At 32.8% G+C, this 135,109-nt stretch overlaps 5 protein-coding genes across 5 annotated transcripts in view; 3 read left to right on the top strand and 2 right to left on the bottom strand.

Moving 5' to 3' along the window:
- Positions 1-18,108: 18,108 nt before the first annotated feature.
- LOTGIDRAFT_163160 (hypothetical protein) lies at positions 18,109-18,441 on the top strand (the record flags this gene model as incomplete). The annotated part of the gene is made up of 1 exon (XM_009059223.1): positions 18,109-18,441. One exon carries the CDS (start codon positions 18,109-18,111, stop codon positions 18,439-18,441), a length of 333 nt encoding a protein of 110 aa, XP_009057471.1.
- A 147-nt stretch (positions 18,442-18,588) lies between these two features.
- On the top strand, positions 18,589-19,599 carry LOTGIDRAFT_163159 (hypothetical protein; the record flags this gene model as incomplete). Its single annotated transcript, XM_009059222.1, has 1 exon — positions 18,589-19,599. One exon carries the CDS (start codon positions 18,589-18,591, stop codon positions 19,597-19,599), a length of 1,011 nt encoding a protein of 336 aa, XP_009057470.1.
- A 1,806-nt stretch (positions 19,600-21,405) lies between these two features.
- On the top strand, positions 21,406-21,805 carry LOTGIDRAFT_163158 (hypothetical protein; the record flags this gene model as incomplete). Its single annotated transcript, XM_009059221.1, has 2 exons — positions 21,406-21,444; positions 21,542-21,805. 2 exons carry the CDS (start codon positions 21,406-21,408, stop codon positions 21,803-21,805), a joined length of 303 nt encoding a protein of 100 aa, XP_009057469.1.
- Positions 21,806-26,141: 4,336 nt separating this feature from the next.
- On the bottom strand, positions 26,142-101,437 carry LOTGIDRAFT_121777 (hypothetical protein; the record flags this gene model as incomplete). Its single annotated transcript, XM_009059220.1, has 24 exons — positions 26,142-26,438; positions 30,961-31,061; positions 35,772-35,868; positions 49,056-49,221; positions 49,622-49,739; positions 63,214-63,316; positions 63,919-63,996; positions 64,440-64,485; positions 65,901-66,053; positions 72,185-72,384; positions 73,259-73,400; positions 75,667-75,870; positions 78,186-78,279; positions 79,099-79,164; positions 81,926-82,083; positions 82,920-83,085; positions 85,301-85,585; positions 86,388-86,560; positions 89,507-89,618; positions 90,951-91,253; positions 94,098-94,227; positions 98,508-98,680; positions 100,541-100,630; positions 101,206-101,437. The coding sequence occupies 24 exons, from the start codon at positions 101,435-101,437 to the stop codon at positions 26,142-26,144; spliced, it is 3,687 nt and encodes a 1,228-aa protein (XP_009057468.1).
- A 7,179-nt stretch (positions 101,438-108,616) lies between these two features.
- Positions 108,617-135,109, bottom strand: part of LOTGIDRAFT_91265 (hypothetical protein) — a gene marked incomplete at both ends in the record, with an annotated part of 39,760 nt that continues 13,267 nt past the window's right edge. Inside the window, 19 exons of the mRNA XM_009059162.1 lie at positions 108,617-108,783; positions 108,914-109,018; positions 111,659-111,878; positions 114,256-114,338; positions 115,045-115,210; positions 118,567-118,688; positions 118,858-119,009; positions 122,820-122,970; positions 123,356-123,658; positions 123,842-123,934; positions 126,085-126,279; positions 126,436-126,735; positions 128,808-128,999; positions 130,865-130,972; positions 131,153-131,288; positions 131,994-132,145; positions 132,760-132,889; positions 134,546-134,718; positions 135,074-135,109. The exon at positions 135,074-135,109 is cut by the window's right edge and continues 158 nt beyond it. Coding sequence (XP_009057410.1) covers positions 108,617-108,783; positions 108,914-109,018; positions 111,659-111,878; positions 114,256-114,338; positions 115,045-115,210; positions 118,567-118,688; positions 118,858-119,009; positions 122,820-122,970; positions 123,356-123,658; positions 123,842-123,934; positions 126,085-126,279; positions 126,436-126,735; positions 128,808-128,999; positions 130,865-130,972; positions 131,153-131,288; positions 131,994-132,145; positions 132,760-132,889; positions 134,546-134,718; positions 135,074-135,109 — 2,984 coding nt within the window. The remainder of the gene's footprint in view (positions 108,784-108,913; positions 109,019-111,658; positions 111,879-114,255; positions 114,339-115,044; positions 115,211-118,566; positions 118,689-118,857; positions 119,010-122,819; positions 122,971-123,355; positions 123,659-123,841; positions 123,935-126,084; positions 126,280-126,435; positions 126,736-128,807; positions 129,000-130,864; positions 130,973-131,152; positions 131,289-131,993; positions 132,146-132,759; positions 132,890-134,545; positions 134,719-135,073) is intronic.

Below are 135,109 nucleotides of genomic sequence, written 5' to 3'. Positions count from 1 at the left end.
AACAAAGGTTGTTTTTTTCAGGGTCTTTTGCATTTTGCAACATTTGCAAAGTCCCACTCTGTGCCACGAGTGGCTCTAGTATTTTACTGGATTTTGAAACGAAGATTGATGAGAAATTGAATGCTTTTCATAATGAGGTTCAAGGTAATTCTTTGGCTGTTCATTCCGAAGTGAAAAAACTTAAATTAGACACGGAGCATAATGGTCTAAAATTGGGAACAAAGTTCAATACACTTTCAATTCGGAGATTAGTGATAGTCTTACACAAACTTTGTGTGCTCTGCAGCACAGCAAAACTGATTATGCTAAAGAATGTTTGAATGAAGCGGTTGAGAACTTGAAGCAGAGAAATAAATGAATTAAGTTGGCTGATACTTTGGAAGGGGGTTGGAGACAGTGCGTCAATATTCTTCTAATCCCATAGCAAGTGATTCTGACGACGAGTCGAAGATTAAAAAAGCAGATTCCAGAGCTTTACAGGTTGTGAAACGTAAAAACCAGAAAAAGCAGAAACCTATACTTAATTCTGAAACTGATGTGCCTTTCTTCTTACAGGAGTGATCGATTTCTTTCACAAAACCCTAGTAATTTTCGGAATGTATCCTCCTGGTTTCTCCTCTAATGGATTTGGCCATTATCTCTACTTCTGTTGTTATCGGAAATGTTTCTTTAATAATGACAAGATAGCTTGCCAGGCAAGGTAATATGCGTCCACTGGCAGCTTTTGAACATAAATATTTAGCAGTACAGTAACAATCACCAGTATGAAATATTCAACCTTCAGTCATACACTTCTTTTGAACTCTTTAGCACAACACTGAATAAAATTGAGTATGAGTTATTGCCCTCGTTCTTGAAAACGTGTTCAATCTTTAGCTCGTGAAAACTCTAGAAGGCAAATATTCAATCTTCAGGACTGAATAAAAAACCAAGTTTTGTAAAAATCCAGAAAGAATCATGCATTTTAGTGTCTAAGAGCTAAATTTGAAAGCGGTTTCAAGAACATGGGCAATAACTCATACTTAATATTTTTCAATTTTTCTGATTTTCCATAGGGTTCATCCTTGGGTGATTACGAACACTCACACCAAGTTTCATCAAAATCCCTCAATAATTTGTGCCTTCTAGAATGATTACAAGCTAAAAATTAAACGCGTTTTCAAGAACAAGGACAATAACTCATACTAAATATTTTTCGATTTTTCTGATTTTCAATAGGGTTTATCCTTGGTTGAAAAAAAACACTCATGCCAAGTTTCGTCAAAATCCATCAAGAATTGTGCCTTCTAGAGTGTTTACGAGCTAAAAATTGAACGCGTTTTCAAGAACAAGGGCAATAACTCATACTAAATATTTCTTGATTCTTCTGATTTTCAATAGGGTTCATCCTTGGTTGATTACGAACACTCATACCAAGTTTTGTCAAAATCTGTCAAGAAAAGTGTTTACGAGCAATTGTGGACGGACGAACTGACCGATGGACGGACGGACCGTCCGACGGACCAACGGATATGGGTGACGACAATATACGCCCCCCATTTCATGGAATTCCTATGTAAGTTTAAGTAGTTTAAAAGTCATTAACAAATACAATTTTGGAAGGATAATATCTATAATTTGAATAATAGAAACATATTTTATCATCCTTCATGTTCAAAGATAGTTTATTCTGACGCTAGTAGTACCTCCTACGCCGGATATGAGGTTTCAACCATAAATGGGGTTTGTCATGGAATGTGGTTGGATTGTGAATGCACAAAAAGTTCAACGTGGCGAGAGCTCGTAGCAGTCCAAAGGGTTTTGAATTCGTTACTGAAGTTATTAGAAGGTAGTCGTGTAAAATGGTTCACAGACAATCAATCGATAGTATATAAAAGCAGTATGAAACCAGAACTTCAGAAAATAGCTTTTGATATATATTTGACACGTTTGAAGTCTTCAATTATTTTGGAAATTGAATGGATTTCTAGATTAGAAAATGAAAGAGCCGATTATTTGTCTAAAATTATTGATCATGATGATTGGGGTGTATCAAGTGAAGTATTTTTACAATTGAGTGAATTTCAAGTAGATTGGTTCGCCTCGAATGTTAATTTTAAATTACCTACTTTTTATTCTAGGTTTTGGTGCCCTGGTTCGTCGGGTATAGATGCCTTCACTGTAGATTAGCATGGTGTAAACGGATAGTTTGTTCCTCCAGTTCATTTAATTGTTAGGGTGTTAAAGAATATGGAAAAGTTACGAGCATTTGGAACCTTGGTCGTCCCATGCTAGAAATCGGCTCCCTTTTGGCCAATGATCTTTCCTGGCGGATCCCATGTCCCTTCTTTCGTTGAAGATTTTATGGATATACCAACTTCAAAAAACTTTTACACGTCCGGTAAAATTGGTAATGGACCATTTGGCACAAAGGATTTACCTTTCCGGATGTTAGCTCTGAAAATTGATTTTGGCAAAGTTGTTCCTTAAAAATGATCTGCAAAATTTAATCACGTCACCTTAGATATTGTGATTATTATTACTGTTGCGTCACTGTAGACTGGATTGTTATTACTGATACGTCACTGTAGACGGGATTGTTATTACTGTTGCGTCAATGTAGACGGGATTATTATTACTGATACGTCATTGTAGACGGGATTGTTATTACTGATACGTCACCGTAGACAGGATTGTTGTTACTGATACGTCACTGTAGACGGGATTGCTAGAACTGATACGTCACTGTAGACGGGATTGCTAGAACTGATACGTCACTGTAGACGGGATTGTCATTTTAGGTTATATTGTTGTAATTCATAGACTTATTTTAAGTGATTGTTCAATTTTAATGTTCTATTTTGCGTAAAAGGCTTGCATGTATTAATAATGTTATTTTTATACATATATTTTTTACGACTCATTCAGTTAAAATACAGGAGCTTCCTGAATGTTTGGTTGGTAAATTCACTTAGTTACTGACTTGCTAGAAGGTTCGAAAGCAAATTCAACCGCGTTGAAATACAGTACAGGTTTTATTAGGTGGAAGCGCTGGGCGGCAACTCAAAATGGTATCTCAGACAGTGATATTTTACCGGCTAAATCCCTTCAAGTAGCTTTGTATTTGGCAGGCATTATTCAGGAAAGTAAAACTCCTAGTACCATTATTAGTGCATTTTATAGTTTGAAATGGGCCCATGATCTGGCAGATATAGATTCCCCTACTAATTCAAGTTTAGTTAAAAACGTCTTGGAGTCTGGGAAGTGAAAATTAAGTAAACCAGTCAATAAGAAAGAACCTATTACTAAGGATCAGTTGATAAATATGTACGAGAGAATGTTTGTTCAATTTAAGAACTATATGTACATGTTTAATTACCTTCTGTGGGTTTCTACGTTCAAGTGAGTTACTAAACATACGAAGATCATATGTTCTTATCTTTCCTACACATATGAGTATTTTCATTCAGAAAAGTAAAACTGATGTTTATAGGGATGTGGCTTGGGTCCAAATAGATAGAATTAATTCAGATATTTGTCCAGTTAAGAATGTGGAAATATATTTCAGATGTGCTTGTTTTTTTGAATTTTCTGATGAATTCATTTTTCGAAATCTATCGAAATGTAAAACTGGTTATATTTTTCGTAGTGATAATAAGCCTTTGTCTTATTCTAAGAGAACTATTCATTGATGCATTTTCTCCTATTGTTCCTACCATTAAAAATTACAGTTTGCATAGTCTTCGCTCGGGAGGTGCAACTGCATGTGCCAATAACGGTGTGCCTGATCAATTATTTAAGCGTCATGGAAGGTGGAGGTCGGAGACCGCTAAAGACGGCTACATTAAAGATAATTTAAGGGAACGCCTATCAGTTTCTCAGAGTCTGGGTCTTTAATCCCGTAATTCCCGTTCTTTGTGGACGGACGGTGCTCTGTACATGCTCCATGTCATATATGTTTTGTTTCTGTGGGGGGAGAGGTTTATGATGAGGAGAAATTAAATTCTTGTAGGTTGAATGAAATGAATTGTTTTCTCCTGTTGCTAGTTAGCCACAGGGGCACTGTTCTGAAGGTGTTATAAATAGCAAAGGAATGCTTTGTTTATCATTCAGCGCTACGTCACTGTCTCTCTGCACGTGAATTTTTTCGTTAAAAATTTGTTTTGATTGTATGTATTTAGAGAATTTATTTTGTAATGGGTTGTATGATTGTAATATATTTTTGTCATGATATAAAGATGGACAGTGCTCTGTACGTGCTCATGTTTTGTTTCTGTGGAGGAGAGGTCTATGACGAGGAGAAAATAATTTAATAATATTGTGGGAATTAATCAAACATGTCCTCTTACCAGAAATAATCTTTACATTATTCCATTAAATTAATCCAAAATGTATTATTAGAATATTCAAATACATGACTTTCGAGCAAGCATTGTTAGTGAGACCACATTGATGAGTGATAGAATATTGTTCTTATAATGGTGTTATGGGTTGATGTACTAGAAATGTACCAAAATCACCTAATATGGCAGTGTCTCAAGAAAAGGCTAAAATTTCTGAAAGTGAGCTGTGTACACTATTACTGAATGGCTTAGCTAAAAAATTCCTGTTCTAAGACTTAAGTAGGATTGGTCCCTTTAAAATGTGTATAGAAAAGCGAAAAGTATCCTACTGACTCACGGCCAGCAGAAGTTAGATATTGTCTCCTTGCCTGGTAGATCTTGACACCACTGATTTAAGGGATCATAATGAAATATTGACTGGCATATATAAATATTTATTTCTGAGAAGATAATTTTTATTCCTTAGCATATAAATAACTCTGAACCACAAATATTAATATTTGTTAGTTTTGCCTTATCTCAATCAAGATTCATGTGTATGTGCCACACTATGCAATTCACCTCCCAGCCTAATTTAGCTTCAATTGGAAATAATTTGGAACGGAAGTCAAAGTAAAAAAAAAAAAGTGTGAAAAAAAAAAAGTTATAAAAAAAATGACCTTTTGAGGACAAACATCAAATTTCACCCTTGCAAACAGTGGTTGTTTCCATGGCAGACATTAACAGACTTAGGAACACATACCTGCTAACACAAAATGTTGACAAGCAAAACTGGCCTGAGAATCTCTAAATAACAATGTTTTTTTATAGCCAATTTTCAGTATCTCAGTATAGTACAGAATTCCAAAATTTGTAATAGATTTTTTTTTAAGTACACATTTCAACCACAGAATTAATGTCGGTAAAAACACAAAGACTTCTTACACTTAATGGTCCAAATTCCATTTAGTTTACATAAAAAGGCTGAATAGGTATAAGTGGGCCTAGTTGGTTTGTGTTTTACTTCAATATCAATATTCTCCAAAAAACAATTTGTTGCTTACAAGAATTTGCCTTGTGGTGACAGAATGCCAATTCAAACTTAAACTCAATTTATAATAGTATCTATATAAATGTTTCATTAAAATTGCTTGAAAAATTTCGAGAAGATATCAGATGACATAAATGACCACAAATAGGAGGGGACCCACAACAGTGTGAAAAGGGTGACTACAACAGCTGGAGTATTAAAATTGGCATTACCTGACCATTTAAATACCATTCTAAACAAGGCATTGGTTTACCAGTACAACAACAGCTTAATCTCAACTTATCACCTTCTGTTAGGGAAAAAGACTCTAACTTTTCAGTAAAATGAGGTGCTTGTTCTTCTCCTTAAATACAAAAAAAATTATGCATATTTACCATTAAATCACATTTTATTAATGCACATTGGCTGGAAAAAAATATATACTAAAACTGTTCCCTTAATAGTACTGATGCAGGGTGTATTACAACAATCAGGCGCAGACAAAGGCTACACATGTGCACTACAAAAATTCCAATATAACCATGCAATTCAAAAATTCCCAAGTCAAATACACACCCAGAAAAATTCCCATAAGAAATAAGAAAATTGGTAATGCACATGCCCACTTTACAAATTAACTATTTTCGTCAACTTTAGAATATTATACATCTCTGTAAAAGTAGAGACATTGTGTTCTAATTAGCTTGTACAGGTAAGTGAAAATTCGGACAGGTGCGCTCCAAAAATTACTGTTATTTTTTTCTACCAATTCAATTGTATGATAGATATACGGACACTATTTTGCAGATCAGTCTATCGGAGACCATATTGCAACTGTATTGCTCGCTTCAACATCAAAATATGTATCTGATATTGGGACAGGTGAGAGACAGGTTAATTACAGGCATACATGTGTACAGGTCAGGAAAAAAAATCTGGAGATTTGCCTTGAAAAATCTGGAGATTGGGTGAAAAGTCGGGAGATTATTCCAAAGCGCGTAAATTCGTGATTTGAAACTCCAAATTGACTGTTTTTTTCTTTTTTTTTCAAATAAGCTTTAAGCCTTGTAAATTAATTAAATTGATCATAGGCCTATATGACACAGTTAAAATTAACAATCTATAATTATGGATAATTCTAGAAATAGTGCCTGATATTTCAAATTTAGGGGCCCAAAAAAAATTTTATATTATCATTCTTCACTATTGATTGAATCAAAAATAATGTCAATGTGAAATGATGTTTGAAAACAAGAAAGCAAGCATGATCCCAGCCCTCTAAATTAAATGGTGCCGGTAGGCCTACATGTAATACCATATTAAAAATCAGTATGTTCTGAAAGCAATATTTAGTAAATAATATGTACTGGCAATGTTACTTTCTCCAAAGGTGTATTTCATGACATCTTAAATATCTCCAGTCCGATCATTAAGTACTTTTCCTGCAACACTCTCACGAAGTATTGAACTGAATTTTCCGCTTCCATTTTGACGTTTTTCAGAATGGAAAGACTTGTAATAAGTAAGCCCGTTATGCAGGCAATAAAATGAATGTTTACAGGCTACAGTAAAATTACAAAACGATTTTATGAAACGAAGTGTGAGTTTACATAAGAATTAGACATCCAGTCGCATATGATAATCTACCGATAATAACAAAGATTTCTGAAACGACGTCTATGTTATATAGGCCTAATATAGACCTCGCAGATTGACACTGACGGTATAAAATACTGAGAAGACTTCAAGATTTCGTTTTTTAGTAAAAGTAGGGCTACCGTAAAATTTATTATAAAAGCGAAAGTAGAATCTACCGGATGTTGTTATAAAAAGTGTGTCACGTGGGCTTAAAATACACATTATCGGGTGAAAATAGATCAAATTACCATCTTAATTTGGGGATTAATTAATCAGGCAATGATAATATTAATACGTGATGAGATTAACGCGTGTTACCGATAGATATTTTGGTTGATTTATGGTAGAGAATTTGAACATTCAAAACGGTAGGTCCCGTGAAAATTTGATCAGGAAAAAAAACAAAAATCGGTAGAATCGGGTATCCCGCCGGTAGAGCGGTAGACAACATGCAAAAGCGGTAGAAACCCGACAACATTGGTAGATTACACATGTATGATTACAGGTAAGGGGATAATTTCAGAAATTTTCATATGCAGATTTATGGAAATTCACATAACTTCAATTTATTACAGAAATGACTGAATCAACAATAAATATTTCATGCTAATTTGCATTTACAGGTAAGTATTTCAGAAAATCTCAGCAGCAAGTAGACAACACCATATGGGAAGTAATAATATGAATTGAGAAATAAATCAGGTTTTCACGATTCATTATTTACTATTACTGTAATCATTCAATATGCGCATACATCAAATATCATTTCATTTCAGTTATTACAGCTAACTGGTGAGTGTCTGATCTTCATGTCTGGTATAAATGTCTAATACCAATATTGCACCTTGGTATGCCAGTCAGACCAGCAAGATGATTCCCTTTTAATACACACATACTTCTTACACAGAGAACACCATACAGTTGTTTTAGCCATTTTGTGTGTATTTTCCTTTTAAGATGTTCTAGATGTTTTTCACTGACAACACAGGTGTGGGTGGTTTCCTGATGTTTCAAGGGGTACTTCTGGAAAGTGGGCACCAACTGTAAGCCATTGATCACAAGGTTCTGCAGAGGAGCAGATATCACCATTAACAACCTCGGCTGTAGTAAGCTAAGCAGAACGAGGGTGTTTAAGAACTAGATTCACTAAGTCCATGTTAAATGATATAAATTTTTGAATAATGAACCACAATCAAAAACAAATTTAATTTCTCTACAGAGCCGCCATTTGCAAACAAACTTCAGAGCAGACACAGATATGATCTATTTTTTGATTGGATGAAAGAATAATACCAGAAATTCCATCTTTTTTTTAGTTACAACTTGGTTTGTTTTCTTGTATCCCCAATCTGACTTTATCAGGAATCTGGCATGACGTCAAAGTAATGTCATACCGATAATTCAGCACAAGCGGGTTTAAAATTCAGATTAGAACTAAGACAGTGGTAGTGCACATGCACACTACATCAAATTCAGGATTATCACGTTTACCACGTTTAATAAATATAAAATAATGAAATAAGAAAGTTGGTAATGGCTATGCTGACAACACAAATTCAATATTTTTATCAAATTCAGAATTTTATTATACACATAAATGCAAACGTAGCGGAACGGGAAACAAAGGGGAACAGCTCTGGAGTGTGTTGGACTAAGTATCAAAAAGAGATATTGCTATAGTACTGGGCGACCTACACACCAACATAGGGAATGACAACACTGGAAGAGAACTTATGGCAAGACATGACCTTGAAGACATTAACAACAATGGCGAACTCCTTGCAAACTTCTGTAAACAAAATGATCTTCCTGCACTGATTTTCTATAGGGTTCATCTTTGGGTGGTTACAAACACTCACGCCAAGTTTCGTCAAAATCCATCAAGAAACCAGCTCTCTATCATGTCCACACTCTATCGTGTCCACAAACAATTTGTAGGTATCATACAGAGACACCAGCTGCATCAACAGTCGCCAGCCTATCACTTTGAGGTGAAAACAGGAGTCAGACAAAGATGCCTGCTATATCCTCTAATCTTATTACTTGTGATTGACTGGGTGATGAAGACGAGCATAGACCAACCCATAAGCATACAATGGACTCTCTTAGAAAATTTTGTCAATATTATTTTCTATTTCAAAAGATTGTAGCATGTTATCTTATATCTATTTGATAGAGCTGACATGTTGGTTCTGGAATTTCAGAACCATTTTGTACAAGGTAATGGGAGTGGGTTTTGTCTACCAGAAATATATATTATACATGTGATGAAAAACAACAGTAAAACTACAGGTAAAATTTTGAAATTGGTAATAATCGAATGAACGGTTTCAGAGTTATTGCCCTTGAAAATGCGTTAAATTTGGCTTGTATGCACGATAAAGGCTGCAATTTTTATCTAATCTTGATGAAACTTTAGTATGCATGTATATACTGATGAGATATCGGTCAAGTTTAAAGTTGGTAATAATTGTATGAACGATTTCAGGGTTATTGCCCTTGACTTAGTAAAATTTGGCTTTTAGGCAGGCTATAGACTACAGTTTTTATCTGATATTGATGAAACTTAGTATGCATGTATATATTGATGAGATATCGGTCAAGTTTGAATTTTGTCATAATCAGATGAATGGTTTTAGAGTTATTGCCCTTGATTTTGTAAAAACCCTACAAATTTGGCTTGTAGTCATGATACAGGGTGCAGTTTTTATCTGATCTCGATGAAACTTGGTATGCATGTATATATAGACAAGATCTCAGTCAAGTTGAAATTTGTAACAATTGGGTGAACAGTTTTGGAGTTATTGCCCTTGAATTAATTCAATGCGTCTAATTTGGCTTGTAGGCCTGATAGAGACTACATTTTTTATACGATCTTGAAATTAGTAAAAATAGGATGATTGGTTTCACATATTAAACCAATACAGACTTTGTTACTTCGTTATCATTTCAGACAGCTGGTAGTGGGCGTATGTTACCTTGCCTGGCAAGCTATCTTATAGCTTGTTAATGATTAATGTCAGTCTATTATCGATTTAAAAAGGCAGCTAAGAAAGAGCCATTCATTTTCAAAATGTCGAAGCCTACACGTAAAGTTTTAACATTAAATGAAAGGGTCAAGGTCATCAACTTAGCGAAAGCTGGGAAAAGTGGTCGACATATTGCCGATGAAATAGGGGTTGGTAAGATCCAAATTCAGAGAATTTTGAAGCATAAAGCAGAAATTATGGAGGATTTTGAAAGCAATGTTTCTCCCGATCGGAAACGTGTGAAGTGGTTCACCGACAATGAAGAAATCAACAAATTATCTTGGGAGTTTTTTAAAGATTGTCGCGCAATAAATGCCGTAGTAATGGACCATTGTTAAAGGCCAAGGCTTTTCGCAAATGATCTGGGAAATGATACATTTTTGGCTTCGAATGGATGGTTAAGTGCCTTTCTTGAAAGAAATAACATAATGTTATATTTTTATTTTGTATATTTCTAATACATAGAATGAAATAAAGGAAATGAATGAAATTGTTTCAGCCGACTCAATTCTCTCATAAGAGATCGCCTCCTGTGGGAGACCGTTTTTGAATTTTCTCCTGCGTGGTCTCTTAATACAGTTTTTACTGTATTAGAGTTTTAATCAAGTGTCTGCCAGAAGGGAAATATTATTACTATTACTGATTTTTATGTATACATACCTTGTATTTTTCTCATTTCACCTGATGAGGACAATTAAGGAATGACCTGCACATTTTTTCAGTTTATCGATGTATAAACAGAAAAAAATGTTCAGGTCATTCCTTATAATTAAATCAACTCGAATAAGTGTTTAAATATTTATCTAATATAGCAACAAACTAAGGCACAAAATTGGCGCATAAATACATAAAATTTTAACATAACGTTAATGAACTGATACTAACAATAGAGATGTCCTCGAGAACAGCCAATCAGCAATAAGTAGGTCACCTATTCAAAGTCTACTGTCTACTCCTTGAAATGAAAGTTGACAGAGCGGCCACATTTAAAGTTCAATTATTGAAAGACGAGTTCGAAATAAGTCCAAAAATCATAATTTTGTTGATATTTGGAGAGTGCACATTCAAGGGAATTTGGAAAATAACGTAATCATTCAGTGAAGTGTAGATTTCGGCTCTGGTGACGTTCGAAGGAAAGACATCAACACTGTGTAGTGGCCATGTCAATCAAACTCAATGATAAAAGTAGTCCGTTAAATGTGTTGTATTATGTACTTAGATAACAAGTTTGTATTTCCCGCTGTATGATGTCATCACTATGGACACGTGATTACGTCGACACGCACTTTCTAAAAGGCTTGCCAAATGGCCTACTGTCTGTAAATGTATCACTGATATTAAACCATTTAAACTGTTGCTTACATTCTATATTATGAATAAACAACATAATAAAACATGGTGTCAGAAGTTAACTGGATTTTGAAGTAACGAATAGTGAATGGTATGTACATGTATAGACTAAAACAGAAATTTTGTGAAAATTAGAAAACCTGGTTGCGGAGAGGAAAAACAAAATGTTGGACGAAGAAGAAGGACAGTCGGGTTCGAGTAGTACATCTACAGCAACCTCAACTAGACCTACATCTAGCAATATGAATGGTGTTGAGAATATTAATTCTGTGAAATTACCTACAGTTCCTCCTCCAGAGAAATTCAATTTTCAAGAAACTCAGTTATGGCCGAAATGGTTGAGAAGATTCGATAGATAAAGAGTAGTATCTGGCCTCAGTGAAGAGAGTCAAGACAAACAGATCAACATGCTAATATACGTCATGGGTCCTGAATCTGAAGATATTTATCAAAGTTTTAATGTTGACACAGATGTCAATCTTACATACACAGAGGTCAGACAAAAGTTCAATGATTTTTTCATAGTAAGAAGAAACGTCATATTTGAACGTGCATAATTTAACTCCAGAGTGCAGAAGGAAGGAGAATCAGTAGATAGTTTCATAACAGCACTCTAACCTCTTTCTTAATACTGTGAATATGGTACATTAAGAGATCAGTTAATATGTGATCGTATCGTTGTGGGTATCAGAGATGAGAAGTTGTCTAGAAGGCTACAACTAGACTCCACCTTGACCCTAAAAAAGGTGATTGATGCCGCAAAGCAGACTGAAACTGTTATTTCTCAAAACAAAGTACTAAGAGAGGATACGGTGAATGCAAGTGTGAATGTTATGAAAACGAAAAAACAGAAATTTCAGTCACAAGTCCTCTAAATCAAAAGACTATAAGAAACCAGGAAATCCACAACCCAACATCAAACAAAATGATAAGTGCTACAGATGTGGAAGATCCAAGCATAACCGCGATGATTGTCCAGCAGCATCTTCGAAGTGCAGGAAGTGCTTGAAACTAGGACACTGGGAAAGACTTTGCCAAAGCAAACGTGTATTTACTGTCAATGCTAGAAATGATTCTAGTTCTGAACTTATTTCTAGGCTCTGTTTCAGGAGATATAAATAATATGTCTTATGCAAAAGATTTGTTTAAGGTTGAAGCATAAAGCTCAGGTAGAGTTTAAGATAGACTCAGGGGCAGAGGTCACATTTATTCCTGAAAAAGCTTATGATAGAATAAGACCCTTAAATCCTAAGATTAAGTTAAATAAGCCTAACAAAGTATTATATGGCCCTAGTAAAGAGGTACTGTTTGTTTTAGGTATGTTTTCTGCTAATATTCGCTCAGGTGATAAGTGTAGTAAGCAAGATATTTTTGTTATTAAGAATTTATCTACAGCTCTTTTAGGAATACCTGCGATATTAGACTTAAATCTTTAACAACGCACTGATAACAATATTAGTAGCTGTAATAAGTTAAATATAGGTAAAGTTGAAGTAGGCACAAGATCACCTTTTGTTGACAAATATCCAAAGTTATTTACTGGTTTAGGGAAACTAGAGGGGCAGTATACTATTAGATTACGTCCAGATGCAGTTCCTTATTCTGTTGTTACATCTAGAGCAGTTAAGCTACCTCAGTATGAAAAGCTTAAAACTGAGTTAAATCATTTATTAGATACAGGTGTTATTTCAAGGGTAGATAAACCTACTGATTGGTGTTTTCCAATCGTGCCTGTTGATAAAGACGATGGTAGGATTCGTTTATGTGTAGATTTCACTATGTTGAACAAAAATGTATAAGTTAGAATTATATGCTTCCTACTGTAGAATCAACATTAGGTCAATTATCTGATGTATGTTATATGTCGAAATTGGATGCTAATAGTGGATTTTTTCAAATTGCTATAAGTCCTGAATTACGTTCATTAACCACTTTTATGACTCCTTTCGAGAGATATGAGTTTAACCGTCTTCCTTTTGGAATAAATTCCGCACCGGAATATTTTCAAAAACGGATGTCGCAACTCTTGGACGGATTTGCAGGTGTATTATGTCATATGGACGATATTTTGGTATTTGGCAGAACTAAATCTGAGCATGATAAAAGGCTAAACCAAGTTTTAGAAAAACTTCAAAACTCGGGATTAACTTTAAATTTGTCAAAATGTAAATTTTCACAACCTCGTGTAAAATTTTTAGGACATATCATCAGTAAAGGTGGTATAGAACCTGATCCAGACAAATTAAATGTAATATCTAACATGGAACCTCCAACTGATATTCATGGAATACGCAGAATCTTGGTAGTTATCCATCAATTAGGACAATTTACCCCAAATTTAGCTGAATTGACACAGCCTTTGCGTGAATTAATATCGCCAAAACTAGAATTTACTTGGACAAATAGGCGTCAAATTGATTTTGAAAGAATAAAAGCGGAATTATGTTCACCTAAAATTTTGAAACACTATAATCCTAATCATGAAACAAAGGTTAATGCAGATGCATCAAAATTTGGTTTAGGAGCCGCACTTTTTCAAAAAGCTGATTCCAATGATAATTGGAAACCGGTTTTATTTGCCTCGAGAACAATGACTTCCGCAGAGCAAAATTATCCTCAAATTGACAAAGAAGCACGTGGCGTAACCTGGGCTTGTGATAAATTTTCGGATTATTTAATCGGTATAAAATTTCATATTGAAACATCATAAACCTTTAATCTCATTGTTAGGAACCAAATGTGTAAATGAGTTGCCTGCAAGAATTCAGAGATTTAGATTATGGTTATTTAGGTATAGATATACAATTAGTCACGTTCCGGGTCGTGATCTTATTTTAGCAGACGCTTTAAGCACAGCACCCTTATCGATAACTGCTGATAAGTCTGATTTAATATTATCAAAAGAATGCAAAGCCATGATAGCTGGGTAGTTCAAAATTGTAAGAAACTTGAAAATCGTTAAACTGATAATAAAACGACAGGACATCGATCCTGTGTGTGCTAAAATTAAACAATATGTCAAACAAGGATGGCCAGATCGGGTTATTTTGAGCAGCGCATTAAGAGCATATTGGGCTGTACGCCATGAAATAGCTTTAGTACAAAATATCCTGATGAGAGGATCGCGCATGAAAGTCATATGGGAGTAACCAAATGCAGAGACCGAGCCATGCAAAGTGTATGGTGGCCTAACCTAAGCTCTCAAATTGCAGACTTAGTTTATAAATGTACTCAGTGTGCTGAGCATCATGATAAACAATTTGAACCGCTCATACCTACCGAATTTCCAGGCAGACCATGGGAAATTGTGGGGAGTGATTTGTATTATTGTCATGGACACACTTATTTGTTAGTTGTTGATTATTTTTCTAGATATGTAGAAATTGCAAAGTTAACGTATACTTCCAGTAAAGAAGTAATACTTCATTTAAAATCATTTTTTGCTCGCCATGGAACTCCTCAAACGCTTAGATCAGATAACGGTCCTCAATATTCTTCATTTGAGTTTAAAGAATTCGCATAAAAATACGAATTTGAACATATAACCAGCAGTCCTATATCCAGCAATGGAGCTGCTGAGAAAGCTGTCAAGACTGTTAAGAATCTTATTAAAAAATCTAGTGATCCTTATAAAGCATTATTAGCATATAGGCCAACTCCATTACATTCAGGTTTTAGTCCTGCAGAATTATTATTCGGCAGAAAATTAAGAACTCCTTAAGAGTTCCTATTTCTCCTAAAGAATAGACTCCAAATTGGTCATATTTAAGTTTAATAAGGGAAAGGGAAGAGATATATAGAGCTAAAACTAATTTTAATTTTGATAAACGCCATAAGGTTAATCGTTTGAAAGATTTAGAACCTGAACAAAATGTTTTTATGAGAGACAGTAAATCTCATGGAACAATAGTTAAGAAACATACTTCTCCTAGATCATATATTGTTAATACTTCTAAAGGATGTTTAAGACGTAATAGGTCAAACTTAGTTCCATGTGAATTGCCTCGTAACCAAGAGCTTACTTATAATGATATTGAAGATTTTGAGCAACAAGAAGTTAGTAATGGAGGTACAAAAGCATACAAGATTTTCATCTGTATCTCCAGAAAATACATTTCGTCCTATTGTTGAGAATAATTCTAGTCCCGTTGTTCAAAATGAGTTTAGTCAAGTTTTAAGAAAGTCTAAACACAAAAGGAAACCTGTTAAAAGATTAATCACAGAAATATAAAATATTTAATGAGTTCATTATATTACACGTACTATGAACAGGTTTTTCAAAAGTTAAGACTTTATATAAATCAGTGCTTCTCAACATGTGTCCATATGTACCCCCTGAGATGAATTTGAAATTCTTGGGGGTAAATCATAAAAAGATAACTTGCGATGCAAGATAACATACGCCCACTGGCAGCTGTCAGAAATAATAAAACAGTCTTTAGTGACTAAAGTACGAATTTTCTCATATTGAAGAAATTATTTATGCTGAATAATTCCACAAAATTTTTTAAAATCAATATCAATAACCCAAATACAACAAACAATTAAATCACACAGCTCTAATCAAGGGCAAAAAACAACTTTTGACACGTGTTTACAAAGTCAAAGGCAATAACTCAAAAAATGTTCATCAAAAATATCTCTTGTTAGAACTTGTCCGAGACCTTACCAATTCCAATGTTCACACCAAGTTTCATCAAAATCGGTTGAAAACTGTAGCTTCAATCCTGCTCACGAACAAATTTTGACGCATTTTAACAAATTTCAACACGTTTTAACAAAGTCAAGGGCAATAACTCAAAAACTGTTCATCGAAAATGCGTCAAGTTAGAACTTGTCCGAGATCTTATCAATTCCAATGATCACAAGTTGCATCAGAATCGGTTGAAAACTGTAGCTTCAATCCTACTCACAAACTATTTTTAACAAATTTTGACATGTTTTTACAAAATCAAGGGCAATAACTCAAAAACCGTTCATCGAAAATGCCTCAAATTAGAACTTGTCCGAGATCTTATCAATTACAATGATCACACCAAGTTTCATCAGAATCGGTTGAAAACTGTAGCGTCAATCCTGCTCACGAACTATTTTTAACAAATTTCGACGCGTTTTAACAAAGTCAAGGGCAATAACTCAAAAACCGTTCATCGAAAATGCGTCATGTTAGAACTTGTCCGAGATCTTATCAATTCCAATGATCACACCAAGTTTCATCAGGATCGGATGAAAACTGTAGCTTCAATCCTGCTCACGAACAATTTTTAACAAATTTCAATATGGCGGTCATTTTCTAAGATGGCGGACAATAACTGTAGTTTTTCATGAGCTTATCCCTGTAATGCAGCTAAAATATACCACTTTAAACATAAATTCACAATAACCATCATTATTTCATTATTTCATTAGCCGTGTGGATATCGTTCCAGATTATCAGCAACCAAATAAATGCAGCTCCACTGTATGCTTTAAATCAAGGATATTTTGCTTCTCTGTCAGCCATTTTGAAACAAAAAAATGGCCACTTCAAATACTGATGCCTATCACTCATTCTCAGTAACAGGGTGCAATTGATGTCGCCAGTACATGTAGTTAAAACTATTAATAAAATTGGCGAAAATTAAGTTGTAAGTAAGACTTACACTTTATGGTAAATAGTACATCACCAAAAAACCCCACTGACCTCACTCTTAGTTTGGGCAGGAGGGTGTCAAAGGTCAAAAAAGAAAGATTCGTTACTGTCTCCAATTTCAAATTCACATTTTCAGCCAATGTTTCAAAGAGTAATACACATCATTAATACACATCATTAATACTTAATTTTTGATATTATTTCAGTAAATCCATTGGAACAATTTAAAACATAACAGGTTTTTATATTTCATTTACCTATTGTCGTGAAAAATTTCCATTATGTACATGTCTCCACTTCCTAGGAAATATTCGTTACGTCTTCTTCTATTTACAATTCCAAGAACCTAGGTTTCGATTTATTGCTTTAACTATCCCTTAATCTTTCGTTAGAATATGTATATGTTTGTTTTTTATATCTAAAGTTAATATTTCAAATAATAATCATTTTTAAGGAAAGAAATGGGACCCTATGGATAAGAAATAAATGTTTGTTACTCTTATATCATCCGATGTGTTACATTCAGCTATTGCTGGTATATATCATGCGATAGTGTGTTAATACATATAAACCAGTTATATCGCACTTACTAATGATATTACAGCACTGTTGTCGATAAAAACCCTTATGTAAAAGATCCGTTACCGAAAGGTTCGTTACCAACGCTTCAGAAATAAATATTTGAACCCCTAATTTATCTTCCCAAGGCTTCAATTAGTCACATGTTACATTCAGCTAGTCGCCATTTGCATTTATAAGCCTAGAAACCAGGACGTCGGCCGTTTTACTTCAGTAGAAACGTTACTAATAAAGGTAAGTGCAGGAAACTTATAATTCAAACTGCATTAACGAACTGCGCACCGCATATATTGGTTTGGAAGGTTTTGTGTAATCAATGATTAATAAATGAATTTGTCTTCAAATTTTCAAGTTTTTCATAGTTGATTTACCGTAAGATTAAAGGGAAATATTCGTTACCAATTTTTTTATTCTGAATTTTCCACTATAGCAGTACGATTTTTTATGTGAAATTAAAAACAAAAAGATAATTTACACTTTTGAAATTGTATTACGTATATATAAATATATCAAAGAATATTTTATATTTTTATTCCAATTCAGATTGAAATGGCAAAATCAAGGGCAGAAATACAAAAAGCATATAGACAAAGAAAGAAAGAAAAAGATAACGATGCTTATTTAAGAAAAGAAAGAGAAAGAAGGAGAAAATCATACGTGCTGTCTGGTGAACTTACTTCAAGAGAAAGAAATAGGAGGAATGAGAAGAACCGACAAAACTTATCAAGACATAGAGAAGAGAACGAAGTCCGTAACAATTCATTAGATTCTAGTGGATATGATAGTGGTACTGCCTCTAAGTCACAAAATTCTCCACTTATCGTCAATATGCCTTTTATATTACCTAATCGTCGAAATGGTGCTAGACGCAGAACAAGTTGAGCCCTGGCTAAAGCCCACAGAAAGTTATCTAATGTTGGTCACGTATGCCACATACTATGTAGGAAAAACAAAACCTTGCAAAGACGACTCCTGAGAACCAAAAAATCGAAACCATCTGATTCACCGAGAAGCAGGACCAATCGCATTATGAAACATGCTTCCTTGTCACAAGTCCAACAAAGCAAAGTCAGAAGACATCTCTTAGTTGGTAACGTCTTTCTTGAAGAAGTAAGGGAAAGCAAACAGAGTATTTCCTATACTAAACGTAATATTCTTCATCGCCTTGCAGCTGGCAAAATAGCAAAGAAATATAGATGTATCCGATCTTTAAGTAGATTAACGGGTTTAAGCAGAAATCATCTGGGTAGGGTGAACTCCAAAAGTGTTATCTCCAATAATTTTCATAGGTTAAGAGAAGTTCGTATATTCAAGCAAAAGGTCATAGAATTCATGGAAAGAGATGATAATAGTCGCACCATGCCTGGAAAGAGTGACTTTACTAAAATAAATCATCACACCAAAGTTACCACCAGAGTTCTCACAGATTATCTCTCTAATTTACACCAGAAATACTTATCTGAAAACCATGAAGTAAAATTATCGTTAGCATCATTTTCACGTATAAGACCCAAACACATCCGCAAAACTGCTTTTATATCAAGGAGTACATGTCTATGTACCCGCCATCAGAATATGGCTCTTTTTCTTAAAGCTATTCAACGCTCGGGTGCCTCAGTCCCTTCAAACCCAGAAAGTTTTTTGCGTGAAGTTACAGATTTAAGACAGATAACAGAAAGCATAACTGAAGAAGAAATTACCTTTGGACAGTGGAAGAGAGTTCCATTTGAAGAGAAAGGTAAGACAAAGATGGTAATGAAGATAGTTGAAGAAAAGGTTATTAAAGCAGAATTCGTTTCAAAATTGACAAGTCAGTTTGAAGACTTTAAGGCGCATGTTAGCTGGATGAAAAGGCAATATTCTGAAATTCAAAGCCTTAAAGAACACCTACCGAAAAACGATGTCATTATACATATGGACTTTGCAGAAAACTATAATTGTAAGTCAGTTGAAGAAATCCAATCTGCCTATTGGAATCAGACATCTGTGACGCTTCATCCTGTCGTTAATCTACTACGCATCGGAAGAAAAGGTTCTTGACCATAACAGTTTTGTACTTGTTTCAGATGAGTTGGGCCACAATTCTGCTACTGTTTTAACTTTTGTACAATATTTGATATCTGAATCTAAGAGATTGAAACCTTCCCTTGAATGCATACACTACTGGACGGATAGTCCTACCAGTCAATATTGAAATAAAGTCATTTTCGACGCAGTTGCCAATCACCAGGAAGTTTACGTGGAATTATTTTGAGGCAGGTCACGGAAAAGGGCCTTGTGATGGATTAGGTGGCACAACAAAAAGAATGGCAGACGAGGCAGTTAGATGTGGAAAGGTTGTTATACAGAATGCTCGTGATTTCATGAAGTGGGCGGAAAAATCATGTATGTCAAAGGTTAAATTTATATTTGTCCCTGCAACTGAATGCCAATCCATGGCTTCAGCTATAGCAAAGAAATCATTTAATGTTGTAAAAGGCACCATGAAAATTCATTCTGTAGGAAGTTTACAAGGAACCCTGTTAGTAAAAGATGTCAGCTGCTACTGTGACGTATGCTTATCTGGCTCTTTTTGTGGATCGTGGACCAATCGGCAATCAGTTGTCCCTCATGCACCTCAACTTTAAAGTGGAGCGATGTTAACAGCCAGTGCTCCAGTTCAATATCAAATTGGGGATTTCAGTGCCGCCGATTACGGAGACAAATGGTATATAGGGAAGATATTAGACCGGGATGCCGAGATTTCCTTTATGGAAAACAAGAAAAATAAGAAAAATATGTTTCAGTATCCAGCTAAGTCAGATATCATATGGGTGAATTTTAATTCCATTCTCTGCAAAATATCGGAACCCACTACGAATCCTGCCGATGAAAGATTAAAAATTGAAAATATCAAAAACTTATTGATCTGAAATGTTCGTTACGATCCTACATTTGGAATAATTTAAGGACATCAACTTGTGGTTTTTCTGGTTTGTTAATGCTACTGTGTTATTCCATAATCAAATTTTAAGTCTCAAGCATGAAATTATCATGTCATAAGTCACGAGATACCTTTTCAAAATGTTCGTTACCATTTTATTTTATCATCAATGCTAGATTGAATGGCACGAACTATACCCACTTCATTGATTTCTGAAGTGTTCATTCATTGGGCAAAAAGACGATAATAAACCAATCAGTGCCACGCTTGCAACTTCCTTTAACTCGTAAAAAAAAAGTATTCTCACTGAAAACCCGTTGTTTTATGGGGGAACCAAATTCCACTTGTTGATAGATACCTGTACATCCAGTCGGTAAAAATCATATTCATATTAATTTCATCATAATAAATAATTTTCTATACTATGAAATTGTGTCAGATAAATATTTTCAGGCATTTTCAGCAATATTGGTTTGCCATATCCAGACATTCCTAATCACGCGTAAACATCATGAGAGTAGTTTTTTTCTGCTCACATTTCATTACGAAGGAAAATTTGCACATTGTAATTTTATTTTACCAGGAGAAAAATTGGCATACGCCTGATGTCCGATAAGGGTGACGTTCGAGACCTAGAAATATCGAAAGCCCCATCAAGGTTTAAATCAAAAGCTTGGGAAGTATTCGGTTTTTCCGGTCTTCTATAAGGACGAAGTTCGCAAAATAGACCAAAATAATACAGTCTGCAGACTTTGCTATGCGAAGAAACGTTACACAGGAAACACCACAAATATGATGACTCTTCTTCAACGACAGCACCTCAACCTCACCATCAAGGAAGATCACATCAAGCACCAGTACTAAGTAGAGGGCCTAATATCAATAATGGGAATGTAGAAGTAGAAATGGAATTTGTAGGCCAGATGACTGGTAAAAGTGAAGACACCCAACAAGCACCATTGGTTGGTCAACTACGTATGCAGTCATTCCTGATGCCTCTTCCCCCAAATTCTTCCAGATCACAGATCACTAAAAACACAATTTGATTATTTTTTTCAGGACAATGATGATGTAATTGAATTAGTTAACGAAGAAAATAATGATGAGCCAATCACAAAGAAATCAAGATCTGCTATTGAAGAACTTCTTGAAGACTTCTTTACTGAGGACAACACTGCTATTTCCGACAAAAACAAAGCTTGTACAAACCCAGTTGTTGAAGAAATAAGATTGTATCGGTCCGGTGATAATATTTCTTTAAATGCTAATGTTTTGAATTATTTTCAATTTAAAAATCTTAGTAATATTGTCAGTGCCAAGTGAGAGGGTGTTCTCAACTGCAGGAGATATTGTTTCAGCTCAAAGAAATTGTATTGGATCAGAGAATGTAGACATGTTAGTGTTTCTAAAGAAGAATGTTGAACATTATCCTATTTAAGAATAAGTTCAAGTTATTGAGGGTTTAACAATCCTTTTTTAAAAAGAACTTACACTAAAACAGTGTTCATAATATTTATTTCATGTTATTGTTATATTCGTTATATGTTTCATTGTGTGTTTTATTAAGTTTGACATTATTTAATTAAACAAAATCTCTAAATTAACTTTTATGTCGATGTATCGTAATACTATCGAATCGTAAGCTTTTATCACAAGTCTGTATTGTATCGTGGCTTTGTGTATCGTTGCAGCCCTATTCCTAAATATGATAATATTCATCTTCTAATCTCTTATACAGAAGAGTAGGACGTAAAACTCCATTCATTTTCTAATCCCTTATGACTGACAGCTGCCAGTGGGCGGGAGTATGTTACCTTTTCAGGAAAGCTATCATTAGTTTTATAGTAATTTGAAGTTTTATATTGCTGTGGTGAATGATACAGAAATTTTTTCTCAATGGTGATATAGATGATCAAGGTTAAGGAGCACTGATATAAATAAAGGAGAATAAAAACTGACTGCAGTTGTCAGTTTGAAGATATAACTTAAAACTTTTAGAGTCCCATGGAAGTACATAAATGAAAATTAATTTAAAAACTTACTTTTTTTTTCTGATCTAGAGGATGTGTCATCTTTTCTGTTGAGTTTGGAATTTCGTGTAGTTGTGCGAGAGGTTGAAGACGAACTTTCTTCAAAGGAATATTCTTGAAAATTGGTTCCAGATTTTGTTCGTCGAACTGAACGGGAATATGTAGAGTGGGATGAAGTGGAAAAATCATCATCTTTCTTTTTAAAGGCTCTATCTAAATTTGTTAAAAAAAGAGAAAATTATAACAAGTGTCTATAATAACTGAAATATAAAAACCAAGATAGATGCCAGACAAGCTAATATACACCCACTGGCAGCTTTGATTTTAAATTAAAATATTTGGCAGAAGACAATTACTCGTATGAAATATTCAACCTTCAGTCTTACACTTCTTTTGAACTTTTTGAGGCGACACTAAATAATATTATCAAGTTTCATCAAAATCTGTCAAGAATTGGGTCTTCTAGATTTTCGATTTCTCTGATTTTCGTTTGGGTTCATCTTTGGGTGATTACATACACTCACACCAAGTTTCGTCAAAATCCATCAAGAATTGTGCCTTCTAGAGTGTTTACATGCTACAAATTGAACCCATTTTCAAGTACAAGGACAATAACTCATACCAATTATTTTTCGATTTTTCTACGATTTTCAATAGGGTTCTTCCTGAGGTGATTAATAACCCTCACGCCAAGTTTTGCCAGAATCTGTCAAGAATTGTGCCTTCTAGAGTGTTTACATGCTACAAATTGAACCCATTTTCAAGTACAAGGACAATAACTCATACCAATTATTTTTCGATTTTTCTACGATTTTCAATAGGGTTCTTCCTTAGGTGATTAATAACACTCACGCCAAGTTTTGCCAGAATCTGTCAAGAATTGTGCCTTCTAGAGTGTTTACAAGCTAAAATTGAACACGTTTTCAAGATTACAAACACTCACACCAAGTTTCATCAAAATCCACCAATTGGTAATTTTGAATTAAACACTTTAATTTTCAAGTAGGTGAATCCAATTTTCACTAAGGTGATAATTCAAGAATTTTGAATTAAAAACTTTTCTTGTATTATCACCTAGGTGGAAATCATTTTCACCAAGGTGAAAATCAAAGTTTTTAATCAAAAATTACAGGAATTATCACCTAATTTTCATCTAGGTGAAAATAATTATCACTTAAGTGAAAATTAAAGTTCTTACTTCAAAATTACAGGAATTATAACCTAATTTTTACCTATTTGTACCTAATCTAATCTGTAAATTTGTTTCACCGTGTCTTGCACGATATCAGAGCATCAGGCGAAAGACATTCAGCTAAGTAGATGTCAAATTATTCAGCTACTTCTACTTATCGGGTCCACTTATTAGCATTAGAACAATATATATATTGAGTCATATTCAGTATCATAATACACTGACCATTCTTACTACCACTAGCATCCCAACATCAAGCCTACCTTAAGGACACGACTGATTTTGTCAATAAAAGAAAAAAACTTAATAGTACCTCTGAATGCAAACTTGATTTCCATCAACGTGTCGTTTATGTATACTAATATTGATAATACTGCAGAGTTGACCCATTGTTTTATGGTCATTTTCTGGATGATATATTCATGGTTTGGATTTTTTCGATTGAGCAGTTTTGGGAATTCTTTGAAATTACTAATCATGAATGAATTAATAACCATCCATCCATTAAACTTACTGCCAACGTTAGTACCAAGAGCATATAGTTTTTAGGTACCACAGTTTAAAATGGAGATTCAATAGCAGAAAGGAATAAACTTGATATTAAGGTATATTTTGAAGAAACTGATACTAATTAACTCCTGCACAAGAGCTCATTTCACAAAGGTATACCTTTTCTAGTATAATTAAAGGGACAGATGCGCCATTTTGGGGGGTTGATTTTGGTCTTCAGAAGTACTAGAAATGTACAAAAATCGCATAATCCTTTCAAAATAATTCAACCTATTTCAATTTTACTCAATTTTTCTATATATGTCTATTTTATATATCACAGAGTATCTTAAGATAGCTCGCCAGGCAAGCTAATATACGCCCACTGGCAGCTTTGATTTTGAATAAAAATATTTAGCAGTACAGTAACAATTACCAGTATGAAATATTCAACCTTCAGTCATACACTTCTTTTGAACTCTTTAGGGCGATACTGAATAATATTGATCAATTTTTAGCTCGTGAAAACTCTAGAAGGCAAATATTCAATCTTCAGCACGGGACTGAATAATGAAACTAAGTTTTGTCAAAATCCAGTAAGAATCATGCCTTTTAGTGTTTAAGAGCTAAATTTAATAGCGTTTTCCAGAACAAGGGCAATCACTCATACTAAATATTTTTCAATTCTTCTGATTTTCAATAGGGTTCATCCTTGGTTGATTACAAACATTCACACCAAGTTTCATCAAAATCTGTCAACAATTGTGCCTTCTAAAGTGATTACAAGCTAAAAATTGAACGCGTTTCCAATAGCAAGGGCAATAACTCATACTAATTATTTTTTGATTTTTCTGATTTTTGATAGGGTTTGTCCTTGGGTGATAACAAACACTCATGCCAAGTTTAGTCAAAATCCGTCAAGAAATGTCCCTTCTAGAGTGTTTACAAGCTAAAAATTGAACGTATTTTCAAGAACAAGGGCAATAACTCATACTAAATATTTTTCAATTCTTCTGATTTTAAATAGGGTTCATCCTTGGGTGATTACGAACACTCACACCAAGTTTCTTCAAAATCCGCCAAGAATTGTGCCTTCTAGAATGTTTAAGAGCTAAAAATTGAACGCGTTTTCGAGAACAAGGGCAATAACTCATACTAAATATTTTTCGATTATTCTGATTTTCAATAGGGTTCATCCATGGGTGATTATGAACACTCATGCCAAGTTTCGTCAAAATCCATCAAAAATTGTTCCTTCTAGAGTGTTTACGAGCTAAAAATTGAACGCATTTTCAAAAACAAGGGCAATAACTTATACTAAATATTTTTAGATTCTTCTGATTTTCAATAGGATTCATCCTTGTGTGATTACAAACACTCATACCAAGTTGTCAAAATCCGTCAAGAATTGTGTTTACGAGCAATTGTGGACGGACGGACCGAAAGACGAACCGACGGACATGGGTGACGGCAATATATGCCCCCCATTTCATGTGGGCGTATAAAAAATGTATTCACATGGAAAAAAATAGTTTGTGAAGATATCTAGCTAGGCCTTGTCAAGGCCCACAGCTCCCCATTTACCATTCCACAAGTCATTTTCTTCACTCCGTCTTTACGATTAATAATGGGCACAATTAAGGCCAATTTCTCTTTCGCAAAACTACATCCAAATCATTTTAATTTGTGATCTTAAGTTATATTTTTAAAATAATCATCACTTGTTTTGGCCACCATTTTGTTTCGATTTTAGTAAATGGTGTTATAAGTTACAATCGTTTTAAGTTAAAATCACGTTGAAAATAGGTTTAGAGAATACGACTCTTACGAGAATCTTAAACCAAAATTTTAACTTAAAACAGATTTTAAGAGATTTAAGTTTTCAAGAATAAGGCCCCAGATAATTTGCTGCGAATTAATTTTTTTAATCTTTTTCTTTGATACACATTTAATTCATACCAAAAACCAACAGGTCTTGTGAAGCTTCAAGAAAACTTCCAAAATAAAGTGGATAGGAGTGATGTTTTGAATTGAATACTTTATACAACAAAAAAACAAAATTACCTTCGACATCTACATGACATGTGGATTCTTCTTCTCCTAAATTATTTACAGCAATGCATGTATACTTTCCTGTATCCTCCACTCTAGCCATAATCACTTCTAATGAGCAAATTCCAGAAGAATATTCAATGTTGTAATAATCATTATTTGAAATGTCACGGCCATCTTTATACCATGTAACCTAACAATGCAAACATAGGGTTTCAGGAAAACTTAAAAAATCTTGTTAATAAATTACTTGAACAATTTTGGTACTTAATTGGTAATACAATACAATACAAATACAAGTAAATATAAGAAAATTTTAAATTAGTATTCGTTGAAAGGCTATATGCCTATGCAGCAGCCAATTTCATTGCAGTTGAAACTTTTCAACAAGCGTTTCTAATCAATTTAAACTTACCAATATGCAGGAGTATAGACAATTTGGTAATAACCCAAAGTATATTCATCAGAAAAATTGAAATCTCTCTATTGTGTACACAATTAAAAGTTAATATATTAGTTAAGGCCAAAAACAAATGGTGAAAGAGAGAACTCATTCAAGATCTGTTCAATGAACATAACGAGCACCAAACTAAGTTTCATTGAGATCGAATCAAAGCAGCAGCAATTACTTAAAAAATTTTTTATCAAAACCTTGTGATAACAGGATTCAATACAGATTTAAATACACTAGAATACCAGATTTCATCAAAATCAGGTCTAGTTTTATGTCGAAGATCTTGAATACAATCAAAATAAAGAAGATGTAAGACTTAATTAACTCTGCTATTTATAGTACAGAATGAGGTTTTAAGCCATAGTCTTGATGGAAGTGATGGTTGATCAAAATCTATTTTCAGTCAGTGAACAAAGATTCTTTGTAGGACACTGACATAACTCACATTTATGGCACCAGTTGAGTTTCTAAATAAATGACGTTGTATGTGATGGAGTAGTGAAAATAGGTTTCAGTGGTTGGAATATCGGTATGCTGTTTGACAGGTTAAGTGGTATCACATCACAAAATTCAAAATGATCCATTTTGCAACCGAATATTTGCAAAATATAATATAAATTAAAATCTGCAAATCCAATAAATTTTTTTTTTTGGTCAAATCTAATAATACACAGCAAATCTCCAATCTTAAGGAACTAGGATCATTGGCAAGATCTTTCTTTTATTAAGGTTTTCTACTGAAACATTTTGAATTTCTACCAAATTTTCAAGAATTGTATATTAAAATTTTACTTGATTAGCCCAAACTAAAATTGTCTGTGATAAATAGCTATTCAAAATTTTTAATATCAATTGATCCCTGGATTCACTTCAAGTTCACAAAGATCCTTCTGATGAAGATGTCCCATTCAATAGCACCAGTAATCTAGCAAGCATGCAAGATAATTTGTGCTTATTATAATCTAAAATGATAGTTGTATACCATATTCAAATATTGGAACTGTAATGAAACCAATCACTTTGCACTTTAAAGCCATCACACAAAGTTCAGGATTATAGAGAACATAAGTCTTCACTTTAAGAAGGTCAAATGCTGAAAATCAGTTATATCTAAAAAAAATCCTTAGGAATAATGCTTGTGTAGTATCAAATCCCACTTTCCATATCTGAGGATATGGTTTTCATGCTGATACGATTTGAGGTTGAACAGGTTGAAAATCACAGACAAAAAGTTGAAAATCCAATCTGACATTAACCGCAGTATGAAATATGAGCATAGAACCACTTAAGTAAAAAAGCTGAAATTTTTAAGAATCATCACACAAATTTTCCAAAATAAAGCCAATAAGAACAAATTTTCATTAGATATGGATTAAAAATGACAATAAAGTGTATAATTGATTGACTGATAGTCACAATATTGCAATTATCGACACTCATGAAATAAATAAAGAGCATCTACTTATATTAACAGAATTTTAATAGAAAATGATATTTCAAAGGAATAACAAGAAAGGCTTCATTACTAATGTGATGAAGTGGTTGCCTAGCAAGATAAGTCCACTTCCCTGATACATTTTCAGTATATCAGGGGTGGTCATCAACGTCAATCTGTATCAAATCGTGCCAAAAATCTATTTTGTCAAAGATATTTTTGATTTAAACCAACATACAAAATTTCACAAAGCACATTTAAGATAATTTAAGTGTATCAGATAACAAGTGGTTGCCAAGCAAGATAAGCCCACTTTCCTGATACATTTTCAGTATATCAAGGGCGGTCACCTATCTGTGTCAAATCATACCAAAAATTTAATTTGTGCAAGATATTGTTGATTTAAACAAACACACATTATTTAATAAAATTCTGACATAAACTGTCACCTCTAACGCTAAGAAATTTTGATACATTTTTACTAAGTCATGGGCAATAACTCAAATTCCGTTGATCGAAAAATTGTCAAATTTAATCTTGACTAAGATCTCATCATTATAAATGATCATACCAAATTTCATTTAAATCGGATGAAAACTGTAGTCTCTATTGTGTTCACAAACAAATTTTGATGCGTTTTTCATAAATCAACGGCAATAACTCAAAAACCATTCATCAAAAGATAGCCAAATTCGAACTTGTCCAAGATCTCATCATTATAAATATTCACACCAAATTTCATTGAAATTGGATCAAAACTGTAGTCTCTATTGTGTTCACAAACAAATTTTGATGCGTTTTTCATAAATCAACGGCAATAACTCAAAAACCGTTCATCGAAAGATAGCTAAATTCGAACTTGTCCAAGATCTCATCATTATAAATATTCACATCAAATTTCATTGAAATTGGATAAAAACTGTAGTCACCAAATTTTGACGCGTTTTTTATAAGTCAAGGGCAATAACTCAAAAAACGTTCATCGAAAGATCGTCAAATTCGAACAAATCCAAGATCTCATGAATATAAATGATCACAGCAAATTTCATTCAAATCAGATTAAAACTGTAGTCTCTATCGCGTTCACAAGCCAATTTTGACGCGTTTCGTGGTCAAGGGCAAAAACTCAAAAACTGTTTATCGAAAAATCACGAATATCGAATTTGTCCAAAATCTCATCAATATAATAGAACACCAAATTTCATTCGAATCAGATGAAAACTGTAGTCTATATCGCGTTCACAAGCCAATTGTGGACAGACGGACCGACGGACATGGGTGACGACAATATATGTCCACATTATAATGTGTAATAAATAATAAAACTTGACATCAAATACCATCCTTTAATACTCAACGTTTTGTCAAAAAAGTTTTTTTTGTAGTTTGTTTCTTCTTTTTGACGAAACGTTGGGTATTAAAGGATGGTATTTGATGTCAAGTTTTATTATTCATTACACCAAATTCAGTATACATCAAATGAATCGCTGTACTACTATTGGTGATCCCATCAAAAAGTCTTCTGTGATTGGTTATCGCTGCCTGTTTTTTCTTTTTGGAATCACCACATTATAATGTGGGCGTATAACAACTCTAGTCTCTATTGTGTTCACAAACTAATTTTGATGCATATTTCCTATAAGAAGGGCAATAAAAAAAAATCGAACTAGACCAAGATCTTATTAATATAAATGATCAAGTGTCATTTTAATCACATAAAACTGTTATTGTGTTCACAAAGACACTTTTTTCCTGAATCAAGGGCAAGATCTCATCATTATAAATGACAACATTGAATTTCATTAAAATTGGATGAAAACTGTAGTCTCTATTGTGTTCAAAAACAAATTTGGACACATTTTTATTAGTATCAAATTTTATTCGAATCAGATAAAAACTGTAGACTCTATTATGTTCACAAGTCACAAGACGAACGGACACACCGACAGGGGCACAGATGGTCAATGGAGGCAGAATTATACAGCCACATAATAATATGTAATAAATAATAAGACTTGACCATCAAAGTACCATCCTTTCATAACCAATTTTCATCACATCAGGGAAAGAAACAAATTACAAATGGTGGAAGGAAGTTAGATTAATGACAATATAATGACCTCTTAAGATTTATGATGTCATAAAACCACATAACAAGTATTTATGATGACTTCAGGAAAAACATGACATAAAACATGCCAAAAAACTCAACAAGAAAGGAAAAAAATCTAAATTTCTAAAAACAGGAATTTGGAATTTTCTCAAGAAGAAGTGCAAACTATGGTTTGAATGAACTGAACCCATAAGGTTTCAAAATTGTTTATAATTAGCCCCTCTTTTTCGTCATGCTTTTTCCTATCATCAAACACACTTGTTATGTGGTATATAAGATTTTGATGTCGTAAATCTTCTGATGTCATCATAGGCATAGGTGAATTTTTTTTCAAAGAAATCCATTAAAAAAAAATCATTGCTTTGGCTTTGTCTGCAAAAACCATCTTTTCGATATTTTTCTTTGCATTGTACAATTTTTATAGTACAAGTGAATGATTTTTTTTCAAAAAACAATAAATTGTATCACACCACTAAAATCAATGACTTACTTTCTTTTAGAATTTTTTTTTTTTTTTTTAAATTTTTGGCTTTAGCTTTGTCTGCAGCAACCTGCATTTCGTGTTAATCATCATATATGATTTTTATATTTTTTGTATTTCCATACTTTCAAATGAGGTCATATAACCAATATAAAACTCCATTATTGGTCTTTATCATAGTAATGATATTTAGGTAAGCGCTACAGGATGTAAATTGAAACAAATGATTTACCTTAGCAACAGGATGTGCTTTTACACAACAAATGAGTTTAAATTCAGAACCAGCCTGTATAAGACGTGGTCGCAGGCTAAACGTATAATTTGGAGCTTCATCTTCAATTGGTTTTTCTATTATCTTCTCCTCTGACCATCTTTTCCTGTATAATGTGTGGAAAATCTGTCACTCATTTAAGCTATACACAGATTAAAATACTCTTTCATTATGGTAAAAATATAGCTTGCCAAGCAAGGTAACACACACCCACTACCAGCTGTCAGAAATGATAAAGTCTGTATTGGTTTAATATGTGAAACCAATCATCCAATTGTTACTAATTTCAAGCTGTACTGAGATCTCATGCTAAGTTTCATCAAAAACGAGTAAAAAATGTATTCTCTATCAGGCCTACAAGCCAAATTAGACGCAATGAATTAATTCAAGGGCCATAACTCCAAAACCATTCATCCAATTTTTACCATTTTAGAACTTGAGATCTCATCAATATATACATGCATGCCAAGTTTCATTGAGATCAGATAAAAACTGCACTCTGTATCATAGCTACAAGCAAATTTGAAGCGTTTTTAGTAAGTCAAGGGCAATAACTCCAAAAGCATTCATCCAATTATGACCAAATTCAAACTTGACCGATACCTTATCAATATAAACATGCATACCAAGTTTCATCAAATTCAGATAAAAATTGCAGTCTTTATCATGCATACAAGCCAAATTTAATGGGTTTTTACTAAGTCAAGGGCAATAACTCTGAAACCGTTCATCCGATCAATTCCAATTTCGAACTTGACCTAAGTTTCAACAATATATACTTGCATACTAAGTTTCATCAAAACAGATAAAAATTGCAGCCTTTATCATGCATACAAGCCAAATTTAACGCGTTTTTACTAAGTCAAGGGCAATAACTCTGATACCGTTCATCCGATTATTACCAATTTCAAACTTGACCGAGATCTCATCAATATATACATGAATACCAAGTTTCATCAAGATCAGATAAAAACTGTAGCCTCTATCCTGCATACAAGAAATGTGGACGGACAGATGGCAATATACGTCCACACTTCCATGTGGGCATATAAAAAAAATTTATTGTCTGAGCAATATATTTTTACAGCCTAAGAGCTGAGATAGGAGCTGGATTGTTTTTTTGTTAATTTTTTATTCTTTTTATTACTTGTATTCGTATAGATCTCTCCGGGAGTTTATTTCTCAGAAACGCAAACAGGTACATCAAAACGGATATCACCACTTGTGGCTAACTACATACTGAATGTAAAACGAACATTTTCTGAGTAACATGAAGTGACAAACAGAAAACTGGCTTTAATGGGCGTGTTTTACAACCGATTTTTTCTCCGGTTTTCTTCATTGTACTTATTGTAACAAAAACTGTTCATCGAAAGATCGTCAAATTCGACCTTGTCCAAGATCTCATGAACATAAATGATCACAGCAAATTTCATTCAAATCAGATGAACTGTGGTCTCCATCACGTTCACAAGCTAATTTTGACGCGTTTTGGCTAAGTCAAGGGCAATAACTCAAAAACTGTTCATCGAAAAATCGCGAATATCGAACTTGTCCAAGATATCATCAATATAAATGAACACACCAAATTTCATTTGAATCAGATGAAAACTGTAGTCTCTATCGCTTTCACAAGCCAATTGTGGACCGACGGACAGACATGGGTGACAACAATATATGTTCACATTATAATGTGGGCGTATAAAAACTCTAGTCTCTATTGTGTTCACAAACTCATTTTGATGCATATTTCCTATAAGAAGGGCAATATAAAAAATCGAAAGATTTTATGCATATAAATGATCAAATGTCATTTTAATCACACAAAACTGTTATTGTGTTCACAAAGACACATTTTTCCTGAATCAAGGGCAATAACTCAAAAACCTATTTCATTGACAAGTTCAAACTCGAATTTCGAACTTGAGTGAGATCCTATCAAAAAAAAAAAAAACTGTAGCATCTACAAGCCAAATTTGACGCGTTTTTACTAAGTCAAGGGCAATAACTCTGAAACCGATCATCCGATAATTACCAATTTCTACTTGACCAAGATCACATCAATATATACAAGCATACTAAGTTTCATTCAGATTGGATAAAAACTGTAGCCTCTATCGCGCCTACAAGAAATGTGAACGGACGAACCGAGGCGACGGCAATAAACGTCCGTGGACGGATAAAAAGATAGCAGTTGAAAAAATTGAAATTTTTGCTTATTCGTTCGATACTTGTTTTTGCCGAAATTAATACAAATATGCTATTTCGATTGCTGTTAGACAAAATTGAAAAGTATATAGTGTAGACTGTGAAATAAAAATGCACATTAAAACTTTTAGCATCACTCCCAGTGTTGAAGTTAATACTTCTGGTGGCATCACTTCCGTCGGAATAGAGTTATGTTTAATTTAACATGTGCATGATATTAGTGTTGTACAAACAAACTTTTTCATCTAAAAAAATTCATACCTGAAGTGCTCACTCTACAGGCTACAATTCTTTACAGATTCTTTTGATTTTGATTTTGTGTGTCAATGTCATTATGAAGATGATCCCTATCGATTTTTGTGATGATCGGATAATTTTTCACCGAAATATCGTGTCTGACTTGACGTTTTACTCTATTAGCTATATTGTGCAACTTGTGCTCACTCTACAGGCTACAATTCTTTACAGATTCTTTTGATTTTGATTTTGTTTGTCAATGTCATTATGAAGATGATCCCTATCGATTTTCGTGATGATCGGATTATTTAGAAAAACAGTTGTCCTTGACTGATAAAATATCTTAAAAGATTTAAGACATCAGAGCAGAGTGATTTGATAATTTAATTTGATGTATTTGGGGTTATTGTTACTGATTTTGAAAATGTTGTGAAAAACTCAGCATAAATAAATATATATATGTGAATAAATTCACACTACAAATACATTATGAAGATCTTTGAAATGAGAAAATTCATATTTTGGCTACTTTTAAGATTCAATTATCATTTCTGACAGCTGCCAGTGGGCCTATGTACCTTTTCAAAGTTATATTAGGTGTATTTCATGACCTTGACCTTGATGACGTTCATATTGATCATTATAAATTGTTACCATTTGACCTTTGAGGTCTGACCACTCCTTCCGACTTTCATACATGTGTACAGGTCAGGAAAAAAAATCTGGAGATTTGCCTTGAAAAATCTGGAGATTTGCCTTGAAAAATCTGGAGATTGGGTGAAAAGTCGGGAGATTTTTCCAAAGCGCGTAAATTCCTGATTCGAAACTCCAAATTGATTCTTTTTTTTCTTAAAATAAGCTTTAAGCCTTGTAAATTAATTAAATTGATCATAGGTCTACATATGACACAGTTAAAATTACCAATCTGTAATGAGGGATAATTCTAGAAATAGTGCCTGATATTTCAAATTTAGGGGCCCAAAAAAAATTTGATATTGTCACTCTTCAGTATTGATTGAATCAAAAATGATGTCAAGGTGAAATGATGTCTGAAAACAAGAAAGCAAGCATTATCCCTGCCTTCTAAATCAAATGGTATCGGTAGGCCTATATCATACATGTAATACCATATAAAAAATTCAGTATGTTCTGAAAGCAATATTTAGTAAATAATATGTACTGGCAATGTTACTTTTTCCAAAGGTGTAATTCATGATATCTAAAATATCTCCATTCCGATCATTAAATAATTTTCCTGCAACACTCTCACGAAGTATTGAACTGAATTAACCGCTTCCATTTTGACGTTCTTCAGAATGGAAAGACTGCTAATAAGTAAGCCTGTTATGCAGGCAATAAAATGAATGTTTACAGGCTACAGTAAAATTACAAAACTATTTTATGAAACAAAGTTTGAGTTTACATAAGAATTAGACATCCAGTCGCGTATGATAATCTACCGATAATTCTGAAACGACGTCTATGTTATATAGGCCTAATATAGACCTCACAGATTGACACTGACAGTATAAAATACTATGAAGACCCGAAAGGTTTTGCTTTTTAGTAAAAGTAGTGCTACCGTAAAAAATATTATAAAAGCGAAAGTAGAATCTACCGGATGTTGTTATAAAAAGTGTGTCACGTGGGCTTAAAATACACATTATCGGGTGAAAATAGATCAAATTACCATCTTAATTGGGGGATTAATTAATTAGGCAATGATAATATTATTACATGAAGAGATTAAGGCGTGTTACCGACAATCAAGATACTAGTAATGATAGATATTTTGTTGATATATTGTAGTGAATTTGAGCATTGAAAACGGTAGGTCCCGTGAAAATTTGATTTGGAAAAAAACCAAAAATCGGTAGAGTGGTAGACAACATGCAAAAGCGGTAGAAACCCGACAACATCGGTAGATTACACATGTATGGACTTTACAGGGGTCTAAAACTGGTCCATTTTGAACCTTCACACAGTGCGGTATCTCAAAGCCTAAAAGGGATATAGTAATAATTCTTTTGGATTCATAATGCTGAGACATGTGTCTATGATCTGAGTACTATCTCTGAAAACTTTCTCCTTTAATTTTATTAATTGTAAATACATTCAAAACATACTTAAGCCTTCTTGTAGTTGACGTAGGATTTAGGCGACATATATATGTAAATAAAAATTTGTCTTTAAGTGAAACACAATTCAACCTACATATATACTTACATAAATATTTATACTTATGCACCTTCGTGAAATGGGCCTGAGCTTTCTAAAAAGTCTATGTAACAATCTGTTCCCCTAAAGCTGAACGATGTCTCTCTCACAATCCTCTCTTCTCCAACTAGAGTTATCTCTCTTTAGTCTATAGACAATCAGAGTTGTCTCCCTTGCATAAGCTGACTGCTTATTAAGGGATGGTGTCTCATAGTAACCATACAAATGTAAGAAGAAGAAACAGAAAAATTTTCCAGGGACCAAACTAATTGAAATTTTCTAAAAAGATAAACATTATTCCCTTATATAGACACAGCTTTGTGCCTGAGGACGACGGGGGAAACATGTCGAAACGTTGCATAAAACTTTAACCAGTGATTGTTGTTCCATAAAGCTGTGTCTATATATCGTACTCACAATTGCTAAATGCCATTCAAAGACATTATTCCCTTATGGAATAAGACAATGACTGTCGACTTAATAAATGACTAAATCATCAAGACAGATTTTCTACTCAAATGAAATTTCAGTGAAAACTAACCAGATAATAAATCCTTGCGATTATTTCGTTTCTACATTGTTTAAATATTAAGTAATAACAATTATCTGCATTCTGGACCAGAAAGTAATTAATTAATTAACCATTGTGTTGAACAACAGTTAAATCAACCAACAGATTTCACCTTTCTGTTTTATCATCATCTGCAATAAACACAGCGTCACATGATCTCAGAGAATTCCTTTGTTGACAAATAGTGCTTGCGAATTATTGCAGAAGCAGTTGGTTATCGAAATGTCAATTCTTTTTTTTTTGCACTGCTTTGTTTTGTAAATGACCCGACTGGAAATGATGTAGGACATATTGGGAATTACTGCTCTAATTCTGAATCTATTTTGACTGTAATTTTTGTTATGTTAATTACTTTAAACTAATGACTAAAAGATTTCAGATTTTGACTTTTTTCGCTGAATTTTATTGTTATAATTTTAGCTTTTTTTTTAAACTTCTACAATTTTATTTTAATCGATCTGAAAAGTTACAAGTAGAAAGACATTCTGATTGCGAACAAAACATTTGTATCACTTTGGTTTTGACGTCATTCGTTGAAATTTCAACTTCCAGAATTTGATATAAATATTTCAGACCTCAGATGTGGCCTAATGTAATTGAAATTTTTAATAACTTAAAAAAGAATAGATTTTATAATTTACAAAATTTTGCAAGATTAAAGGTCATTAACTAGGATGTCCATTTATACTTTGATTATTAATGTCCGACATAAACTTTGGCTTTTACAGCCATCCGAAAATAGCAATTAGCAAAACTATTAAGGCTTGTATCTCCTAAATTTGACCTTGTTGACCTTTTGACCAGCACTGTGCTAAACAAGATCATCCTTGGATGATAACAAACACTCACAAAGTTTTGTCAAAATCCGTCCAGAATTGTGTCTTCTACAATGTTTACGAGCTAAGAATTGAATGTGTTTTCAAGAACAAGGCCAATAACTCATACTTAATATTTTTCTAATTTTCGTGGTTGATAACACTCACACCAAGTTTCGTCTGGAGTGTTTACCAGCTAAAATTGAACGCATTGAATCATACCAAGATTCATCAAAATCAGTCAAGACGGAAATGAGTGACAGCAATTTATACCCCCTAATTTCATGTGGGCCTGTAAAAATCAATTCTATTAAAGTACTTCCTAATTTTTAATAGAAAAACTGAAAAATATGTTAGACCAGTGAAAAGTTTTAAAAGAAACATGAGGTGTATATATTCTGGTAATTCAAATGGCCTAAAACAGAAGGAAAGTCTCTAATTTCACAATACTTTAATACATATTGAGGTATCAGGTAATTCTAAGATAGAACTGTGGTCCAACGATAGGCTTACAGCTATAGTTTTTTTTTGTAATTGTTGTCAGAGTACCAAAAAAACTGTAATAGTTAAAACATTTTTGGCAATTGGTCAGACATTTCAGACCATGCAATCACCTTTTAAATATATTTTCAGGCATCAGACTTCCAAGCAGACTGCAGTTTCAAAAGATCCTGATTCAATTTTTGCATAATGAATTTTGGTCAAAATCCAAACGTTTTTTTATTTGATATTTATGAAACTTGGAATTGGTAGAGACCAAATTATCAATTATGATTATGCAAAAATATTTTACAAGTTTCCATGTTTTTTTTCTTGCTGAGGCCAGAGATTTTTCATTATTTGCTTTATGGGAGCGCCAGTCTCGAATTTGGTGATTTCAAAATAAAAATGAAATTGGCAACAGAACAATTTATTTCGGTCCTACCGAAATGTGACTATCAGAAATAAAATTTCAGATGTATCTTTCAAAATGATATGCGCTATGACAGCTTATAAACGTCCTCCTCAATCTCAAACGTGAAGAAAACCTCGTCAGCAAATTGTTTCATGTGCGATCTGTTCTGCGATAACCGAAAGTTGAAAATTTATGACAATGCCTTGTTCGATACCTCTCGTGATTACTGTGTTCACATGGTCAACGTTGTAAATTTCTGTTCGATAGTGGGTTTATATCTCGTATTTACTACTATAAGAGTCGTGAAAATGGAGAAATAATATCGACACCCATTTTCTCGACTTCTCCGACCTTCCCCTCGACCCCGTATAAAATGGCCACAACTTTCATTTGGTCAAGTTAATTTTTTATTTAAAGTCTTTTGACAATTTTTTTTTTACTGTCGTGTCATGACATAAATACCACTAAATGTTAATAAATAGCTTGGAAATGGAATATAAATATATCAATGCTGCTGACATAACTTTGTCAATTATCTTAGTTATGAAGTCGTGAATATTGTCCAAACAGTCTCCATTTTAGCACACAATTTTTGGACTTCAGTAAAGTCGTAAACACTATTTTCACGAGAGGTATCGAACGGAGCACAACATGGCAACAGCAAGCTATGTGTGTTACTATGTGTTCACAATGGATTGGCGACATCAAGAGAGATTGTGAAATTGGATAGCAATGGCCCAGTTGGGGAAGAGCTTTTCTCTAAAATAGAGGCCTTGGAGGAAGAACAATCAAGGAGTCAGGCCATTTCAAGATTGACGGCATATGGCAACAATTAGTTTTGACTCCTTTCACCCGAGAATCATATAACCTTGAAAATTTTGACTCTATGTCACAGAAAAATTATGACTTATGCAAGTATTTCATCACTTCAAAAATGACATAAAAGATATCAGGAGTATAAAAAAAAAGCCATTATTGAAAAAATCGTATAAAGTGTAAATGTAGGCTTCAGCAAGCATTTCCATATGAGCGTTTAAAAAGCGATATTTAAAGAAAACATTTATTAAGTATATTAATAATCTGAAAGTGGTAGGGTGCTATATCCATCAGGATTTGAGATACAGCACTGCAAAAATGCAAATTTGTCCATATTTAAACCCCTTTAAAATCGAAAGTTGTTGTTTGACCCCAAAGGTCAACATCACCTATTATCACCATGGTTGATATGTAGGTCATAATATGTCAAGATCTACACAAAAGGCATAGCATAGTTTAAAAGGTTAAATGTATATGTTATTATTGACATGACTTGAATTTCACTGAAAGCGATGCCATCAAAAGTAGAAACTTCGAAAACGGAAGTGGTGGAAATATTTTGAATGGGTACTTTTATTCCACAATGCTGGCAGTTTACACATGTAAGCTTTAAATCTGTCCGCCAAATAGCATATATTGATTAATTTTGGCAAAAAAATTTTTTTCAACTGCTTTAATTTTTCGTTTGTTACTACAAGTACAATGAAGAAATCCCTGAGCAAAATCGTTCGATAAATACGCTTGCTAAGGTTCACTTTCTGTTTGTTGGTAACATCACTTCATGTTGCTCAGAAAATTTCCGTTTTACATTCATATTGTAATCAGAATTGATTTTCATTTCTTTTACCAAATATTGATAAACCTCTATTGATGGGATTTTAAATCTCAAGTATATCATCTAGATACTTATCCACCAAACTTTCTTATTGAACTAAACATCTCAACTTATGCACCTTGGTCCGAGGTGACAAACTAAACAGTAAAGACTAGTGTGATGGCTATGAAACCAATAAAATGACAAATAGTAAATGTTTCTGTTATTCTTTTGTGTAGGAAAAAAACGCAACTGGATGTGGAGGTCATCTGATATAATTCAGCTTCAATTTTAGTTGAAATTTAGTTGAAAATAAAGCTTGATAGTTTTAACTGATATATTCCTCTACAATATGGCACTTATTTTCTAAAATCATCACATTAGTTTTCCAACAGCAACCTTAAAATACAGCAACTGTAAAGAGTTACTTAAAGTTTTTAGATATTTTTGGCGTTAAAAAATTAACAGCAGGATTTTTTTAGTTAAAACTTTCAAATAAGGTAAGGAACACAGTTTCAAGTGTTGACATTTAGTGTCAAGTGTCATCAAGTAATTACATCATATACTTAATTTGAATGTCATTAAAGATTATGTTCAGCCCTGTCGCCAGGAATGAATTGTTGTTGGGGCTCAGATTTTGTACCAATTAAATGCCCAGAAAAAACATTTCAGACAGTTTTGAGCTGATAAAACGTATCAAAATCTAAATCTATAAATCAATCTCAGCTGAACTGAAGAGGGTTTTGCTGGGGCTTAATTCTCACTTGCTGGGGCCCAGCCCCCACAGACCAAACCTAATGACGGGACTGATTATACGCCACAGAAACAATGAAAAAGTTGGTATTTTATTATTTGAAGCTTTACAAGGATTCAGTCCACAATAATTAGAAATAGTTGCTTGATTTTCTGAAATAGTTGTCATGCACAATTATTTGAATTTTGAAATATTTATAACTAGGAAAAAAATCTTACTTTCTTGGAGTATTTTCCCTGCTTGTAGATTTTTGTAAATCTGGAAGTGCTGAAATTACAAATGATACATACACCAGTACGAAATATTAAACCCTCAAATATTTTTGATTTTTTGATATTCAATAAAGTTCATCTATTTCACCAAGTGTCAGCAAAATCAGTCAAGAGTGCACATTGTCGAGTGTTTACAAGCTTTAAATTGAACGTGTATTCAATAATTGGGCAATTATCAAATATATTTTCGATTTTGATGATTAGAAATATTAAATTATAGTAATTTGGGTCCCTTATCCTGTTTTTAGGCTACCAGCATGGACACACAGAGTTTCTATTTATACAATTTTGCCTTGATGTTAAGTGTCCAAAATTACTATGATTTAACTAAAACATAACCAAACATCAAATTTGGATATCCATTGCAAACTGCACAGTGATTTTTTTTTGTACTGTTGTAACATGTAAACATTTAAGTCCAAAATTACATACCAAATAGTCCAAAAAAACATGCTAAATCCGATTAAATACTTTTTGTAAAATATTTCAAAGTATTATCAAAATACAATAGTATATGTGCAAATTTCATATGATTCACGGGACTTGAATATCTTAGGGCAATAACCCATACTTTTCGATTTTTCTGATTTTTCAATAGGATTCATCCTTGGTTGATAACAAACACTCATACCAAATTTCATCAAAATCCATTAAAAATTGTGCCCTTTGGAGTGTTTATGAGCTAAAAATTGAACGCATTTTCAAGAACAAGGGCAATAACTCATACTAAATGTTTTTCAATTTTTCTGATTTTCAATACGGTTTGTCTTTGAGTGATTACTAAGACTCATACCAAGTTTCATCTAAATCTGTTCCTTCTAGACTGTTTTGTGGATGGATGGATGGACGGCCAAAACATGGGTTATCTCTACAACTTCAACCTGCAGAATTTTTCTTGTCGTTTCAAAGCCATGTCAAATTTATTATTTATTTGCAACATATACAAAATGGCAGATTTCAGTTATTACCAAATACCACAAAATCTTTATTGGCCTAGTTTCCTTATAATCCCTAGCTGTAGTCGGAATTCCAAGTGTCGTCTGCTAGAATATATTCCAGTGAACAAAGTCATGTGATAAACTAGCGGATTCCGAGTCAGCAGAAAAATTCTATGGAACACAATGCTGGCAATATTCTTATGTTTCAATGACTTTTAGCAATAAATCACTCTTACGTTTTACTTATCTTATTTTGTCAGTCACTGTTTTTATTTTTTTTAAATCACTGTTCTGCGAAGGAATTGCCATTAGTTATAATGAAATCTTATTTAAGATAAATACTAAGAAAACGTTATTATACCACTGGGTATCCATACAATGTGTTTTCTCGACTTATTTATAGATTGAACATCGTACACGAAAATATTTTGCAGCTGTTGTCGAGTCGGTTACTCATGAAATGTGGGTCAAAGTGAGGGATTCATAAAGAAAATTGAAACAAATCAATTTTAATAATAAATTATAAAGAATATCTGAGGAAACATCTAAGACATAAACGAAATTTGTCTGTTTTTTAATTTTGACAAAGTTCGGTGTTAAATCCTTATATGCACGAATATACAAAGTACGAAAGTAGGCCCTACTACTAAAGTAAACGATGTCCTTTACATCAGTGGATCAGTTTTTTTACGATATTTAATTTTATCTTTAATAATAAATATAACTTAACTCATTGGGTGAGTATTAATTTATCATACCTTTGATTAAATCTCTTGAGGACTGACATTTGGCACAGAAACAATTAAGGCATGATTGTCACTATAAATAGTATCATAGTCACAGATTGTGCTGAATAAGGAATAAGAATAAGAAAAGCATGGCAAACCCCAGCTTTAAATTTTATAGTTAGATTTGAGATTTGTCTCTATATGCCGGACATAACCGACGGGGCTGCTGAAATGACAGAAAGTCAATATTCTCTATCGGACATCAAGTATAGGTTAGTCATTACATGGCTTTCAATGTCGCTTAAATGCAAAATTTAATGACAATTCTAGTCTAATGAAGTATTAAGCCATTAATCACTGCTTGGTATTACAATAACTTGATTACCAACCCGATAATCTGTTAATCCCTTAATTACCTGTTATAAGTTTTAAATTTTCTACTGTATAGTTTAGAATACGTCGCCACTGTATACCAATGAATAGATCTTCGGCCTTATTTACATATTTCATTACACCTATTTTATTATAATATAATATAGATTTGCTTAATGGCAATAACTCGAGAACTTGTCCGAGATCTTATCAATTTCAATGATCACACCAAGTTTCATCAGAATCGGTTGAAAACTGTAGCTTCTATTGTGCTCACGAACTATTTTTAACAAATTTCGACGCATTTTTACAAAGTCATTGGCAATAACTAAAAAACCGTTTATCGAAAATGCGTCAAGTTAGAACTTGTCCGAGATCTTATCAACTCCAATGATCACACGAAGTTTCATCAGAATCGGTTGAAAACTGTAGCTTCAATCCTGCTCACGAACTATTTTTAACAAATTTTGACGCGTTTTTACAAAGTCAAGGGCAATAACTCAAAAGCCGTTCATCGAAAATGCGTCAAATTAGAACTTGTCCGAGATCTTATCAATCCCAATAAACAAACCAAGTTTCATCAGAATCGGTTGAAAACTGTAGTGTCAATCCTGCTCATGAACTATTTTTAACAAATTTCAACACGTTTTAACAAAGTCAAGGGCAATAACTCAAAAACCGTTCATCAAAAATGCGTCAAGTTAGAGCTTGTCTGAGATCTTATCAATTCTCAAAGATAGCTTGCGATGCAAGGTAACATACGCCCACTGGCAGCTGTCAGAAATAATAAAACAGTCTTTAGTGACTAAAGTACGAATTTTCTCATATTGAAGAAATTATTTATGCAGAATAATTCCACAAAATTTTTTAAAATCAATATCAATAACCCAAATACAACAAAAAATTAAATCACACAGCACTAATCAAGGGCAAAAAACAACTTTTGACGCATATTTACAAAGTCAAGGGCAATAACTCAAAAAATGTTCATCAAAATTATCTCTTGTTAGAACTTGTCCGAGATTTTATCAATTCCAATGATCACACCAAGTTTCATCAAAATCGGTTGAAAACTGCAATAACTCAAAAACATTTCATCGAAAATGCGTCAACTTAGAACTTGTCAGAGATTTTAACAATTTCAATGATCACACCAAGTTTCATCAGAATCAGTTGAAAACTGTAGCGTCAATCCTGCTTACAAACTATTTTTAACAAAGTTCGACGCATTTTAACAAAGTCAAAGGCAATAACTAAAAAACTGTTTATCGAAAATATGTCAAATTCAAACTTGTCCGAGATCTTATCAATCTAAAGCATCACACCAAGTTTTATCAAAATCAGATGAAAACTGTAGTCTCTATAGTGCTCACAAGAAATGTTGACCGACAGACCGACAGACAGGGGCGACGACAATATACGACCACATATTCTTAAACAACTCAACTTAAAAACTGAAGAAAGGTGAAAGTGAAAGTGAAAGTAAGCTGGAAAGATACTAGAGTTGTCAATCTTTTAACAAATATCCCAGGTAGGCATATAAGCTTATTATTTGTAACAAATATTAAAATTATATTAAGTGTGTATAAAATATGAAAAGTTTGTTTATGAAAAATTAGTAAATGCAAAAGTAAAAAGACTGCTAAAATACATTTTACAATACAGTCAATCTCCTGTAAAAAACGAACTTAAATTTAGAAAAATGTGTTTGACCTATATCTTGTACTTTCATTTTATATATTTTTTTTTCTCTCCTAAATTACCTCCCTTGAAATTGAAACATTCAGCTGTCAATCATGTATAGTTCTATATGGAACTCAATATAATATTATCCTGGTGGGAGAAGCTAAGCGACTGTATTGAATATTATTATCACAAAATGGCTGTCAGGAATTGATTGTTTACTTTTCAAAACGATCGTATCTAATGATTTGGGAATTTAGGATGCGTCATTCAGTGAAAATATGACAGAAATATTCTTGAAAATATATAGGTGATCTTACATTTCAAAATCAATTATGGCAATCTTCAGAAAAACATAAAAAAGGTACTTGAAAGGCAAGGGGTAAGATGGGTTCAATTTAAATAATAATTCAATAAAAAATATTTTTTTCAAAACTTTAAACATTCTTTGATAGTCTGGCAGAGTAATTATAATTAGTGATAAAGTAGAACTGTTGGTTAAATGGCACAGTTGACCTTTCTTTTGGAAAACATCATGACAATACTGGTGCTGTAGAACATGATATAGTAGACCTCCCCTCAAGTTGAAACTGAGATCAAATTTCACAGGTCATTGAAAAATGTCAGACTGACAAAAAATTAGATAAACATCCCTGGATTTGACTCATACGACCTTTCAAAAATTACATATATGAAGATATCATGAGTATATAAAAGCCATTATTGAAGAAATATTGTAAAGTGTAAATGTAGGCTTAAGTAAGGTAGAATTACTGTTGTGGGAAATGTGTTATTACTGCTCAATATAATGGTGTCTGCGTTTTGAGGTTTTTTTTCCTGCAGATATGGGGTGTGCATTATTTACGGAGACAGATTTTTCGGATTAACCCAAGTCAAAAAAGTGGTTAAAATACATTTGACTTTTTTATGTATTTTACTACTGGTATTAAAATTACAATTCAAGAATCATTTAATAGTCAATGGTGTTTATTGTCTACTCAACATCAATTAGGTTATTTTAAGACCGAGCCTACATAATACAGGCAATGGAGGTTATTGTCTACTCAACATCAATCAGGTTATTTTAAGACAGAGCCTACATAATACAGGCAATGGAGGTTATTGTCTACTCAACATCAATCAGATTATTTTAAAACAGAGCCTACTTAATACAGGCAATGGGGGTTATTGTCTACTCAACATCAATCAGGTTATTTTAAGACAGAGCCTACATAATACAGGCAATGGAGGTTATTGTCTACTCAACATCAATCAGATTATTTTAAGACAGAGCCTACATAATACAGGCAATGGAGTTTATTGTCTACTCATTATCAATCAGGTTATTTTAAGACAGAGCCTACATAATACAGGCAATGGAGGTTATGTCTACTCAACATCAATCAGATTATTTTAAGACAGAGCCTACATAATACAGGCAATGGAGGTTATTGTCTACTGAACATCAATCAGATTATTTTAAGACAGAGCCTACATAATACAGGCAATGGAGTTTATTGTCTACTCAACATCAATCAGGTTATTTTAAGACAGAGCCTACATAATACAGGCAATGGAGGTTATTGTCTACTCAACATCAATCAGGTTATTTTAAGACAGAGCCTACTTAATACAGGCAATGGGGGTTATTGTCTACTCAACATCAATCAGGTTATTTTAAGACAGAGCCTACATAATACAGGCAATGGAGGTTATTGTCTACTCAACATCAATCAGGTTATTTTAAGACAGAGCCTACATAATACAGGCAATGGAGTTTATTGTCTACTCATTATCAATCAGGTTTTTTTAAGACAGAGCCTACATAATACAGGCAATGGAGGTTATTGTCTACTCAACATCAATCAGATTATTTTAAGACAGAGCCTACATAAAACAGGCAATGGAGGTTATTGTCTACTCAACATCAATCAGTTCATTTTAAGACAGAGCCTACATAATACAGGCAATGGAGGTTATTGTCTACTCAACATCAATCAGATTATTTTAAGACAGAGCCTACATAATACAGGCAATGGAGTTTATTGTCTACTCATTATCAATCAGGTTATTTTAAGACAGAGCCTACATAATACAGGCAATGGAGGTTATTGTCTACTCCTTAATATCAACTATGACAATTAAATAACTTTTGTTATAACCATTTTTTTTTTCTCCCAGACTGCCAAAATTCAGTTGTGACTTAACATTTTTATTTTTTTCATTCCTCCGACTCTGAACTTGAGCTCCAAAAAGTTCCTTAAACAAGATATAAAAAAAACTGCGGCCTGATCATAGAATAGCAAGGGAATATTTGGCTTTCAAAAGTCACATCATCTGCAAGTGCCAAAGCAGTTTTCTAATATTCCTTTGATCTAAATTTGTTGGGGGATTTGTGTAAATACATCATATAATTTAATCATTTAATTAATAATTTTTAATAAAGGTTTTGATTAAAGGCATGCAAATATTTGGGCTGTATGCAGCGATCGTACTTTGAATAAAGTTGAACTTTGGTTTAAGTCAGACTTAATCTTAACTTTATTTGGTACGACAACTTCTGCTATGGCCTTAAAGTATGGAAGACCAGTGTTGTAAGAAATAAAGCAAGTTTAATTAATGATACGAACCGGAAAACGGAACGCGAAATCCAAAACAACATTTAGGCAAAACATTAGTAGCAGCTAATGAACTTTTCACATGAAGCACATCAATCAAGTGAGTAAGTACATGTATTTCACAGGTGTCAGGGCCCTGTTTCTCAAAAATCGTATGACTTACAACTTAAAACTAAACTTGCGATTGTCTTAAGTTTACGATTACGTGCGTTTCTCAAAGACTATCGTAAGTGTCACAAATAATTTTAAGATAAAAATTGTTGTACGATTGAGATGTTAAACTTAGGATGTGCAATACCGACTTTGTAGCAGATGACAAATTGTCATTTGGAAAGTGAGACGAGAAGAAAATCGAAGTGTACGAAAAATTTCGTTTCTTTGTCAAAGAAGTTAGCCTACTGAAAATATATCTCTGGTAAAATGGAAATCTTCATCCTCAATAAAGCTAAATTTTAGAATATAGCTACAGAAAGTAGTCTGTAGGCCTATTTTGGCAAGACTGAGTGTGTAGAATATGTATAAATGAAAATAAGGGAACCCATCCTTAAGGCATAACATGTACTTACTCACTTGATTGATGTGCTACGAGCTCGGAAATTTTGATTTCCACAACACCAACACCAACTTTGAAGTTATCCACTATTATACTATTTAGCCCGCAGCTTGACGTTCGCATATCAAGCGAAATGTCATTTTTGACAATCAATTGGTTATTGCATGTGGCCATCTTGCTTTTTCACCTATCTTGCTATGAATTCTCATGTTTTGTTTGCAATTCACTTCAATATTAATAGAATGGCAGTCTTTGCGGTTTCTGAAAATCTGACTATCTGGTTCATATTGCTCATGGAAAGTTAGCCATATCGTAGAATCTGTCGAACTCTGGTTATTTTCATTCTGAGATGGAATTTTTATAACAGCGGATCTGTGGCAAGCTTATACCATTGATATATCTTTGGCCGCTGACATTAGACTAATGGATTATATCCCTTAATTGAAATAACTGAAATTGTCAAATGCATACGAGCTTTAGTTATCATTAGTTGTTACACAGATGGAATCTGTATAGTTTGATCACAGCATTGGTAAATATTGGCCTCTATCATAATCTCCACTACATCTGCCTTTGAAAATCTATACCTATCCATAAATCTGGTATCATCCAAATCTTCCAAAGAATAACAGCAGGGGTTTTCAACCTTTTTCTTTCTATTACCCCTTTCAGGATCCTTAAGGCTAGTGCACACGAGAGCTCCCAGCTGAGCAAAATTTCATTTGTGTTTCCCAGCTAAGCTTAGAGCTTTCGTAAACGGGGTGTCGAGTCATAGATGTCTAAAAATAACTAGATCATGTGACATCCTCACGTGACTTAAACAAAATGTCGGACGTCGACAACCCTTCGAATGATTCAGAATATGAAGAAATTTTACTTCTTCTTTTGTTGTTGCATTGTCTGCGACGAAGAATACTTGCAGGCTCTCGCAACCATTTTTGTTTGATCACGTCCTAGCGCATGTGCCCCAGTTCAAAGTTGAAAGCTTAGAGCTTTCGAGTGCGCACAAGGTAAGGTATTTTTCATTCGAGGAAAAAAAATATCAAACACGACAGATAATTTCTTTAACGCCTCGAATGAAAAAAACCTTATGTAAACTTCGTGCACACGAGAGCTACGAGCTGAGCTGAGAGGCACGAATAAAATTTCGCTCAGCTGGGAGCTAGCCTTTAAGCCAAATTTAAGATTTGGTAGGAGCACTGCTGTGGCCCTTGGGGTTTTGTTAGTCATTATGCTCTTTCTTTGAAGTTATGTTCAATGCTAATAAACATTAATAAAACTGTGTTTGATGACCGATCTTGAGACTCTATCCAATATTGTCTTGCACAAAAGATCAAAGAATTTTAATCATCAAGTATAAAATCATTGCAACTTAAATGTCTGTGTCACTATTGCATTTATACTTAAATTTAAATGGTTTAAGGTGGCAACTTCAGAAAAACAAGAAATGTTAAAAAATCATTTCTTTCTTTGTATATAGGTTTTCCATCAATTAACTTTTAAATAAATAAATAAAATTGAATAATTTTGGACAATACATAATCAATTTAATATTTACCATCAACTATCAATTTTGCTGAACTTTCTTTTCTTCCAAAGGAGTTTTCAGCACGAACCATTATTTCCCCCTTATCAGATGTTGTAACACGGCTCATTTTTAATTCAAATTCATTACCATGATATTTCTGCATATATTTATAACTTTGGTTTAATAAACTGTTATCTAAATACCTGAAATTGAATGACAAAGCATAGTAGTTATAAAAATATCTATCCAGTGTCATAAAGTTAGTGAGGTGACTGGTTAATTTAGGAGACGACCACAAACAAGTACAGGTAGCATGGATATTAAGTATTTTTGGTTTGAGGCTTAACCTGATCTCAACAGTAGATTTTTTAAGGTTAAATGTACATTTGTCAATGTCACATGAAGTGAGTTCTGTTTGGCATTACTAACAACACCTAAAAGGCAAACCTTTATTATTTTCAATCAAGAGCTGCTGAAACCAGCTGACCGAATGTTTAATAATTCCAGTTACTTAATGCTTTGGACAGTTTGTGTCAAAAGAAAACACAGGTGCATTATACATACAAGTGTTCAGTACTTTTATGTAATAACCAATTTTCTTACCATGTGATGATAGGTGGAGATGCTGCAACAATTTTACAATCGAATTTTGCAACTTGACCCTCACTAACGTGAACGTTACGTGGTTTTCTAACAAACCTTGGGGCAGCCTCACGTCGATCTGAAATTATTCATGAATGAAATTTTAGCATGTTTATTTGCAATTAGGAAAGAAGGGAAAAAATATGATCTAAACTTCCATCATTTAAAAACAGACTTTGAACTGAATCTCAAGCAAAGGTAGGTTCATAACTCAAGAGTTCAGTCTTAAGGATTAAGACCATTCATGCCTTAGCATTTCAAAACAATAAGATCGCTTTGTTTATTCACGCATAATATTTATCAATTAAAGCCTTTTTTCTTCATCCCTTCAAAGCATCATTATGTTTTAATTTTTTCACTTTACACCCCAATTTTCATGTCATATATTTTAAAATATGTACTTCTGTTTGAAATTTCAAGCTTCTTCATTTAATAGAGTGACATTCAGACTAAAAAAGCTGAAATATTATATTGTATATATTGTAATTTTGCATTGTATCAAGGTCATAAAAAAATACAAAATGGAAATTGCCAAGAAGCAAAAGCAAAATTAGATCCATGTAATTAACAAAATTATAAAGATAGCTTACCAGGCAAGGTAATATACACCCACTGGCAGCTTTGATTTTGAATAAAAACATTTAGCAGTACAGTAACAATCACCAGTATGAAATATTCAAACTTCAGTCAGACACTACCTTTGAGCTTTTTGAAATGATACTGAATAATAATACCAAGTTTTGTCAAAATCAAGCAAGAATTATGCCTCTTAGAGTGTAATATAAAACATTTTTTGATTTTCATAGAGTTCATCCATGTGTGATAACAAACAATTTCATCAAGGTGCAACAAAATCTGGCAAAAATTGTGCCTTCTAGAATGTTTAAGAGCTAAAAAATTGAACGCATTTCCAAGAACCAGGGTTCATCCTTGATTACAAACGCTCACACCAAGTTCCGACAAAATCAAACAAGAATCGTGACTTCTTGAGTGTTTATTAGAAATTGTGGATGGACTGACGGACATATAGGCTCCACTTTTAGATGTCTTTTCTGTATGTGGCAATGTCTCATAAAAAGAGGACTTGTCTTTTCAACTTCCAATCTCAGATAATTCTGGACATACATCGCTTTAAAGCCTCAAATTTCAACGGTGCACATGTACATTTAAAGGTATAGGTGCAGCATTTTTGAGGGGTTGATTTTAATTGGAATATATGTAAATTGTCTTCCAATGAACTAGAACTGCACCAAAATCGAATATCTTCAAATATACCTCAAACTAGTCATATCACCATTTATTTTTTTTCTTTCACAAACTTATCTTGTGTTTTTGGGAACCCTAAAAATTTTTACATCTTGTTGATCATGTCTATAATGTGAAACCATAGACATCCTTTGTATGAAACACTGATCTGGATATAACTAGATCTGCGCTATGAATTACGGGACAGATTTCTTTGCATTGTGGGAAGGATAATAACTAAATCAAATTTTGATCATCCAGATCAACCAATATTAACAAGATGTTGGCTTTTAAAATGAAGACTCGTTAAAATAGCTTTTAAACGTAAATAATCATGGATACACTTGGATTTGAAGGCTAAAATTTTAGGTAAACCGTGAATATTAGTACTGATTAGATTTGCGAAACAATTCAACTTTCTGAGATCAAGGTATGATTAACTCCCGGAAATGCCACATTTGTCCCTTTAAACTGTAATCTTTGAATACATTATACCAATCAGTCTACGTTTTTATACGCCCACATGGAAATGTGGATGTATATTGCCCCTGTCCGTCCGTCCATATTTCTTGTATGCACGATAGAGGCTACAGCTTTAAACTGATCTTGATGAAACTTGGTATGCATGTATATATTGCTGAGATTTCGGTCAAGTTCAAAATTGGTAATAATTGGAAGAACGGTTTCAGAGTTATTGCCCTTGACTTAGTAAAAGGCGTTAAAGGCCGCAATATTTATCTGATGTTCATGAAACTAAGTGTGCATGTATATATTGTTGAGATCTCAGTCAAATTTGAAATTGGTAATAATCGGATGAAGGGTTTCAGAGTTATTGCCCTTGACTTAGTAAAAACGTGTTAAGTTTGGCTTGTATGCATGATAAAGGCTGCAATTTTTATCTGATCTTGATGAACCTTATATTGCATGTATTTATTGTTGCGATCTCGGTCAAAGTCGAAACTGGTAATAATCGGATGAAGGGTTTCAGAGATATTGCCCATGACTTAGTAAAAACGCCTTAAATTTGGCTTGTATGCATGATAAAGGCTGCAATTTTTATCTGATCTCGATGAACCTTAGTACGCATATATTTATTGTTGAGATCATGGTCAAGTTTGAAATTGGTAATATCAGAAAAATGGTTTCAGAGTTATTGCCCTTGACTTAGTAAAAGATAGCTTGCCAGGCAAGGTAACATACGCCCACTGGCAGCTGTCAGAAATGATTAAACAGTCTTTAGTGACTACAGGGTTGCACAATATAGCTAATAGAGTGAAACGTCAAGTCAGACACGATATTTCGGTGAAAAATTATCCGATCATCACGAAAATCAATAGGGATCATCTTCGTAATGACATTGACACACAAAATAAAAATCAAAAGAATCTGTAAAAATTGTAGCCTGTAGAGTGAGCACGAGTTGCACAATATAGCTAATAGAGAAAAACGTCCAGTCAGACACGATATTTCGGTGAAAAATTATCCGATCATCACGAAAATCAATAGGGATCATCTTCATAATGACATTGACACACAAAATAAAAATCAAAAGAATCTGTAAAAAATTGTAGCCTGTAGAGTGAGCACGAGATGCACAATATAGCTAATACAGAAAAACGTCAAGTCAGACATGATATTTCGGTGAAAAATTATCGGATCATCACGAAAATCAATAGGGATCATCTTCATAATGACATTGACACACAAAATAAAGATCAAAAGAATCCATAAAGAACTGTAGCCTGTAGAGTGAGCACGAGCCAAATGTGAACGGACGGACGGACCGACGGGGTGATTACAATATACGCCCATCTTACGTGTGGGCATATAAAAAGTGTTAAATGTGACTTGTATGCATGATAAAGGCTCAAAATTTTATTTGATCTTATATGCTTGTAGATCTTGATAAGACCTCAGTCCAGTTTGAAATTGGTACGAATCGGATGGATGGTTTCAGAGTTATTGCCTTTGATGTAAAAATGCGTTGTATGCACGGTAAAGACTACAATTTTGATCCCATCTTGATGAAACTTAGTATGTTTGTATATATTGATAAGATTGAATTTGGTCATAATCGGATGAATGGTATTGCTCTTGACTTAGTAAAAACGCTTCAAATTTTGCTTGTAGTCATGATACAAGGTGCAGTTTTTATCTGAACTCAATGAAATTTGGTTTACATGTATATATTGATGAAATCTCAAGTTAAAAAATAGCGATGCCATCGTAAAACGCCCACATTTGTAATGGCAGCTAATTTGTCCGGGAGGTTGACAAGAGTTATCAGTAAATGAATGTCTCTGAGAGTGAAATTTTCATATTTCATGGGTTTTGTTTACAGCTTTTTTATTCAAGTGGGATTAATTTAACAGGTCAAGTTTCATTTAATCCATAAAGAATTGAATCTTTTGAGTGGCAGCAAGTGGCAAATCTTTCGATTCGTCTGATTTTCAATAGGGTTCATCCTTGAGTGATTTCAAACACTCACACCAAGTTTCATCAAAATCCATCAAGAAACCAGCTCTCTATCGTGCCACAAACAATTCCAGAACAAGGGCAAAAACTCATAGTAAACATTTTTCGATTCGTCTTATTTTCAAGAGGGTTCATCCTTGGGTGATTACAAACACTCACACCAAGTTTCGTCAAACTCCATTAAGAAACCAGCTCTCTATCGTGTCCACAATTAATTCAAGAACAAGGGCAATAACTCATAGTAAATATTTATCGATTTGTCTGATTTTCAATAGGGTTTATCCTTGGGTGATTACAAACACTCACACCAAGTTTTGTCAAAATCCATCAATAAACCAGATCTCTATCGGCGTCTAATTTGGCCTGTAGGCCTGATAGAGACTACATTTTTTATTCGTTTTTTGATGAAACTTGTTATAAGATCTCAGTAAAGCTTAAAATTAGTAACAATCGGATGGTTGGTTTCACCTATTAAACCACTACAGACTATGTTATCATTTCTGACAGCTGGTAGTGGGTGTATGTTACCTTGCCTGGCAAGCTATCTTACTAAGATTTTATCAATTACACCAGTAGATGGTTAACTGAAAGTTTGTATCGATTTCTTTTGTTAATAGGAATAGATTCACTCCTTTTTATACGGCCACATGAATATGTGGTCGTATATTGTCGTCGCCCCTGTCCGTCGGTCGGTCCGTCCGTCTGTCCGTCGGTCCATCCGTCAACATTTCTTGTGAGCACTATAGAGACTACAGTTTTTATCTGATTTTGATAAAACTTGGTGTGATGCTTTAGATTGATAAGATCTCGGTCAAGTTCGAATTTGACATATTTTCGATGAACGGTTTTTGAGATATTGCCCTTGACTAAGAACGCCTTGAAATTTGTTAAAAATTGTTCGTGAGCAGGATTGAAGCTACAGTTTTCATCCGATTCTGATGAAACTTGGTGTGATCATTGGAATTCATAAGATCTCGGACAAGTTCCAACTTGACGCATTTTCGATGAACGGTTTTTGAGTTATTGCCCTTGACTTTGTTTAAATGCGTCGAAATTTGTCAAAAATAGTTCATGAGCAGGATTGAAGCTACAGTTTTGAACCGATTCTGATGAAACTTGGTGTGATCATTGGAATTCATAAGATCTCGGACAAGTTCTAACATGACGCATTTTCGATGAACGGTTTTTGAATTATTGCCCTTGACTTTGTTAAAACGCGTCGCAATTTGTTAAAAATAGTTCGTGAGCAGGATTGAAGCTACAGTTTTTAACCGATTCTGATGAAACTTGGTGTGATCATTGGAATTCATAAGATCTCGGACAAGTTCTAACTTGACACATTTTCGATGAACGGTTTTTGAGTTATTGCCCTTGACTTTGTAAAAACACGTCAAAATTTGTTAAAAATAGTTTGTGAGCAGGATTGAAGCTACAGTTTTCAACCGATCCTGATGAAACTTGGTGTGATCATTGGAGTTGATAAGATCTCGGACAAGTTCTAACTAGACGCATTTTCGATGAACAGTTTTTGAGTTACTGCCCTTGACTTTGTTAAAACGTGTTGAAATTTGTTAAAAATAGTTTGTGAGCAGGATTGACGCTACAGTTTTCAACCGATTCTGATGAAACTTGGTGTGATCATTGCAATTGATAAGATCTCGGACAAGTTCTAACTTGATGCAATTTTGATGAACGGTTTTCGAGTCATTGCCCTTGACTTTGTAAAAACGTGTCAAAATTTGTTCGTGGGCAATATAGAAGCTACAGTTTTCAACCGATTCTGATGAAACTTGGTGTGATCATTGAAATTGATAAGATCTCGAACAAGTTCTAACTTGACGCATTTTCGATGAAATGTTTTTGAGTTAATGCCATTAACTTACAAAAAACGCGTTAAAACTTGTTTTTTGCCCTTGATTAGAGCTGTGTGATTTAATTGTTTGTTGTATTATTGATATTGATTTTAAAAAATTTTGTGGAATTATTCAGCATGAATGATTTCTTCAATATCAGAAAATTCGTACTTTAGTCACTAAAGACTGTTTTATTTTTTCTGACAGCTGCCAGTGGGCGTATGTTACCTTGCAACGCAAGCTATCTTTCACTAAGTCAAGGGCAATACTTCCAATACTTGCCAGGCAAGGTAATATATGCCTACTGGCAGATTTGATTTTAAATAGAAATATTTGGCAGTACAGTTACAATTACATACACTTCTTTTGAAGCGATACTGAATAATATTTCCAATTTTCATCAAAATCTGTCAAAAATTAGACCTTCAAGAGTGTTTACTTGGACGCATTTTTAAAAACAGGGGCAATAATATTTATCGAGTTTTCTGATTTTCGTTGTTACAAACACTCACACCAAGTTTCGTCAAAATCCATCAAGAATTGTGCCTTCTGGAGGTCACGTGCTACAAATTTTCAAGAACAAAGGCAATAACTCATCCTTGGTGATAATACACAACTTCACAAAGTTTTGTCAAAATTCAGCAAGAATTGTGGCATGTAGTGTGTTTATAAACTAAAAATTGAACACGTTTTAAAGAACAAGGGCAATAACTCATATTAAATATTTTTCGATATTTTTTATTTTCATTTGGGTTCATCCTTGTGTGATAATAAACTTCACAAAGTTTGGTCAAAATCCAGCAAGAATTGTTGCATGTAGAGTGTTTACAAGCTAAAAATTGAACACGTTTTAAAGGAACAAGGGCAATAACTCATATTAAATATTTTTTGATTTTTTTTATTTTCAATAGGGTTTATCTTTGGGTGATAATAAACAACTTCACCAAGTTTCATCAAAATCCAGCAAGAATTGTAAAAATTGTAAAAATTGAACGCATTTTGAAGAACAAGGGCAATAATTCATATTAAATATTTTTGGATCTTTTTAATTTTCAATAGGGTTTATCCTTTGGTGATAATACACAACTTCACCAAGTTTCGTCAAAATCCAGCAAGAATTGTGTCATGTAGAGTGTTTACATGCTAAAGATAGCTTGCCAGGCAAGGTAATATACGCCCACTGGCAGTTTTGATTTTGAACATAAATTTTGAGCAGTACAGTTAAAATCACAAGTAGGAAATATTCAACCTTCAGTCATACACTTCTTTTGAACTCTTTAGGGTGAATAATATTGAGTATGAGTTATTGCCCTAGTTCTTGAAAACGTGTTCAATCTTTAGCTCGTGAAAATTCTAGAAGACAAATATTCAATCTTCAGCGCAGTAATGAATAATGAAACCAAGTTTTGTCAAAATTCGGCAAGAATCATTCCTTCTAGAGTTTTTATGAGCTACAAATTGAACGGGTTTTCAAGATCAAGGGCAATAACTCATACTAAATATTTTTTCGATTTTTTTCATTTTCAATAGGCTTTATCCATGGGTTATAACAAACACTCAAGCCAAATTTCGTTAAAATCCGTCAAGAATTGTGCCTTCTAGAGTGTTTACAAGCTAAAAATTGAACGCGTTTTCAAGAACAAGAGCAATAACTCATACTAAATATTTTTCAATTTTTCTGATTTTCGATAGGGTTTATCCTTGGGCGATAACGAATACTCATACCAAGTTTCATCAACATCTGTCATGAATTGCACCTTCTAGATTGTTTACGAGCGTTTTAAGAACAAGGGCAATAACTCATAGTAATTATTTTTTGATTCGTCTGATTTTCAATTCGGTTCATCCTTGGGTGATTACAAACAACTATACCAAGTTTGTCGAAATCAGACAAGAATTGTGCCTTGTAGAGTGTTTACGAGCAATTGTGGACGGACGGACGGATGGACGGACGGAAAGAGGTGACGGCAATATACGCCCCCCATTTCATGTATGTTCTGAAAGCAATATTTAGTAAATAATATGTACTGGCAATGTTACTTTTTCCAAAAGTGTAATTCATGAAATCTAAACTATTTCCATTTTGATCATGAAATAATTTTCTTGCAACATTCTCATGAAGTATTGAACTGAATTTACCACTTCCATTTGACACTCTTGAGATAATGAAAGGCTTGTACAAAGTAAGCCCGTTTTGCAGGCAATAAATGAATGTTTACAGGCTACAGTAAAATTAAACATAGGCTTGCCGCAAGTCTCGCAAGCGAATACTCCTACTAACTAGAGCTAACTGTGAACTGTTAAACAAACTCTATATAGCCTGTAAGCACGAGTCAGCATGAGCCAAAAAAGTGAAAAAACGCGAAATTAGAGTTTTATGCTATATCTCTCATGAAAATCATCGGATCCTCACCAAATTCAATAGTGCACATCTTCATAATGATATTGACACACATACAAAAGATGAAAAGAATCCATAGAGAACTGTAGCCTGTAGAGTGAACACGAGTCAAAAAAGTGAGAAAAAAAAAACGAACGTGATATCTGAATTTTATTCGATATCTCTCAAGAAAATCATCGGATCATCACCAAATTCAATAATGCACATCTTCATAATGATATTGACACAAATACAAACAATCAAAAGAATCCTTGGAGAATTGTAGTCTTTAGGGTGGGCACTAGCAAAATAAGTGAAAAAAACGAACGCGATATCAGAGTTTTATGCGTTATCTCTAAAGAAAATCATCGGATCATCACCAAATTGAATAGTGCATATCTTCATAATGATATTGACACACATACAAAACATCAAAAGAATGTATGGAGAATCGTAGCCTGTGGAGTGAGCACGAGGTAAATTTGAATGGATGGACCGACGGTCCGACAAGGGCAACCACAATATAAGCCCATACTTACGTGGGGGAGTATACAATTTTTATGAAACGAAGTTTGAGTTTACATAACAATTAGACCTCCATTTGCGCATGATAATCTACTGATAATAACAAAGATTGCTGAAACGACATCTATTTTATATAGGCCTGTTATAAACTCCCAGCTTGACGGTATAAAATACTATGAAGACTTACAAAGGTTTCGTTTTTTAGTAAGATAGCTTGCCAGGCAAGGTAATATACGCCCACTGGCAGATTGATTTTGAATAAAATTATTTGGCAGTACAGTAAAAATCACTAGTATGAAATAATCAACCTTCAGTCATACACTTCTTGTCAGCGATACTGAATAATATTGAGTATGAGTTATTGCCCTTGTTCTTGAAAACGTGTTCAATTTTTTGCTCATGAAAACTCTAGAAGGCAAATATTCAATTACTGGATAATTAAACCAAGTTTGTCAAAATATGGCAAGAATCATGCCTTTTAGTGTTTAGGAGCTAAATTTGAATGCGTTTTCAAAAACAAGGGCAATAACTCCTATGAAACATTTTTTTATTTTTTTTATTTTGGATAGGGTTCATCCATGGGTGATAATTAACAATTTCACAAATTTTCGGCAAAATATGTCAAGAGTTGTGCCTTCTAGAGTGTTTACGAGATAAAAAATTGAAAGCTTTCTTAAGAACAGTGGCAATAACTCATACTAAATTTTTTTTTTGATTTTTCTGATTTTCAATTGGGTTTATCCGTTGGTGATAACAAACACTCATTCCCAGTTTCGTCAAAATCCGTCATGAATTGTGCCTTCTAGAGTGTTTACAAACGCATTCTCAAGAACAGGGGCAGTAACTCCTTCTAAATATTTTTCGATTGTTCTGATTTTCAATAGAGTTCATCCTTATGTGATAACGAACACTCACACTAAGTTTTGTCAAAATATGTCAAGAATTATGCCATCGAGAGTGTTTACAAGCTAAAAATTGAACGCGTTTTCAAGAGCAATAACTCCATATTTTTGGACTTTTCTGATTATCAATAGGGTTTATCCTTAGGTGATAACAAACACTCATGCCAAGTTTTGTCAAAATCCATAAAGAATTGTGCCTTCTAGAGTGTTTACGAGGTAAAAATTGATGCGTTTTCAAGAACAAGGGCAATAACTCGTACTAAATAGTTTTTGATTTTTCTGATTTTCAATAGGGTTTAACCATGATGCCAAGTTTTGTCAAAATCCGTCAAGAATTGTTCCTTTAAGAATGTTTACAGGCTAAAAATTGAACGTGTTTTCAAGAACAAGGGCAATAACTCATACTAAATTTTTTTCGATTTTTCTGATTTTCAATAGGGTTTATCCATGGGTGATTAACAAACACTGATGCCAAGTTTAGTCAAAGTCCGTCAAGAATTGTGCCTTCTAAAGTTTCTATGAGCTAAAGATTTAACGTGTTTTCAACATAGAGGTAATAATAAAGACTAGAGGGCTAACTTCAGAATGAGGCTGATGTCCCTGGGCGTAATGACACCATCTTGTTTGTACAGCAACAGATGCTTAACGTCATATCTATGCACACTGCATTTCCATGAGAGCTAACGAGTATCTGCAAATAATTAGATGTTCAAGTATAATAGATATTTTCCTGCTCTCCGTAAAGAGCGACAAAGTTCCGTCAATGCACTCAACAAAGAGAGCGATAATAATGTCAAGAAAACGCGTAAAATTACGAAAAATATTCGTTCACCATGATCATAGGGATATGGGATGAGCCGAAAACGAGAGATCTATCAGTATGAGTGAATACTGCTTCACTGAATGACGATGGCGATGCATGTTCAGGAGGATTTTTATGATCGAAGTAGATATTAAACATGTTGTCGTAGTAATTGGGGCCCACAACTTCCTTTGGGCGTCCAAAATTATCCAGATCAACCACCGCTACCACAGGCCAACAGTTTTTGATCGGCAAGTATTTTTCAACACGTTCCGAAACAGGAGACTTTTTCGAGAGTTAACCGAAATGTTTGAATTGTAACTTTTTGCCGTACAATCAATATGGCGCCAATGTCCCATGCTTTGCTTCAATGACGTTAAAACACAATGACGTAATACAGCTTTCTAGTCTTTATTTTCAACGGTAGGTCCTGTGAAAATGTGATCAAGAAAAAAACAAAAAATCCTAAGAACTAGGTATCCCTTTGATAGAGCGATGGACATCATTCAAAAGCGGTAGATTACATATGTATGTCCTTGGCCTATCAATCAAGAATTGTGCCTTGTAGAGTGTTTACAAGCAATTGTGGACGGATGGACAGACGGACAGGGTGACGACAATATAATCCCCCCATTTCATGTGGGAGTAAAAAATGTCAGATTTTACGTTATCGATAATCTCTTTACAATCAGATTTTGATGCATTTGATCTGATGAAAGCTTCTATTGTGCTCATACGTTCACATTTCCGACGTATATTGCTGTTGCCCCTGTCCATCCACATTTTTTGCATGCACGATAGAGGCTACAGCTTTAATCTGATCTTGATGAAATTTGGTATGCATGTACATCTCGGTCAAGTTTGAAATTGGTAATAATTGGACGAACGGTTTCAAGTTATTGCCCTTGACTTAGTAAAAACACATTAATTTATTTTGTATGCACGATAAAGGCTGCAATTTTCATATGAACTAGATGAAACTTAGTATGAATGTATATATTGTTGAGATCTCGTCAAGTTGGAAATTGGTGATAATCAGATGAGCGGCTTCAAAGTAATTGCCCTTGACTTACTAAAAGCACATTAAATTTGGCTTGTATGCATGTTAAAGGCTGCAATTTTCATCTGATCTTGATGAACCTTAGTATGCATGTATATATTGTTGAGATCTCGGCCAAGTTCAAAATTGGTAATAATCAGAAGAATGGTTTCAGAGTTATTGCTATTGACTTAGTAAAAACGCGTTAAATTTGGCTTGTATGCATGCAATTTTTATCCATTCTTGATGAAACTTAGTATGCATGTATATATGCATGAGATCTTGGTCAAGTTCGAAATTGGTAATAATCGGATGAAAGTTTTCAGAGTTATTGCCCTTGACTTAGTAAAAACGTGTAAAATTTATGTTGTAGGCACGATATAAACTACAGTTTATCCGATCTTGATGACACTTGGTATGCATGTATATATTGATGAGATCTAGGTCAAGGTTGAATTTAGTCATAATCGAATTAATTAATTAATTAATTGTAGTCATGATACAGGGTGCAGTTTTTTCTGATCTCGTTAAAACTTGGTTTGCATGTATATATTGATAAGATCTCAAGTTCAAAAATGGTAATAATTGGATAAATGGTTTTGGAGTTATGGCACTTGAATTAATTCAATGTGTCTTATTTGGTTTGTATGCATGATAGAGACTACAATTTTTTTATGCGATTTTGATAAAACTTGGTATGAGACCTCAGTAAAGCTTGAAATTAGTAACAATCAGATGATTGGTTTCACATATTAAACTACTACAGACTTTTTTTATCATTTCTGACAGCTGGTAGTCGGCGTATCTGGAAAGCTATCTTTTACTTAGACAAACTCAAAACTGTTCCACAAAAAAATCGTCAAATTCGAACTTGCCCACGATCTCATCAATATAAATACCAAATTTGGTTAAAATCAGATTAAAAAAGTGGTCTCTATTGTGCTCACAAACAAATTTTTATGTTTTTAGTAGGTTTAGGGTAATTATTCGATAAACTAAAAAATTGCCTAATATAAAATATTTTTTTGATGTTTATTTTCAATTTGAGTTCATCCTTTGGTAATAATAAAACAATTTCTCCAAATATCATCAAATTACGTTGAAAATTGTGCCGTCTGGAATTTTTACATGCAAAAGATTCTTCTGATTTTCAATAGGTTCATCCATTGCTGATTACAAACACTCACACCAAGTTTCATCAAAATATGTCAAGAATTGTGCCTTCTGGAGTGTTTATGAGCCAAATATTAATTTTTATATATAACTTTTCGAGATTAACTCATACTAAATATTTTTCGAATATTTTGATATTTTGGTTTTCAAGAGTGTTTATCCTTGGGTGATTACATACACTTACACCAAGTTGGGTAAAAATCTGTCAATATCAGAATAGTGCCCTCTGCAAAGTTAACAAGCTAAATATTGAACACATTTTCAAGGAAAAGGGCAATAACTCATACTAAATATTTTTCGATATTTCTGATTTTCATTTAGTTTCATACTTTGCTGATTTCAAACACTCACACCAAGTTTCATTAAAATGTGACAAGAATTATGCCTTCCACAGTGTTTACAAGCAGAGGTGGACAAATCCACCAAGAAACTGACAGTGGTTACGCCAATATACGCCTCCAATCTCATGTGTTCAAAAAACAGAAGACAGAATCATCAACAATTTATGTCTATATTTCAATATAATTTCACCTGATAGATCATCAATCCAGTAAACAGTGAGGTTTTTCATCCTGAGGATCAATAGACATCATCTTAAGTAGTTTGTCTGTCGGAATGAGTGGCAACTTTTGTATCATATCACATATGTATAAGTATCTATCAAGGGAACATAAAATGGAGTGTGATATGAAAATATAAGATGCAGGCAAGATAGTATTCACCCACTGGCAGCTTTAATTTTAAACAAAAATATTTGGCAGTACAGTAAAAAATCACCAGTATGAAATATGCAACTTTCAGTTACTTCTTCCAAACTTTTGGGCTGATGAACAATGTCAAATTCCAGCAAGAATTATTGTGTCTTTAACAATTTTTACAGGCTATATATAAGGGCAATAACTCATAATATTATATCTTTTTCAATTTTTTGGTTTTCAATAGGATTCATCCATGGGTGATAATAATCAATTTCACCAAATTTCTTTAAAATCTGTCAAGACTTATGCCTTCTAGAGTGTTAACGAGCAATTGTGGATGGACCAACCGATGGACATGGATGGCGCCAATATACACTTCACATTTCATGTGAGCGTATAAAAATGGTAAATCAGACATCTTTAATTTGTCTTTCTTTGCAAGTAGCATATAGTTTACTTACCAAACGAGCTTTCATATATTTGATATTCTTTTGGTCTGTGTTTTCGAAGGGAACTAAAATTAGCTATTCTACCAATTGCTGGCATTGGTTGTGGCCAATCAGCCTGAAAATAAATATTGATAAAAAAATGAAAAACAAGAATGCGAATTAAAATAGAAATACGACCTACTTTCAACCCATGTAATGTGCAGTTAGTAGTGAGTTGTCCTCCTATAGCAGATAAGGATCGATAGGATCAAATCCTCTCTAAGATAAGAAATATTTAATGTTATGTATGACCAGTGTCTCAAATCTAGATCTGTGTAGTACGTCCTTTATATCAAGTTATGGTGCTTGCAATGAATCTTTATTAAGGAAATCAAGAGCCAAACCATACATTTTTGTAAAGACTCTTTATCATTAAAGGTAGCATATTCCAACAGACAAAATTACTTGTGGAAGTGACACAAGTCTAAATATAGTCAAATTATAATAATTTAATACTTGATATCTAACCACTATTGAGAAATCATAAATATTTGTGGCTCAATTGATTAATTGTATATATCTTACAATACCAAAATCTACTAAATTGACAAAACACCACATTAATGAAACGTTGTGTAGGTAATCATACATTTGAAATTGATCCTGGACCTGTTCTTCATACATATTCATACAATGTATCATATCAATTATAAATAAAAGTACACAAACTAGACTTACATATTTTTCTTTGATTTTTTGTCTTATTTTATCATATCTACTGGATGGTATCCTGCTTGTTCTGTCACTTAAATCACCCTGTAAAAAAAAAAACATTAAATGGTTTAGAGGTCTTGTAAGATAAAAATTTACAAAGATTTCATATATGATTTCATATGATTTTATATGATCTCCATGTAGATATTTAGGGCACCAATATCTATATAAATAAGAACTATGAAGCCATATAATCGAAATTCTTTTAATGGAATGAATGCTAAATATCATTTCTAGTATGAGGACATTTAGATTGGATTCTTGCAACATCCATTCTAATAATTTAATCCTATAGCGACATTTAGGGGTGTCCGTTATTTAATATTCTAATAATTTAAGTCCCCTGAACATTTTGATAAGCGGTCATGGTAATTGTTTTCTTTCCTAGTTTCCATAAATTGATGTTTTGATTGATGTGAAAATAGAAGAGAACTGTGCTTCTTTTATTTTTTTTTTAAATTGTGTAGTATTACCCATAAAATTACCTTCAACCAGGGATGTTCTAGTGCTTCATGAACAGTCATTCTCTTTCTGAAATAGAAATTTAATTAGTGAAAACAGAATATTTATATAATTTAGGCTGGCCCGGTTTTGGCCCCCCTCTTTCAAATTTATTAACATTGAATATAACATGCTACATGTTACTATTTATAGCTTAGTGATCCAGATAAGATTCTACAGCACTTTTCAGTACAAGACAATAATAAAAGACAATTCAGTTTTATACATTATTATTATTTAATTGTTCATATTTTGAGTTACTGTACATACGCTTTTTATTGATTTCTGGCTATATAGCAGACCCATTGTGCATTTTGTGATACAAGCACCAAATTTGGCATACAGTTACTTCAATATGTTGAGAACATTTTTGGATATGGAGCCACTTGAAATTCTACCTGTATGGGACGCCATTTAGAAATTCATTAAAACTCTTTAATTGTTGATATGTTACCTATGAACATGTTCTCAGAAGTTAATTTTACATTTAAGGGGTCAAAGAATCCAATGGTTTAAGTGGCTACAACTGCTGCCATGTTGAATTTCATTGCTAAATGTTTCTGCGTTGGACACGTCACTTTTTCATAGTCTCCAATAATTTGCTCTTTTCCTATCCAGAGACAGATTAGTACGAGAACGCTTTGCAGGACATTGTAACAATGATAGCTTGTGGTAAATCATGAAACAAAGAATGTTAACTTATAAAGAATGACACAAGTACCTCGAATAATGACACAAGCCATTTTATCTACAGGCCATGACACTGATCTTGATCTTGTCATATTAATAAGCAGATTAGACCCTTGTAAATTAATTAAACTGATCATAGGCCTACATGACAGTAAAAATTAACAAAAATTGCCTACCCAGGCAAAATAAATCTAGAAATAGTGCCTGATTTTTAATATTTACGGGCCCAAAAATATTGTCATTCTTCTGTATTGATTGAATCAAAAAGAATGTCAAGGTGAAATGATGTTTGAAAACAAGAAAGCAGCCTTCTAAATCAAATGGTATCGGTAGGCCTATATCATACATGTAATACCATATTAAAAATTCAGTATGTTCTGAAAGCAATATTTAGTAAATAATATGTACTGGCAATGTTACTTTTACCAAAGGTGTAATTCATGATATCTTAAATATCTCCATTCTGATCATTCACACTATAATATATATTTCTAGCCTACCAAATTTTGAAAGAGGTCCCAATTGACAAACAATGCAATTTCTAAAGTAATTTCATGTCTTGGTATAAGAAAGATTTGGTCGTTTTTATTCTTTCATGTATACAATAAAAAAATTTATTCACTGACCCCAGTCGTATTTCTTTATCATCCAGTGGGTGTGGTTGAAGATGTGATGACGTAGGGGTTGATTTATTACTTGCTTGTTGCTTCAAAAATATTGAATGTAATAACAATCCAAGAACTTCATAAACTTACATTTGAGTCTTTTGAAGTAAAGCTCTAATAAAATCCTTTCCCTCATTAGAAACACTTGAAAAAGAGTCTTCATCAAATTCCCAATCAGCTCGTTTAACATTCTGAAGAGTTTCCAAATCATCTTCACCAGCAAATGGAGACAAACCACTTAATCTGAATGTACAATAAATGTTTAAGGCAAGATAGTTTGCCAGGCAAAGTAAACACACACCCATACATCAGCTTTGTCAATTGCTAGATTCATAATGGTTATTAGTAATCTTTCTAGTTTCTATTCAATACTTACTCATGACCTTATCAATTCCAATCATCACACCAAGTTTCAAATCGAATGAAAATTGCAGTTTCTATGGTGCTTGCAACAAAATTTTGACACGTTTGACTAAGTCAAGGGCAATAACTAAAAAAACATTCATTGAAAAATTGCGAAATCTGAAATTGCCGAGGATTTCATCAATATGAAGGATCACACCAAATTTCCTTCAAAGTGAAACTGAAGTCTAAATTGCCAACTAGCATTTTCGATTTTAAACAAAAATACTTGGCAGTACAGTAACAATTACCAGTATGAAATATTCAACCCTCAGACATACACTTCTTTTGAACTTTTTAGGGCGATACTGAATAAAAAAGTTTTGTCAAAATCCAGCCAGAATTGTTCCTTCTAGTGTTTAAGAGCTAAAATTTGAAAGCGTTTTCAAGACCGAGGTCAATAAGTCCTATAAAAAATTTGGCTTTTTTTTTTTTGTTTTTCAATTGGGCTCATCCATGGGTGATAAAAAATAATTTCACTAAGTTTCTTGAAAAATTTGTACCTTATAGCATGTTTACAAGCTAGAAATTGAACGAGTTTCGAGGAACAAGGGCAATAACACATACTAAATATTTTTGATTCTTCTGATTTTCAATAGGGTTCATTCTTGGGTGTTTACAAACACTCAAACCAAGTTTCGCCGAAATCTCTCAAGAATTTATGCCTTCTAGAGTGTTTATGAGCTAAAAAATTGAATGTGTTTTCAAGAACAAGCGCAATAACTTTGTCAATTCTTCTGATTTTCAATAGGGTTTATCCTTTGGTGATTACAAAAAACACTTACGCCTAAGTTTTGTCAAAATCCATCGAGAATTGTGAGAAGAGTGTTTATGAGCTAAAAATTAAACACATTTTCAACAACATGGGCAATAACTCCTACTAAATATATTCGATTTTTTGATTTTTCGATAGGGTTCATCCGTTGGGTGATTACTAACACTCATTCATCAAAATCTGTCAATAATTGAACCTTCTTGAATGTTTACGCGTTTTCAAGAACAACAGCAGTAACTCATGCTAACAATTTTTCGATTTTATAATTTTCAATAGGGTTCATCCTTGGGTGATTACAATCATAAAACCGGTCAAGAATTGGACCTTCTAGAGTGTTGTTACGAGCATTTCAAGAACAAGTGAAAAAACTCAAACTAAATATTTTTCGATTTTTCTGATTTTCAATATGGTTCATCCTTGGGTGATTACTATCATACCAACTTCTGCAAAATCTGCCAAGAATTGTGATCTCAGATAAAAACTGTTGTCTCTATTGCGTTCACAAGCCAATTACGGAAGACGGACAGACGGTGGCGTCGACAATATATGACCACATTATAATGTGTAATAAATAATAAAACTTGACATCAAATACCATCCTTTAATACCCAACGTTTCTTCAAAAAAGTTTTGACTTCATGAGGGGAAGAAACAAACTATAAATGGTGGAAGGCAGTTAAAATTAAAATTACAATATGACCTCATGAGGTTTATGACGTCACGATCTTAGAAACCACTATGGTGGCCCATGAGCACCATAGCTGTTTTATTATTTTATTTATGAAAAAAATATTCTTTTTAATTTGAATTCATTTTTATTTCACTTTCATTTTGATTTTAAATTCATTTCGTTTTTTATTTTACTTTTATTTTTATTTTACTTTCATTTCGTTTTTTATTTTACTTTCATTTTGTTTTTCAATTCATTTTACTTTCATTTCGTTTTTAAATTCGTTTTACTTTCATTTCGTTCTTTATTTTACTTTTATTTTACTTTCATTTCATTTTATATTTTACTTTCATTTTGTTTTTCAATTCGTTTTACTTTCATTTCGTTTTTAAATTCGTTTTACTTTCATTTTGTTTTTTATTTTACTTTCATTTTGTTTTTAAATTCATTTTACTTTCATTTTGTTTTTAAATTCATTTTACTTTCATTTACTTTTTTACTTTTTATTTCACTTTCGTTCTGTTTTTAAAATCATTTTACTTTTACTTTCGTTTCACTTTTTATTTTACTTTTACTTTCACTTTCGTTTTGTTTTTAAAATCATTTTACTTTTACTTTCATTTTCGTTTAAAAAAAAAATTCTTCTTCATTTACTGCGCCATAGTGTCCAGATTATCCAGTCACACTTTCTATCATCCAAGCAATGACGTTATTGCATACAAGTGTGAGCAGGAGTTATTTCCCTTCAATGTGCTGTTGCGAGTAACCTCCCCCTTAACGGAAATAGCACCACTTGTAGTGTTTTGTTACAAGTTCTTTAGTTTGATTTTGAGATAAAATAGTATCTCAATCTCCATAATTAATACCACAAACTCACAGGTAGGCCTTAAACCCGAGCAAATATATCTAAACGAAAATGGACAGATTTTAAGGCCCAAATTGCAAAACGTAGAAAGCAAAGGGCAAGGGTACTAGTGATGGCGAAACCTTGGAATATTTAACTGTTCAAAGACTCTCAGAACATGTTGAGGGTAAATATCAAAAATATCGCCTTCTTGGTCCCCTCACAATGGTGGAATTTAACGGGGAGATATCATTAGATAGCATTAAGGCTGCTTGTCAAAAACATTTTGATATTCCATCTATTTACAAATGTGATATCATGGCAGGAGATCGAGGGCCATCTTTCTCAAATATTGATCAGATCAAATCATTTAAATTACTTTACATCAGATTCGTTGAATCTTCTCAGACTGACATGAACACAACAAATGAACATAATAGGGATATGCCTTCTTGTAGTGCTATTTCTACTAATAAACCTGTCGGCACAAATATTTTATCAGTTACACCATCAGCATCTGTTGGCACGACCTCAAGCTTTCCCTGCCTCCATTTCCCTTGCAAGCATGCTGAATATTAGGAAATTAATACCCCCAGCACCCATAGAAAAGTAGAGTTTAATTCTCTCCTTAGAAGAATTTCTAATTGACGGGCAGCAAAAGTCTGGATTCGACGACAAACAATTATAATAAAATGTGTATCTGGGGATACTATAGGCCTACCCACAGCTCAACATGTTCCGAGAGTCTTTGTATGTACCTTTAAATATTCCACGGTTTTGCCAATACCGGTAACCCTCAATATCAACTACATAAACTTGTGACACTACATGTGGTGCTATTTCCGTTAAAGGGGAGGTTACTCGCAAGAGCACATTCAAGGGGAATAACTCCTGCTAACACTTAGATGATAGACACAAGTGTGACTGGATAATCTGGACACTATGGCGCAGTAAATGAAGAAGAATTTTTTTTCAAAACGAAAATGAATGTAAAAGTCAAATGATTTTAAAAACAAAACGAAAGTGAAAGTAAAATAAAAAGTGAAATGAAAGTAAAAGTAAAATTATTTTAAAAACAAAACGAAAGTGAAATAAAAAGTAAAATGATTTTAAAAACAAAACGAAAGTGAATTAAAAAGTAAAAACGAAATGAAAGTAAAATGAATTTAAAAGCAAAATGAAAGTAAAATAAAAAACCAAATGAAAATAAAACGAATTTAAAAACAAAATGAAAGTAAAATTATTTTAAAAACAAAACGAAAGTAAAATAAAAAACGAAATGAAAGTAAAATGAATTTAAAAACAAAATGAAAGTGAAATAAAAATGAATTCAAATTCAAAAGAAAGGTATTTTCATGAATAAAATAATAAAACAGCTATGGCGCTCATGGGCCACCATTAAGCACATAACAAGAGAAGGGTCAAATCACAAAATGGTGGCAGGCAATTTGATTCTTCTTTGTGTGTCTTCTATTTTATTGAACACATTTCCATGTGGGCATATAAAAATGCCTAATTTCTTCAAGTGTTAGGTAATTGCTATTAATTTAAAAGACAACAAGAAATTTCAAATTAAGTACTTTTTTTTATTTGCCCAGAACATAGTAAAGCCAAACTTTTTTTGTGAAATAAATATACCACAATAATTGTCAAGTTTAGGAAAATAGGAACCTTAGTAATACCTAATCATGTGGTAGGATAACTGTTTTCTGTTTTTTTCACAAATATGGTGGCAATCATGACAAATTGTCCGGGTTTCTTGATTTTTTGATTTTGATTTTTTAATTGTGTCATTGCATACATGTGTACAGGTAAGGGAAAAAAATCTGGAGATTTGCCTTGAAAAATATGGAGATTGGGTGAAAAGTCAGGAGATTTTTCCAAAGCGCGTATTTTCGTGAATTTTAAACTCCAAATTGATTCTTTTTTTGAAATAAGCCTCATGCCTTGTAAATTAATTAGATTGATCATAGGCCTACATGATAAGAGTTAAAATTAACAATCTATAATTAGGGATAGGCCTGCCCAGGCAATAAAAGATAGCTTGCCAGGCAAGGTAATATACGACCACTGGCATTTTTGATTTTTTAATAAAAATATTTAGCAGTACAGTAACAATCACCAGTATGAAATATTCAACCTTCTTCTGAACTCTTTAGAGCGATACTGAATAATATTGAGTACGAGTTATTGCCCTTGTTCTTGAAAACGTGTTCAATTTTTAGCTCGTGAAAACTCTAGAAGGCGAATATTCAATCTTCAGCGTGAGACTGAATAATAAAACCAAGTTTTGTCAAAATCCAGCAAGAATCATGCCTTTTAGTGTTAAAGAACTAAATTTGAAAACGTTTTCAAGAACAAGGGCAATAACTCATACTAAATGTTTTTCAATCCTTCTGATTTTCAATAGGGTTCATCCTTGGGTGATTACGAACATTCACACCAAGTTTCATCAAACCCGTCAAGAATTGTGTCTTCTAGAGTGTTTACAAGTTAAAAATTGAACGAGTTTTCAATAGCAAGGGCAATAACTCCCACTAAATATTTTTTGATTTTTCTGATTTTCAATAGGGTTTATTCTTGAGTGATATCAAACACTCATGCCAGCTTTTGTCAAAATCTGTTAAGAATTGTCCCTTCTAGAGTGTTTACAAGCTAAAAATTGAACGCGTTTTCAAGAACAAGGGCAATAACTCATACTAAATATGTTTCGATTCTTCTGATTTCCAATAGGGTTCATCCTTGGGTGATTACAAACACTCATACCAAGTTTTGTCAAAATCTGTCAAGAATTGTGTCTTACAAGAGTGTTTACGAGCAATTGTGGACACAGACGGACGGACAGACGGACGGACGGACATGGGTGACGGCAATATACGCCCCCCATTTCATGTGGGCGTATAAAAATCAGTATGTTCTGAAAGCAATATTTAGTAGTAAGTAATATGTACTGGCAATGTTACTTTTTTTTGGAATTCATGACATCTAAAATAATTTTCCTGCAACACCCTCACGAAGTATTGAACCGAATTTTCTGCTTCCATTTTGACACTCTTCAGATATGGAAAGACTGGCAATAAATGAATGTATACAGGCAACAGTAAAATTACAAAACGATTTTATCAAACGAAATATGAGTTTCCATAAGAATTAGACATCCAGTCGCGCATGATAATCTACCGATAATAAAAAAGATTTCTGAAACAAGGTCTATGTTATATAGGCCTGTTATAGACTCCCAGATTAACACTTTAAAATACTATGAAGATTTCAAGATTTCGTTTTTTAGTAGAAGTAGGGCTACTGTAAAATTTATTGTAAAAGCGAAAGTAGAATCTACCGGATGTTGTTAAAAAGCGTGTCACGTGGGCTTAAAATACACATTATCGGGTGAAAATGTATCAAATTACCATCTTAATTGTGGGGATTAATTAATCAGAAAATGATAATATTATTACATGAAGAGATTAAGGCGTGTTACCGGCAATCAAGATACAAGTAAATATATAAATATTTTGTTAATTTATGGTAAAGAATTTAGACATTTACATTTTTTCTTTTTAAATAATTTTTCATTTGATTTTTTTTCATTTTTACTGCAGAGCCTAAATTTAGCACAGGTTTAAAGTTACAAAATATGACTATTTATGATCTTAAATTAAAAGAAGAAAATAAATACTTACAAAACATAAGCAAGCACACCAACAGCCCACATGTCAGTGTAAAAACCTACAGGTTCTCTTTCTGCTATTTCTGGAGCAGCAAATTCTGCTGTTGCAGTGGTTACCTTAACTATTTCATCTGGGTTCAGTTTGGTTGCTAAACCAAAATCAATTATTTTTACATTTGTGCCTCTTTTAGTATCACACATAACATTCTCTGGCTAAAAATATAAAAACAAACTTTGGTTACCAAGACACTTAGGACTTTGTATGAAATTATGAAAATATGGAATTATTATATAAAATAATGATTTCTTGAAAATGGTTGTGCATTTTATGAAGACCTGGTGTCTTTCCCTTCAGCTTGAAGATGGTTTTATGCCCTTCAGGTTTTTTAATGTTTTTGACAGAACTTCAAAGTCATGAAAACTTAACATTTCAAATCTTGGATATCTGATTAAAAAAGATGAATTAATCAATCTCCAACAAACTTGGCACATCTGTAGACAATTATAATGCAAACAAACTGATGTCAATCTATTTTGCATCATTTTGCAAAAATATACTCCAAGTCAGTTTTTTTTACTTTTTACAGAAAAATGAAAAACACATATGAGTATCATATCATGCCAAATTTCATTTCAAAGGAAATACATTTCTGAATACAATGTGCAAGCATGCATAATGCACACCCCTTATCATCTCCAGTATATCTGGGAAAAACTTAGTCACCGTAAATTTCTGATGAAAAAATCAACAATTTGGCATGATCCTCCTCTCTTTTTCCTTATATTTCAAACATTGTTTTTGGATTATTCAATATTTATATGTGTAATTATGAAATTTGTTATGTTTATTTCTGTAATATTGAGTATATATCACCACACAGTCAAAAAAGACAAAACTATGGTCCAGGTTGATAGTTATTTTATGTCCTAACATTTAAATACTGTCTATACTAAAATGAATATTTATAAGCCTTTCTATGCAATCCCATTAATTACATGTTATCTCGTAGGTCGGCAGTTAACGTTTTAACATTCAGTTTTGATTTTTTTATTTGAAGCAATTTTAACCGAAAAGATGTATATATACCTTTATATCTAAATGAACTATGCTATTTTCATGCATATGCTTTAATCCTTCACACACTTGTCTCATGTAATTAATAACTTCAGCCTCAGACATTTTGTAATCTTCTGCTGCTATTCTATCAAATAATTCTCCACCAGATAAACTGAAACATATTTATACATATATTCTGTCGTATCCTCAAAAATTCCTCTTAAATTTGTAGCAATTTTAAAGATAGCTTGCCAGGCAAGGTAATTTACGCCCAATGACAGCTTTGATTTTAAATGAAAATATTTGGCACTACAGTAACAATTACCAGTATGAAATATTCAGATTGTATACAGACTAAAACTTGAACATGTTGTTAAGAACAAGGGCAATAACTCATATTAATTATTTTTTGATTTTTCAATAGGATTCATCCTAGAGTACTTACTAACTCTCATACCACGTTTCATCTAAATCTGTCAAGAATTGTGCTTTCTGGAGTGTTTACAAGCTAAAAACTGAATGCGTTATAAAGAACAAGGGCAATAACTCATATTAATTATTTTTTGATTTTTCAATAGGATTCATCCTAGAGTACTTACTAACTCTCATACCACGTTTCATCTAAATCTGTCAAGAATTGTGCTTTCTGGAGTGTTTACAAGCTAAAAACTGAATGCGTTATAAAGAACAAGGGCAATAACTCATACTAATTATTTTTCGATTTTTTATTTCCATTAGGGTTCATATTTGGGTGATAGCAAACACTCATACTAAGTTTCAACAAAATCCGTCAAGAATTGCACCTTTTAGAGTGTTTACAAGGATTTAAAGAACAAGGGAAATAACTCGTACTTAATATTTTTCTTATTTTCTATTCAATTTTCATAGGGTTCATCCTTGGGTGATTACAAACAATCATACCCAATTTCGTCAAAATCAGTCCAGAATTGTGCCTTCTAGAGTGTTTACGAGCAATTGTAGACAGACCAATGGACGGACATGGGGACTAGCAAAATACAAAATACAATTAGAACCGTGAACAGCTCCGAAAGTGGCAACAAGACCTTATCTATGGATAGGAATTTGATCATAAGACTTTTGTCGACGACTTTATCATCAAATTTTGTGACCGGTATTCATATATGCTACAGACTGAAGATATTTCAATAACATCAAGTTTCATTCAAATTAGATGAAAACGCATCGAATTATCGCATCAATATATATGATCACACCATGTTTCATTAAAATCAATTGAAAACTGTCTCTTATGTGTTCACAAACAAATTTTGACGCGTTTTTCCTAAGTCAAGGGCAATAACTCAAAGACCGTTCATTGAAATATCAAATTCGAACTTGTCCAAGATCTCATCAATATAAATGATCACACCAAATTTCATTACAATCAGTTGAAAACTGTAGGCTCTATTGTGTTCACAAAAAAATTTTGATGCGTGTTTCCTAAATCAAGGGCAATGACTCAAAAACCGTTCATCGAAAGATCATCAAATTCGACCTTGACCAATATCTCATCAATATGAATGATCACACCAAATTTCATTAAAATCAGTTGAAAACTGTAGTCTCTATTGTGTTCACAAACAAATTTTGATCCATGTTCCCTAAGTCAAGGGCAATTACTCAAAAACTGTTCATCGAAAGATCGTCAAATTCAAACTTGACCAAGATCTCATCTCATCAATATAAAGGATCACACCAAATTTCATTAAAATCAGTTGAAAACAAATTTTGACGTGTTTTTCCTAAGTCAAGGGGAATAACTCAAAACCCATTCATTGAAAGATCGTCAAATTCAAACTTGACCAAGATCTCATCAATATAAATGATCACACCAAATTTCATTAAAATCAGTTGAAAACTGTAGTCTCTATTGTGTTCACAAACAAATTTTGACACGTTTTTCCTAAGTCAAGGGCAATAACTCAAAAACCGTTAATTGAAAGATCGTCAAATTCGAACTTGACCAAGATCTCATCAATATAAATGATCACGCCAAATTTCATTAAAAACTGTAGTCTCTATTGTGTTCACAAGAAATGTTGCTGACCAACCGACCGACAGACAGGGGCGACAGCAATATACTTCCACTTTTCCATGTGGGCGTATAAAAAACCATTAATCTTCAATTGAACTTTTCTAAGATCACATCAATATAAATGATCACATTATATTTCATTAAAATCAGATAAAAACTGTAGTGTTCAGAAGCCAAAAAATACACTTCACCATAGAGTCCACAACCTACACACACTCCCTGAGAAAGTGAGTCTTCAGACACACACACATATTTAAATGGAAGTTTTATCATCTTAAGCATCTTATTTTCATCTTGTCAAAGCATCATAGTATAAAAATGTTTACGGACAGACACGTATAAAATGTAGGCTTATACAAATAAATATTAATATAAAACTTACAATTCAAGTATAAGAACCATCTCATATTTATCATCAAAAGCATCATGTAAATTTATCAGTTTTGGATGATGAAGTTGATTCATGACACTTATTTCATTTTTAACTGTCAGTTTATCACAGGGATATGGAGAGTTAATGAACTTAGCAACAAAGACTCGGCCTGTAGCCTTCTCTATGCAACGATGAACGACTCCAAAAGCACCACTGAATAAAATAAAATTCATAATTAAAACCTCAAAAAATATATAACAGAAACATAGCTTGTCAGTTCTTGTAACTGACGCTAACTGGCAAATTTATAGCAAGGAGCCAAAAGCTTTTTTCAATCTGTATTTATGACATGTAGCATGAAAACTACATTTCGGATCCAGTTAAGGCGCCATTTTTCTTATTTATGCAGCTTGCAGACATTGGATTTTGGGAAATGGAAATTATAGTGAATGGGTGTTTGGACAGGTTTCAAAATATGGTTTAATGGCAATTCATAATCATTTGCCTTAAGAAAAAGGTAGAACTGAAGCTTCTAATGCGCTAATCAACAGAGATAATTGAATCCATATCACACGTACATTGAATACGGTCAAACTACTTTTTTCTACTCTACTCGAATGATTAAGTAACTTCGCTTAGTGAATTCAAAGCTCAGTGTCAGCTTATAATAGCGCAAATGACACTAAATTACCATTAAACCATATTTTGAAACCTGTCCAAACACCAATGGGCTCCAATTACCGCAAGCAATACTGTTATTACCTTTTTTGACAAACAATCAAATAATGTATTCAAGTTGACCAGTGTAGGCTTTAGGGAACTCCCTAATGATGTCATCTTATGATTGTAAACATCACATTCCAGGGGGAATCCCACAACGAAATTTAGAAATACTATGAATTATTTGTTGCAATGGGTGTGATACTTTATAGTTAGTACTCCAATCAAAACAGTAAACGAAATAGTATGTAATAAAAGTCGAACCACACACGTGTCTATAGGTTTTCAATATTGCACTTGGGGCTTGGCGTAGTGATACCACAAGTAGGCAAGTTGTTAAGGTTGCTTGCAACTATCAAAGTTTACCATCATAAACTTATTCACTTATTCATCCTGCTAACTTAGCTTTTCCCGCTGTTTTTACCACATGGTTTTTGTTTTATAAACAAAATTGCATCATTCCTAAACTCAACTTTGATGATATTCCATCAAAGTCCTTCAAAGTCACTGTCAAAAATCCTTCTAAAACAACAGGGCTACAGTACATGTGAGCCATATTGCAGGTAATAAACAACAAATTGTTAATTGTAAATAGCTGAGTTTCAATGCAATATCGTTGAATATTCAAATTCAAATCAAACTAGAAGTGTTCCACACAGATCTGTTAGCTTTCGAGTTATTTTACGTTTTGTGTGCAGTGACAGTCATGCGGATGTTGTCTCTACTTTCAGTTAAATTGCTCAAGATTTTGATGCTCATGACATATTAATTTTTTTTCCAGAAACTAAGCATTGGTTGAAATAGGTCAGTTACCTGAAGATCACTTGGCATGAAACTCTGAGTAACAACAACATGTTTATTTTTGGTTCCGTTTTAATATTTCTAGTTATCTATATATATATTTGTTTTACCAAAAGATAAAATGAAATGAAATGAATGGAGTTTTACGTCCTATTTTTCTGCACCAACCAAGAGATAAAGCTTTATCTCTTAATCTTGGATATCTGTAGAACCCTAGTTCTTCATTTCCACTATCACATTTATAAGGAATTTCGCACATCAGATTAATAGTGCTTCCTTTCATTATATCAGTTGGTAATGAAAGTATAAGCCTTGAAATAAGCCTTAAGCAAGCAAACTAAGTTGGTTAAAACATTTTAACATACAAACGAGGGAAATTCTGGACACACATGGATTTAAAGTCTCAATGTCGATGGTGAGCTGTGAAGACTTTTTACTGATTGGCTTAGCTAAAAAATTCACGTTTCTGAGATTAAAGTATTATTGGTCAAAAAGAATGGTGCATCTGTCCCTTTAAGAGTTTCAGTCTTAATCAGGAATTCAAAATATGATTAACGCCTACTTTGATCACTGACATGGACTCAGATTGCTACCCTTCTTATTCAACTTTGATTTTGAGTCCAGTTCTCTGATGAAAACAAGAAACATGTTGGATTCTACAAACATCCTTTTGTCCTTTTGGAAGCATCGGTCAGGTTTAAGCATATTCAGTACTCGATTGAATGCAAACAAGCCATGAGCTTGTGTAAACCAAAGCAATTGCTTTGTGTTAACCTTGACCATGGCTTTGTGTTAACCTAAGATGTTGCTTTGTGTAAACTTATTTCTTTACTGTATAAACCAAGACCATTCTGCTGAACTTTTATTGTTACATCTTTGCATTTTGTGCGTTTAAAATATTGCCAAAACGTAAAACTTTTCAATTTGATGAGGTTCAAGAGAGATCATCCCTAAATGTCAGATGACCCACATACTGTTGAAGAGAATAATTGATAAAACCTTTTTACCTTCCCAATTCTTCAAGTATATCATAATAATCATAAACACTTCCTGTCTTTATATCTACAGGTTGTGGAATATATTTCTTCCAAATATCTTCATCTAATAATAAATTGATAGTTATTTAATGATTTAATATCCTTAAAATTGTAAAGTCAGATTATGGATAATCAAAAATACACATCAGTCAGGGTTAAATTAAGTGGTATTGCATCACAGTCTGCAAGTAAAAATGACTCCTTTTGCAATCTGAAATTTCCTATGATTAGTCAAAATTGAAATTGTATATTTTTCTACCAAAGTTAGAAATAGCATATACAGACAAATTCTGACAGTTTCTTTAATCACTATAAACTAGTGGCAAGATCGATTTTGAATTTTATTACTGGAATATTTTGTTACATAATTTGAACAAAATGCAAATCAAAATTTAACTTGATTAGCCAAAAATGAAATTTGATTGTGATGAATTGCTAATCAAATTTTTCGATCTACATTGAACCCTAACAACCGTACCAACATATAAGAGATAATTAAAAACAAATGTTTTAGAATATATTTTGAACAAGTTACAATAAAAACTAAAAGATAGCTTGCATACAATTACATACAATAATTTCATACAATGAATACATACAATGTCAGCAATCACACCCAGTTTTATGAAAACTGTAGTCTTCATCACATCAACAAAGTTTGTCAATTTTTGGGTAAGTTATTAGCTAAGATTCCTATTGTGCCCAAAATAAATTTTGATAAATCACAGGCTCAAGTAACGCACATAAGTGACTACCATAAACCACCAAATTTTGATGTGGGTTCATGACATTAGCATGCCAAACATAATAACAGGCAACCTGTTAAAAAATTGTGGATGGACAGACGAAGAAGACTTCACAATACGTTTAAAAAAGTACTCACAAAATTTGTCATAGTCATTTATCTTTGGACCATCATATTTACCACGCACACGTCTACCAAATTCATCTACAATATTAAATTCAATTTATTCAATTTCACAACTATGAGAGGAGCAAAATGCTTCTAGTGTGAATGTTAGTAAAGTCTGTTAAATTTTTTGAAAAGTAAAGATTTAATTTACAATATAAATGTGTTCAGCCTTATCGCCCTGAACGTAATCTACACTCCCATCAATCTTATTTGCTAGATAGAGTTGAGCCTAAATCAAAAACCGGTAAATCTCAGAAATGTGGACAACTTACTATCTTTAATAAACAACTAACAAGTAGTTGCCTAGCAAGATACGCCCACTTTCCTGATATATTTTCAGTATATCAAGGGCGGTCACCAATCTGTGTCAAATCATACCAAAAATCTAATTTGTGCAAGATATTGTTGATTTAAACAAACACACATTATTTAATAAAATTCTGACATAAACTGTCACCTCTATCGCCAACAAATTTTGATGCGTTTTTACTAAGTCAAATTCTATTGATCGAAAAATTCTCAAATTTAATTTTGACTCATCATTATAAATGATCATACCAAATTTCATTTACATCGGATGAAAACTGTACTCTCTATTCTGTTCACAAACAAATTTTGACGCATTTTTCATAAATCAAGGGCAACAACTCAAAAACCATTTATCGAAAGATAGCCAAATTCAAACTTGTCCAAGATCTCATTTATCATTATAAATAATAACAAATTTCATTTAAATCAGATGAAAACTGTAGTCTCTATTGTGTTCACAACCAAATTTTGATGCGTTTTTCATAAGTCAAGGGCAATAACTCAAAAACCGTTCATCGAAAAATCGTGAATATCAAACAAGTCCAAGATCTCATCAATATAAATGATCACACCAAATTTCATTCAATCAGATGAAAACTGTAGTCTCTATCGCGTTCACAAGCCAATTTTGACGTGTTTTGGCTAAATCAAGGGCAATAACTCAAAAAACGTTCATCGAAAAATCGTGATTATTGAACCTGTCCAAGATCTCATCAATATAACTGATCACACAAAATTTCATTCAAATCAGATGAATACGGACGGACGTCCACATTATAATGTGGGTGCATACTGTATTACTTAAACATTATTATTCTTAAGGATGTGTTATTGATTGTAATATTGTTTTAGGTCGATAAGTTTTTAAGTTTCATTGTTCGTTTTTGTATATATGTTATGTTAATTTGTATTATGTCTTTATAGGTGCAATATAAATTATTAAATAAACAGTACAAAAACAGTTTTGCAGTTTCTTTTTCTTCATCCCAAGCTTATTTCTCGGAAACGGCAACAGGTACAGCAAAAACAATTTCACCAGGTTTTCTAATCTGTAGAGAATTGTGGTTTAAATGTAAAACGAAAACCTGAGCAACATGAAGCAAAGTTATCAACAAACGAAAAAGGGACAATAGGGGGCCTGTTTTTCAACCAATTTTGATAGGGTTTTCTTTGTTACAAAAGACAAATGAAAGCAATTGAAAAATTTTTGATGTTCGAAGATTCGTTCCATACTTTTTTTGGTCATAATTAATCGAAAAAAAAACTATTTCGGTTTTTATTTGGTGGATTGACTTGGAACTTACATGGGGTAGACTGCCAGCATAGTTCAATAAAAGCACACATTCAAAATTTTTTTCATCACTTCCGGATTCGCTGTTCGTACTTTCAATGGTATGACTTACGGTGAAATGAAGTTATGTTAAAATAAAATATGTATAATATTTGTATCGTTAATACAAACCTTTTAAACTAGAAAAATATGTACCGGAAGTAACAGATAGGCTGCCATTTTGGTTTGCCTAATTTTGGGAAAATTGCTATTCAAAGCTATTTCTTATCCAATTTACGTAATTGTGGTGTCAAACTATACGCAGAATTTTGATTTTCAGTTTTGCATTTTTTGTATGACTAAATATTATTTTTCAATATTTGGAGGCTTGACTTTTGATGACCTTTATATTTACCATGGTGATAATTTGTGACCTTGTCTATCGGATGATTTTTTTACTTTTGGGGTGAGACAACTCTCTCCGATTTTAATAGGGTCTATATATGATCCATTCTCAGTTCATAATAAAGATATTAAGTAATAATTCTTTTGATTTTGTAATCTAGAGATTCTGAGCTTTCTGGCATTGCAACATGTCTATGTATCATGAATATTTCGAAACTCCATTCGTTTCACTTTGGAGAATAATATTAAATTCAGTTAATAAGGTCACACCCTCACATCAGTATAGATAGAATTAGTAAGTTTGACATTTAGTTTAAAAAAGATTTCATGTCCAGTTGTGCATATATAAGGACGATCTGTGGTTGAATAAACGGTGTAATGCTGCCCATTACCAACTTTCTTATTTCTTAACCGAATTTCATCTAATTCCGCATGTATTGTGGTACTTCACAGCAGTACAAGCGGTTGTAGTACTTCAGGCCACATATTCTCGAATTCTAGGATATCCTAGAATTAATGTTAGAAGATAAGAACCTATGACATACTAGCGCTATGATCATTTTGAGACCGCACATGGACAGGACCATGAAGATTTATAGTTGTACAAACTGTACATTTGCTGTCAGAGTCAAATAATGATGAAGAAAATGATTTAAAGAATTTGGAAAAATAGGTCGAAAGTGAAAGTTAAGCAAGTGGTCATTCGTAAAAGGTTAACAATGTACATTTTCTAAAAAAATATTCCGTTCAGATAGGTTAAATTGTAAAAGAGATATTCCGGAAGCAAAGAGTTAAGGCTAAAACATATGTTACCTTCCATTTCTCTTTTCCTTTTGACATCGTCAGTTTCCTCTGTTTTAATTGTACCAGTAGCTTCACATGGCTCACTTTTACCGTAGAAATTTTCAGCAGTCACACGGAACTCATATTCTTTGTTCGATGAGAGCCCAGTAACATTATGAAATGCAAATCTACAAAATAAAAAAAAAATGGAATGAACATTATACTAAAATTTTGTCAAAACCAAGCAAGAATTGTGCTTTTTAAAGTGTTTTCAATAACAAGGTTAATAACTAATAATAATTAAATATTTTTGATTTTTCGGATTTTCACTCGGGTTCATTCTTGGCTGATTACAAACACTCACACCAAGTTTGGACAAAATCTGTCAATAATTGTGCCTTCTTGAGTGTTTATGATGGACAAAGGTGACAGCTATATACATTTAATATAGCATATAAAAAGTTAATTAGGATGGTTAAAACACTTTTCAATTCAGAATTTTCAAAGCTATGATCATAATATTTCACATCTTTAGTGCTCAATTTAGCCACCATTTTCCTTTTTTCCATATGACAAGATATTGCCTGTCCAGTTTGTTCAATTTTGTTCCACTTCTCTCTAATCATGTTCCTCCACACTAACTCCATTGTTAATTTTGTCAGTAAGCTAAAGAAAGCACAATGTAAACCTGTTAATTGTGATCAATATATCAATCTATATGAATTTCAAAAAACTCAAAATTTCGAAATTTTTGAAAAATCCTAATAAAATGATATCTACGTATTGAGCACTTATTTATGTATTTTAAAAGTGAAAATATTTTATTATTGTAATATTTATAATCATCCCCTGATGTGCTCAAGTATCTAAGTCTGACACTTGCACATTTTTGCAAATACAGTAAACAATTCAATAAAATACACAATTCAGCATGTATGAAAGAATTGTATACTTTTGAGAGAACACAAGATAAATGCCAACAGATCAAAACTATGAATACATAGTGTGGAAATATAATAATTACCTTGTAGATGCACATCTTAACCAATGGTTAGATGGAAGTTCTCTTTTCTCGATTGCATAAGCAGTTATAAAACTGCCGCCATCGTTCAATGGTGCTTTCCATGATAACACAACAGAATCATCTCGAATATTCTCAACAATTGGAAATCTTGGTGGATCTGGTCGATCTAATTTAATGATGCAATAAAAAAAGATAGCTTGCCAGGCAAGGTAATATACGCCCACTGGCAGCTATGATTTTAAATAAAATTATTTGGCAGTACAGTAACAATTACCAGTATGAAATATTCAACCTTCAGTTATACACTTCTTTTGAACTTTTTGAGGCCATACTGAATAATATTATCAAAATCTGCCAAGAAATGGGCCTTCTGGACTGTCTACAGGCTATAAATTGAAAGCGTTTTCAAGAACAAGGGAAATAACTCATACTAAATATTTTTCAATTTTTCTGATTTTTGATAGGGTTTATCCTTGAGAGATTACAAACAATCACACCAAGTTTAGTCAAAATCCGTCAAGAATTGTGCCTTCTGGAGTATTTACAAGCTCAAATTGAACGCGTTTTCAATAGCAAGGGCTATAACTCATACTAATTATTTTTATCCTTGGGTGATAACAAACACTAATGCCAATTTTCGTCAAAATCTATCAAAAATTGTCCCTTCTACAGTGTTTACAAGCTAAAAACCAAATGCGTTTTCAAGAACGAGGGCAATAACTCATACTAGATATTTTTTGATTTTCGATAGGGTTCATCCTTGGGTGATTACGAACACTCAAACCAAGTTTCGTCAAAATCCACCAAAATTGTGCCTTCTAGAGTATTTACGAGCTAAAAATTGAACGCGTTTTCAAGAACAAGGGCAATAACTCATATTAAATATTTTTCGATTCTTCAGATTTTCAATAGGGTTCATCCTTGGGTGATTACAAACACTCATGCCAAGTTTCGTTAAAATCCACCAAGAATTGTGTCTTGTAGAGTGTTTACGAGCAATTGGTGACATTGGTGACAGCAATATACGCCCCCCCCCCCATTTCATGTGGGCGTATAAAAATGGATCATTTGTACTACTTTTCATGTCCCCTTCATTGTCCAATCTGCCTGATTTGATGCTGTTTTAATGTAAGCACATAAAACCTACATCATTGACATCACAAACATTTTGACATGCAATCAATTTCTTCTGCCCATATGTAATTTTAGCCTTTCATTCAATTAGGAAAACTCAAATTCAAGCAATTTAATAGCAACCATCTCCTTATGTGACTTGAGTCAGGACAAAACCCCTTATTGAAGATAGCTTGCCAGGTAAGGTAATATACACCCACTGGCAGCTTTGATTTTAAATAAAAACATTTGGCAGTACAGTAACAATTACCAGTATGATATATTCAACCTTCAGACATACTCTTCTTTTGAACTTTTTGAGGCGATACTGAATAATATTACCAAGTTTCATCAAAATCCGTCAAGAACTGTGCCTTCTGGACTGTTTATGGGCTAAAAATTGAACGCGTTTTCAAGATCAAGGGCAATAATTCATACTTAATATTTTTCGATTTTTCGGATTTTCATTAGGGTTCATACTTGGGTGATTATAAACACTCACACCAAGTTTCGTTAAAATCCATCGAGAATTGTGCCTTCTAGAGTGTTTACGAGCTAAAAATTGAACGCGTTCCCAAGAACAAGGGCAATAACTCATACTAAACATTTTTCTATTCTTCTGATTTTCAATAGGGTTCATCTTTGGGTGATTATGAACACTCACACCAAATTTCGTCAAAATCCATCAAGAATTGTGCCTTCTAGAGTGTTTACAATCTAAAAAGTGAACGCGTTTTAAAGAACAAGAGCAATAACTCATGCTAAATATTTTTCGATTCTTCTGATTTTCATCAGGGTTCATCCTTGAGTGATTACAAACACTAGCACCAATTTTCGTCAAAATCCATCGAGAATTGTGCTTTCTAGAGTGTTTACGAGCTAAAAATTGAACGCGTTTTAAAGAACAAGGGCAATAACTCATACTAAATATTTTTCGATTCTTCTGATTTTCAATAGGGTTCATCCTTGGGTGATTACGAACACTCACACCAAGTTTTGTCAAAATCCGTCAAGAATTGCCTCTTATAGAGTGTTTATGAGCAATTGCGGACGGAGGGACGTGGGTAACGGCAATATACGCCCCCCATTTCATGGACTAGGTAATACGGTAACAGAGAGGTTTGAATTCAAACAGGATGTTAAAAGTAGACTATTGATGTACCGACACTTTCATATGTCCTGCACATACACCTCATGCCCTTTTATTGGAACAAACTGACTTGATCAGGATTGTATGTAAAACATCTATTGTTAAGCAAAGAACCTACCATTAACTTGTATCTTAATGACTGTAGAATCTGTACCTAAATCATTCTCTAATTGTAATCTATATGGACCATCATCATCTTTAGATGCCTGTTTAATAGTTAAGATAGCATGTCTCTCTGTTACTTCACTATCATAATGTGCACCTCTTAATTCATCACCATCTCTAATCCATTTAACACTAGGTTTAGGATTACCAGTAAAAGGAATCTTAATTGTAACATTTTCCCCTTTTTCAAAAGTACAAACATCTCTAAATCTTGGTGGTACATTTATTTTTGGTGGTGCTGAAAGACAATTTATTACAATAGGTAAGCTTTCAGCAGCATATACAATTCAACTCAGGTCACCTCCGCATCTTATCAAAATTGTTTCTGCATTTAAACAGATAGATAATGTCAGTCCACCACCAAAACTGACCTAAGATGCCTCTGGAATTTACCAGAAGAGCCTCAGCATTTAACGCATAAATTCTGTCCCTATTCCAAAAAAAAAGGCCCTGTTAAATGGGAACTTTTCGTATCTCTGCAGGTACAGGGGTCTTAAACCCATTTAGATACCTCTGATCTGCAAAACCAAGATATATTTTGAAAGATGAATATTTTTGTAGTTCAGTCATACCATCATTTTTTCCCTACAACATCTATGTCACATCTCCCGTTCCATCCAAATTTTTTTGACCAAACTGATCTTGTATTGGCAATCTAAAACTAATCTTGTATTGGCAATCTAAAACTGCACTCGCAGCCAAAAGTTCAAAGGTGACAGAGTCATGTGCTACTAACAAAACTAAAGTTTTAGTGTCCAAAACTAATTTACAGACATCTAAAAGTTAATTTAATAATATGTTAGAAAAAACGCATCTTCCAATGTAACAGAGCCTATTTTTTCTGACTCTAATCAAGCCAACATCTGTCAAAATATCCATCAGACGCTGGAATAGAGGCAAATGTTTCGAACTAGATGAACTTGTGAGATCATTAGATTATTTTTTTCATTATTGGTTTTCATAAAAAAAAACCTCTTATATGGGATTATTTTGTTTCCATCAGGCCAAGTATTACTGATCTAGAAATTTGTTGTACTTACATCTTATGGAAAGTTCAGCTCTACTTGTTTTACTTCCACCTTTATTTGAAGCTCGACAAGAATATTCATCAGCATCTTCACCGTATATATTATGTATAAGTAATATTTGCTTATCACCTTCTGTTAAGATTTCAAATTTATCTGTATCATATAGTTCTCTAGAACCTTTATACCTAAATTATATGAACATAATATTGTAATGATATCACAATATTTCATTTTCGGGTGTAACAGATAAATCAAATATCTTTTCATGGAGAAAGCAATTTGATTTGAGCTATGTAATATAAATCAAGCAATCAAAATATAGCACATAGTCGGCTCCATTACTAGCTGAAATTTGCATAAAAGAATTTGAAAAATAGTCATTTATTTATTTTTACAAGGATATCTATCTTAAGACATTTCTTGGGTAGCAGAACTATTTAATTGGTTTTGAAACTTATCAATTAGAATATTACAGCTATGCCCATGCCTAAGTAATGTTAATTTTTCAATTTCAACATTGGCTGCTTTCACACAGAAAAAAATAAGAAGCTAACATAAACCCATGAACAGGATTACATATTTATTCATACTTATTTTACTAAGGATTTTGATTATTGTTGTTCTGTTCTGTACTGTTAAAGGGAGGCTCTGGTCATAAGTTAGGCAATAAAAGCTATATTATTTGTAAATTCATTATGTTCAGACACTACCCTATAAAAGTCAGAGACATTTCATGGTAAACATTGATTCTATAGCATTTTTAAAGCCGACAAATAAGTGACGTCAAGTGTCAAGTGTACAGGGACTCTCAATCAGCTGTTAGCCTAAACCAAACAACATGGCGGAGTATTTGTCTGACACATCATTATAGGAAGAAATAACCAGATGTGGAAACTTCACTTGATTCAGAGAGGCTGATGAAATTGACAATGTATATCTAGACTAACTGATTATGATGTTAAAATATAACGAGCATACATTTTGACTTTAAAATATGTTTTTACAGAGGAAAATCTTCACTGAATTTCCGACAAACCTTTTGCTTTTTGGTTGAAATTTTTGGGAGTGTCTTTTTTTTTTTCTTTTAAATATAAACTTACAAAAATTTATGAATCATCAGCTCAAAGTAATTATAAGACTATCAGTAGGCTTAGTATTTAAAAGCATATATTCGAATTAACTTAGAAATAATCGACAAAGTTCGAAATACCAACAAACTTGCGAAGAAAGCCCATCTAACTAAGCCTAAAGTCTATCATAACCTTTTATCTTTTCCAAGAAAATATACATTCGTTATCATAGGATTACTAGCTTGGGAGCTGCAGTGGCTTAGACCCTTATTGGCATAATTGCTTTGGACTTTTCAACCTGGTCTCCCCCTGTCAGTGATGCAGGTAAGAGGGGCTGACATGGAATAAGAAACTATAGTTGTTTGTATGGGACAATAAACCGAGGCCCTGTGTGCTACAGGCTGTGTGCATTCCCTTGACAGTTGGAAATCAAAAAAAAAGCAGGCTAATGCCACAGGCTAAAATCCTGGCAAAATTTCCCTCATTGCACCTTGCATGGCGTTTTCATTAGCCAACATGGTGCAGAAAAGTCTTAGTTGAAAGACACCTTTTTTTTTTCACACCAATAACATCATCATTGAGTTTCATTGTGGAAATATAAATTTCAGAACGCTTTGAAGTCTTGAGACAATTTTGCCTCGCCAGACGAAATCATACATTGGAAAAAAGTCTTGTCAAAATAGGCCTACAAACTACGTTTCACTTTTTTCTAAATGAGCAGAGCTACTTTATTCTAAAATTTAGCTTTATTGTTCAATGTTAATAAGGATGAAGATTTTCCTTTTACCAAAGATATTTTCAGTAGGCTAACCTCTGACGAAAACATCTATTTGATTTTTCGAAAAATACGATTTCCTCGTCTTTAATTAAATTGATCATAGGCCTACATGACACAGTAAAAATTAACAAACCCATAATTAGGGATAGGCCTACTCAGGCAAAATAAATCTAGAAATAGTGCCTGATATTTCAAATTTAGGGGCCCAAAAAAAATAATATTGTCATTCTTCAGTATTGATTGAATCAAAATAATGTCAAGTTGAAATGATGTTTGAAAACAAGAAAGCAAGCATGATCCCAGCCCTCTAAATTAAATGGTTCCGGTAGGCCTACATCATGTATGTTCTGAAAGTAATATTCAGTAAATAATATGTACTGGCAACATTACTTTTACCAAAGGGGTAATTCATGATATCTAAAATATCTCCATTCCAATCATAAAATAATTTTCCTGCAACACTCTCACGAAGTATTGAACTGCATTAACCGCTTCCATTTTGACACTCTTCAGATATGGAAAGACTTGTAATAAGTAAGCCCGTTATGTAGGCAATATAATGAATGTTTACAGGCTACAGTAAAATTACAAAAAGATTTTATGAAACAAAGTTTGAATTTACATAAGAATTAGACATCCAGTTGCGTATTAACGCGCATAACTGGCAATCAAGATGGAAGTAATGATAGATAATTTGTTGATTTATAGTAGAGAATTTGGACATTGAAAACGGTAGGTCCAATGAAAAATTTGGTCGGGAGAAAAACAAAAAATCGGTAGAAACCCGACAACATGACAACATGGGTAAATTACACATGTATGATTGTGCATGCTTAGTTTCACATCTCGATTGTACAACAATTTTTATTGTAAGATTATTTGTGACACTTACGATAGCCTTTGAGAAAGGCTCGCATTTTGCGTCATTTTTACTCAAATAGGTCACATGGTCCACATGACTGCAGCCAGTTGTTTGATGCTATTTTGTTAATTAATAGGCTTAAAAATACTTATGACATCGTATAACACATTTCTAGTAGATTTTACTAAATATATTTTATCGAATGATGATCATTCAATTTTGAGAATCATGAGAATCAATTCCTTTAAAGATTTTTTAACACATTTTAAACAAGATCATGAAAATGTATTTTGAATTGCTAATTTTCATCCATAACATTTTGTCACATAATGTAAGATGATGTCACATCAAACCAAGTTCAGAACTGTTCAAATTGGTGCATGCATACAATTGTCGAAGGATAAATTGGATGTTTACATACCATTGTATCTCAGGCTTAGGTGATCCTTTAACATCACATTCAAATCTGGCAGTTTTACCTTCAACTGCCTGGACCATTCGTAGTGTTGACACAAATTCTGGTGTTACTGCAGCTACAAAATATATAGATACAATGAGTAAATATTCAGCAGCTTTGGGTTCTTCATTTACATAAAGATAGATTGCCAGGCAAGGTAATATACACCCACTGGCAGCTTTGATTTTGAATAAAAATGTTTGGCAGTACAGTAACAATCACCAGTATGAAATATTCTACCTTCAGTCATACACTTCTTTTGAACTTTTTTGCGTCGATACTGAATACTATTACCAAGTTTTGTCAAAATCTGTAAATTTTGCCTTCTATGGTGATTAGAGGCTAAAACTTGAAAGCACTTTCAAGAACATGGACAATTATGAGCAATTGTGGACGGACTGACACATGGACATGGGTGACGCCAATATGCGCCCCCATTTCAAATGGTGGTAGTTTGTCCAACATATTGCATATGACAGCAGGAACAGGTCAAACAATAAATCACAAAACTGGAATCACACGAAACTATGTCTTTAATGATAAAGGTTTTAGATTCTTTGTTTTTGATGACATTTGTAGTTTACATGGTTTTACATGCTTTACACAGTGGTCTTCTAGTATAAGGTCTACATCCTGGATGGTTCCTAAAACATGTTCATCCAAAATGTCATAAATATATTAGTGATGTGTAAACGCGCCACTGGGCCGGGCCAACTTGGCCCACTTAGACGGGGGCTTATGCGCATGCGCAATAATGACCTTGACCCTGTTACTTTCATTCAACAAACTAGGCTAAACTTTGACAAAAAAGGATCGACTTACTGTTAAAATGTTTGCCTAACGGGGAGCTACATGGAGTGATGAAGAGACCGAAGCTCTGATGACTATTTTGGGTGACAAGATCGTCCAAGTTCAATTGGAAGGTGCCCGTCATAATCACAAGATTTGTTTGCGTTTTAAACGAGACAAATTCAACAAAAATTCAACAATAGCTTTGTTTATAGCAGGCGTCATTTTGTATTTTTGTGTTTTTTTCGCCTCCTCTGACTGGAGAGCAGGTCTACTTTTGACTTTGGCTCAGTGAAAACAGTGCTGTGTAAACGGTGCCGGCCAACAGTTCGCTCTTAGTTTTATAGTTCCATGAGTCTTAGTTTTCTATTTGGGTATTAGTTTTATTGTTGGATCTTACTTTTATAGAGTCTTAGGTCTAAATTAGTTTATATGGTTAAGAATTTTTTTTGTGTTTTTTTCTTTTAGATATATAATACAAATAAAATAGATCTCATTAATCCAGTATATATACACTTACAACATGGAAACAGAAACTCATTAAGACATCATTATAATCTACTTCTATTGAGAATAATGTGAGCACACAAATATAAGAAAAAATACTATTAGTACTAACCTTTAGGATCTTTTATTTTGACAGCATTGCAAGCCATGGATGGTTTACTCATGCCAGCTTCATTCTCAGCAAATATTCGGAATTCATATTTTCTATCTTCTATCAAATTAGGAATATTATACATATTAGTTATACAAGGTTGAACATTACATCGAGACCAGTTGTCTGTTCCCTGTTCTCTTTTCTCTATCCAATATCCAGTAATACGTCCTCCACCATCTGATGCAGGTTTAGACCAAGTCAAACTAACAAAGTCACCGCCAACTTCAGTAACTTCAGGAACTCCAGGACTACCAGGTGAATCTTAATAGATAAGAGTAAACACATAAAAACAAACAGATTATTTTTCAGTCTTGTTTGATTTGTTTATCTTCCCACCATTCAAGATGGTTTTCCAAACCATTTGATTAATTGGTGTTTCTAATGAATAATCATGAATTCTTAATCATATCATTATGTTCTTTTTTCATATAATTAAGAGTTTTAACCAATCATAAATGTCCATGTATGTACAGTCTGGATAAATAAAAAAAGACTTTTTAACCTCTTGAATGGTCACTCATCTGCCCAATTGATTCGAGTATATTTAGAAATATAAATGGAGAAGATAGAATTTGTCCTTTTAGGTCATGTTACAAGCAAAATGTAAACTAGTGTCCAAAAGATACGATACCAACTTATTTTCAAAATTGTTTTTTACTAAGTGAATTGTCTAATATGAAAACATGCCAATTTGTATTGCACATCCCAAACACAGCATAGTCGATAAAAATACCGGGAACACGTCATCACTTCCGGGGAAAAACGTAAATTTCGTGAAAGTGACATTTCCCTCTCTAGCATGTTCTGCACGTGCATAAAAACTGTATAAAACGGCTGATCAGACACGTTGATATCACAGCAACAAAAAGAACACAAGATATGCCACGTTTGACAGCCATCGAAAGGAGTGACACACGTCAATGTCGCCAGAAGGTTGGACTGCGCACGCATCACTATCACCAGGTTGATGCAGCGGTTACGTCAGACAGGTCAGACGTCAGACAGGCCCAGGAGTGGAAGACCACGAGTAACCACGCCCCGTGAAGATCGTTACATCCGGGTATTACACCTGAGGAACCGCACCGTAACAGCGACGTCCACGGCGGCTACAGCACTGGGACACAGGATCAGTCGACAGACCGTCTACAGGAGACTACGGCAGTATGGTATCCGGCCACGTCATCCCTACCGCGGACCGCTCCTGACGCCTCGACACCGGAACAACAGACTGATCTAGACCAGGCGAGTTCGACTTTGGCAACGGCGGGACTGGGCACGTGTTATGTTCTCTGATGAGAGCAGATTCCTCATCTTCAAAAACGATGGACGGCAGATTGTATACCGACGATTTGGTGAACGTTTGGCGCTTAACTGTATCCAACAGGTCCGGTCGTTTGGAGGCGGAGGGTTAATGGTTTGGGGTGGCATATGTGGTGACGTCAAAACGAGGCTTGTCGTAATTCGTGGAAACCTGAATGCACAGCGTTATATTGATGACATCCTACGGCCTGTTGTGGTGCCCTTTATTCAGCAACAGCCTCGTGGACTCCTTTTCCAACATGACAATGCAAGGCCACACACAGCAAGATTGACACAGAACTTCCTTGCCAACGCCAAAGTACGGTTTTGCCATGGTCCGCATGTTCACCGGACATGAATCCCATCGAGCACTTATGGGACCACCTCGATCGGCAAATCCGACGTCGCCGTGTGCCTCCAGTCAACGTCCAGGACTTGGAAAGATGTCTCCTCGAGGAATGGCAACGAATCACTCCAACGTCATCAGACGTTTGACAGCATCAGTCCGTAGGCGTGTTCTGGCATGCATTGATGCTCACGGTGGACATACCCGCTACTGACTTGACTTTGTGACGTGTGGTGTGACATTTCCCGTTGTTTCTGTGATCAGTGCTCTAACGAAATGTTCTTTTTTCGACCCCACCCATCTTTAAAGGCTTGTCATATTGGTTGTACAGATTTTATTGAAATGAAATTTTTGTACAGATGTTGTGAAAGGATTTCTCAAAAGCATAACACCAATCCTAAACTTCTGCATTGTTTAGTTTTTCTTTTATGTCGTTGCAAACAGGTGGTATAGTTTCTTTTGGACACTAGTTTAGTTCTTGTAGGTAGTTCAAAATATAGATAATTTCATTATGTATTCAATTGTCCATTTTAACTTGGAAAGAAGTTACTATTTAAAACCTCACTATGGAAAGTTTACATCTACCTTTAAGATGCAGCTTTTATTCCTAAGCAAAGGTTCAGAACATAAGAAATTATGTATATTTATTGACATAATTGTTAAAAATTTGATAATATGTAATTTGACCAATACATATATTTGCCAAATATGTTGTATATATTTCAGTAATTATGGTTCATTTATTTAACTGTTTATTGTTGAACAAATTTGAAATTTATTCAATACAACCTAGAAAAGTGATCGCCTGGGCCCTTTAACTCGTAGACATCTTAGCACAATACATCTTAAGATACACTTACGCTCATATCTTAGCTCAGCTACTCCAATAACTCAAAACACTACTAATGCACACTTAGCTAAGATAAACTTACGACAATCTTAAGATTTAAAAAAGAGGCGGGAAACCTCACTTTTCTAACACGTTGCCATTGCTCTGTTGTGTTTCTCATCAGTATAACCTGTCATGGCTTCTTTGAAGTTAAGAGCAAAAAACTAGTATTTAAGATCATGATCTCAGTAAGGACAGTTTCGAGTTACAAATCATCGTAAGTCTAATCTTAGAGTTAAGTTTGCTTTGAGTTAGAGGGCACAGATATATTGTAAAGTATTTCTGTCTCATAATGAGATTCTATGAAATAAAGTTATTATTATCATTAGTACTCTGTGGACACAAACTTCTCAAAACTAGTAAGCTGAAAGTGCTACTCCCATAATAAGTAACATGTTATGTCTATCTGTTAGAGTGCCCATATCTCATCTGTATATCAAGTCTGAGGAACAGGTAGTCCCGCTATTGGATGCAATGTCATGTCATGTCATGAATATTTAAATTTAATTTTCAAAATCTACTTTTAAATAAAGATTAAATAAATTCTATTCTACAAAAATGTTACACCTACCAAATGGCATTTTAGCAACTATCGCTGATTCAGCTTCCAAGGGTTCTGAATTTCCATGAATGTTAACTGCAGAAACCCTAAATAGGTACTGAGAATTTTCATATAATCCTTGTACATCCATTGCTGTGTCCTAATTAAATTAAAAAAATAAACTTGATTTAATTATATAAAAGACAGCTTGCCAGGCAAGGTAATATACGTCTACTGACAGCTTTGATTTTAAATAAAAAATATTTGGCAATACAGTAACAATTACCAGTATAAAATATTCAACCTTTAATCATACACTTCTTTTGAACTTTTTGAGCCATACTGAATAAAATTACCAAGTCTTGTCAAAATCCTGCAAAAATTGTGCCTTTTAATGTTTACAAGCTTAAAATTGATGTTTTCAAGAACAAGTTCAATAACACCAATAAAACATTTTTTGATTTTCAATAGGGTTCATTCATGGGTGATAATAAACAATTTCACAAAATTTTGTCAAGAATTGTGTTTTCTAATTGGGTTCATCCTTGGGTGATAAGTAACTCTCACACCAAGTTTTGTCAAAGTCTGTCAAGAATTGTGCCTTCAAGAGCATGTTTTCAAAAACAAGGGCAATAACTATATATTTTTTGAGTCTTTCAATTTTGATTTTCAATAAGGTTCTTCCTTGGTTGATAACAAACACCCATATCAAGTTTTGTCAAAATCTGTCGAAAATTGTGCCTTCCATAGTGAGTCAAGCTAAAAACTGAACAAGGGCAATAACTCATTCTAAATATTATTTGATCTTTCTCATTTTTGATAGGGTTCATCGCTTGGTGATTATAAACACAAACACAAAGTTTTGTCAAAATCAGCCTAGAATTGTTCCTTCTAGAGTGTTTACATGCAATTGTGGACTGACTGATAGATGGACTGACGGAAATGGGTGATCCATTTCGAGACATTCCAGTCGAAATTTTGACTAGGTACTTACAGTCAAGTAACCTAATTTCGTGGAAACCTATTATTCGTGGATTTCCGGAAAGGATTAATAATTTACGTGAGCGACCTTGAGCGACCTTGCTCGACCTCCGCATTAGTTTGTTTTGATAAACATGGGTTTTCTCTACAATATCAGCTAGTAGAATGAATCCAGTAGTTTCAAGCATGGTAAAATGTATTAATGTATACTTTGACAAATACAAAATGGCAGATTTCACTTATTAATAAACGTCACCATTTTTTATCGGCCGAATTTCCTTATAATCCCAAGCGGTAATCGGAATTCCAAGTGCCGTCTGCTAGAATGTAGTCCAACGAATGAAGTCACGTGATCAACTAGCGGAATTCGGTGTTGAATCCTTATATCCACGAAAATAGGTTACACCACTGTAATAATCAACCGACTCGGCACAAACCCGGACCTAACACAGTCTACAGCCAATAGGCCCTCCATTTAACTCCATTGGATTATCAGATTGCAAAGTTTCCAATGGGATCAATGACAAATCTAAACTTGGACACCCCACTTCTTTCTTTGTTAAACGTTTATAATGAAGATAAAAGAAGATAGCTAGCCAGACAAGGTAACATACCCCCACTGGCAGCTATCAGAAATGATAAAACAGTCATTAGTGATTAAAGTATGAATTTTCTCATATTAAAGAAATTTTAATAGTTTGAATTCAATGATATATATATTAACTGACAGTTATTTATGCTGAGTAATTCCAAAAAATTTTCAAAAATCAATATCAATAACCCACATACATCAAATTCTCTCATCAATATACATGATCAAACCATGTTTCATTAAAATCAATTGAAAATTGTAGTCTCTGATGTGTTCACAAACAAATTTTGACGTGTTTTTCCATAAGTCAAGCCTTTCATCGAAATATCATCAAATTCGAACTTGTCTAAGATCTCATCAATATAAATGATCACACCAAATTTCACAAATATCAGTTGACAACTTTAGTCTCTATTGTCTTTACAAACAAACTTTGACATGTTTTTCCTAAGTCAAGGGCAATAACTCAAAAAACCGTTCATCGCAAAAAATCATAAAATTTAAACTTGACCAAGATCTCATGAATATAAATGATCACACCAAATTTCATTAAAATCAGTTGAAAACTGTCGTCTCTATTGTGTTCACAAACAAATTTTGACACGTTTTTCCTAAGTCAAGGGCAATAACTCAAAAACTGTTCTTCGAAAGATTGTCAAATTCGAACTTGACCAAGATCTCATCAATATAAATGGTCACACCAAATTTCATTAAAATCAGTTGAAAACTGTAGTCTCTATTGTGTTCACAAGAAATGTTGACGGACCGACGGACAGGGTCAACGGCAATATACGTCCACATTTCCATGTGGGCGTATAAAAATTAGATCTGGATGAATCCATTTGGATTCATAAACTTGAGACAGTTTGGCCAAGAAGATTAAATGAATACGATGATCCGATGAAAAACTTTTCAAAGCAATATCTATTGTATCTCTTACCCCCACTCTTTGCTTACATATTATTTCCATTTTAATGACTTTATATTTTTTCTTTTTTAATGACATAATATTTTATCATTTTATGCCATTCTATGATGACTTCAGATAATTGTTTAAGTAACCAAGACGTCATAATTTTTATGACATCATTATAGTAACAGTCATTTGCTTTTTTAATTTTGTTGGTTTTTGACTCCCTGAGGATGTGTGTTTTTAGACACACAAAATGTTGGGAGGAATAAATGGTTTATTTTGACAGAAGTTTTATTATTCAAGGCCCCATTTCATGTGGGCATATAAAAAGGATCTTATGGCATATGACATTTAAAAATTGAGTCTATGCTATGAATATGGCTTAGGTTTAACAATCTAATAAATTTCATATGACAGCAGCAAAAGTGAAAGATTTTTTCTATCACTCAATTTTTCATACACAAATATTTCTTAACAACTTTCCATGCCACTTTCCTGTAATGGTCATTTTCATTTGAGCTCAGCCTCTTTGCAATTTCTGTAAAATGTCTTTGAGCAAAATATATAAGATCTACGTTAACCCGACAGATCTTATGACAACTATTTAATTAAAGTCATGTAATTATACAAAACAAATGTATGAATAAATTTTAAGTACTAAGGCACCAACTTCAAAGAATGCAATGTTATTTTGTTACTTGACCTGCATTATTTTCATTGTTAATCTGTGCATTGCGTTCAAATTGTTCTGTGATAATTGTGTATAATAGAATATGTGAAAATATATTGTTGGCACCCATTAAAGTCTATCTTTTCCTTCATATTTAAAATTCAAACAATTAATTTGGACAGTTTGTGACAATTTCTAATTTTTACCCCTTTGTTAACCCCTGAGATAATGAATAGTAAAAATGCAGTAGCCTCTTTGGTTCAACCTATTTTCATAAATTTTCGTTAGTAGGCCTAGGCATAAGCAAAGATAGTGGACCACAGCCACATATGCCCTTCACGGCATGCGGATGGTAAAAACGAAAGATCCATTTTAAGTTTCATCAAAATCGGTTGAAAACTAAGAGAGTAATAGCTTATTCAATATTTTGGGGCAAGGGCAATAACTCTGCTTCTAACGGTCGAAAATAGCTCAAATTCAAACTTGATCTTCGTTTTATGAATATGTATACACATCAAAAAATCTAGTTTTTAGAGCGTTTACAAGCAAATGTTGACGGACCGACGGACCGACAGACGGACAGAGTGTTTAAGAGCAATTGATGTTGATAAAGCACTTATTGTATAGAGGTTAAAGGACGATAACTCCTCAAAACTGACGTAAGAGGCCTAAATCTTGAAAAAGCCTTAAATTTAATCAGAAGTAAACTAAACTTTCTCAAACCTTTCGATTTAGGTCCAATAACATTCATTTCAAGTTTCATCAAAATCGGTTGAAAAAATGAGAGAGTAATAGCATTTTCAAGATTATGGGACAAGGGCATTAACTCTGCTTCTAACGGTCGAAAATAGCTCAAATTCCAACTTGATCTTCATTTTATGAATATGTATACACATACCGAATTTCATTTGATTCCATCAAAAAATCTAGTTTTTAGAGCATTTACAAGCAAATGTTGACTGATGGACGGACCGACAGGGGTGCCAACAATATACGTCCACATAGAGAGATGTGGGCGTATAAAAAATGAAGATCAAGTAGGAAAGATTCTGGTTTCACCAACCACAATCCTAATCTGTGATGGTACATTTTTATGTATGAATGAACGATTTAAGTACTTCTTTATATATATATTTTAAATTAAAAATATTTAAAAGGACATTGTTCTGCAAAAATGGTTAACACATTTATATATACATGTAAATGTGATTACCATTTTTGCAGAACAATGTTCTTCTATTTTCAGCTTGAATTATAATGTAGTGAATCTTAAAATAAACTTACTTTACATAATGAAGAAACAGTAACCCAATATGGTTTGCCAACTTCTTGTCTTTCCACACAGTAGCCTTGTATTTTACTGCCACCATCATCACGAGGTATTTTCCATGACAAACGACAAGTGTGTTTAGTTATATCTGAAACTTGTAGTGGTCCACCTGGTTTACTTGGAGGACCTAAATGATAGGACATAAATTTATTTTAACAGTGAAAATATTTAATTATTGTAAACTATAAGTGTTATTGTTGATTATATTGGCATGTGCAATGTTGAATTATTAAAGGACAAATGCAAATGTGTGTAATAATAATAACATGATCATGATGTTAACCAGTTTCAAATTGGTAGGAATGCATAGCTTACAAGACAGCAACAAAATTGACAGGTACAAATCAAAATTTAAAATATTGTATCAAGGTAGCCAGTACCATGTACCAAAGACCTAACAATTTCAGTTTGGTGATGAAATGATGTAACAAAGTGAGGAATTTTCTGATCAACACCAAATTTTATACAGATCACAATTAGTTTAATATCAACCTACATACAACAAAACATTTTGTAAAATGCATTGCTCGAGAAGATTCCTGAGCTGCCACAGTAAATCAGAGCAAAAATTTATAGGCATCATCCATGCCTTACAATAAACACATAAACTTGATATGTCTCAAAGTTTGTAGAATTGTCAACTACCATCAAAAAACTCAATAGGCACCTTCCTTTTAATATTAACACCCACAAAAAAAAGTAAGACAAAAACTATGGTCCATACAGTGAACAACAGATGCAAGTTGGTACCCTTCATATGCATCATTTTTGCACTATGTCCCATGCCGAAAATCAATAAAAATTTGTCTGATCGTCATAAAATCGATCAATATTATCTTTGAATTTGTTTAAAATCCAGAAAAATAATTTAACAACAATCAGACTCAAACTGAAATTAGCACATGATAGTACCTATCCTATGTTTGCCCAATAATCAAGAAAATCATTTTGAATTGGTAACCAAAAATAGAAAGAAACCATAAAATAGTGTGGCTTATTGAGTGAGCACAAAATAAATATAAATAGACAGAGCATAAAACGAACATAAAAAGATAGCTTGCCAGGCAAGGTAATCTACACCCACTAGCAGATTTGATTTTAAATAAAAATATTTAGCAGTACAGTAACAATCACCAGTATGAAATATTCAACCTTCAGTCATACACTTCCTTTGAACTTTTATGGCTGATACTGAACAATATTATGTTTTGTCACAATCTGGCAAGATTCGATCCTTCAAGTGTTTTTAAGCTAAAAATTGAATGCCTTTAATAACTCATAAATAATAGTTCAAAATTTTTGATATTCAGTAGGGTTTCTGCATGGGTGATAAAAAACAATTTCACCAAGTTTCGCCAAAATCCACTAAAAATTGTGCCCCCTAAAAATTGAACACGTTTTCAAGAACAAGGGCAATAACTGATACTAAATATTTTTCAATTTTCCTTATTTACAATAGGGTTCATCCTTGGTTGATTGCAAATGCTCACATCTAGTTACATCAAAATCAGTCAAGAATTGTGCCTTTTGGGGTGTTTCCGAGCTAGGGGTTCATTCTTGGATGATGACAAACACTCACACTAAGTTTCATCAAAATCAAAGAATTGTGCCTTCTCGAGTTTTTACAAGCAATTGTGGACGGACAGACAGACAGACGGACATGGGTGATGCCAATTTATGCCTCCCCTATTTCATGTGCGAGTATAAAAGTGTGACAACAATATAAACTCTGCATGAAAAGGGATTTGTTAAGTCCAATATGATGGACTTAGGTTACTCTGCATGGTTGATGAACCACTGAAAAAATTGTTATTCTGCTTCTGCAGGGATGAGTTTTCAGGCCAAATTGGGGTACTTTTTGGTTAAGGAGAGAGTTTACTTTAAGAAAAAATTCTCAAACCTTATAATTCTATTAACCCAAAGATATTTTTAGACAAAATGACACAAAATTTTGTCTCACAATACAAACATTTCATATTTTACTTACTAACAACTTTAAGTTTAAATTGACACGAAGAACTTCCACTGTCATTACTAATCTCCAATCTATAATTACCACTTTCCTCCATATCAGTATCTAAATGATTACAATAAAATATATTCATATTGCATACCACACAAGATTTACAAAAAAATTGTAACTTTGATTGTGATGATACACTGTTTAAAGAGGCACAGTTTAGCATTTATAACATTTAATTAAAATATAAAAAAAATACAGTTTCACTATTCACAAATTTTATACTATTTGGTAGGTATTGTCCAAGTTTATAATTAGACAGAGTCCCACATAAGCAGATAGGACCTAATGGGGGCTCGCAAATTAATGAAGAGAAAAGTTTAAGCAGGCAATAATCATAAATGTTAGTAACTAGTTATTTTTATCTGGAAACAAAATAGCCTTCCCTAATTAGTTAATTCAATTTATGATAGCTTGCCAGGTAAGGTAAAATATAAAACATATAAAAATGAGTTGAGGCTTCAGCCTATTGACCTCGTTGTTCCCATGCTACTGTTAATCTACGTCTAAGTAATTCAAGGCTGCTTCTGTCCTATTTGAATAAATTTTTAACCATTATATTGGCATAGTTTACAATTTTTATACTGACACTTTTTAAAATACTTTTTATATCATTGCAAAGTTACATGTACCTTTGATTGATAAGGTGACGAAATCATCAAATGGAGACAATTTGACTTTATCACTTTCTGGGACTTCTTTTCCATTTTTAAATAATTTAAAGTTGAATGGTCCAGTACCATTAAATGGTATCTTAATCTTAAACTGATCACCAGCTTCACATTGTTGATCTCTTATGTCTTTATCAACTCTTGGTGGAGCTAAATATAAAGATAAAACAATAAAGTTATAAACCAAAATCATATGATTGACTAGATTAGAATTAAAACAGAATCTTAAACACCTGATTGACCAGATTACAGTCCAGCACTCAAAAAATGGAATCTACACCTAAATTGACACGGATCACTCTAACCTTGATATAATTATTCTCATCAAAATTGAAAATATTGTGTCACAACTTGTATCCTATAATGTGAATATAAATCATATCACCACATTTCCATGTTGACGAACAAAAAATAAACCCTCTGGGTAAATTAGGTCACGTGTTACAGCAGTCCAAATTTTCAAATCTAACTGATTGTCGGACGATTTGAAAACTGGTAGTTGACATGCATCTTCAATTGTGAAAGAAACTAGAAATTGCAAAAAATATAAAAAGCTTTCCAATTCTTAATATTATTTTCATGTTCTGTTATTGGACACCAAAATCAAAATCAGTTAAGTCGTTATTTCTGTATAATGTTTCAATAAAAATTAAAGATGGCAGACAAACAATCACTATCACACAGGATTTTTTCATCTTCATTTTTTTGTCATAACAATGGCTACTGATTAGAATAAGATTTGTTGATATATATTTATTAAACCAGAAATAATACAATTATATTGACTGTATTATTTTATTAACATTTGTGATTTGCACCAAAATTATCAGATTAATTAGACAAGCAGCCAAGAAAATTTAGTTTAGTTTAGGTTTGAATTTAGACAAAAAATATTTGGCAGTACAGTAACAATCACCAGTATGAAATATTCAACGTCATACATTGAAATAATGAAACTGAACAGTATTACAAAGTTTTGTCAAAGTTCGGCTAGAATCGTGCTTGTAAGTGTTTACAAGCTATATAATTGAAATTGTTTTCAAGAAAGAAGTCATTCACTCATATAAAAAAATTTTATTTGATTTTCAGTAGGGTTCATTGTTGGATGATTACAAACACTGACTCCAAGTTTCGTCAAAATCTGTTGAATATTTAGCCCTCTAGTGCAATAGGTCTATCTTTGCCATGTACAATGTCAGTATGTTTGCCATTTAAACGGTTTCGCAATGCATTTTGAGTTTCGCCAACATATTGAATATCGCACCTTTTGCAAGAAAAGAAGGTCTATTAAATTTTGGTTAATGCAAGTAAGTAGGTTGCTCATAAGGAAAGTTTTGCCGGTCTTCTTATTTTGTAAGTAGTGAGAAATTAGTATATGTCCATACTTGTTTTTTAAGTATTAGCTGCCAATTTAACTGAAGGGTGGTGGTTGTTTAGAATTTCAAAATATAGCCAAAAGTTGTCTAATGATTCAGCCCAAATGATGAAAATATCGTCAAGAAACCTTTTATAGCACAAGAATTTGTAGGGTGAAAAACTTGATATTTCACGCTCCGGCATCATTGAAAATATTAGTATATATGTATGTACAGTCTGGATAAACAAAAGATAGCTTGCCAGGCAAGGTAATATACGCCCACAATCACCAGTATAAAATATTCAACCTTCAGTCATACACTTCTTTTGAACTCCTTAGGGCGATAATGAAAACGTGTTCAATTTTTAGCTCATGAAAACTTTAGAAGGCAAATATTGAATCTTCAGCGCGGGACTAAATAATAAAAGCAAGTTTTGTCAAAATCCAGCAACAATCATGCCTTTTAGTGTTTAAGAGCTAAATTTGAAAACGTTTTCAAGAACAAGGGCAGTAACTCATACTAAAAATTTTTGATTACGAACACTCATACCAAGTTTCATCAAAATCCGTCAAGTATTGTGCCTTCTAGAAAGATTACGAGCTAAAAATTGAACTTGTTTTCAAGAGCAAGGGCAATAATTCATACTAAATATTTTTCGATTTTTCTGATTTTCAATAAGGTTTATCCTTGGGTGATAACAAACACTCATGCCAAGTTTCGTCAAAATCCGTCAAGAATTGTCCCTTCTAGAGTGTTTTTACAAGCTAAAAATTGAATGCGTTTTCAAGAACAAGGGCAATAACTCATACTAAAAAATTTTGATTACGAACACTCACACTCATACCAAGTTTTGTCAAAATCCGTCAAGAATTGTGTCTTGTAGAGTGTTTAGGAGCAATTGTGGACGGACGGACGGACATGGGTGACGTCAATATATGCCCCCCATTTCATGTAGGCATATAAAAGTTACTTTTTGACCTTTCTTGATCGCCCACTCATTGGAATTCTGCTGGTAATTCTCTTGCAATTTAGCTAATCATGAATTAATTATGGACATGTGAGACAAACTGGTATTTTTCCAAGTCATTAGAAATGTATTAGCATTTTCATTTTCATACATGAAAATAAGGGAATCCATCTTTAGAGTCTTTAAACATTTTTTAAACATTGATCAGTGATAATTAGGACAATACCAAAAATTAAATTTCACGTATCAGAATCAATTTACCTCGGACATCAAAATTGCAATGGCATTGACTTGTCCCGACTTGATTTGTCAAAACACATTTCACTTCTCCTTTATCAGAGTCATAAACATCATTGATAATAAATGTTGATTTGTCATCATCTGTTTTGATTCTGTATCTGCCAGAGTTTCCAACTTCAATACCATTTTTATACCTTTAAAAAGTGATTACAACATATTATAAAAATAAGGTCCAAGATTAAGTTAGGAAGATAATCTGCAAGACAAAGTGAATTATACCCACTCTCAGCTGAAAAGAATATCTATTTACTTAAAATAAATATTTCTCATAAATATGTTTGAAGTTAAAAATACAAATTTCTCATAAATATGTTTGAAGTTAAAAATACAAATTCCTCATAAATATGTTTGAAGTTAAAAACTTTGAGTATATTAATATTTTGTCAATTTACAAGTTATATATTACAGGATTTGTACAATAGCAATATTTGTGTCAACAAATAATTTTGACGGGCAGATAGCCAGACAAACAAACAAACAAATGGGACAATAATATATGTCTACGGCCAGAATGTATACTTGTTAAAAATATTTTCATAAAAGGGGCAGTAAATGAAATTTTCAAAATCAAAATTTATTCTGCTTTTTACATCTATGCATGTACTTTATCAAACTGAATTAGTGTTAAAAGGGTTGATTAACAAGTGGTTGCCTAGCAAGATACGCTCACTTTCCTGATACATTTTCAGTATATTAAGGGAGGTCACTCATTTGAGTCTAGTCGAACCAAAAATCTAATTTGTGCAAGATATTGTTCATTTAAACAAACACACAAAATTTAATAAAATTCTGACATTACCTGTCACCTCTATTGCGTTCACAAGCCAACAAATTTTTTTCTAAGTCAAGGGAAATAACACAAATTCCGTTGATTCAAAAATTGTATTTGGAAAAATTTCCAAATTTCCTTTAAATCGGATAAATACTGTAGTCTCTTTTGCATTCACATACAAATTTTGATACGTTTTTCCTAAGTCAAGGGCAATAATTAAAAAATCCTTCATCTAAAGATCTTCAACATATTTCATTAAATAAGATAGCTTGCCAGGCAAGGCAACATACGCCCACTACAAGCTGTAAGAAATAAGAACAGTATTTAGTGATTTAAATATGAATTTTATCATTTTAAAGATCCTCACAATACATTGTATTAATTATATATTTCCAAATTTTTTTTTAAATCAATAGCAATAACCCAAAAGTCCTTCATTGAAAAATCGTTGTACAAGAACTACACTACCTTCTCATCAATTAAAATTATCACACCAAATTTTATCATAAAAAGACAATAGGGCAAAAAACGTTCATTGAATAATCGTCAAATTTAAATCTTATCATTATATGTGATCACACCAAGATTCATTAAAATCAATTGAAAACTGTAGTCTCTCTTGTGTTCATTTTAACATGTTTTTCCTAAGTCAAGGGCAAAAAAACGTGAGATGTCGTGAAAATAAATCATCACTCCAAATTTCATTAAAGTCAGATGAAAACTGTACTCTCTGTTGCCAAACAAATTTTTTCAGGTTTTTACTTCGTCAAGGGCAAAAACTGCTCATCAAAAATTAAAAATTCTTCAGGTATTCCAACTTGACCAAGATCTAATGAATATAAATCATCACACCAAATTTCATAAATATATCAAATATAAACTGAAGTCTTCATTGCGCTCACGATGTGTTTTATTAAGTCAAGGATAATAATTCAAAAACCGTTCATTGAAAAATCGTCAAATTCAAATTTAACCAAGATCTCATGAATATAAATCATCACATCTAATATCATTCAAATCGAATGAAAACTGTAGTCTCTATTGTACTCACAAACAAATTTGGACAAGGTTTTTACTAAGTCAAAGGCAATAATTCAAAAACAGTTCATCGAAAAATCATTCGAACTTGACTAAGATGAATATGAACATATGAAAATAACTCATCACACCAAATTTCATTCAAATCGAATGAAAACTGTAGTCTCTATGGTGCTCGCGAGAAATGTGGACGGACAAGCGGACGGGCAACGGCAATATACGTCTACATTTCTAACTAACTAACACAACTAAAAATTGACAGCGTTTCTAAAAACACGGTTAATAACTCCTATAAAACATTTTTTTGGAATTTTGGATTTTCCTCCAAGAGCGTTTACAGGCAAAATATTTAATGCTTTTTCAAGATTTTCAATAGGTTCATTCTTGGGTGATAACAATCTCTCACACCAAGTTTCGTCAAAATCTGTCAAGAATTGTGCTTTCTAGAGTTTTTACGAGCTAAAAAAAACGAGTTTTCATGAACAAGGGCAATAACTAATAACTAATACTAAATATTTTAATTCATTACTTAAACCCCTCTATCTTCATAATGGATATCACACTAAATATATTGAAGAGTGGTTTTCTTAAACTCATTTTACATTAAATGTGTGTCTACAAGTATTGCATACAGCAAAATCTTCCCTTTATGACCAGACCAATAATAAATTTTCACAGAATAATAAGTAATATTCTTACCATGATACAGTTGGGGGCGGCTTACCATCAAATTCTACATTAAATGAAGTTTCCCCACCAATTGCAGCTTTGGTGTTCTGCAATTTCTTGGTAAAATCTGGTTCAGTCCCAACTGAAAACAAAAATACATTGTCTAATTTGCAAAACAAGGCTAGTCGTTAAATAAACTGCTTCATGATCTATAACAATATTCTTCATATGTGACAGCATAATAAAAAATTCTGCTAACCTATATTGTTTAGAAATAACCTGCACTACAATTTGCTTACAAATCCTGCCAAAGTGTGATTTATCCTGAACAAAATATATCTCCATTTGTTGAATAATATATTGCAAGATTTGTACAACAATAAATCAAACCAGACCAAAAGTTTATTCCCATTATCATATACAAAAGATAGCTTGCCAGGCAAGGTAGTATATGCCTACTGGCAGCTTTGATTTCGAATAAAAATATTTGGCAGTACAGTAACAATCACTAGTATGAAATATTCAACCTTCAGTCATACACTAATCAGTCTGAAGAGTTCAAACACGAACGAAACTATTCACTGATAATCAGGGATAACTGGTCGCACAGCCAATCTCTATCTCTTATATTATATTTTACCTCTGCCAACAACCCAGTTATGGCAGATTTCGTGACCCCTCGGGCAGTCATGATCCCCTTTTAAAACTTGGAATTTATAACCACCGTGGTGGAAGAAAACCCATCGGCTAAAAGACAAAGAGACCAACCAAGTCTGCCAAAGCTAATGCTAAAGAAGTGAACCTATCTATCCAAAGGGAGACACACCAGTCCAACTTTCCACTGGGATCAATGACAAATCTAAACCTGGACACCTCCACTTCTTTCTTGTTATACATCTTCAGTCATACACTTTGGGGCGATACTGAATAATATTGAGTATGAGTTATTGCCCCTGTTATAGAAAATGTGTTCTAGCCCGTGAAAACTATAGATGGGAAATATTCAACCTCCAGCGCGGTACTGAATAATAAAACCAAGTTTTGTCAAAATCCAGCAAGAATCATGCCTCTTAGTGTTTCGTCAAAATCTCTCAAGAATTTTGGGTCAAAAAACATTGAATAAGTTTTCAAGAACAAGGGCAATAACTCCTACTAAATAATTTTCAATTCTTCTGATTTTCGATAGGGTTCATCCTTTGGTGATTACGATCACTCATACCAAGTATCATCAAAATCTGTCTTCTGGAGTGTTTTCGAGCTAAAAAATTGAACGAGGGCAATAGCTCTGACTATATATTTTTCAATTTTTCTAAATTTTCAATACGGTTTTTCCTTGGCTGATTACAAACACTCACACAAAGTTTTGTCAGTGAGGTTTAAGTTATCCTCTCTGACCAAAAAAGGTATGAAATTAACACCATTTGACTTCATGACCTGTTACTCAATCTTCTTAACTCTATAATTTTATTCAAAAAATTTTGGTAAATTTTATTTATACATATTGATATATATATTGTTTTAAAGCTGTGAATTTGCACATTTCAATTCTGTTTGAATTGTTGTAACTTGCAAAAGAGTCGGCAAAAATATCTATGTTCATGATATATAATCCTCCAAAAATATGGAAAAAATCAAATAAAAATTGGAAGTTAGAATTTTAGCAAAGTTAGCGACAAAATTTTCAAATCAGGATTTTCTGAAACTCTACAGTCTGAAAAGTCTGACCATATGCCAAAAATGTTACAGTTTTTGCAATAGAAAGAGTATTTACTGAAAAACTAAAGAAGCCCTTTGGATTAAGAAATTAAAAACTTTAGAACCCGACAGACTTAACACCATCCAGGAACGCAAGTAAAACAAAAAGATTATGAAGGGAAGAACAAGTGCAGCAAATGAACGTCAGTTACTTTTTAACGTTTTGTTTCCATGCGCTGTAATGCTTGTTTTAATGTTGTAATTTAATTCCAATAAAGAAGGCAGTCAAAACATTTAGAAACTTAAGAGTTTTTATTATACAATGAATCAAGACTTCTCCCACACTTTGTCACTCCAATTGGTTCCTTGTTTAGATTGAATATTGATAATTAGTATCAAGTGAATATCAAGTATTAAGAAGAACAAATAAATTTTTGTTTTAATAAAATTTCCTGTTCATATTAATCTGCTCTGCATTGATTTGTAAAAAAAAAATATGTAATTGTAGCAGTTTTCCTTTAATTCTAAATAATTTTCCTCACCAATTTTCTCTCTAATTTTAATAGGTGCACAAGGTAAACTTGGTTCTCCATTACCAACAGCATTGACCCCGCATACTCGAAATTCATATTCAGCATTTTCTGGTAGATTTGTGACTGTAAATTCATTATCAATAACTGGAAATTCATTGGCACGAAACCATTTATCACTTCCCTTTTCTTTCTTTTCCACATTATAACCTAGAATAAACCAATACTCAACTGTGGAACTGAATCACTCAAAAATAATCCAATATAATCTGTACTTAGATATATAATTTAAGTCATTACCAATATTTTCAGTTTCATTAAATACAGAATAAAAAAAAACCTTTAAGTTTAGTTCCACCATCAGATCTTGGGGGATCCCATCTTAATGCAACATACGTTCTACCAACATTCAAAGGTGATGGCACACCAGGTGCTGAAGGTTTATCTAGAAAACATTATTAAAATTTATATTATTCTTAAGATTACTATTTCCAGCTTATTAAGATATGATAACATAGCAATATCTCCAGGTATTTGATCAATGTTGAGTAAAAGTTTTAGATAGCCTTCAAGGTAAATATTACTAATGGAATCATGACTATTATTTGATGAATGGGACTGGGCTAAAAATACAATTTTAAAATTAAAATATTTTAAATACAATTCTAAAACCAAGTTATTATATTCTGAACTTGAATACTTACTAAATTTAGCTTTCAGTTGAATAGGTCCTGTAGACGCACAGGGCACACCTATACCAGCCATATTTTTGGCTTTGATACGAAATTCATACTGCTTATCTTTATTCAAACCATCAACTTCAATAAAAAAATAAATGTTAAAAAGTCTTTATCTTTTAAAGCCGACATTTCTAGCTGCTCCTTGAAATTCTTATAAGTCAACTTATCAACTGAAAAAATCTTACCAATTAATATGTTGAATTGATTTTAAAATTCAACCCTCTCACCAGAGAAAATGTTTTTATTTAAATGTTTAATAAACAAAACTGTTTGACAGAGAAGTTTATTTCAAGAGCATTAGTGTTTATTTGTACTTCATCTTTCAACAAGTTTTTCCAGATGACTAAAAAATTGGACTCTAATTGTGTTTATTAGAATTCTAGTCTTGTATTTATGGGTTCCCTTATTTTCATTAGAAAATGCTAATACTCATGAATAGAAAGAAGAGGTGTTCTAATGACTTGGAAAAATACCATTTTGTCTCGCATGTCAAAAATTTATTCATAATTATTTAAAAAATTACCAGCAGAATTCCAATGAGTGACCAATCAAGAAAGGTTAAAAAGTCTTTTTTATGTTTACCCAGACTGTACATACATGGGCTTTTATAATTAATTAAAACTCTTAATTATATGCAATATGAAAATGATATGATTAATAATACATGATAATTCATTAGAAACACTAATTAATCAAATAGTTAATTTGACACTAAAAAAATAAGGAAACCCATCTTTAACAACTAGATTTTTTTTCTTTATGTTAGGTGCCATTTCAAAGAACCTATTAAATAACAAATTAATCATTAATTTTGTCCAAATTCACCCACTTCAGCATTCAATTTGTGCAACATGAAACTTTTATAAAATTCAGTGAAAACTATTGCCTTTTCTGTATTCAGTTTTTGAAACACAAAACTTTTATAAAAATTCAGTGAAAACTATTTCATTTTCTTTATTCAGGATCTTGGGGTTAGAATTCCAATTGTCACAAACTACTCCAGTCTTAATTTGATCTTCATTTATTCATAATCATATACTTACATCCAAAGTTTTATGCCATCGCTTGAAAATTATTATAGCTATTGCTCTTTTTTAAATCATGTGAGGTTACCACTTGGGTTAATATTCAAATTTGTTACAGTATCTATGTTAATTTTTTGAATATGGACCAGAAAACAAATTTTGTGAAAAAATCAGATGAAAAACTGAAAGAGCAATAACATTTTCAATATCTGGGATTGCAGAGAGCTAATATTTGGAAAGCACTAAAATTTAACCTTGATATTATTTTATGAAAATTGATATGCATACGAAGATATTGTTTTTGGTTAAAAACTGTAAATTCTATTGCGTTTTTTTTTTCTAGATGAAGAGCAGTAATGAACTTAACCTGCTGGGCATCAAAACTGTTGCGATCTCTATCATATTTACAAGCAATATTCATAGTTCTGTGATTCCTTGTAGAAATTAAAAATAATAACTGTTGGTTTCATTTCAATATGATATATAAAGAAATATTAATATGAAAACATATTGTTACTCTGAGTTTCACAGTAGTATTTGATCTATTGTCTACATTTTGAGACAAGTTTGGATCGTTTGTTTAAAGAAACGTGTGATTCATCCACTTGATACACCAGGTGTGCAAAAATTTATTTACCATTAGTTGTTGTTTCTGATATTGGAAATTCATTAAATGTTTTCCATCTTGATGCATCTGGATCTTTATACTCAATAATATAGCCTTGAATCTTTTTACCACCATCATTCTTAGGACGCTTCCATGTTAATGTTACAGCTGATTCATCAACATCAATAATTTCAGCATCAGATGGAGCATCAGGGGCGCCTAAATGCATAGATAACATAATTTTTCATATCGACTTATTTGGCATTTCAACTATGATGTAAAATTTTAGGTGGCATAAATAATATTTGTATTTCATTTGTCTTATACTAAAGCAATCCAGTGATTAGTTTATTTTTAGTCACAGATTAATACTTCACTGCACAAGCAATCATACTGTGACCACCTTTTCTTTTGGTTTTTATTTTCATCTCTGGGCTTGATCTGTCTCCCTCCTTACCCTAACAATCAATATTTCAACATTTGGACCTTTTTGAGAGTAAATACCGGCACTAGATTTTGTTTTCTTGTATATAATGAAGAATTAGAAAAGAGAACCCAAGTACTAACAATCCCTGTAATCCAAAACAAAATATTGGCAATACATCGCTAGCATCAAATGAACTTTTCACAAACCATATTTTTGTTTGAAACAGAGACCCCTTCTGATTTGCCCAGAAACTGGATAATATATCAAATGCAATAATCAAACTTACGAAATGGACTTTCTGCAGTTGTAGCAGTTACTGTTTCTAAAGGTTCACTAACACCATGTTCATTCTCTGCACAAACACGGAAATGATATTGATGACCTTCTTGAAGACCCATAATTTCATAATTTGTTCCACGGACAAATTTGCTGCAATTTTCCCATTTACCAGTACGTATATCTTGTTTTTCTACTCGATAATTACTTACTGGATTACTATGTACGTCCTAAACACAGATTGTTACAATATGATGGTTAAATACATACACAAGAAGATGGAAGCGTATATTTTATAAATAAGCTACATACATCATTGGTTTTATGAAAATTTATTCAATTACCTTGACTAATGGTTAACTGGTAGTTTTGATTTTGAATAAAAATATTTAGCAGTACAGTAACTATCACCAGTATGAAATATTCAACCTTCAGTCATACACTTCTTTTGAACTTTTTTAGGTAATACTAAGCAATATTAGCAAGTTTTGTCAAAATCAGACAAGAGCTATGCCTTTCAGTGTTTAAGAGCTAAAATTTGAAAGAGTTTTAAAGAACAAGGTCAACAATTTTTTGATTTTCATTAGAGTTCATCCATGCGTGATAAACAATTCCACAAAGTTCCATCAAAATCCAAGAATACTGCCTTCTATTGTGTTAACAAGCTAAAAATGAAAGCGTTTTCTAGAACAAGGGCCATAACTCATATTAAATATTTTTCAATTTATCTGATTTTCATTAGGGTTTATTCTTGGAAGATTACACATACCAAGATTCTTCAAAATCTGTCAAGAATTGTACCTTCAATAGTGGTAATGAGCTTAAAATTGAATGTGTTTTCATGAATATGGGCAATAACTCATACTAAATATTCTTTGATTTTTCTGATGCAAAATTTCAGGTGGCATAAATAATATTTGAATTTCATTTGTCTTATACTAAAGCAATCCAGTGATTAGTTTATTTATAGTCACAGATTAATACTTCACTGCACAAGCAATCATACTGTGACCACCTTTTCTTTTGTTTTTATTTTCATCTCTTGATTTGACTTTGGTGATTACAAACTCTCACACTAAGTTTCGTCAAAATCTGTCAAGAATTGCGCCTTCTTGAGTGTTTACAAGCTAAAACTTTTCGAGAACAATGGTAATAACTCATTCTAATTTTTTTCCATTTTTCTCAATTTCATTAGGATTCATCCTCTGGTGATCACACTCACAACATGTTTCGTCAAAAACTGTTAAGAATTGGGCCTTTTAGAGTGAAAGAAGAATTGAAATTTCAAGAACAATGGCAATAATTTGTTTCAAATATTTTCCATTTTTCTGATTTTTAGTAGGATTCATCCTGCAGTGATTTTAAACACCCACATCAAGTTTTGTCAATCGGTCAAGAATTGTGCCGTCTAGAGAGTTTACAAGCTAAAAATTGAACACGTTTTTCAACAAGAATAAAAGCAATAACTCATGATCAATGTTTTTTGATTGTTCTGATTTTCTATAGGCTTTATTCTTGGGTGATTACAAACAGGCAATCATTAAGATATGTCAAAATCCATGAAGAAATTTATAATATTCATTTTCAAACAACACTCTTTCTCAATCCTTTGTTTAGTATCTTTGGAGGCCATCTTGTAATATCCAGAACACAAAAAGCTTTTAATCTGTGTTTATTTATTTTATCAAAACTAAATATGGGTAAATAAGCGATTTCCATTGGAAACACACAAAACATAATTCATTTCGACCTATGGGAATTGATAAAAAGAAATAATATGGCCATGAAATGATTTTTTTCAATGAATAAGTAGTTGGTAGTCAATAAAAGTTTCGGTAATTTAAAGTAAGAAAACAAATGCTGGAGAGGGATTTCATTGGTAAAGATAGTGGACCACAGCCATATACGCCCACCACGGCATGCGGATGGTAAAAATGAAACATCCATTTTAGGTTTCATCAAAATCAGTTGAAAACTAAGAGAGTGATAGCATATTCAAGATTTTTGGGCAAGGGCAATAACTCTGCTCCTAACGGTCAAATATAGCTCAAATTCGAACTTGATCTTTTTTTATTGAATATGTATACACATACCGAATTTCATTTGATTCCATCAAAAAATCTAGTTTTTAGAGCGTTAAGCAATTGTTGATGGACGGACGGTTGGGGGTGCCGACAATATACGTCCACATAGAGAGAAAAATTGACGTGATCATCTAACAAAAATAATTTGTATACAGCCTTTGCGTACTATTAGAGACTTGATAACCGTCGACAAACTTATTAATAGCCAAAGTAAATAGCAGTCAATCATGAATTTTGCCTTTCGGGGCTGAATTTCTGAATTGAGGCCACTTGAAATCGAAACAAATAAAATATAAGGCGACATTTTGAACCACGTTGCCCAGTAGATTGTGCCCTGATCCTATGTTTATTTCTTAAATAAAGAAAATATTTTTACGAGGCACATGTAAAAAATGTATATTAAGACAAAATAAACATCTCCTTAAATTCAGTCATCAATCAAACATTTGGTCATATCTATGTTAAGAGTTTTTACAAGGTAAGGTATTACAAGAATATTTAATAGTATAGAACTAATATATACCTTTGGTGGATTCCAGGACAGGAAACAAGAATCTGGTGTTACCTTACTAACATCAATTGGTCCCTCTGGTTTAGAAGGTGCATCTATCAAGAGAAATAAATAAAATAAATAACATAATATACCAAAAAGAAAGTGCACAATCCGTAAAAAAATCTACTTCCTTTTCTTCACCTCATCTTTGCAAAACAATATCAACATGGAAACATCATCCATCAACAGCATGAACTATTTAGCTTTAAAGGTCATAACCTAGATAGATCTGGTGTTGTTTATCAAAACAATATAAAAAATAATAATGATTAATCTGTCAAATTACTATTCAATACTCAGAAAGGTAATCAACTCCTTACTAAAGACTAATTCCAATGATCACACAAAGTTTTAAATAGAATGACAAATGGACTCTATTGAGCGCATGAACAAATTTGACATGTTTTAAGTCAAGGCAATAAGCAAAAAACTGTTAGTCAAATGCAAAATGTTCTAATATATCATCAATATATATAATCACAAAATTTTATGCACTTTGACAAGGGCAACAACTCATCCGTTCAACCTTATATAAAAAAATCTTAGATTTTGACCCCGATTTTACTAAGTCAAGTCAATAACTCAGACAGCTTGCCAGACAAGGTAACAAAGTTTCAAAATTAAAATCTATTTCGATATCGCCAGAACTAAACTTCTGTAGCTTTTTCATCCACGCAATTTTTTAAAAAACTGTTTTTGCTGGATATCAAAACAACATTTAACAAATAGTTACAATGACCCAGACAAAGATGTACTTACCAACCACTACTACATTAACAGTGCAGCTGTCCAATCCTTTTTCGTTTTGTAAAAGTAAGTTGTATTTTCCTTGATCACCCCGTTCTGCTGCTTTACATTCAAATAAAATTTCATCTGGCTTATTTGTAAAAACTATTCTATCAGATTCTCTTATGTTACTACCACCCTATAAATGTAAACAATGTAGTATCATATGAACTGTCTGAGAACCACATTGAACATTTGTTTATATATATGAATATCAATAAAAAAAGGTCCAATACTGTGGGATAATGCATATATTATTTAAAATTCACAAGTACTTTCATGTTTTTACAACAATCTTCAGGTGAAGGGCAAATTGTTTTAACTATGAGACTAGCGTCAATGTTTCCGTTCTATAAAGTTTGAATAGAATAGTTTGCCCGGCAAGGTAATATATGCGCACTTGCCACTTTGACTTTAAATAGAAATATTTAGCAGTACAGTAACAATTACCAAATCAAAATCTGTCCAGAATTGGGCCTTCTAGAGTGTTTACAGGCTCAAAATTGAACGAGTTGAGGGCAATATACGCTCCACATTTCATGAGGTCGTATGAAAATAAAAAACAAAACTGACACTTTTCAAGTTTTATCTGAGCATTAGGCCTACAATTTTACAACTGACAAATCATGTATCAAGTCACCTTCTCCAAGAGTGTGTCTGCCATTTGGTTTTGTACTGAACTTTGAACAGCAAATTCTTACTAGAGTTACTGTGAGCAAGTCAATCACTGGCAAGTTCCACATTCCACCTAGTGACAAAAAAGGCCCTTTTATTTCCAAAATCATGAAGATTCTATGACTTATTCATGGTAAAACATTGCGGAAGGTTTGATGGACCTTGCTGGTGTGGAGTGACAGCCAAAATTAATATTGTTCCTTTTGTTGCAGATATGTATATTTTATCTTTTCATATATCATAATGTAATGTCCATAATCATAATTCAATCATTCATACCCATATTCCTTATTCAATCCTTTAATATAAATAATTTCTACATGTGGCAGGGTGCATTTTTATAAAAACCTGGTTGTTTTATTTAATTGTTGTTTTATCTTAATGCACCACTACTGTTTCAATGAGCACATAACTACCTTACACTGGCCTAATACTAAAGTCTTAATTATTGCCCTCTCGTAGTTTCTTAACTTAACTGATCTCACCTGACCTTGCCACCTTTTGGATTGGCCAGCTTAGTGAGCTTTCAGTGAGTTTCATCACCTATCCAGTCAGAAACTTTACTTTTATCTAAGTCCTTGAAGTTGAAGGAAGTGTGTTTCAATCTTTTATGAAATATTTCCTACTTTCAACTTTATCCTGTTTCACCATTTAGTTATTTTCTTTAAATAACTTCACAGGTATGTGTGTTTTGGGTATTTTCTAGGGTAATTGTCTTTCTGGGAAACTATATTTTGTATGAGAGATGTGCAATTGTAACCAGGGTAGTTTAAATGTTAGTAATGGCAGCCATCTTTAATTTATGTGCTTTGTGGAATTATAAACCTTCTTTTTCAATATTAAACTTATATTATCTATAACTATTTGTATTATAATTATCTTTAATTATAATTAGTTCACAGTTTTTGGTACGAGTTTAGATTAGTTTAGTTATATACTGTAAATGTCAATATTAACTTAAAACCCCATCTTAAGGGTTAGTTTTATTTTACATTATATTATATATTTCATTAGTCCATTTCATAAGTTTTCCCTCCATGGCATATATTAGTTAACATAGTAATAGTGTAAGTGTAAATAGATATTTTATGTGCATAGATTTATATTAAGCTTTACTGTGATAATATTACTGTGATAATTGTAAGATATAGTATTGTATATTTGTGTTGTATATATATCTAATTGTTTAATATTATCATTACAGGGTTTTTATTAAAGTTTATGAACTGATAAAGATAGTTTTGATATCATCTGAGTTAGTTTCCCCCCCTGAGCTAGCCCGGCTATTATTTCTCATGAGATTATGTTAGAGTATGGTTTGTGTATAAGGGCATGCAGACCAGATGTTCTTCAATGAAGTGAACGTTAAGCTCTACCCTGGAGGTCCTTTGTGACCAGTGGTATCTCATCTAGTGTTATAATTTGTAGAGAAAGATAGTGTGTTGTTAGAAGGTTAGAAATCTTTCTCAATGAGCTCTACCCCAAAGTCCCTTTGTGACTTTATGATTTTATGTTGTTCCAGTATAACTTAGTGCTTGTGTGATATTCTCCACGTTGTGCCGCCCCAAATATATTTTGGTTTTAGTGCATTCCTTTATTACATGAATATGGATACCATTTTGTGCAAATAGTGTTTAGAACTGTGCTCTGAGGATCGTGTTGTCCCTTTTGTGAATCCAGTTTAGGGTCCAAATTTCAGTTGTGTCTCGTATCAGTGCCCATTTATTTTATCATCATTATTCATAAAGGATATGCTATATGTTTATTGTATGTGAATACCTATAGTTGATTTGTATAAATAAAGTTGTTGAAACACTTGTTTGTTTTATTGAGTAAATTGAGATATTGGTTCCCATGTATTCTTAGCAATGGAACAACATCGCCCCATTTTGTGCATTCGAGTCTTTGGGTAAAATCAACTTTTGAGCTGCCAATTGCTCTCGTTAAAGCAGAACAGAACAAAAGATAACGTTACCATTTCCACCTGCCTATATTTCTATATTGAGGCAGAGTGGCACGTTACACTATCAAAGAGCATGACAATCTCTCGAAATGCTGGAAACTTGGAAGGTTTGCTTACTGTAGTCATGCTTCAAGCAGTAGAAATATCCCTTAGTTAGTGTACCCTGTAAAATAAACAGCTTGCCAGACAAGGTATTATGTCCACTGGCAGCATAATCTAAAAGTTTAATGTGTTTTAAAGCACAATGACAATTACTAATATATAATTCTTTTGATTTTTCTGGTTTTTCATAGGTTTCATCCCTAACAATAAACAATTTCACAAGGTTTTGTGAATGTCCAGAATTGTGCCTTTTATAATGTTTACGTTTAATTGTGGATAGACAGATGGATGCTCAGACCAACGGATATGGATGACGCAAAATTTGCTCTTCATTTCATGTGGGTGTATAAAGGTAGACTAATCACAAACCATTAAAATTTACCTAATCATTCTATAGAAGATCTTCTTCTGATGCCCATAGAAAAGTATTTGTACATTAAATAAAAGCAATTTGGTAGAGCCTCGAGGGCTGAGCTACAATGTAATTGTAAAAGATCTATCGATTTCAAAACCTTGATAAGGCAAAGTCACTAATCTATCTTAGATTGAGTGTCAAATTAGCCTTTTAACATTTTTTAATTTTAATCAGCCAATAAGTGAAATGCATTCACTTTGATTTGTGATCGTTTATAGTATTTTTGAAAACTACATTTTGTTTTGGAATAAAATGGTGGGCTAATGAAATACCAGCCATGTTTTAATGTGTGAAAATTTGAATCATCTATTACTTTGATATAAAGTGATATGCAACATACCATAGTCCAAGTAACTGTAGGAATAGGATTTCCTTTATAGGGTACTGATATCTTGAATGGCTGTCCAACTTTTGCTATAATATCTCTTCCACTCATCAAATCTTTAGAAATTTTTGGTTGCACTTAAAAATAAATCAAAATATAACTGTAAAAACAGGAATCTGTAACAAAATTAGTGACAACACATCATTTTCCTTGAAACATGAAAGAATTTGCCGAGTAATACAAATATATTGAGATAGAAAGCTTTTAAAAATCAATGTCTTTCTCTAATAAATATTCTATTCTTACTTGGTGGTGGTTGTGCTTTAATCATGTCTGATGTTGTGCTATAGTCGCCAGAACCTGCTGCATTAACAGCACAAACTCTAAATTCATATTCTTTACCCTCCATTAAACCTTTAACTGTTAACTCATTGTCAGGGATCTCCATTGTGTGTGCTCTAAAAAAAAAAAACTCATTCATAAACTAATGAATGGAAAATGAATTGTTAAAAATTGACTTAGTTTCAACTCATGTATTAACACAACGAAATGAATTTATGCAATCTATATAAAGTGTAAGGAATCAGCAAAAGAAAGCTTGCCAAGCAAGGTAGCACATGACTACTACCAGCTGTTAGAAATTATAACTTAGTCTTTATAAAGTGGTTAAATAATGAATTTTCAAAAAATTCTAAAAATATTTTTAAGTCAAAAACAGTTCATTAAATTATCATCAAATTAAGACATGAACAAGGTCTCATAAACGAACACACAACAGCAATAAGTCTGAACCTGTTCATCTGATAATTACCAATTTGAACTTGACCTCATCAGTGTCTACATGCATACCAAGTTTCATCAAGATCAGATAAAAACTGTTATCACTCTATTGTGTCTACAAGCCAAATTTGATGCATTTCTTACAAAGTAAAGGGCAATAACTCCAAAACCATTCATCCAATATTTTCCAATTTCAAACTTGACTGAGATCTCATCAATATATACATGCATACCAAGTTTCATCCAAATAAGATAAAAACTGCATACTCTATTGTGCCTACAAGCCAAATTTGACACGTTTATACTAAGTCAAGGGCAATAACTCTGAAACCATTAATCTGATTACGACCAAATTAAAACTTGACCGAGATCTAATTAATATATACATGCTTACCAAGTTTCATCAAGATCAGATAAAAACTGTAACCTCAAGTTAAAATATCCAGTCAACTTATCATGACATATTGTGGGTGACCGCTTGAAACCTCGTAAAATGATATATGGCGCAAAATTACACATATTTTGTTCAAATCTTTTTTATTTTTCTAATTTTTATTTTTTACCGCTATATGTGGTTTTCATTCTTTGAACAGTTTGAGTACTCAACCTATTCAACCAATAATTTGTATAATAGTAAAGTATACAAAGTTTTTCGTTTTCAACTGCAGAAAAAGGAACATTGAACTTCATATAATATAATATTTTTAAATCTGTTTATAAGTGTGTTACTTAATTGGTGGTTTTTGAGTTGTTTACAATCAAGCTATGAATAAGAGGCTTTGATCACAAGATCCACGATTTTACAAGCTTTCGAAGAGTATAAAAAAGTCAAAATGACCAAATATGGCATATGCAAGGTTTCAAGCAGTCACCTACGTATTATATTGTGACAACTTTAAATACAAACACTGACAACTTCAATTTTATTTCTAAAACTGATTAAAATAAGATAGCTTGCCATCAATACATGTAGCCATACCAAGTTAAGAAAAAGATTGTATAATTGTTGCCTCTATCATATTTTCAAGCCAAGGGTAAAAACTCAAAAACCAAACCAAAATCTAGTTATTTTCACACAAGGTTCAAGGGCCATAACTCCAAAACTGTTTAACCAATTATTACCAAGTTACAACTCGACAAAGATCTTATCAATATATACATGCATACCAAGTTTCATTAAGATGAGATAAAAACTGTAGCCTCTATTGTGCCCACACAACAAATTTGAGGTGTCAAATGAAGAAGTCAAGCACAAAACGCCTACAAGCCAAATTTAACACTTTTTTACTCAGTGAAAGGCAATAACTCCAATCCGTTCATCTGATTATTAAAAAAATTCAAATCTGACTGAGATCTCATCAATATGCATACCAAGTTTCATCAAGATCGGATGAAGACTGTAGTCTCTATTGTGCCTACAAGCCAAATTTGACCTGTTTTTACTAAGTCAAGCACACTACGCTGAAAACTTTTATTCAATTATACCAAATTCCAACTTTACGGACATCTCATCAATATATACATTCATACCAGGAAGATCAGATGAAAACTGCAGTCTGTATTGAGGACACTGGACGGATAGGGACAATGGCAATATACCTCCTTATTTCCAATTAATTAATCTAAAACATATATATAATTTGTTCCTACCCTGATGAAATCAAACTTTTTTGATGAAACCTTGGGTAATAAAGAAAGGTATTTGATGTCAAGTTTTATTATTTATTACACATTTCCATGTATCGATCAAGCACTTGAATGAATTGTTTTATGACTGCCAATTTTTATTTCCCTAATCTTAGCAAGATACGCCCACTTTCCTGATACATTTTCAGTATATCAAGGGCGGTCAACGATTTGTGTCAAATCATACCAAAAATCTAATTTGCGCAAGATATTGTTGATTTTATCAAACACACAAATTTGATAAAATTCTGACATAAACTGTTACCTCTAACGCGTTAACAAGCCAACAAATTTTGATGCTTTTTTTTCTAAGTCAAGGGCAATAACTCAAATTCCGTTGATTGAAAATTGTCATATTGGAACTTGTCCAAGATCTCATCATTATAAATGATCGCACCAAATTTCATTTAGATTGGATAAATACTGTAGTATCTATTGTGTTCACAAACAAATTTTGATGCGTTTTTCTTAAGTCAAGGGCAATAACTCAAAAATCCTTCATCGAAAGATCATCAACTTTGTACTTGACCAAGATCTCATCAATATAAATGAAACAACAAATTTCATTGAAATCTGATAAAGATAGCTTGCCAGGCAAGGTAACATATGCCAACTACCAGCTATCAGAAATGATAACAAAATCTTTAGTGGCTTAATAATGAAATTTCAATTAATCTTAAAATCGTGTATCAGTCAAGGCAAAAACATAACTTTCATCAAGAATGGATAAGTAAAGGGCAATAACTCTGAAACCGTTCCTCCAATTATTACCAATTGTGAATTTGACTGAGATCCCATCAATATATACATGCATACCAAGTTTCATCAAGATCAGATAAAAACTGTAGACTCTATCGTGCCTACAAGGCAAATTTGAAACATTTTTACTAAGCCAAGGGCAATAACTTTGAAACCGTTAATCCGATTATTACCAATTACGAATTTGACTGAGATCTCATCAATATATACATGCATACCAAGTTTCATCAAGATCAGATAAAAACTGTAGACTCTATCGTGCCTACAAGGCAAATTTGAAACATTTTTACTAAGCCAAGGGCAATAACTTTGAAACCGTTCATCCGATTATTACCAATTTTGAAATTGATCGAGATCTCATTAAGATATACATAATGAAAACTGTTGTCTCAATTGTGCCTACAAATTGGCAAATTTTACATGTTTTTACTTAGTCAAGGACAATAACTCTGAAACAGTTCATCCGATTATTACCAATTTCGAACTTGACCGAGATCTCATCAAAATATATATGCATACCAAGTTTTATCAAGATCGGATAAAAACTGTAGCCTTTATCGCGCCCACAAGAAATGTAAACGGACCAACGGACAGGGGCGACGGCAATATACGTCCACATTTCCATGTGGGCGTATAAAAACTGTTGTCTCTATTGGGTTCACAAGCAATTGTGGACGGACGGACGGACAGGGGTGTTGACAATATACGACCACATTATAATGTGGCCATATCGAAATGTTTTGTTTAAATTACCTTTTTTCTAAATATTGCAACGCTAGGTCTAGACTCTATCTTGAAGAAAGATAGCTTGCCAAGTAAGGTAACACCCCACTGGCAACTGTTAGAAACAATATACAGTCTTTAGTGACTAAAATACTAATTTTCTCATTTTAAAGATATACATAATGCATTTGTAGTTTAAATCTATTGATATATATGATAACTGTATTATTAAATTTATTTACAGTATTGGGGAACAGGCTTTCAGCTTTTCAGAAATACCGAACAGATGTAATGCAAGGATGCCATTAAAAAGTCCTTACTTTGTCCAGTTTTCAGAGCCCTTTTCTCTTTTTTCTACCATATAACCATATATTGGTGCACCTCCGTCATTACGAGGAGGATTCCAGTTCAATGTAATTGAATCTTCTGTTGTAGAGACACACTTTGGTGTAGAAGGACTCCCTGGTGGGTCTAAAAATTCAAATTACACTTATTACATATCTTTTTTATATATAATATGGTTTATAATGTATCAAGCTTAATGACCAAAAAGAAAAAGAAAATATGTAGTTTGTCAACTGATATAATTACCGTTACCGTTACCGTTACCGTTACCGTTGCCTCACAGTCAATCGACAATCGCTTATCGAAAAATGTTCATTTTCAATAAAATTATGATTCTTATACATATGTCAATTTTCAATGACAAATGTTGAATTAAGCATGTAAATTAAGAGATAAGGATTGAAAATTAAGAAATAAGAAATAGCAATGAAGAACATTGAATAAAAAGCCATTCCACCTTACATAAAGTGTTTTTAAATTGTATTTTGTTGTGTAAAAAATTAATACAAACCATATGGCAGTTTCGCAAGAATTGCTTCTTTGGTCTCTAAAGCATCACTAACACCATGAGGGTTCTCAGCAAATATTCGGAAATCATATTTGGTTCCTGGTTCTAAGTTTCTTACGTTACAAGTAGGTGTTGTTAAGAAACTACTGACTTTTTGCCATCTACCACTACCTACTTTTCGCTTTTCAACAATGTAATTTGATATTTTTTCTCCCCCATCATCTTCTGGAGGATTCCAATTCAATGTTAAAGATTCTCCTTCCATGTCGGCAGTTGTGATGGGTCCAGTGGGAATTCCTGGTTTATCTATAAAAAGTATGAATAATGAATATCATGGATTATTTTAGATATATGATTAATTTCTTTTATATGTCTATGAGATAATCTATATGTCAAGCAGTTAAGATATATTATACACTAATGCTGTAATAATAACCTAGCTGTACTAAGCTATTTAGATCAAAAATGCAAAAGAAAGATTAGACATACCTAAAACATTAACTCTACAATAGCCAGATTCTGATCCAGATGGGTTTGTCAAAGTGAGCTTATATTTTCCTGAATCACTTCTCTGAGATTTGGCTACAGCATAAAGTGCAACATCATCTGTAATCTAAACAGATAAATGTCCATATTATTATCATAATCATTATCAATTTTCATAAACTGAAGAATATACAGAATAACATACAGAATAACAATAGAAATGTGACAATGACTTTTAAATTTGTATTTTCAAGCTATTAAAAGTCTTCCTCTGATAACAGCAGTGTAAAATTTAGGTGGCCTCACACAGAAAGAAAAGGACTGGAAGACTAGAAGGACATAAACTTTGCAACTTTCTCATTTAAAGATGACAACAGCAAGTGAAAACGTGTAGGATAAATTTGTTGTTTTGTAACGAGATTACCACTGCCTCCACAATATGCTATCGCCCGAATTAAAAGACATAGACAAGCATGATAATGTAACATTTAAAATGTCTATTTGTTTATAAGTTTAGTTTCAGCATTGCTTTAATGTTTAAAAAAGTACACTGAACACATAGTCAAAAATATTAACAATCAACTCAAATCTGTTCACCCTAATCTATTTTTCTTCTATACCTTATACATTGGTGAGCTTTTGCTCTACTCACAAATGTGATCTCAACACCATAAGCATTATAACTTTTCCTATCATTTTATTCATTAAGCCTTAAGTTTTCAAAGTGAAAGGACTACTTCAGAGCTTCTAGATCTCATATGGTTTTTGAGGGAATTTCTATTTCAAAGATTCAGTTTTGCCATTTATATTTCATGGATTGCTTATTGATTATGGATATAGTTAGAAATTAGATCAGTCTTTATTAAAGGTATGTTTTATTTCATATATTACAGTATATCCTGCTCACGCAACCACCTTTATTAAGCAATCACCTTCAATATGCGACCACAATAAAATCCCCCCTACGAGTTTTCAATGTAATTAATGACTGATAAGCGACCACCTTCATTACGCGATCAGCTAAGCAAGAGCCATTCTTTTTCAAAATGTCGAAGCCTACACGTGAAGTTTTAACATTAAATGAAAAGGGTCAAGGTCATCATGTATGTATTTTGTATATTGTTACTGCATATTTAATATTTCATTATTTATATTAAACAAGTACGATTAAAGTGGTATAAGGTAGATAAATTTTATTTTTAAGAATTATTCAGGGGCTTTGTAATTACATTTGATGTTTAATAAAGTTCGAACCCAGCGTAGCTTATTATATCATCTACGTCTAACCCTACAACAATAAGATCCCGATAAATCAAATTGCACTACCTGAGGCAACACAATTATTCAGTTCCTGGTTCAGACTACATATCATTACTTATCTTGTCTACTCGCATAATCAAAATAATTTCAATTCAATATTATTAACAGTCTTGTTTGTTGTTGTGTATTTTGATTTTGTTTAGATATTTCTAGTTTAAGATGAAGATAAATAATGTAAATTCCTGGGCCCTGTTTCTCAAAAAATCATACGACTTACGGCTAAAATTACAACTGTCTTAAATTTACGATTACGCTCGTTTCTCAAAGAAATTGCAAATGTCATGAATAATCTTAAGATAAAAATTTTCGTACAACCGAGATGGTTGACTGACCATGAGCAATACCGACTTAGTAGCAGATGACAAGATGTCTATGGAAGGCAAAGCTTGTGAAATGGAAATCTTCCTTCATCATTATCAGCTAATTTTTAGAATAAAACTACAGAAATATAAGTAACTTTAACTTAATATGTTCTGCTCAATTACAAAATAGTGTAGCATATCTGGCAAGTTGACCCTATTACTTAAGACCATTTGCAATTGCAATTAAAAGTACTCGAAAATTTTGATTCTCAGTCAATGAAACTCAATGATGATGTTATAGCTGTTTTGACGTCATTGTCGAAGCAAAAAAATGATGACTTTCAACTGAGACAAAGGCAAATCAAGAAGGTGGTTGGTACACAAAGGGATCAAATCTTATGTCTTATTATCTTTTCTTTCACACTAATAAATTATTAATTGTAAAAACAAAAACTGTTCTACCAGCTGTTATTTACGACAGATTTGACCACATGTAAGTTTAGACCAGAATTTTTATTTTACAATTTTTTGAGAAATACCTTTTACGATCAAATCAGCATTTATAACCTACAATTGATTGTAAGATATTTTGAGAAACAGGGTCCTAGTTAGCAATTTTGACACACAAACAAATATAATTTTTAGAGAAGAAACAACTTACAGTGTTTGTTACTCGAGGGGAATCTTCCACCTCGCTATCTTCTAACTGCCACACTGATCTAGGCTTAGGCGTTGCAGTAAAAGGTACTTTTATCTGGAATGGTGTGCCGGCCTTAACTGTTATACCACGCACAGCTGACATATCTAGTTTAGGTTTACCTTATAAAGAGTAGAAAAACAAAGTAGTGAAACAGAAAATAAATGAAGCATCATTGACTGCATTATCGGTGCGTAATGTTGTTAGTTATATCGTTGCATATAAAACAATTAAATAAATGTAGCTATAAAGATAATAAAATATATAACATGACATACATGGCTGATCTTCCGCTTTAACCAAATTTGTTGGTCTGCTAGCATCACCTGGACCTATAGCATTTACACCTTTAACTCGAAATTCATACTCTTCTCCTTCCATTAAATTAGGTATCGTGGCACTTAAATTATTAGCAGGCACCGAAATAGCATCCATCCAATCTCCTCCTTTCTTCTTCTTTTCAACCACATACCCAGTTATTTTCGAACCACCATCATTTGATGGCTTGGTCCATGTTAGATCAACACTATTCTTTGTTATTTTGTCTACATTTGGCGTACCAGGTGATCCAACAGCGACTAAAACATTAAAAAGAGTATCAGTTGTTAATAGTTGATAGAACAAATAAAAGAATAGTAAAAGACGTCCAAATATGTCCTCTGTAACTTACTGTTCTGATGAAACAAATAAATTTTACCAAGTTGAATGAAGATAGCCAAGAACACATCAACATGTGGTTACCACATTGTAAATCAGAGCAATTATCATCCATTCAATAAGCATCATCCTGAGCTCTCCATCAACACAAAAACCAAAGAAACAAACCAATCCATAAAAATTGTTATCTTCAGAGTGAGCATTAGATAATACCCTTTAGGTCCTCTCTTTTTCTCTTAGTGAATGCTATAGACATAATCCATGTCTTATGATGAATATAACACAAAACAACTAACACAAACTGTAGTCTGTAGATTGAGCAATAGTGAGTATTAGATGGTACCCATCCAATTAATTTTCAATGCTTTATATTGGTAAAAAAAACAGTTCAGTCATGAAAAAAAATAATCATCTTTGTAGCACAATCAGACATAGTAAAAACGAAAACATAAAAAAAGTGAGCACGAGATGGTACATATCCATAGTACTCATCAAATATTTCAACAATGAAAACAGTGAAAACTTAAAAACCATCATCTCCACATTGGTGCCAGTCCTATTTTTGGCACCTTTTTCAATTGTGGAGTGCAACATTTCTGACAATATTGTGATATTCATATATATAAATAATAAACAGTTTCATCCAAACATGTTCAAAGGTCACTCAGGTTTAAATATTTGTTTGACTTAAAACTAAATTAAAATAAATGTCGAATGGGTATTCAATATCTGGATAATCTCTGCAACAATATCTTTAATATTTTTGAATCATACACAAATTCATATAAACCTATTATACCAACTTGTATAAATATTTGACATATACTGTTGCTTCTATTTATTTGCAGCTAGACCGAAGCATTTTTAAACATCTAAGCTATAACTACAGGGGTATTTACTATTTAGTAGTAATTTACAGAATGATATGAATACCACGTCTCTTCTTAATCAAATCAAATATGTAATCTCTGAGCAAATAGTAATGACTTACAAATTGGGTCTCTAACTGTATGTTTGGGTGTAGTTTTACTTGGTTTCCCCACTCCACCATCATTTATTGCCATGACTCGAAATTCAACTTCTGTACCCTCATTAAGATTTGGAACAGTGAATGCTAAATCTTTACATGGATAAATATTTACTTTCTGCCAATCTCTTCCATCTACTTTTTTATCTATTTGATATCCTAAGAGAAATTATAATAAGCAATGAATCATGTAGCGTGGAAGAAATACAAATAAAAAATATGTCCTTTAAAAGCAAAACATATGCTGATATAGTAATTGTTACTATTGAATAGGGTACAGATAGGTAATAGCTATTAACCACTGAAAAATATACTAAATACAAGATGTAATGACTAAGGGAGCTGAAAACTAGCTGAACAACAGCATACAAACACATGTAATTTCTTTTGTTGAATATGTTTCAATATATTCCATTTAAATCATAATATAATTTATTCAACATTTTTACATACCTTTAATTGGATTTCCACCATCTGAGGTTGGTTCTTTCCATTTTAAATTACAGGAATATTTATCATATTTCTCTATAATTAAGTCTCTTGGAGCATCAGGAACATCTAAAAAAAAGAGGAGTATATAACATTTAAACCAGTTTGTCTCACATATCCATAATTAATTCATAATTAGCTTAAGAAAATTAACAGCCGAATGCCAATGAATAACTGATCAAGAAAGGTCAAAAAGTATTTTTATGTTTATCCAGACTGAGTATGATTGGTTAAAACTCTTAATCATATGAAATAAGAGCATAATGATATGATGAAAATACATTAGAAACAACAATTAATAAAATAGTTTGCTTAATTTATCACTAAAAAATAAGGATAACCATCTTTAAGCTAGTAGATAACCAATTGTCAAAGGTAGGCTCTACTTTAAAATATTTTAATTGTCAACTTCCTATTTCCAAGCTGTCCTGATTGTCTGAAAGTAGCTAAATTATTTATCAGTATTTGAAAACTTACCAAATGGATTCTTAGCAAGCATCTTATCACCTACAAGAGGTTCCCCAGTGCCATATATATTCTCAGCTTTAACTCTAAATGTATAATGTTTACCATCTTTCAACCCTCTGACATTATGTGATGTTCCAGTTACCATACCTGGCACCTTCTCCCATATATTGGAACCTTCTTCTTGTTTCTCAACAATATATCCTTAAAAATGAATATATTGAGTTCTCAGCAATATATCCTATGAAACTATCAAATTGGGATATCATTTTTAGTTCAGATTTCACAAATTTCTAGATGTATTATTAATTAAGTAACCATGACAATATCATGACATCATATTGTTGTTTATTGTATTGTTACCATGCCTTGAAAATATGAAATTGAAACAAGCTATGCCTTACCATGCCTTGAAAATATGAAATTGAAACATGTTGGCAGTAAAAATTAAATATCTTTATCAGCGTTATTGATCTCATTTAACTATATATATATATATATATATGAACATGTATGTTAAAAATTTGCAGAAATGGACAGGTTGATTGCTGATGTTTTACGTTTCAACTGTTGTTGCTGAGCACCCATTGCTATAATATAGAACATCATGCTTTTTCTTAAGTATCTATGAAATACAAATCATAGTTAAGCACTGAATAAAAAGAATTGTTTTCCACTTGCACATCTGCAACTCATACAATAATAATACTGTTCAGTATTGACAAGCCTTGCCAATCAAAATATTTGAGAAGATTAAATAGATTGAATAGGTTTCTTGTTGTGTTTCTGTAACTTCATGAATATTTACAAGAATCAAGTATAGATGCAGGGGATATGAAGAAGGTATCAGATATATATATGCAATTCAAAAATGTGAGTTTTGGACATATTGGCTGCACTATTTTTAGCTGTATTTTTTTTTTAATGTTTTTAATACCAATGGTACAGACATGAAGCAGATCTCAAGATAACCTTGATTTATAATGTTTATGAAGGTTCTCAAATTAGGAAGCTTATTGCCCTTGATGAGATTTATCCTATAATATCTTCATATTTGTTGCCAATGCTTTTTGTATGTTTTCTAGGCTTTTAATATTAAGGTATGCATTTACAGAGCTCTATCATATGACTTAATTAATGTGCATCAAAAATTCTTCTTCAATCCCACCTCTTTCTAATAATGTATAACTGTATTTTGATCCAAACTACACTTAATAAAATTTGAATATTTTGCATTTTTCTCTTTAGTAATTAAGCATTTTTTTTTTATCCTCAAAACACACAAAGTCTGAATTTTCGAGTTCTTTATTCATGAAAGAACATGTCAAAGAAAGAAATACAAAATATTTTGACCCAGAAATGACATGCCTGCTACCATAGAAATGGCCGACATTTCTTTAAATTGAAATAAATAGTTAACAAAAGTGTTAATACTGCAATATAATCAATGACCAACATAATATGCCAATAATTGAGGATATTCACTTTTGGTCATCTTGTGATCCTAAGAAAAAGTGCTAGCCCACTATGATATGGACTTTTACTGTCCTGTTTCAGAAATTCAGAACCCTAACTCAGTTTCTGCATGAACTACAATACATTCAATCTACGTTGTGCATGAAATTTCACTTTTTTGGTGGGTACTCATTAGGAACATATTTGGAAAAAACGGCAACCGATGACTCAGTTTTACAAGTACTGTCAAAATATCATACATAAAAATGTGAAACGAATCAAGTATGATAAACTATATTTCCTTGATTATACTCCTTCTTAAAACAAAAATAAAGAAAGAATTGTCTGGAGATAATGAATTTAGTCACTGATTTACCTTTTAGGGTTTCAACAGCTAAATAAATTAGCTTGTGGTTTCGGGGGTGTGCACTTTCATAAAGATTTCTTTCAATGGGTTAAATATATTGATAACATTAGAAGAATAAAATTAAAATGGATTGGGGAGTTGATGCTTTTTAGAGGAAGCAGTTTTACTATGTATATTATCAACTTCTGTAATTTGAAAGGCTCTTATTATTTTACAGTTGTCAATTATAACAGCTTAATCTACTCACCTGTAATTTCTCCTCCACCATTGTCTTCAGGTGGATTCCACTTCAATTTGCAAGTTTCAGCTGTTATATCACTTACATCTAATGGTCCAGCTGGTGCTCCAGGTTTATCTACAATACAGATGATGTTTAATGCCATCAAAGTCTGATTTGACTTTTGTTTTAAGATTCTTTGGTCACATTTTCCTAATTCCAACGTAAAATGAAAAATTCTTGATGCAAATGCTTTTTTATTATTACATATCATATTAATATTTTTTTTATAAAACTGGAATAAGTAAGACTATTCACCTAAAACTACTATATTAATATCTGCCTCCTCTTCACCCATTTCATTTGAAACTTTCACTTTATATTTTCCTGTGTCACTCCTTTGAGATCTTGGTATATGAAATTTGGCTTGTTTTTCATCACTTGTTGTTTGTACCTAGATTCAAATCAATTTAAAAACGTGATGAGAAAATAATTGGGTAGAGACCTGTGGCTATGAGAGTAATTAACAGAAAGTGATTGTCACAGCAATCTACTATATAAAACAACAGATATGTGTAGTTTGCTGTAACAATAGAAAGTTTATTTCAAGTTAATGCATCGCAATAGGATGACTTGTTTAGAAGGAATGGTCATGACTGTACTTTTTTTTATATAGATAGCAGCTAGTCAGTGAAAAATCTTAAAATTCAAAATTGATCACCAGTATCAACAATACAATCAATCACTGAGTATTATCACACAATACATTTTTCCAAAGGCTTTGCTTGATGCCCTAAATAAAGGAGAACCAGAGAAGCATCTACAGGGCTTAATTTTCACTTCAAAATAAGACCTTTCAAAAGGCCTGTTTACATCTGTAGCAGGAGTGAAACTGAGCTGCATAGCCTTGTCTTATAGTTTCTTATGCATTAGACAACAATGATCTCTGTGATCCATTCCCTGAGACTTAGCTCTCCATTTCTGTTGCCAACTGTCCCACCAGCAATGCTCATCGGGTCTCAATCCAGATGCTGGAGTCTCAAGAGGAGTTAAAGGGTATACGCTCCCTAATTAATCTTTTTTGATTATACTTTAGTATCAAACTATCAATAATAAATCATCATAAAGTTCGATCCTATAAAATTCAGTTTGCTCTTACCCGCCCAGGAGTAAGTGGTTGGTCATTTTGTTTCCATTCTACAGTAGGAGTAGGGGCACCATCAATTCCCAATTTCAGATCAATAGGCTCTCCAGCTCTAACTCTAATTTCTTTAGCACCAAATAAAGATGATAAATCTAGCTTTGGTGATTCTAATAAGGAAGAAAAAGAAAATCATGCAAATGATTTTTACAAATGTCATACAATATCTATTTTTTTCTCTATTGAGAAATTTGACGAGACGTATGGCTTAAAGCTATTGTAGAATACTCTTCTGAACAAGGAATATAATGTCCATGTACACAAGCATTTCTTGCCATTTCCTTAATAAATTGTAGATAGTTATATGTGGTTTGCAAGTCCCTCAGCTGTTTTGTTTCCATCATATGATCAAGTTCAATAAATGTCAATCCATAGTTAGGTGAACTGATCATTAATGGCTTGCTGCTATATCGTGTCACAATCTGCTAGTTATTTTGACAAACAATGTGGAGAAAAAGATTTACACAATTTTAACAAAATATACAAGATGATAACTATAATATATCTACAACATTGAATACATCATATAAATGTACCAAATTCTAATTTATATTTGTCTAGTTAGTAATCGTATTTAATAGTTAAATGAATTAATATATGCTTTGAATTGTTTCTGAAACAATGTTTATCGGTATGTATTATTAATAAAATTTGAATAACTATTGTTTAAATCAATATACATACAGTAAGTAGTGAATATAACCATGGAAATATCTAAACTAACCTTTTAATGGCTTTGCTATAATAGGCTTAGAGGACAGACTAGGATCAGAGGGACCTGCTTCATTAATAGCTATCACTCGATATTCATATTCTTTTTCTGCTTGTACCTTCTCATCAGTAAACTCATTTCCCTTAAAAATATATTTTGATATTAAAGCAAAGCAATTCTCATAATACCCAAAAATAATTTTGATAAAATATATTTAGTACAATATACCAGAAAATTATTGGGAGGTTCTTTAATAAATAATAACTAAGAAAATAGCATCAAACACCTGGCCGCAGCCATTTAAACCAGTCACATGACCTATTTGAGCGGGAGTGATGCAATATGTGTGTATTCCAAGCGCAACGCCATTTTTACTTGTATCAAGCCTATGAGGTTTCACATTGAAATTACTAGACTGTCATCCTTTGAAGTTGACATTCTAGATGAATAATTTGCTATTCATCCTTAAAGACAATTTGGTAAAACATTTTGATGGTCTGTGTTTCAGTTTTGGAACTTCAGCTTAACAAAATGAAAGGAAATATTAAGAATTAATAAATCTACTCAATATATTAATTTTGATAACGTTCTGTTGAAAAATCCATCCTGATTGATCCGGTAGACGTTCAAAAGCCCCTACGGACAAACGCCCCAACACAATTTTGCACTAGGACAAAATCCCCTACAGACAAAACCCCCTATTACCTAGGACAAAAGCATCTACAAAAAAATCAAATTATTTAAAACTTTTAATATATATCAAACAAACTTAACATTGTAAAACAAAATTAATGAAGCACATTGAGTCATAAAAAAGGTAAACTATTTGAAAGTTGGGGCACATTTATATGTCAATAAGGAAACATGATAGCACATTTAATTTCTCATCAGACAATCACAACAATCTTATATTTCTTGCTACACCTTTCAAGAAATCTTCCACATTCCACAATTTGCAAGTCAGTTGTAATGGTATCTTTACAACTCAAAGCCCTTCTTTGGGAACATTCCCATCGAATGGTGGTTTTACTTTATACTTTACTTTATAATACTCAAAATGATTTTATCTATATATTCAAGACTTTAATAACTTTTTTCCTAATGCATATTTTCTTTTTATTCATAATAAAAAATCATAAATAGGGGCTTTTGTCCTACCATCTTAATTTTATAAGGGGGTTTTGTCCGTAGGGGATTTAGTCCTATTGAAAAATTGCGTAGGGGCTTTTGTCAGCCAAGCGATTGAAGTTCTCTTGTGAAGTCTCTTTCATTGTTTAGGCTGTTAGACAACTTAGAACAATTTTTGATACAAACAGAGAATCTGTCAAAACATTGTGCTTTGTGAAATAGTTTCAGCAACAAATCTGCTACTTTTCAAGAGTGTATGCAGAACTAATGAATCTATTGATTGAACTATTAGCTAACCATAAGAATATCAATGTTTTTGTATGCCGAATTAACCCCTTTAAATGAGGGGCTACAAGATCATCCATTTATTATTACACTTTTGTTATTGGTAACTTATCTAATTTTATGATCCTCTTATCTGTAGGTCCAGACATGAAGTTTTAGTGCAAGATGGAGTGCACTTGAAAATTTTATCTGATGCTATTGGAGATTTTGTTATCAGACAAATTAACTAATCCCATTATGTTTCCTTTAAGATATAATCCACAAGCATTAAATTGCAATTAAAATTTGCTTTCAGTTTCAGCCAGACGTTTGTCTTATTAATTCTGCTTTTTCTTTTCGGAATCATCACATTATAAAATGGTTGTATAAAAATATAAAGATATACCTCAACTGGTACTTTGGTTATTGGTACCCATCTATTTGTTTTGGGATCTTTTCTTTCAACATCATATCCTATAACAGGTGAACCACCATCATTCTCTGGTGGATCCCAAGTTAAACTTATGTGATCTCGGGCTTGTTCTGTAGCAGTAGGTACTCCAGGTGGGTGTGGTTCATCTATATAATCATACAAATCAATGTTTATTGTTCATGATAATAGTTTACAGCAAACATTAGCTAATGCAAATTTACTTTCATACCCAATATATCTGTTAGAAAAAAGCTGATTTTACTATTATTATATTTTTAAAAAAAAACATCTTGTGATTCTTTTATTTTATTTTTAATTATCAGTTTTTAATACATGAAAGATCGTTGCCTCAAAAGCCACCTTTAGCGATGCACCAATAGTGATCTAAAGTTGTATAGTTTCATTTACTTTGACATATGCATGTTAATTTTTTCCTTTGATTCACATAAATATAAATAATTTGAATATCTCACTTTCACAAAAATAAATTAAAAGGCTTACCAAAAGGTTTTTTAGCCAGAACTGCATCAGGAGTTT

This window comes from Lottia gigantea (genome assembly GCF_000327385.1).
Source record: "Lottia gigantea unplaced genomic scaffold LOTGIsca_38, whole genome shotgun sequence".
Taxonomy (NCBI): domain Eukaryota; kingdom Metazoa; phylum Mollusca; class Gastropoda; family Lottiidae; genus Lottia; species Lottia gigantea.
The sequence above is the reverse complement of the archived record's forward strand: the minus strand, read 5'-3'. Positions and strand labels throughout refer to the sequence as shown.